Below are 144179 nucleotides of genomic sequence, written 5' to 3' on the forward strand. Positions count from 1 at the left end.
TCCTGACTGTCCCACTGCTCCCCTCAGCAGTGTATTTCAGTAGATCTGTGTGTTCTGCTTCCCACTCTGTCTCTGGGGAATCCTCTTACCACCCCACCCTCACCTCTGGCGTACATCCTAGCTCGTGTATGCATTAATAAATAAATCTTTAAAAAAAATAAAACAGTAGCTTTAAAAAAAAAAAAGAATATGCTTTGTCTTTATGCAGCAGATGGCAGAACCCATTTAAAGTATGGTGGTTTGGGGGCACATGCTAACAGAAAGAGTTCCTAAGGCCACAAATGGCTTTCCATCCCACTCCAGATAGTGTCCACTGTGTCCAATGGTCCAAATCAAAAGCTGCTCATGAAGGATGGTGGTATCCCTCTGATGAGAGCCTAGAGATGGTGGCACATCAGTGAGTGGTAGATCCAGACCCAAGTCATGGTGGCAGCTGGAGGTGATCCCAAGTGGCACTGCTGAGGCAGTGATCAGAAGGGCAGATCAGGCTGTGTCAGAGATGACAGCAACAGGAAACAGCTCTAGAGGTAGTGTGGACACAGGCCAGTAGTGCTGATTAGCATGTGGTGCCGAGGATCAGATAGTGGTAGACAGCTCTTGGAGATAGTGGACACAGGCCAGTGGCAGCAGTCAGGACATGGTACTGGTCGTGTGGGAGCCAGGAGCAGCAATTGATGCTAAGCAATGAGCGGGAGATCTGAAGCCAAGTGCTTTCCAGGTGAGAGTGTCTGAATCCATCTGCTCCCTGCCTTTTATTGTTTTGAGTCCCTTGGCTCCTTCCCTTGCTCCCTTCAGAGGTAAGGCTTTCAAAACCTTATTGGCCCTGGTACAGGTTAAAACCTGATTGGCATGTTTTCAAAACTGGCCCAGGTTTCAAAATGCAAACTCCACTGCCAGGTGAAACCCAGCTGCACCAGGGTCAATGTCTCTGCTGCACCACTGAAACAAGGAGCCATCAAACTCATTTCACATTTGGATTCTATCGCTAGAGGCTAATTTTACCATTTCTTGAACTTCATGTAAGTGGAATCATTTTTTCAAATTACACTTTGAAAAGATGTTGCCAGAAATGCTGGTAGTGAATACCTGTCACTACCAAAGAGCTAATAAGCAGAGACAGTAATTGAATTTGCAAGTGTTTCTACTTAGACAGCAGGCCAGCGATCTGAGAATGGTGGGCGTATCACCCTGAAGAAACTGTTGTGCAATGGCCATTGACCTGAAAGAACAGTGGGCATAGTGCCCTGTAAAAACCGTTCTGCCATATCATCTCGAGCTGGCCTTTTTTATAATGAATTGCATAAAGACAGTCATAAGCAAACAGCCCAGCACAGTTGTTGTTTCTGGTATTCCTCACATTCAACCCCAAAACTTGGTATCAGCCTCTGGGTTAACTTGATTCTGGTACACCTGTTGGTGTCAGTGTCCAGCATGGCTTTGGGCATCATTAGGGCAGGAATCTCATTTTATTTTATTTTAAAGATTTATTTATTTATGCATACAAGAACTTGGGTACAGGCCAGAGATGTGGAGGGTGAGAGGATTCACCAGAGACAGAGTGGGGAACAGAACAGGCAGACTGACTGAAATACACTGCTGAGGGGAGCAGTGGGAGCAACAGGAGAGTCTGCTGGGCCTTGTGGGTTGCTCCCTGGCCGGCCAGGGATCGGACTGGTGCTGCAGAGGCTGTGTATTGCTTCATAGTGCGGTGCTTAATTGCTTGCGCCACCTGGGAGGCCCAGGAATCTCATTTTAAAGCAAGAGTTTTAAAGAACACAGATCATTAGTCATCCAGTGTGCACTGCAGCCTATGCTAGGTGTGTGTGTGCAGATTCTGTACTCCAATAGGTGTGGTGCCCTCCCCTTTCTCCCTAACGCCCTATCAGATATATGTAAGAAACCAAGTATATTTCTGTATAATGAGTGGAAATAAGCTTGCAAAGCACAAAACCTGTCCCAGTCTTGAGTCAGTGAAGAATCCCTAAAAGAATAAACCACAGTATTTCTACCTGGAGTAGAAAGAGATGTGGGAGCACAGCAAGTGGGAGGAGGTGCTGGTGAGGAAGTGCAGGTGAGGAAGTGCCAACAGGGGCAAAGGGTCCTGTTTATAAGAAGAGCAGGCACAAAGCCCTGGAGGCAAGAGCAATCCTGTTGGACTCAAAATTGGACTTCCTAACGTCTGTTCATTACACTGAAACTCGCTTGCCCTCCAAAATCTCCCCAGTCCAAGACCATTATGAATACATTGACCAGTTACATTCCAGTGCTTCCCCCTCACTAGACCTCACACGCTTTGAAAGTAAGAAATTAATCATTTTTTTTTTTAAGATTTATTTATTTATTTATACAAGTACTGGGTACAGTCAGAAGCGCGGGAGGGTGAGAGAATTCACCAGAGCCAGAGCGGGGAGCAGAGCAGGCAGAAGGACCAAAGTACACTGCTGAGGGGAGCAGCGGGCTGCAGGAGAGGTCTGCGCGCCATGTGGGACCCTCCTCCAGTGGCCGGGGAGCAGCCGGGGATCGAACCAGCGCTGCAGAGGCTGCGGGCTGCTTTGTAACCCAGCGCTCAACCGCTGCGCCACCGGGGAGGCCCAAGAAATTAATCATTAAACCCTTGCCACGCAGTCAGCATTAACAAAGATGGGGTGAACTGACGAACGAGCAGGTGAACGGATGAGGGAGGGCACGCAGGCATTCGCCGAAGGAAAGGGCTGCACGCGGAGGTGCGGTCTGGCCCAGCCGCCCTAAAACCTGCAAGGTGCAGTGGTCCGCGCCACAGGTCTAGGAGGCGCTCTAGGAAGCACCGCCTTCTGGGCCAGCGCGCCGCTCTAGCCGCCGGGACGCCGCTCTATGGCAGCGGGGGTGGGCGGGGCCCCGGGCGTCGGGGCCCTTTTTGTCCGGACGCCGCGGGAGCGCGCTCGGCGCGTGCGCACGCGGCGGCGGTTGGCTGCGCGCGGACCGTGTGAAGTGAGGCGAGGCGAGGCGAGGCGGCCCCGGCCCCACGGAGCGACTGACCGAGCGGCCCCTGCGGCCGGCGGCGGCCAGGAGGCCCGAGATGTTGTCTGGGAAGAAGGCGGCGGCGGCCGCCGCCGCGGCGGCCGCGGCCGGGACGGAGGCCGGCCCCGGGGCGGCGGGCGGCGCGGAGAACGGCTCTGAGGTGGCCGCGCCGCCCGCGGGCCTGGCGGGCCCCGCCGAGGCCGGGCCGGGGGCGGCCGGGGAGCGCACGCCGCGCAAGAAGGAGCCGCCGCGGGCCTCGCCTCCGGGGGGCCTGGCCGAGCCCCCCGGGTCCGCCGGCGCGCAGGCCGGGCCTACCGTGCTGCCGGGATCGGCGACCCCCATGGAGACGGGAATCGCGGAGACGCCGGAGGGGCGAAGGACCAGCCGGCGCAAGCGGGCGAAGGTGAGGGCCGAACGCCCGCGACCCCTGCGGGGCCGCCTCCCCGCGGCTGCCCGCCCCGTGACCTGCCGCCCCCGGGCCCCGGGCCCCCGGCCCCGAGCCCCCTCCGGCCCGGGCCGGTCCGCGGGGGGCGCCCCTCCCCCCAGCTGGACGGCCGGGGGCGCGGGGAGGGGCTCCCCGGGCGCTGCGAGGTCTTTGTGTGCTGGACCCGACCGTCCTGGGAGCGCGAATGACTGGGGGGGGCGGGGGAGGGGGGTGTTTTGCTCGTTTCATCTCTTGCACCTTTTCGTTCTCTTAACTGGGGAAAAAAATGGCTCCCTGACCTGGAGCTGCGGGGGGCGCCGAGGGAGACGCCGCCTGCGCGGCCGCGGGGAGTCCCCGGAGCCCAGCTGGGAGCGGCGCGGGGCTGTGGGTGATGCTGAAGAAACTGCCTTGACCTTGGTGACCGACGGGCAGGGAACATCTTTTTACAGCCTTTGCTGTGTGCTGGGAGTTTGCTTTTTTCTCTCCTTTTAGCCTCTCAACGGAGATTTTTTTTTGGGGGGGGAGGGGGGACCTAGATTTTTTTTTTTTTTAACCGAAAAAGAAGGTAATGTCAGTCAAGGTGCAAGTATTTGGGAAGACAGATTTGTCATAGACCAGCACATCCAGACTGTTATAGGACAGGGAGAGGGGCAGCCCAAACCCAGCCAGGAACCCCTTTAATATCGGGGTTGCTCTATAACAAGACGATAGCTGCCTCGCGTCTCTTGGTGCCAGGTGCTGCGTTCAGAGCATCAGCGTTTTATTTTTGCTAAACACCAGCGGTGCAGGTATCGTTAGCCCCATTTTAGGATCGAGCAGACTGAGGCACACAGTTTGAGCAACTTGCCCAAAGGCGCACAGCACAGTAAGTGGTGGAACTGGCATGTAAGCCAAACACATAGGTTGTGATAAGGTATTAGCAGTCTCTGAAACAAAGGACCACATGGGACACCAGCAGTGCGCAGGCACTGGGGCCCTCCTGGGGCACAGTCTTTAAGACTTGAAACTTCCCGAGATTTCATGGGCCAGTTGAAAAAACTGGGAATAATGGATACATGATTTTAAAATAAACCAGTCTTTTGAAGTCGTGCAGGTTATGTAATTTACACATACATCGCGTTTTCTATCTGTGGTTTAAGTGTGTTAAGTCATTGTGTATGAGGGGCTGCTTAAGAAGAGTATTGTCTGGATTGAGAGCCCTCAGATTCTTCGGCCAACATGAGAGCTCTCTCCCAAAGTAAATATCCTGTGCTAAGGAAAGAAGGAAAGGCTTTTGGGCTTTTACTAAAGCCTGAGTTAGAAAAGCACAGAGGTTGGTGACGCTTCGCTCTCAGAAATGAAATAGGGTATTGAAACCCAATACAGTTTTTCTTTAATACTTCAGTAGAGAGTGTGGCCAGAAACCCTGTGATAAGATAATTTTTTAAAAAAGCTTTGTGGTGACAGATCGCGTACTATAAAGTTTACTAGTTTTTAGTGTACAGTTCGCTGGTTTTTAGCATATTCACAAAGTTATGTAACCAGCACAATTTGAGGACCTTTTTATCACCTCTAAAAGGCACCTGTACCATTAGCAGCCACCGTCTCAGCTCTCTGCAATCACTAATCTTTCTGTGTCTATGATTTGCTTACTCTGTAAGTGGATTGATAGAATATGTGACCTTTTGTGCTTGGCTTCAGCATGTTTGCGGGGTTCACCCATGTTACATTTCCTCCATTTGGTACTTGATAAATCTATGGCCCAATCATCTCCCATGTGTGGATAAGCCACATTTTATCCATTCATCATTTGATGGACAATTAGGTTTTCCCTCTTTTTTCTTTTTTTTAAGATTTATTTATTTATACAAGAATTGGGGTACAGGCCAGATGTGCGGGAGGGTGAGAGGATTCACCAGAGACAGAGCAGGGAGCAGAACAGGCAGACTGACTGAAATACACTGCTCAGGGGAGCAGCGGGCAAGACATGAGAGGTCTGCTTGCCATGTGGGTTGCTCTGAGGCCGGCGGGGATGGAACCCGTACTGCAGAGGTGGCGGACAGCTTCACAGCCCTGCACTCAACCGCCTGCGCCACCAGGAGAGGCCGGATTTTCCCACTTTTTAACTATTGTGGATTATGCTATGAAAATTTGTGTATACTTTTTTGTGTGAACGGTTTTTGATTCTCTTGGGTACATACGTAGGAGTGGCATTTTGGTTCATATGGGATCTCTGTTTAACTTTCTGAGGAACTGCCAGTTTTCCATCAAAATGTAAAAATAGATAGAGCATGGGAATTTAACATTACAGCAGTGCATAAGGGTTCCAGTTTCTCCGTCTCCTTGATGATCGTTGATGTTAACTTATAGCTAACCCAGTAGATGCGAAGTGGTAGCTCACTATGCTTTTGATAAATACTATCCTAGTAGCTAATAATATTGAGCATCTTTTCTTGTGCTTATTGGTCATTTATATGTCTTCTTTGGTGAAATCTTTGGTTGGTTGTACAATTGGGTTATCCTTTTTTTTTTTTTTTTTAAGATTTATTTATGCATACAAGAACTGGGGTACAGGCCAGAGGTGCGGGGGTGAGAGGATTCACCAGAGACAGAGTGGGGAATAGAACAGATGGATTGACTGAAATACACTGCTGAGGGGAGCAGTGGGCGAGACAGGAGAGGTCTGCTGCGCCATGTGGGTATCTGCCTGGCCGGGGATTGAACTCGTGCTGCAGTGGCTGTGAATAGCTTCATAGGTTGCATCTTAACCCCTTGAGCTGGGTCTTGAGAAAGGGCACAGGGAGGCCCAATTGGATTATTTTTGACTAGTTGATTATTGTTGACTAGTTCTTTATATATAGTGATTACAAAAGTTTTAAATTTTCATGAGGTTCAATTTAATTTTTCTTTTTTTTTTTTTTTTTTAAGATTTAGCATACAAGAACTGGGGTACAGGCCAGAGGTGTGAGGGAGTGAGAGGATTCACCAGAGACAGAGTGGGGAGCAGAACAGGCAGACTGACTGAAATACACTGCTGAGGGGAGTAGCAGGTGAGATAAGAGAGGTCTGCTGCAGTATGTGGGCCAGCTCCCTGGCTGGGGATCAAACTGGTGCTGCAGTGGCTGTCACAGTGCTGACACTTAACCCCTTTCGTCATCAGGGAGGCCCCAATTTATCTAATTTTTCTTTTGTCTGTTTTACTTCTGGCGTTATGTATATGATAAGCCATTGCCTAATTCAGTGTAATGAAGATTTACTTTTTTTTTCCCAAGGGGTGTTCTAGTTGATCTTGCACTTAGCTCTATGATTATTTTGGAGTTAATTTTTGTACATGGTATGAAGTAGGAGTTCAGGTCTCCCTGGTGGCTCAAGGGGTTAAGCACCGCACTATAAAGCAGTTCGCACCATGAAGCAGTTCGCAGCCTCTGCAGCATGAGTTCGATCCCCGGCCAGCGAGGGAGAAACCCACATGGCGCAGCAGACCTCTCCTGTCTTGCCTGTTGCTCCCCTCAGCAGTGTATTTCAGTCTGTCTGTCTGTTCTGTTCTCCACTCTGTCTCTGGTGGGTCCTCTCACACCTCTCCCCCCCCCCCCATCTGTGGCCTATACCCCAGCTCTTGTATTCATAAATAAATAAATCTTTAAAAAAAATACACTAGGAGTTCAAGTTCATTCTTTGATGTGTAGATATCCACTGTCCCAGTATAATTTGTTGAAGATTATTCTCTTTCCCTTTAAATGGTTGGTTGATTTCTGTCTTTGCAATTTGAGGGAGGCAACTGGGAAGTAAGGAACTAGGGAAATTGACTCATTCATAGTCACTTTTGGGAGCCAGTGATTTTAGAAAATTGTGTAATCAAAATTGGATTGGAAGTGGCCCACACAATTGGAGTCCCTGAAGCTTAATTTTCATTATGTATGCTAGAATTATGAAAATATATTTAAGGTTTGAAATAGGTGAATTGTGTTGATATTTCGGGAACACTAAACAGCATCAGGAATCATGACCTTGAGCTGGGCCTTGAGAAAGGGCACAATTTATAAGTATTCTGGAAAAGAATGAACATTTTGGAGTTAATTCACCTTCCTGTAATTAATTTTCCTCAGGAAAATAAACCCTATCTTGTAAGATTATTATGTTTAAATATAATATAAACAAAATTATTGCAGTGTCTGGCATATAGTAAGTAAGTGCGCAGTAATTAAGTATAGTCAGCCCTTTATACCTGCAGATTCCTCATCAGTAGATTCAACTAACTGAAGATTGAAAATCCATGCTGTGGGCCTCCCTGGTGGTGCAGTGGATTGAGCACAGCGCTGTGAAGCTGTCCGCAGCCTCTGCAGCGCGGGTTCGATTCCCCACCGGCCAGGGAGATTCCCACATGGGGCAGCAGACCTCTCCTCTCTTGCCCGCTGCTCCCCCTCAGCAGTGCTTTCGGTTCATCTGCCTGTTTTGTTCCCCACTCTGTCTCTGGTGAATCCTCTCACCCTCCGGCGCCTCTGGCCTGTACCCCAGCTCTTGTATAAATAAAAAATAAATCTTAAAAAAAAAAAGAAAGAGCATATTAAAAAAGAAAAAAGAAAATCCATACTATGTAGTTAGGCCTATGATGGTGGCTTGTGTACTGAACATGTACAGATTTTTTTCTTGGCACTATTCCCTAAAAGCAGCTATTTATGTAGCATTTATACTGTATTAGATAATACAAGTAATAATGGAGATGATTTAAAATATAAGGAAGGAGGTATATAGGTTACATGCAAGTACAATGCCACTTAATATAAGGGACTTGAGCACCTTCAGCTTCTGTTTCTGAGGGGTCCTGGGCCTATCCCCCTGGGAATAGCTAGGGATGACTATACTATTATTGGAGAAAAGCATGTGAAGGATACCTGGGAATATAATACAAAGTCATTTTAGGAGCAGTAAGGTACCAGAGTGGACAGCTGAATGGTGGAAACAGTGGGCAGTGAGTTTAGTTGGAAATGAGGGTTTTCTAGGAACAAGTAGATTGGAGGGATCAGTAATACTTGGGTTTGTAGAGTCATGTTGGAATGTGGAGAAACAAATACTAGATCTGTGCTGTCCAGGACAGTAGTCATAGTCACATAGGTTGATCAGGTTGAGTAGGTTGATCAGGTTGATCGCTTACAGTGTGGTTAGCACAATTGAGGAAACTGAGTTTTTAATTTTAATTTAAACTTAGACACATTGTAATAAGAGCTTCAGTAGCCACACGTGGCTAGTGCTACCTTATTGGAAGCACGATTGCAGAACATTTCCATTATTGCAGAAAATTGTATCAGACAGTACTGCTCTGGACTATGAAGTACAGACTGTAAGTGGCATGAGAGTTCACAGAATGGCAAAAGGTATTGTAAGTTTGGAATAATTGGAGAATAATTTGCAGAAGAGGTGGACCTGGAATTTTAGGCATTGATTTAACAGGAAAAGGTAGGAGGAAGCTGCGTAGACCAGCATTAAAGATGTTTTGACTAATGTGTTAGAAAATGATCAGAGGTAAGTTTGAATAGTTAGAGCCAGAGAGAGTGTATAATCATTGATGGCTTGGAAAATTTGGCATTCATATTTTAGACTAGCTGAAAAGACCACATATTTGCATGATTAATCTGGCACTTATGCCCTAGTGAAATAAAAGGGAGAAAGAGTAAAACAAAAAGGACTGGAACTTTAAGGTGACTGGGAAGTGAATGAATCATGGTAGCAAGGGTGTGGAAGAGACTAGAGATGTAAATTTGAGTCATTCCTCTAAAGGTAAGAATAATTACCCTACTGCCTAAGTCCTTGGTTATAAGTAGTTGTGCTCTGAAGTCTTTGAGGAATTTTACTTAGGGGGGTGAGAGGTTTTTTTTTTTTTTTCCCCTTTTGGTAAAGATTTATTTTATTTATACAAGAGCTGGGGTACAGGCCAGATGCACGGGAGGGTGAGAGGATTCACCGGAGACAGAGTGGGGAACAGAACAGGCAGACTGACAAAATACACTGCTGAGGGGAGCAGCGGGAGAGACAGGAGAGGTCTGCTTCACCATGTGGGATTCTCGCTGGCCAGCTGGGATCAAACTTGTGCTGCAGAGGCTGCAGACAGCTTCACAGCGGCGCTCAACTGCCTGTGCTACTAGGGAGGCCCCCGGGAGTGAGAGATTTTTGATCCCTTTTTTTTAATGTATCTTTCTTTCCTCAGCAGAATAGGTTTTTTTTTGTTTTTTGTTTGTTTGTTTGTTTGTTTTTTTAGAGTTTGCATGACTCTTTCCAGTGATTTTTAAACTTTTTATTAAGTGGAGAAACCCTTTTTTACAAAATAAGATTATACAAAATCCCATAAAACACTAATTGCTTGTTTTATATCAAGAAGCTGAAAGAGCCAGATTTGAGAATGGAGGTCAAATATAATAGTTGCAGTCTTATGTCATTCAGCCTCAGCATCCAATTTCATTCTGTAGTGTTTGTTTATGAACTGTTGTGAAGACCCAGTACAACAGATTGGCGTTTCAGCTGGCCTTGCCATCTCAGGGTACTCTCTAGGTTGAACTGAAATGGCAAAAAGAAGCATTCTTAGATCTCCCCAAAATTGAATTATCCAAGCAGTATGAGTTCATGTTCTGGTGGTCTACAAAGGATTATGGTTTGGGCCTCCCTGGTGGCACAAGGGGTTACGTCTCAGCACTGTGAAACTATTACCCCGTGGCCACTACAGCACAAGTTTGATCACCAGCCAGGTTGCTGACCCGCATGGCACAGCAGACCCCTCCTGTCTCACCTGCTGCTCCCCTCAGCAGTGTTACTTCAGTCAGTCCACCTGCTCTTTTCCCCACTTTGTCTCTGATGAATCCTCTCACCTCCTACCTCTGGCCTGTAACTCAGCTCTTGTATGCATAAATAAATCTTAAAAAAAAAGAAAAAGAAAGAAACCATCATCTTTATAAAAATAAACTAAAGGGGACCTCCCTGGTGGCGCAAGGGGTTAAGCTCCGCACTATGAGGCAATCCACAGCCTCTGCAGCATGAGTTTGATCCCCTGCTGGCCAGAGAGAAACCCACATGGCCAACAGACCTCTCCTTCTCGCCCGCTCTTCCCCTCAGCAGTGTATTTCAGTCAGTCTGCCTGTTCTGTTCCCACTCTGTCTCTGGTGGGTCCTCTCACCCCCCACACCTCTGGCCTGTACCCCAGCTCTTATATGCATAAATAAATAAATCTTTAAAAAAATAAAATAAAGGGTTATGGTTTGGTTTAACACTTATGAGTATATATTCATTTTTTTGAAATTTAAAGTTAGTAAATGGAATTCCAAAGAATCATAGGGTTCCGTGGAATACAGTTTTGTTGTTACTTTTAAAGACTACCTTTAGCTATTTTTACTCTTACCTTAAGGTATTTTTCTAATCTCTTTTTTTCCCCGTAGAACCTAAGAACTCTGTATACTAGCCTTTTCCAAGTATATTCCTTGTTAGTAGGTATTCCTTCATTAAAACATTGGATTAAACAATATTAAAAGATAATTTTTGCTACAAAACTTCTCAGTGCCTTTAATTCATATTGTGTCTCCTCTTGGAAGCCTAAAAAGAATGCAGTGTTTTCCAAACTTCATCTTCATTCACAAGGTGTAGTCTTATGGAACATCCTTTGGGACAAACAGAATTACTACAGTAGAAAGTATTTTATTACTGTGTTCATCTTAGAATTTATGCATTGCCCAGTTCCATACTAGGCACTTATTAAATGATTATTGATTGAATGCCATTGATGGGCAAGAAATTGAAGAGCAGGGCCTCCCCGGTGGCGCAGCAGTTGAGCGCTGGGTTGCGAAGCTCCCGCGGCCTCCGCGGCGCCGGTTCGATCCCCGGCTGCTCCCCGGCCACTGGAGGAGGGTCCCACATGGCGCGCAGACCTCTCCTGCCGCCCGCTGCTCCCCTCAGCAGTGTACCTCGGTCCTTCTGCCTGCTCTGCTCCCCGCTCTGGCTCTGGTGAATTCTCTCACCCTCCCGTGCTTCTGACTGTACCCAGTGCATGTATAAAAACAAACAAACAAACAAATAAATAAATAAAAAACATGCCTTTAAAAAAAAAAAAAAAAAAAAAAAAAAGAAATTGAAGAGCAGAATCTTTGAGGTGGGGATTGGGGTTAAGCATTGTTGAGAGGAGAAAGAAAACTATAAACATATTTTTTTCTGCCCTTTCTTTGAAACCTTTTTCTCTCTTTGCTGATTTTTGTACTCCTGTCCTGAGGTGTGTTACTACAGTTTCTCTCAGTTGGGCTAAAGTTTTAGTATCTGCATTTTCTAGAGATTTTGTTGTAAAGTACCTATGAGTTTATTAAGGGCCGGTACACTCATTATTGTTTCTATTTTGCCATATCCTTGGTGTTCAGTATTTGATAGATGAATGTAATTATTCATGTGTTAAATGAGACTCCTAGAACATGGGTCTGAATTGTTCATTTTGCCCTTAATGTTGTTTTGTTTTTCCCAATTTTTAGCCTAACCTGTTTTCAGTAACCTACCTTAGCCATTCATTCTCCAACCCCCAAATCCTGTGGTCACATCTTTATTTATTTTTTTTTTAAGTTTTTTTTTAAAGATTATTTATTTATTTGTTTGTTTGTTTGTTTATGCAAGCACTGGGTACAGTCAGAAGCATGGGAGGGTGAGAGAATTCACCAGAGCCAGAGCAGGGAGCAGAGCAGGCAGAAGGACCAAAGTACACTGCTGAGGGGAGCAGCAGGCGGCAGGAGAGGTCTGCGCACCATGTGAGACCCTTGCCTGTGGCCGGGGATCGAACTGGCGCTGCAGAGGCTGCGGACAGCCTCACAACCCAGCGTTCAGCCACTGCGCCACCGGGGAGGCCCTTGTGGTCACATCTTTAAAAAAAGAAAAGAAAAAGGCAAAGAAAAAAGGCAGTCAGCAATCTGGAACTTTTTTTTTTTTTTTTTTTAAGATTTGTTTTATTTATGTGTATAAGAGCTGGGGTATAGGCCAGAGGTTTGGGGAGAGGGAGTAAAGGGGGAGAAAATTCATCAGAGACAGTGGGGAGCAGAACAGGCAGATCTACTGAAATACACAGCTGAGGGGAGCAGCAGGCGAGACAGGAGAGGTCTGCTGTGCCATGTGGCTTAGCTCCCTGACCAGGGATTGAACTTGTGCTGCAGTGTCTGGTGATAGCTTTGTAGTGCTGAGACTTAACCCCTTGAGCCACCAAGGAGGCCCAGTCTGGAACTATTTCAAAGATATTTCTAATGTTAAAATATACTCACTATACCCAATAGGATTTTTCTTTTCAGAAAGCTAGCAAGGTAGGGATGTTCTGTGTGGAAACCATGTTGTCTTTGCTGTCTCCACATCTAATAAATTACTTTTATCTTTTTATTGAATCTGAAATAATTAGCTATTTTTACGCTTACTAAACACTTCGTTAGGATGGGAGTCGGTGACAGTTTGGCAGTGTTCCAAGGTTGATAACCATTTGCAGTACCATATTATACATTTTGGCAAACAGGTTTGTGATATATAATCGTCCTTGTCCTAAGATCCCTTATCCCCAAAACATTCACTTAGACTGCTTCCTTTTTCTACTTCCTGGTTCTCTCCTTTATAACTTGTGTGAATCAGTAGTAAGACATGTCGCCTCCATTTCCATATTACTTCTTACTTTTTTATAATAAGGATTCTTTGCTTCATTATTCAACTTTGTTAGGTTACCAGTTACTTTTTAAGCAAAGGTACATTTTCATATATGGCTCTTTGCAACTTTTCTTCCCCCTCCCCTATCTGGTATTCTTTTGCTGTTTTTCCATCCAGTCATGGCTAACAGGGTTGGCATTAGGCTTGTTATTCTAGTCAACTATATTTTTGCCTAACTGGGGTTATTTCAGTATTTTGTTGAAACTTCTGGTATGTGAACATGGTATATAAATACATATACACACATACATTTATATACATACACACATTTACAAAATTTTAGGGGTTATAGAGAATCTCAGTTACTGATCTGAAGGTCATTACTGTGATATAACAGTTGCAGATTGGACTACATCTGAATTAACATGAGATTGCTTCATGGGAGAATTTTGTTTTTAATAGCTACCTATTATGAGTTATCTTTTTTCTTATTCTTTGCTTGTTTTTCTTAAACCTTCAAGTTAATAACAAATTCACATTCACTGATGGTTCCAAATTGAGTCCCTGATAGTATATGTTCATTGTATTTAGTTCTCCCTGGTATAATCTCCATATAGGTAGAGTACAGAGAGATGGATGAAAGCTTGGCCAACCTCTCAGAAGATGAATATTACTCAGAAGAAGAAAGAAATGCTAAAGCCGAGAAGGAAAAGAAGCTTCCCCCACCACCCCCTCAAGCCCCACCTGAAGAAGAAAATGAAAGTGAACCCGAAGAACCATCTGGTGAGTTACAGTAACCAGTCTCAGATATGTTTTATTTTAGAAATAAAAATAAATGGATTTATTTCTATTCCATAGTACTATTTATGTCTTCATTTTTTGTTTATACTTTGGCGTTTGCCAAATGTGTCTTAATGTGTGTGTGTGTATACATATGTATGTGAATAATATACATATGCACACATGTAGATGCTTACATACCTTCGTATATACATAGTGCTACTGATAATTCTCCTTTCATATGTGTCTATACATATATAGGAGGACAGTAAAGAATGGGGGTGGAAAAATCATGGTGCAGTGTAAGGTGATTGGAAAGTAGGAGAATATAAACAGTTAGAGAAAACATACAGAAAGCCAAATCCAAAGAACCAGACCTCTTGATGTTAACTCTGATTCAGAATTTAGAGACAGAATGGTTCAGAAATTGTTCTGGGATTAAGTATTTCTAATAAAACTGCCACATTGTCTTCTAACACGGTGTGTTAACAGGTCTTCTTGACTTTGAATTTTTACTGAGTTCTTCTTAAAATACCTTTTGTGTTTCTAGTAGCTCTAGGTTAGATCACCTTACCAGTTCTTTTAGTTCTACACCTTTTAAAAACAAACAAAAACTGCTTTCAGAGCCATCTGCTATATATACGTGATTTAGGTATCCAGATTAAGATTTGCTTCATTTGAGAAGTTTTATTCCTTTTCCTTTAGGTTTTTCTGCTCTATGATGTTATGTAAATCACCAGAAGTTATTTTTTAAAAAGGGGCAGCTAGTGTGGGATGGATTACAGATTAGGTATTAATTTAAACTTAGATTTAGAATTTAACAGACTTTGCCTAAAACTCATAAAAATTCACAATTCATAGTAATTGTAATAAAGGGTGATAAAGGAATATAGTTTGAGAACATTTAGAAAAAGATATATTGTGGTTTCAATTCATATCAAGATTTGGGAGTTTTCTAGAAATTGTTTTCGTAAAACTTTCAAAAATAAAAATAATTTATTGGGAGTGGTATGTCACTAAGACAAATGTAGCCTTCTCTGGACCTCAACAGTACCTCTTCTCTTTTTGTTAATTTTTTTCCTTCCTCTTTCTAATTTTTTATTTTTAGCCTTTCCCCTTTCTGGACTTCTTTCCAACTGTCCCCTTAATGCTACTCCTTTCTTCTACATTCTTCTTTGATTCTTGCCTTTCTTTTATTCTACTTTTGCTGTAGACCTGCTGATCATATACATGGAGATAATTTTTTTGATACTATCATAACTCAGGAGACTGCTGCTCTCTTAGTTTAAGGGCTGTAAGTGTAATTCAGCACATGAGCTGTTATCTCAGATGCTGCCTCACTATCTTTCTGTGTGTAGTTGTCAGTGTCTTTGTAAATAACTGGTTTACTTAGGTACACACTTTCTTTGCCTTCTGAAAAATTACAGTCTTGTTTTCTTTTTTGGCAGAGGTTCTCCCCACCCCCTGCCCCCCCCCCCCGCCTCCCCCCAAACACTTTCCACAAAAAATAAATATCTTAGCAGAGGGATTTTAGGATTTAGGGGAAATGTCTTTATGATGTTCTAATTAATTTTAACACAGTGGTTTAGATCAAGTGTTCTTAAATTTGGAGGGAAAGTTTAAGTTTTGTTTCCTAAATTTACAATGTCTTTAGTGCTCGGAGATGTGTGGGAAACAGCCAGAACTTGTCAGTACATTTCTGGTTTTGAAAATAGTTATTTTTCCTCTAAAAGTACTTTAAAAAAAAATTCTAGGATGATTTAGGGAAGTACTTACCCCTGAAAAGTAGTGGCAACTTTCAACATAATTTAGAAATTGATTGGGCCCTGATAGTGAACCATAAAACCGGGTTAGTTCAAGTATTTAGAAACTGTCCAGGGTTTCCAAATCTCTTGTCATATCAAAACCAGTTCTTTCGTTGTATGGGTATCTTAAAATCTTGAGATTCTTTACCAGATCTTCATCTTAATCACTTTAGGTAATAACTAGAAATTAACTTAATCTGCTAAAATATATCAGTAAATTTTGAATAATTTCATTCTCAGCAGTTTAAATTTGTTGAGAGAATTTTGCTTTGCTTTCCATATTAATCTTAAGAAGAGTGAAATTTTTTATTCCTTATGAAAGTACAAGGTATTCTGAAAGGCAGTGAGTCAAAGACTTGACTAGAAAATGATTACTCTAGGAGAGTTGTGAGGGGAGGCCAGAAAGGAGGGTTGGCACCTTTGTGGCCAGGCTAAGGAACTTGAACTCATGTCCTTTAAGCATTGAGTTTTTTTGAGAGACAGGTTTTGTACCAAAATACATGTTTTGGGAAAGTCAGTCTGATTTGCTGTAGAAGAATGAACTACAGGCGTCAAAAGACTGGTTTTTAGAGACAGTGACCTAAGTTGTTTTGGTAATTGGTAATTAGAAATCACTTAAGTTCTCAGTGGATTTTGGTCAGTGGGAAAATGTTCTTAACATCAAAGTTAAATTTTTATGGAAACTGGAGGCATGGATTTGTTTGTGTTTACTTAACTGGGACATAGTACTCTGCTCTGGCTTAAATATTGTTTTAGAGTTGTCAATTTTTCATAACAATGTAGCCGGTACTTTTGTGATAGTCACAATGCGTTGTTCTTATACTTAAAATCTACCTTTATTTTATTTCTTAAACATTTCTGTGTATTTTTATGTTTAATGTGTACTTTTGAACATATTTTAATATATTTTAACAAATAATAGTTGTATTTACTCTCTTCTATTGTGCATGGTAATTTTGAATGTGTGTGTGATGTGTTTGAAAGATATACAGGCTGTTAAATTATAAAAATCATTAATGTGAGAGATATGTATGGCAGGAAACTTTGCATTTAATAATGATGCAAACTTTGTTTTAATAATAATGTTTGGATTCTGTTTGTGTAATAGTCATACTCTAGGTTTGAAAGGATTTTTTTTAAATCACATGAAAGGAGCGGCAATCTCAATTAGTAAAAATACTATATTACAGAAAATATACAAAATGTATGTTTATGGGTAGGAGAATTCATTTAAAATTCATTGAAATTTGATCAAAATGCTGTTATAGCAAAGTATCCATATGACAAATGACTGATGACCAAAGATTTGATGAATTGCTTGTTCAGTATAGCAAAAAGCTAAAAGGTAGAATCAGAACCTTTTGGACTATTCTTTAGAACTTGGAATAATAGAATTTGACTTGAGAAGATGGTTTTCTTTCCTTCAAAGGAAAAAATTAGTTGTTCTAATTTGCATAGGAGTCTTTGTATTTCCAGGGCTCTTTGTTGATAAGGTGCCTGGGAGCTAGTCTTACTGATCACAGTAAGTTATAGGCCTGGTTTGCCAAGTGCTGGATTTGGCAGCATAAAGAGTTATGGTGCAAGTTCAGGTGGATAATTTAGTTTTTGTTTGTTTTTATTCTCAAATAGCTTATGTCTCCCTGGGTTTTCTCTCTTGGTATCTCTCTCCTTGCCTACAAGATGAGCTTACAGTTTGGAGAGAATTGACTCAGGTTACCTCTAAAAGAAAGATTATAGAATTCTGCTGCACCCTAATACCTAGCAGGATTTACCAGAAATTGCTTGGAAATTTCATTCCTGATAGGGTTGTTTGTGCTGACATTTTGGTCTGCTAATGCCAAATAAGTGCCTAAAATCACTTAAGTTCTCATTACATGAAGGGTAATGCATAGACTCAGAAAGCAAACCTAAGGTTTATTTTTATTTTTTTGCATAGCATTTCAGTTTAATATTTTGAGAGAGAACTAAAAATAGAGCAAGGTATATATTATTGTGCAACACATGGTTCTCACTCTCCTAATTTTTATTTTAAAGATTTATTTTATTTATGCATACAAGAACCGGGGTACAGGCCAGATGTGTGGGAGGGTGAGAGGATTCACCAGAGATAGAACGGGAAACAGAACAGGCAGACTGATGAAATACACTGCTGAGGGGAGCAGTGGGCGAGACAGGAGAGGTCTGCCGCCATGTGGGTATATCCCCGGCCGGCCGGGATTGAACCTGTACTACAGAGGCTGCACAGCTTCACAGCTCTGCGCTCAACCGCCTGCGCCACCAGGGAGACCCTCACTCTCCTAATTTTGTAGCATTTGTGAGACACAAATGTATATGTCAGTGTGTAATCGAAGGCAAAATACTCTTAAATAGTACACTTCACTGCAAAAATTCTGAAGGGACTTACAGGCAGAAAGGGTGGGAAAGAATTAAATCTTCACAGATCCTTCTTAGCTTACTGGAAGAGTTTAAGAAAAAGTTAAGAGATTTGTAGTGTAGAGGACAGATTTTTTTTTTTTAAAGATTTATTTATTTATACAAGCACTGGGTACAGTCAGAAGCGCGGGAGGGTGAGAGAATTCACCAGAGCGGGGAGCAGAGCAGGCAGAAGGACCGAAGTACGCTGCTGAGGGGAGCAGCAGGCGGCAGGAGAGGTGTGCACACCATGTGGGACCCTCCTCCGGTGGCTGGGGAGCAGCTGGGAATCAAACCGGCGCTGCAGAGGCTGCGGGCAGCCTCGCAACCCAGCGCTCAACCCTGCGCCACCGGGGAGGCCCGAGGACAGATTTTTTTTAAAGGGTGTTTTCTACACAAAATAAGGTTGCTCCAAACATAGCAATTATGCATTTTGTTCTACACACTTTAACTGTACACCAGTATTGCTTTGTTCCATTCACTATGCTGAATTCTAAGGGTTCACAGATGAAGACTAATGTAGGTCATCCTGAAAAAATCCCCAGTCCAGTAATAATTGGTTACAATGAAGAAGCAGTATGGTAAAAAGCAAATTCAGTGTATGGTGAGAATTCAAAAGTTGTTTTTACATGTTTTCCCAAAATTAGATTTTGGAAATTTTGCATTTAACATCAAGGAATGAAGTTGGGCTTCTCTGAAATAGTCAGATTTTTAACTATTTGCTCATTTTGAGTAGTAAGAACTATTGAATCAGATGCTACCATTTTATGTTTGGTCTTGTGCTGCTTTCTCAATGAATAAATTCATTTAATTGATTGTTTTATTTTCCCTTATATTAAGGCCAAATAGTCATTTGTTTATTTGAGCAACTTAAATTTTATAATTTCCTTGAATTCTTTTCACTACCCTCATTTATTTGGTTTGATAAGAGACAAACAGAATGCTTTATGTATGAGGATTTTCTCATCTGCAAAAGGGGCTTGATATGAGGCTCATAAAAGAAAATATGAACTGCTTTGTGTACAAATATCTTGTATTTATTTAACACAGGATTGAACTAGCTATATGATAGATGCTTTATTCAGGAGGAAAATCACTTTCGGACCTGGAAAGTATGATAGCCCATTTTCAATAATGCATTGCAAAATAGATTGTACCTTAAATATCTGAATCTGTAAGCTGTGTGTGTGTGTGTGAGAGACTTTTTTTTATCAAATCTTGGCATTTGCTCTTTTTAATGTTAAATCATAGGAGGAATGACAAATTTTGGTACTAATAAAGACTTTTCTCAGAGGCTAACATAATGTAATCCATGTATCAACAATTGAGATATAACAAATAATTAACATTTTGCCATATTTGCTAATCACGGAGGTTTTAAGCATTTGAAAATAGGTTTGTGTTTCTTTGGAACATTTTGTTGTTTTTTACATTTTCTGATATTTGAAGATAGAAGAGCACATCCGATTAATTAGAGCTCAGAAGTTGTATCTTCTTTGTAGTACATGGGGGAAGGAGCTCCTAGTCATAGTCTGGGAAGATATATGATAACTAGAGTTCTTAAGAAGCTTTAGCTTGAATAGGAAAAAGATATTCTTTTGTTGCAATTTCATTCATTGTTAAGAGTTATGAAAACTTACAAAAATTTTTTTTTAATCACGGGTCCAGAGTAAAGTTCAGTATTAGCTTTTTAAAGACAGGTAAATAACTGGAAAGTAGGCTTTGTTTTTGACTGCTCAAATACATCTTAAAGTGGGTAATTGAGCAATGTAGATTTTCTTTGGAACATTTTTGAAAAGTAAACTACAACCCAAGATTTTGCAACAAATTAAGGAAAACTCCTTCTGTAGAATTTGGACAGAAATTGAATGTGGGAAAAAACTAGTTCTTCCCAATGATTTCTAAAAGCTCCACTTTCCTCCCTAGATTATAGGACCTTTTCTTTATTTTGTATGAGATTCCTGCTTTTCTCACTTCTGCTCCAGTGTTTAGTCTTCAGATGTAAATCTGCAATTCCACTGCTCCTCCAGTGGTACAAAGAGCAAATTCCAGGCAGCGTCCTACCTCAGGCCAGTACCATTTTACTGATTTCTAGACCTTAAGAAGGCCATCTTTTTTAATTCAGTATTTTAAATGACTGTATAACCCTCAGATTGCAGCTCTAGTTGGAACCCATAGATTTCATTTTGGATCATTCTCTTGAAGGGTACTGATTGTTGTAAACTGTTAAATATGCATTTAATGTGCTTCACAGGAAATACTGGGGCTTTTCTTTCAGGCTAGTTTAATCTGCCTCTGAACCCAATTCACTTTCCTCTGCATTTCTTTGAACTGTTATACATCATTTATTCTTATGACAATAATCATAGTCAAAAAGTTTAACAGAAGGTGATGTGTTTGGTTCTGGTCTTGGGGCACCTCCTTTCCAGTCTTTTTATTCTTGTCCTCCATCACATTGAGTGTTGATGCTTGAGTGATGATGTACTTTAGTGGTGTTTGGTTTTTTTTTTCAAAGATTTATGCATACAAGAGCTGGGGTACAGGCTAGAGATGTTGGGGGGGGGGGTGAGAGGATTCACCAGAGACAGAGTAGGGAACAGAACAGACAGACTGACCAAAACACACTGCTGAGGGGAGCAGCGGCCAGGAGAGGTCTGCTGCGCCATGTGGGATGCTCCCTGGCGGCCTGGGATGGAATTTGTGTTAGAGACTGCGGACTGCTTCATAGTGTGGTGCTTAACCCCTTGTGCCACCAGGGAGGCCCCTTTAGTGGTGTTTTTAAAGCCAACTCTCCATACAGAGAGGATGAGACGGCAGCACAAAACAGATGATCATTAATAACTCACTACTTTCCTTATTTATTTTTTCTTTAAGTCAGTTTTCTATGTTGACCAATTCTTTAAAAATATAGTTTTCTTATGCAATAAATCATACATTTACAACTGCTTCAAACTCAGAGCCACCCTCTCTGTACTATTTTAAAGTCTTTCAGCTCCATTCTTTCTTTGATGTCCAGCCACCTTTAGCGTATTCCCATTTGCTTTTACTAGCCTGTTTCCCATACTTCCCATCTGTCTCCTGCACTTAAACTTGGAGTCATTTTTTTTTTTTTTGAGGCATGTTTTATTTATTTATTTGTTTGTTTGTTTGTTTTTTGTTTATACATGCACTGGGTACAGTCAGAAGCGCGGGAGGGTGAGAGAATTCACCAGAGCAGGGAGCAGAGCAGGCAGAAGGACCGAAGCGGGCAGCAGGAGAGGTCTGCGAGCCATGTGGGACCCTCCTCCGGTGGCTGGGGAGCAGCCGGGGATCGAACCGGCGCTGCAGAAGCCGCGGACAGCTTCGCAACCCAGCGCTCAACCGCTGCGCCACCGGGGAGGCCCAAAACTTGGAGTCATTTTAAAGTCCCTTATCCCTTTTGTCAGGTCTCTTGTAAAGTCCTATGCCTTCCTTTGGACAGCCTCTTAGATTTGTTATGCTTTACCCATTCTCACTGGCACTTTTTTCTTCTAGTGGATTTTACTTCACATCAGTTATTCAGTAGTCTTTTGTTCAGATCTTTAGCTAGGTCACCTCTTCCCTCTAATCCATTTGGTGCTAAGTGACCAGACTAGCTTAGCTAAAATATCACTTGTTTTGCTGATTTCCTGACAGAGATCATACAGCTTTCCCCTTATTGCTATTAAGATCAAGTTTAGGTTTTGACACTGAGTGTGATCCTCTTTGCCATTTGATCTCTTTCTGCTTTTTGAGATCCTCTTCTTTATTAAGCAGGGGACTGTGTAGTTCTTTGCACATACCATGCTGTGCTTTTCTCCTTGCTTTTGTAAATGTCTGGACCATGCTGGTTTTCACTGCTTCTCAGTCTGTCCATAGCAATTTGGATTTGTTCAGAAAAGCTTCCTTGATTTTCCCAAGATTATTTTAGCTTCTTGTTTACTTAAAAAAAAATCATTTCTTTCTGGATATTTTTCATCTTTGCCCTATTAGATTATAAAGCTCTTTGAAAATAGGAACTTAATCTATTCTACTTCATTGTTGTATGTGGCAGTTTGGGGATGGATATTTAGTAAACATTGAATTAGTTGAGTTTATTAAATAAGGAAATTCAACCAGTATGACAGTGTAGTGGGAACTTAAGTGTTCAAGATGGTTTTAACTTTGAGATGTCCCCTGCCAGTTTGTCAAGTTCAGTTGAAATCAACTTGGTGGTCACTTTTATTCTGTAAGTTTGGCTATTTTGATAAATTGAGCTGATGTTTAAAAAATCATTGCATTCTAGAAGATTTTGAAATTTCTCAAAATGTTTATAAAAGTTAATCGGTTTAGATGTGATTCTAAGAAACGAGTCAAAAATGAGTCTCTTGATCGGTATGTTCTGGGAACAGCAAGCCATTCTGATGTCCATGCTTGCCAGATAAAAGTATTTGAAAGTCATTATAGACTTCCTTTTAAGGTATTACAAGTGTGGTCTCTTGAGAATTAAATCAAGATGAGAAAACATCCAGTAGTGTGACTATAACTAAAGCATTTCACTGTTCTTTAAAAATGCATTAACAGATTTGCAGATTTATTAAGAGGACAACCAAAAGGCTACTAAGATAAACCAAAAGATTTTATTTTTAATTTGGAGAGGATATACACAAATAAGGATATATTAAGAGTCTCTACTTCAGGCCTCCCCGATGGCGCAGCGGTTGAGCGCTGGGTTGTGAAGCTGCCCGCAGCCGGTTTGATCCCCGGCCACCGGGCGAGGGTCCCACATGGCGCGCAGACCTCTCCTGCCGCCCGCTGCTCCCCTCAGCAGTGTACTTCGGTCCTTCTGCCTGCTCTGCTCCCTGCTCTGGCTCTGGTGAATCCTCTCACCCTCCCGCGCTTCTGACTGTACCCAGTGCTTGTATAAATAAATAAAATAAATCTTTAAAAAAAAAAAAACGTGTCTCTACTTCAAAGTTTGGGTGGGGGGAAGAGTGAGAGAGAGAGAATAAAGCATGTGTGTGTGTTAGGGGTGAAAACCTGCTCAGTGGCCCAAAGTCAAGGTGATATTAAGAAGTTACTTTTGTATATTTTACTTTTCTTTTTTGAATTTGAGTTTATGGAAGATAACACCTGTTTTTGCCTGCTGTTCGATGTCTTTGTGGTATCGTCAGAAGCAGACTCCTAGGCTGAAAGACTCAAAAAGGAAATGAATGCAGTATTTTATGTTCTAATCAGAAACACTCCATGGAAGGAGACTTAGCTACAAACCTTTCTATGTGTACTGGTTTTAAGAAAATGATGAAGAATTCGTCTGGAATACCACTAATAAAGATGCTATTTGTTTTCAACTGTCTTTGGAAAAATAGACACCCTCAAAATACTCATGAGTGTATTATGATAAGAGAGAAAATAACAGCCTCATCTTTACTTCCAAGTAAAGATAAAGTTTCTTTATCAAGTCAAGTGATACATTGTTCCTTTATTTAATTTTCAGCACTTTTTGGTTTTTTTCACTCCACTATTTCTTACATGTTTAAATCACCATATCCTTGGTTTCCTCCTATTTCTCTGCTTCAGTAAATACGTTGAAGTTTTATTTCTTTTTTGACTTTCTGCTTTTGTAAGGGATCCCTTTTAAAAATTCTTCCAGGGTATTGAATCATTTATGTATTTCTCCTACATATCTTTCTCAAAGGATAATGTCTTAAGAGAATTTTATTAATTCATTTTCTCAAAAGCAGAAGACAATAAAGGCTGTCTTTCTAAAAGAGCAACCTTGTTTTAACCTTTGAAGTACTTAAGTCAGGGGCAAGAATTCTATTATTTTGGTGGCCTCCTCGGTGGCGCAGCGGTTATGTCTCAGTACTCTAAAGTAATCAGCAGCCATTGCCACTGCAGCACGAGTTCGATCCCCAGACAGGGAGCTAACCCACATGGCATAGCAGACCTCTCCTGTCTCACCCACTCCTCCCCTCAGCAGTATATTTCAGTCAGTCCGCCTGTTCTGCTCCCCACTCTGTCTCTGGTGAATCCTCTCACCCCCCTACCCCTCTGGCCAACACCCCAGCTCTTACATGCATAAATAATTCTTCTTAAAAAATCCATATTTCTAGGGGCCTCCTTGGTGGCTCAGGCAGTTGAGCGTTTAGCTATGAAGCTGTCCACAGCCTCTGCAGTCCCGGTTCAATCCCCGCAGGCCTCAGAGCAACACACATGACGAGCAGACCTCTCCTGTCTCGCCCGCTGCTCCCTTTAGCAGTGTATTTCATCAGTCTGCCTGTTCTGTTCCCCACTCTGTCTCTGGTGAATCCTCTCACCCTCCCACGCATCTGGCCTTTACCCCAGTTCTTGTATAAATAAAATAAATCTTTAAAAAAAAATCCCTATTTCTATTAAGTACCATTGACAAAAAGGTCAATTGAGCTACCTCTTGCTTAAAAATAAATAAATGAATTAGCACATTGTATAATAAACATGTAGGAGGAAATGGAAAAATAATAGAAATTGGAAGGATAAAATAACTCAATGGCTAGCTTGAAAATATTTTTTGTTTTTCTTATTTACTTTTAGAAATAGTGAGATGTCTTTACTACAAAAGACTTTCATTCTTTGCCATGTCAGGAACATAATTTGAGAGAGAGGAACTGTATTCTTCCTAATGCCTAAATTTTGCCATTCTTAGAAACTTATTTAATTGTTCTGAACCCCTCTCCCCTCTCTTTTCAAATACAATTCAATCTTCTGAAGTGGCTTGATCCCATTTGGAGCTAAACAAAACAGTGGCAACAATTACAGTTCATTTAAAAAAACACTGCAAGATTTTATGTAAATAAAATGGACATTTCCAGTTTAAACTTTTAAAGTAAAAAAATGTAGGATCTGCATTTTTAGACACTTGCATCTTGGATTTAAAAATTGGAGTCATCTTTTCATAATTATATGCCTGTATCCAAAGGCTGTAAGCAATAAATCACAGATCTTGTCTGAGAAGCATAACCTTCTAGAATAGAACTTTGAAAAGACCCTTTAGACAAGAACATCATGAAATAATTTTAGAATGAGATCCTATTTGACCTTCAAAGCAAAGCATATACCTTCTAGCAAGGCATTCTAATATAAAAAATCATATCTAAGCACCTTCATGTACTTGAAGATGTTATTTTAAATCTCCCAGTCCTAGGAGCATTCTTAAAGTAAGGGGGCTTTGTTAGTTTCACTTTTCTGCTCCCTTTTAACTCAAGTGGTAGAATAAATCAGTCTGCTTTCTCATTGGAATTCTTTTAAAATAAACTGTTTAATGAAGGTTTTACAATTTTATGTCACTGGGGGGTAGTGTTTTCCTGTCTTCCAAAGATCAAACTATAGTTTTCCTAGTGTTTCTGAGGCGGCTAGCAGTATAAGAGAATTATAGCATCTGTCTTGGTGATAGATTTTGAGTCTGGAAGATGACCTATCCTGACTTCCTCAGATAGTGATTTTTTTCTTGAAGTTATTTCTACGCATTAATAAAGAAAATGTCTTAGCAAGCTGATTGTGTACCTTGAGATGGAAGCTACTCACAGATCTTGGCCTGCCCTGTCCTGGACCTCCATGTGTCTATGTTTATTGGCATATGAATGCAGGGCATCTTATGGTGTGTTCCAAAGTTATACTAAGGAAGCACTGGCATATTGAGATCTAGTACTGTCTAGTATTTACATTAAATGAAATTTCTTTTGGAACTGTGTCTTATAGTCCCTGCTTTGAAAACAGGAGAATTTTTTCATTAAAATAATAAATCTTTTCATCTTATCTTATATGTATTCTTTATTAGATAGAAAGGTAAAGTTACAGAGATACTGAGCTGTCAGTATACTGTTGTAGCTCCAGGTCCTAGAGCCCATGTCACCCCACTCAGTCTAGCAACAAGTAGTAAAAGACATTGGAATCTCCTTTTTTCCCATTCAGCCTTAACTACTAAATAAGACTTACAGCAGGGATTTAGCAATCAGAAATACCATGTACTTTACTACCTTTCAACAAGAAGCAGCATGTAAAATTGAAATTTCTTGATCAGAAGTTGGAAGACTATGATGTGATTTCCTGGGCCTTGATTCCAGAAGAAGGAGCTCTTTGAATATGGGTTTACTAGTTGGTGGTGAATCCATGAGTCACCGACTATTAGGCCTTTATGTCCAGATATTATCTTAATTTATGGAGTAAGGTCCCTGAGTTCTCCTCTTTCCTTCCACAGGGCAAGCAGGAGGACTTCAAGACGACAGTTCTGGAGGGTATGGAGACGGCCAAGCATCAGGTGAGGGTGGCATTAGATGCTTGCCACTTAGCAAGAGCCGCCAAGTCAGGGATTGATGCTTGCAAGTGTTTTTGGCTGTGGTATCCACATTTTAGCCGGCAGTGCAGGGGAAATTTAACCCACGGAACAGAACAGTATGATAGGCATATAGCCAGAACGAAAGCAAGCAAAGCCATTTGAAGTCCTCAGGCCGATCTCAGCCCTCCGCTTTTCTTCATGTTTTTGAGGAGATGGCGGGTATTTTTCTCCCCAGCAGCCTTTATCACGACAGTAAACATGATATAAAGCATAGGTATAAGAATCATGGGACCTTTAGAAGAAACATTGCTCTATACGTAGAGAGGAGAATCAATAAGTTGGAAAGTCCTCAAAAAATAGGTCAGAAAGGCATTCTAGGACTAGTTGGAATTATGCAGGGAAGTGACTCTGTTTAGAAATGGTACTGGGCACATTTTTTACAATTAACATGTAGTTAATATTTCATATTTTAAACATTTTGTCTCTCAAAAGAAAATTATCTTTTAAAAAGTTTGCTCAAAATGCTCTTTCTTTTTAGATCAAACTATGAGATTTTTACTTCTAGAAAAAAGGTGTTAAGTGATTTATAGGGGCCCATCTGGAATAAAGTTCCAGGAATTCATAGGTGTATGTGTGGATTTCATCCTTTGCCTCTTAAAGGATGTTTTTGTGTGTTCCAGTACTCCAGTCTGGCTTACATATATATTTTAGAAAGAATTGGAATACATACATTAAATTACTTCATTTTTTGGAGTTTGTCACTTTCCAGGGTTAAGTTTACTTTAAAGGTATGTGTCTATTGAAGTTTGTGTATAGCACAGATACAGGGAGCATTCATATTTTACTTTCTTTGATCATAGATAGTTCAGTGTTAATAAAGAAGTCAGTATTTAAGGGGTCCAGAATGTTAAGAAATAGACTTCTTTAAATGCTATCCCAAGGACTGAGCTTGATAATCAGTACTTGATTATCTTAGGAGTTAAATTCCTTATTCAGAACCTCTATCTATGGCAGATAATAAACCTTTAAGAATACACAGTGTGCTATTGAATCTTCAGTGGAATTGTTGTTGAAGATCAGGGATAATCTTTAGAATTTTAATCTTGGAAAAAATGCAAGTTTTCTTGTTACTTTTTGTTTTGTGTAAATACATTTGTTCTTTTGATTAAATAACACCAGTTGATCGTTGACAGTGAAAGCAGACTTTATATAAAACTGTAGTGCTACTGACTTATTAGAACATGAGTTTTAAGGTTTCTAGGAGTGGTGGTGACTATTCTGAACCTTTCAAGAGCTCTCTTCAGATCTTTGTCATGTTCACAAGCATGCATTTGCGAGATGATCAGAGATAGAAACATGGGCTTATAGGTGATCAGCGTTCTTCTCAATATAGTCAAATGACTCTCATGAGTCTTTTGGGACCAGGATCATATCTTGACATTTAAAAATCTACATCAAGTTTGTGTATACATCCTAAATCTTTAAAGTTAGATGGGAACTTGAAGTCATTTTGTTTAGCTTCCTGCCTTTGGAGTATTGTATCACCCCTGTTTTATGGATAAGATCTGAGACAGTGAAATCAATCAAGGTTATGCCAACAGATGTTTTGTTTTTTATGCATAGACTTCCTTATACCCTCACTCATAGAATCATTTAACGTTTGAATTAATTGAAAGCATAAGGAATTGTATGATTCTCCTCTTTTTTTCCCTCCTTCCCCAATTCTTCACTCTTTATTTTTAAACTCTGATAGGACTGGATATGGTACATCTGTAGTTATTTGATTTTAGGTATTTTGTATGTAGATCCACCAGGCTTTTGTTTTCATTCTTCAACTAGAAATCCTGTTTGCAGTTGATTTATCAGCTTGGGGTGGGGGGAGTCAAGTAACTCTTCTCTATTAATTTTTACTTGTTTCCTTACTGTACTCGGGATGCTACCTGTATCATATCAGAATAGTGGAGAGAATGATTTCCAGGAATAGAACGCCTTACATAGCCTGACTTACTCCTGTCCCCTTTTCTGTCTCTGCTATCTCTGAGAAAATCTAAATTATTCCCTTAAATATGTCTCTACTTTTACTGTGTTTTCAGAGAAAATGTAAGCCAGTCAGACCATTAGAAAGGGTAGTTCTACTTTAGTGTGACTGCATTCTGAAAGGTAATGTTGGAGTTTTCTGTGTAATGTGGTAAGAAAGAGGAATTGAACAGAGGCTAAGTTTGCTATGAAGCAACCTTGGGGCTTTAAAAAAGTTTAGATAACGTTTTTGGAACATTCTAAATTCCCAGAATACCAGATTCTGTTAAGTGCATACAAACACCAAAATATAAAACTTTTCCAGAATCAAGTGTAAATTATTTCTGTATTATCTGTACTACTAGTAGATTTTTTTTTTTACCGGTAATTCTTTTAATAAGGATATTATTAAAATCAGCTGTATTTAAAGTTTTCCACATAAATGAGATATGTAGGAATTAGATTATCCAGAGTGGTTTATTAGTTCTTTTTGGGACTATCCTATAAGAAAGATGTTTGATTTAGCCTCTTACGAGTTTAGGTTCCAAATTAACATATATATTTAGATTTTTATCTTACAAATTTTCTGCCTTGATTTTGATAATAGTCTTCTTCCAAAATACTAGTCTCGATCTCTAAAAACCAAAAGGAAGGAAATAATCACTGAAAGTTTTAAGAGATTTTCATTTTAAAAATTTGATGAGGTATTTAAAAATGACTAGGGTGGTACAGATGTTGTATGAAGACAGAGATGGAGAATAATGTTCCATGCATAGTTTAATGTTACAGCTTTTGCTTTCTTTAAATTCCTTTTGTAAATAAACTTTTGATGTTTGATTTAGGGATACTTTAAAACTGCCACATGATTTTTTATAAATAAAAAAAGTTTCAAAGTCTTAAAATTCTGTAAGTTAGCCTACTATATATATTATGAGTAATTTTTGATGATAAAGAACACTTGGAATGAGGAGCCATATGTAATATAAATTTAGTGGGGTTTTTTCCCTACATCATTTTTGTCATTGACAGTAGTATTTTACAGTAGGATTGATATTCAGTGACCATGTATGAAACATAGAAACTAATTAGCATAGAAAGGAAATTACCCCTATTTTTGAGAGGGTGTTTGTAGAGTTCATCGATTTTCATGTAAATAGTACACACTCAAGAATGCATGAAGATGGAGCCTATTTGAGAGATACTTGGTCTAAATACTCAGAATTATTGAGTAGATAATGCTCCTTATAATGTGACATGGTTTTGATCTTAGTTTTGTTTTCTATTTTTTCTATTTTGTTTTTGATTTGGGGTAGTGGACTGGGAGCATGAAAGCTGTATAGTTTTAGAAAACTTTTCATATTGCTGTAAGAAACTATATTCTTGACAGCATTTCTTCCATTTGTGCCTTATAATTTCATGCTCTGCCCTCAACAAAATATGACTCTTTATGATTACTTTTTCATCTAAGGTATAATTAATTATCCTGACAGCCTTTAATTTTAGGTTGGGATTCATTAAATGTGAAGATTGTTGATCTGATACAGTAATGTGGACACCATATTTGTGCCTTTACTGTCTACCTTGGGTGGATAGATTTTTCTCCTTTTTCCAAGAACAGTGTTTTTTAATGTGCAGTCTATTTTAGAACTCTTGTTAGCCATTATTTTTAACTCGGTAATGTTTGCCACTAGAATTGTCTTTGTGGAAACTACACCTTAGTAGCTTAGCTGTTATTTTCCTAGTTACATCTTTACCTGTCTTGTTTTTTTATATTCTCTATTACCTTTCATTTAATTTTGTTTATGTGCTTCAGAAATAGTTAAATGTGGTTATCTGGTGCCCATTTTGTTACTTATATTTAATTATTTCAGCAGCATTGCTTAAAATAGTGTCTGGATATTTTCATAAGCTACTGGCTAAGTATTTTTTTTATAAAGTGAGCTCAGATACACAAGTAAAATATAAATGTATTTCTAAGCAGACCTTAGATGGACTTAACCACCAGCTTATACAAATAATCAATTTAATAACTACTTTAAAAAGTTTCAAAATAGCATATATTTTACTGGTATATAGGATACACACTGTATGTATGTGTAGTGTATAGTGTATGTAATAACTTTAATTGTATCATGTGGCAAAGTATTTCAAACATTTTTGTCAAAAAAGACAAAATTCCTTGCTTTCTTCTGTCACATAATTTTGGTCTGCTTAATTTCTTTTACTGCTTGCCTGTGCTGAATTATGAGAACTAATGGTGAACCATTGATGAGATCATGTGTTTCATACTTTTGGGTATTGAATCTGGGGTCCTCTTCATGTTTCCCACTGTAACACTAAAAGAAGGCACGTAATTGTGTTTTTCACTCCATAGCCTCTTTTGCTTTCCTGGCTCTTCAGTTTTAAAATCACTATCAGTGATGCTAATTTTAGTTAAGAGTATTTGCCCATATTATAAAGTTATTTTGTGAATGAAGAAAATATTCTAAATGCCTTGTTGTCATGTTTTATACGGTATATTGTTTTACTCATTAGTAAACTGTAAATTTTGGAATAATAAAAGAGTGACTGAATCCTGCAGATGTTTCAGCTTTTGAGCATATTACTTGTTTTTAAAAATGGAGGTGAGCTCAATCTGACTGAGGGAGGCAACGCTTTACAGAGATTTTTCAGACAGAAATGGAGTTTGGGAGAATAATCATTATTCCTAGTTATGATTCTTGCAGTTTTCCCAGAAGTCCTTTGCTTTCTTTGCTAGGTGTGGAGGGTGCAGCTTTCCAGAGTAGACTTCCCCATGACCGCATGACTTCTCAAGAAGCAGCCTGTTTTCCAGATATCATCAGCGGACCACAGCAGACTCAGAAGGTTTTTCTGTTCATTAGAAACCGCACAGTAAGTATCCATGTCAGCTTTTCCCCCTGCCTGGATAATGAAAAGTGTGTGTGATTTTTATAGAGAACATAGGGGGGTAAAAAGAAACCAGGGGAAGAATTTTTAAATTGTCTGTAAATACTGTTATCTAGAGATAACCAAAATTAGTGGGATTTTTCCTTCAGGTATTAAGTTGAATCAGTTTCTGTATGTAGCATCCATATTTGAGCTAACTGGACTTTTTAAGACAAAATTATCATATTTTAGTTTCATTGGGTTTCATTTCACCTTTTACTTGAATGACACTATGGCCAAGGGTCCAGACTTAGGGAGGAACTGTGCCTTGGTTAGTCATGGTCTTTGGCAGTGAAATAGGACATAAGTCGTTTTGTTTGTTTGTTTGTTTGTTTGTTTGTTTGTTTATTTAAAGATTTATTTATTTATGCATACAAGAACTGGGGCACAGGCCAGAGATGCGGGAGGTGAGAGAATTCACCAGAGACAGAGTGGGGAACAGAACAGGCAGAGTGACCGAAATACACTGCAGAGGGGAGCAGTGGGCAAGACAGGAGAGGTCTGCTTAGCCATGTGGGTTGCTCCCTGGCGGGCTGGGGATCAAACTTGTGCTGCAGAGGCTTCTGGTTGCTTCATAGTGTGGTGCTTAACCCATTGCGCCACCAGAGAGGCCCTTGAGACAGTACCAGTTATATTCTTGACAAAGAAACTGTTTATTTATTTATTTTTTGGGTAAGAATCATAATACCAATTTTCTTACCTTAAACTACATCTTGCTTCCAGATTTAAGTTGCAACTTTAGGGTTATTGAATTAGAATCTATTTTCTTAGCGTTATTTTATAGGCTGGAGGACAGAGGCTGGTATCGAAGGGTGAGGAACTCAGGCCCAAGGAATTTCACTTTTTCTTAACAGCAACCACAAAGAAAAGTGGAGGGTGCATATGGATTTGTTACTATGTTTATTTACATATAGCCACGTTAACTCTTTTGAAATTTTTTTATGGAGCAGTCTTTATTAAATTTTAGCTAAGACTTAAATATGGTGGCATTTAGTTTGTCTTGCATTTTGTGGATACATATTCAATTCGAAGGTAATTAATGTTGGAGCCCATTGGTTGTGTCATATTTTTCATTCCTCATCTTACTGCCTTCTCAGCAGTATTCAAAATAATTGAATACATCTTTCTCCTTAAACACATTATTCCCTAAGCTGAGTTACACAGCATTCTGGTTTTTCTCCTGCGTCCCTGGTTGTTGCCTGCTTTGTAGGCTTATTCTTAACAACAGGCCATTGTTTCCTCTTTCACTGACCCTTTTTCAGTGAATGGCATACTGACTCATTTAGTTGTGCAAGCCAGAAACTGAGGCCATGGCTCCTCATTAACCCCCCCCACCCCACAAACACACCTGATAATTTGATTTTGTGGATTTTACCTACTTATTATCTTTGGAGTCACATAATCCAGGTTTAAATCCTAATTGCTGTCTACCGGCTGATTTTGGCAAGTTACTAGGATTTTTCTTTTTCTGGGCTGAATATCTCCTAGCATCTTCAGCAATTTTCTCACTTGATACAGTTTCGTGTTCACCACTTTCTTTGTCAAGAATATAACTGGTACTGTCTCATTAAAAAGAAAACTCATAAAGTGAAATGCATATTTTAAATTGGTCAAATGGTATATAGTTCTGTTTGTAATACAGTTTTTATATATTTAAATGCAGTTGCAGTTATGGTTAGATAATCCAAAGATTCAGCTGACATTTGAGGCTACTCTCCAACAACTAGAAGCACCTTACAACAGTAAGTAATGTATTTAATAGTATTAGTTTTGGACTAGATTGTGAAAATCGATACTCCCAGGAGTCTCCTGGTTTCTTGCTAATGAATATTTTCATTCATATTTCTGTATTATTTCATGTTTTTTAATTGTTTTCTTGGTTTTTAAATTGTGTTGACAAGTGAGTTCAATGGCTAATAATAATCCCCAGACTTCTGATTCAACTTTAATTGATGAAGTACTTTGTTGGATTTGATTAACTGCCTGACATCCTCATTTCTCCTTTGTCAAAAATAAAGTCTTACAAAATTTTTGCCACAGTTAAATGAGCATAATGCTACTTTAAATGTGTTGGTTTCTGTCCTTTATTTCATGAATAATGGAATAATGGGGTATCATTCTTAAAATTTCTAACTTACATGTACCCGTATTATTTGGAGTAAAGATATTCCCGTGTTTATCTTCTTACAATTCAGATTTAGGTGAAATTTCTTCATAAATATACATTTCCTATATTTTCTGGCTTGATGAGTACTTAGTAATAAGATGCTGGATTTCCAGTTTAAGAAAAAATCATTTAAAATATTTGTTAATGGGAGAAGTCAGTTGTGAAAGCAGGAGGTTCAAGGATTTCTCTCATTGACCGGTTCTTTGCACTGCTACAGGGTGCATTTTTGTTTTTAAATAATTATTTACCCCCTTTATGGTGCCTAGATAATATCTGCCAGGAATCCAGGAGATAGATATTTTAGACTACCTCACAGGCTAATAATAGATACAAGAAATATAGGTATATTTTATAATAGATGTAAGTGATACTAAAGACAACCTGTGTCCTAAAGGAGTTACATGACTTGAAGTTACGGAAAACATGTATGGAGTGACTTCATGATGGAGAAATAGATTTTCTGTTTAAACTGCTAAAAATATAAACAAGTTTTTAAATCCATTTGTTTTGTAGGTGATACTGTGCTTGTCCACCGAGTTCACAGTTATTTAGAGCGTCATGGTCTTATCAACTTTGGCATCTATAAGAGGATAAAACCCCTCCCAAGTAAGAACCTCTCCCAGACAGTGAATTTCATGGTTTTAAGTTACAATTCTGGGATGCTCTTTTATTTCCAGAAAACTTTTAGCATTTTATTTTGATTTGTTAATATGTATTTGGAGTAAAAATATTCTTGCAATTCAGATTTAAGTAAAATCTCTTCTTAAATGTTCATTTCCTATAATTTCTGGTTTGATGGGTACTTAATAAAAGATAATGGATTTCTAGTTTAAGGAAAAAATCAATTAAAATCTTCGTTAAAAATGGAAGAAGTCAATTCTGAAAGCAGGAGTTTTGGGGATTTCTCTCATTGACCAGTTCTTTGCACTGCTACAGGGTGCATCTTTGTTTTTTAAATATTATTTACCCCCTTCATGGTATCTAGATAATATCTGCCAGGAATCCGGGAGCTAGGAATATTTTGAGTTTGTTTTAACACATTTTAATGCTTTAATAACTCTTCAAAAGGGGATACTAAAGACTGCCAAAGTAGTGCTTAAAGGAAATAGCTTTAGGAATAAATGGGTTGGCTGCTCAAGTTGTCCTGGTATAATTATGAGATAAAGAAAACAGATCATTCATAATAAGTTAGCCAAGGGTTACAGATACTGAAGGATATTATGAGATAATGAGATGATAATGAGAAAATAAATCTTAAAAGTTTTAACTTTTCAATATTGAATTAAAGTTTATAAGCTTCTAATACTTGTTAATTTGTATTCAGGGTTTCATATTTTGAAAATAACTGAATTGTTTGCTCTGTAAGACATCGTGACATGGTAAAAACCTGGAGGTTTTCATGACAAAAAAAGATAAATGTAAACTCTCATACCTACTATTCTAATTTTTGTTCATTTTTTGCTTTTAGCCAAAAAGACAGGAAAAGTAATTATTATAGGCTCTGGGGTCTCAGGCTTGGCAGCAGCTCGTCAGTTGCAAAGCTTTGGAATGGATGTCACACTTCTGGAAGCCAGGGTAAGAATTCTATTTTGCATGTAGAAGCCTGATCAAATGGAAATAATGGTAAAATAGTTATCTGTTGCAAATTAAGAATTCCTGTAGCTTGAATGCTAAAGTGTATTGATTTGTTTAATACTCAAAGTTTTATAGATAGTGTTTTATTTTGAATAATGCTTTTTTTTTTTTTAAGATTTATTTATTTATTTATGCATACAAGAACTGGAGTGTAGGCCAGAGGTGCAGGGACTGAGAGGACTCCCCAGAGACAGAGTGGGAAGCAGAACGGGCAGATCTACTGAAATACACTGATGATGAGGGGAGCAGTGGGCGAGACAGGGGAGATCTGCTTTGCCATATGAGTTAGCTCCCTGGCCAGGAATCGAACTTGTGCTGCAGTGGCTGGTGATGGCTTGATAGTGCTGGGACTTAACCCCCTTGTGCCACCAGGGAAACCCAGATAATGCATTTTTGACAGTACAACTTTGAAAAATGCCCAATGAGTATTTAGAGTTTGTAAATGATCCAGACACCTTTTTGAATGGTATTTTCAGGTCATTGTTACTTACAGTAACTTTCGTATTTGGGGCCTTCACCACATCCTTTGTAGGAGGTAGTTATTTTCAGTGGTGAAACAGAGTGAATTGTATTCCCCGTTGGATAGTAAAAGAGAAAGTGTTGCTTCACATGCAGCAGCCATCTTTTAGGGCCTGGTGAAACCAAGATATGGGTTCCCTTATCAGTTGTCCTAGGGAGAAATGGAGGGAAAGGGTGCTGGCATAGATGGAAAAGAACATTGTGTTAGGGTCCTACAATTCAAATTATTTTCACAAGCTTCCCCCCCCCCCCAAAGATTTATTTATTTATTTATACAAGCACTGGGTACAGTCAGAAGCGCGGGAGGGTGAGAGAATTCACCAGAGCCAGAGGGGAGAACAGAGCAGACAGACTGACGAAGTACACTGCTGAGGGGAGCAGCGGGCAGCAGGAGAGGTCTGCGTGCCATGTGGGACCCTCTCCGGCGGCCGGAGATCGAACCGGCACTACAGAGGCTGCAGGCAGCTTCGCAACACAGCGCTCAACCGCTCCGCCACCAGGGAGGCCCTTCACAAGCTATTTTTAAGATTTTTTATTTTCCATGGCTTAAACATATCCCTGGAGTCCCAGTATTTAAAAGAAAACACTTTACCTAGGTAGCCTAAATAATCTAAAATTTTATACAAATTGTAAAAATGTTACAGTGCAATCCAAATCTCTTTTTACAAATTGCTAATTTTAAAAAATAATCTCTTCAGGTAGGGTATGGGGAAATAAATTTTTTTTTATATAGTTTTACTAAAATTATCTTAAACTCAATTCAAAAGATATTCATGTGCCCTCTATAGAGGCTCTTATGTACTGGGAATATTGTATGGAATAATGGGATCATTATCCTTAATCTTGTGGAGTCTTAATCTAGTGTGCCCGTTTTTGTTTCGTGTTTTTTGGTTGCTTGGAATTTACAAAATATTTTCATATTATCCACCATTAAAGGGTATCACTTTAACTTAGTAAGGTTTCCCCTTATTTGAAAATCCCTGGGCAGCAAAGGTAAACCTGAGCTTATTTAGGAGTGAGAGGTATTGTCACAGGTTCATGCTAAGTAGACATTGCCCCTGCCATGGGACTGCACTGGAGAACCATTTATTATTGAAGTCATCTATCAAACCATTCACTGCTAACTATAGGGGCTGGGGGCCAAAAGTGGAACAGTGGTGGAGAGATAGCATTGAGTGTTGGAATCTGTGAACAAAATATTTTCTATGTACATGTGCCTTGCTTAGTCTGTCCAATAAGTAGTATTAGAGACAGCTGGATAGAAAGATAGCAGTACCTGTGACTAAGTATGTCTTCTGGCTGTCAAATTGTTACCTTCCTTACATCACTTATTCTATATTTATATGTCATTCGTGACCCACCACTTCCTCAAATATTCGTCCAGTTAAACTTCATATACTCTTTATGCCCACAGCACGGTTAAGTACACTCCATGTGAACTGTAAACTACACTTTTCTTTTTAAATCATAAAAGATAGAAACCTGGGATGGTACCATGCCAGGTTCTTACAGTTAAAAATAGAATTATTTTAGCCATTTAATTTCTGAAAAACAGGATCGTGTGGGTGGCCGAGTTGCTACATTTCGAAAAGGGAACTATGTAGCTGATCTTGGAGCCATGGTAGTAACAGGCCTTGGTAAGTGCTTGGTTTTATATTGTAATACTTGTTTGGTCTGAGACTCCTAAGATTATTTAAGCTTGTATTTTAAAACCAAAGATTCAATTCTAAAATATATTTGCTTAGGGTCCTGTTCTTACTGTTAGTGAGAGATATTTTTTTCTTATCAACAGCATTTTTATTTACTAATTATTTTTAAAATTTTATTGAGGTACCATTGGTTTACTTTATTGTTAGTATTTTGTAAGTAGTGAAAGGTAAATTGACAAATAGTCTTTCTGAAAGTATATCTCAATATGTCCAAAATTTAAATTGCATAAATACTTTGACCCAGCATATGCAATCTAAGGAATTACCCTAAGAAAATAAACAGGTGGACTGTGTTGTACTTGGACCATTTTTCATATGGTCTAGTGGATTAGAAGATTATTATATAATGAGAACTAGTGAACCACTGAAGCTTATAGTGGCTCCATATTAATACAGCTCCATATTAATGTGAAATGATGTCAGCAATTTATTGCTGAGTTGAAAAAGATGGAAAAACAATAGATGCATCATAATTGTTTTTTGTGTATATATTTATAATTTTATGCACATAAAATCTGAAAGGATTGGCAACATTGTTAGCTACTTATGGAATTGTAGGTAATATTTTGCTTTATTTATGCTTATCTTACATATTATTTTACTTTGGGCACTTACCCTACCTAACCTTTGAGTATTTTAAATTTTGAGTAAAAGGGTTTTTTTTCCCTTTGGGGTTTTTGTTCTCTTTTCATAGGTTTGTTGAGCTTAATTGTTTGAGTTTTTTCTAGGAGGGAATCCCATGGCAGTGGTCAGCAAACAAGTAAATATGGAACTGGCCAAGATCAAGCAAAAATGCCCACTTTATGAAGCAAATGGACAAGCTGTAAGTTGAGGACAAGCAGAACTTATCAAAATGTCTTTGGTTCAAGTGAGAAAAATGGGGGCAATGTCTGGATCTATATGCACACATATAAATAACTACTGAGGGTAGAAATGGTGTGACATTCTGGTTGTTCCTCAACTTGAAGCTGTATAGGAAGGAATCATCATTACGTATGTGTAGATTTACATGCTTGGTAGACATATATCTTTAGACATTTAATGAAGGCAAGCTGGACAGCTAACCTTTTTATTTGACTGTGGCCACCTAGTCCAAGAGACGTGTAGAATTAATGCGTGATTCTTTACTTCTTTGTATTGTGCCTCCCATTGTGTGCTTTAGCTCCATGTGCTCTTTATAACTTTAATGTTTTGTTTGTAGGCTTAAGTTTTTGATGGGCTAAAAATCAGATGGTTGGTGGAAGCCAGTGCTTAGATAGGTTAAAGTATTTGTTGACCAGTATTTGTTCCTGTTTTGCCAATTCTCCCTTATCTGGAGTGAGGGAGTCTAATTCTCAGGATATAAGCACATTGCTATCTTTATATTTTGAGTAAGGAAAACTTGCTGTGTATATGACTGTTTAACTGTTGTTACTGAAAAGTGATCAGGTCCCAACTCTTGAGTTTTGTGTAGCCCAGTTGGACTTCCTCCTCTATTCCTGTCTTTAGGTTTTATAGGATTCATTCAGAGGAAACAGCTGTTTGGGGAATATTTAGTTTTTATCCCTACTGGATAAATCTGGATCCAGATTTCCTACCAGAGTTTTCGGGGTATTGGGAACGGGCAGCCTTCTGATAGAATAAACAAAATGAGAGCGAAGAAAAGTAGTAGAGGTGGAATCAACAATTCAGTAAGCTTCTATTAGTCTGCAAAGATCTGTAAAGGATACAGAGATGAATGAGACAGTCTCTGCCACATGAGACCTCAGAGTATAGTGGAACTTGTACACATTTAATTATTTTCCCCAACTTTTTATTACAAAATTGTCAAACTTATACAAAAGTAGATTGAGTATTATAAAGTATACTCTAGACTCCCATTTTTCCAATCTTGTTTCATCTATCTGGCTCTCTTTTTCTTTTGTCTGGAGCAAAACAAATCACAAACAGCAAGCAAATCACAAACACCAAGTGCTGAACATTTGCTAAGATCTAGGCACTATTCTAAGAGCACTAAAGATGTATTCTCTGCCCTCAAAGGACTGAAATTCTAGTGACTCCAGATATTTATAAGCCCAAGAGCATCAGGAATAATAGATGTCATTAAAATCTAAGTTTCTCACCCCCTTCCCCCCACCCCAAAAAAGACCCTTGAATATATTATTCATAAATACACTATTAAAACAAAGCTTAAAGCATATTTGTTAAGAGTTAGAATGGTAAGTCTCTGTTGGTAAGTCTCTGTTGAAGAGCCAAAGGAGAGAGTCTCTGGTGGGGGAGAAGGTAAGAGTGGGGTGAGATTTGGAGTGAAGGAGAGCATTTGTAAAGGTGGCTGAGGACTTTGACGTGTGGTTCTGGAGAGAAAGTCATTGGAGGCAGACAATTTAAATCCCTGGACTCTGGGGAAGGATGAAATTTTGCTGATGATACTGAAGTTTATAATTTAGGGTATATGTTGTCACTACTAGACTGATTTGTTTGTGGAAGAGTTGAGAGCAGGGAAGTGACATGACCAGATAGGTGTTTTAGGTAGATGGGCAGTAATATAGAAAATTGAATGGGGAAGCAAGACTCCAAAGTGGCTATTACAGTAGCTCTCAAGAAGTAATGGAATCCAAACTAAAGATTATCACTGATAAGACATCATCTCTTTCTTTTGGGTATTTTGGAAAGTAGTTAGGTTTAGTCTTTCTAGCAGAAGAGCTTTTTTCTAGTAAAAATATCCAGAAAATTGTCTGCTATTTTGGTTTTAGAGGAGCTTTAACACAGTCAAAACAAGTTTTTTCCCTAAATAGTATACTAGTATTGCTCTTGAGAGTGGTGTGCAACCAGCTGCCAGTCTATGAACTATTGGTTACCAGCCAGAATATAAATAAGTAACTACATTGTTAACCATACTATTCAGATGATGACTTTTTTTTTCTTTTGTAGCAAACTCTCAATGAAGGAAATGGTGTGTTAATTCGCACTCTGGCATAAACTCCTTATCTCCCCATTACCAGCCTTTGAATACCACTGTAGTAAGCAACTCTTAAGCTGTTGTGTGGTTTTCAGTATTTGTATACAGGCATATTTTTCCAAGTGAAATTTGTAGTTATCATTTATAGGATTTTTTGAAGTTGGTTTGTGTTTGGTTCAGTAACCATGTAATAGGGAGAATTCTTTAAGCATTCTCAAATTTGGGGAAAAATTCTTAGGACCTTTGAGTTCTGCTTGCCTCTAAGTTAATCAAACATAAGAAGTCATGTTAATGTTTCTGTTCCTAGTAATCTAGCTCAGGATAAGAACAAAGAACTACTGATCAGTAGACCAACTTTGGCTTATAGGGCAAGGGATAAGAGTTAGAGCTCCATTCATTTATTTTTTTTTTTTAAAGATTTATTATTTTTATTTATTTATTTAATTTATTTATACAAGCACTGGGTACAGTCAGAAACACGGGAGGGTGAGAGAATTCACCAGAGCCAGAGCGGGGAGCAGAGCAGGCAGAAGGACCGAAGTACACTGCTGAGGGGAGCAGCGGGCTGCAGGAGAGGTCTGCGCGCCATGTGGGACCCTCCTCTGGTGGCCGGGGAGCAGCCGGGGATCAAACCGGCGCTGCAGAGGCTGCGGGCAGCTTCGCAACCCAGCGCTCAACCGCTGTGCCACCGGCGAAGCCCCATTCATTTATTCTTAAAATTGCAAATAAGTTTAATGGCTTTAGAAATCTAAGCAGTAAGTGGGTCAGTTATTTCATTCTCCGTTTTGCAGAGGAAGAATTTAAAGCGCAGACATATGTTTGCCTAAGGTTATGATAGCCAGTAAGTTGTAGAGCCAGAATCCACTGCCTAGTGATCCAGTTGAAATTCTTATTCTTGTATTATGACTCGCTGATAATTTCAGAGAAGGTAGGACCAGGGTTCACTGTTGTGTGTAGGTCTGCAGCTGCCTGTGTGACTGCATCAGCTGGCTTTCCTTCTCAAAGGAAATAGTTACTGTTAGGGAACAAGGCCCACCTAGAGTGAAAACGCATTAAACCATTTTTTTTTCTTTAGTAAACTGTTGGATTCAATGGGACTGTGTTCCTCCATTCTTTGTGAATGGCCTCCGTGGTAAAGAGGGTGATTTGATGGTTCTTTTGCTCTCATCCTGTACAAGGCCAGCAATAAACTCAGTTGTAAATATCATTTGTAATGCTGTCTTAGGACATATCGCCATAATCAGCTATTTTGCTGCTATAGGCAAAAAAATCACATAGCAAGCAGTTTGTGTTTTATTATCTTGTAATTGTTTTAATCACAATCATAAGACCCCTGAAAGAGAGTCTCAGTTCTCTCTGGTCCTGCATTGGCAGCTAAAATGTTGATCTGTGTTTTTGACAGAGGAAGCTCATTTTATAAAAGATTCTGGAATGACTAGAGCAAGGGCTTCCCTATCTGGTTCTAATATGTATAACCTTATAAATGGAAGTGTCTTCCAAGCCTGTAAAAATAATTAGAGCTAATATAGCAACTGCCCTCAGATTGACTAATGACGGAATTACAATCTGAATTATGTTATATAGGTGGCTGTGGAGAAGGTTGAGGAATAAAGTAATTAATATCTCATGTACATCTGGGGAGTCCCCAGTGAGGAAACCAAAAACTTGGATTGGTTGGGAGATGGGGGAAATGATTCTGAATGTTTTCTGCATCTCCTGTACACCAGCTACTAACTCAGAGGCTTTCGATTCTAGATTTTGTGCCTCCCCCCCCCCCCCTTTTGGAGTGTGTTATCTTAATCAGCTTCTTGTGATCTTGTAGCATTCTGCATTACAGTGTCCCTGGTGTCCTTTTGTCACAGAGAAATGTTACCAATGAGATCCAAAGACTCAGTAACTTCTTGGAAAAATAGCTTGATTTTCTTTTGGGGAATAAGGTAATACTTAAAGTGACTGGTGCCAGGTCTCTTACAAAGACTGTTAACAGGATATGCTTAGTACCTATCATAACTTAGTAAGTTTTTTTACTGTATCATATGGTACTAGGTCCTAGATCAGGCTACTTGGCCTTTCCCCTTTTCATCTTCCTGTGAGGAAGTACCCTTAGTGTCTTTAAGGCATTCTGTCTCTACCCTTTAAAATCATGACTGCCAGTCCCTGTTTTTTATAAATGTAAAATTCTCATGCCTTCTTTTAAGTTCCTGAAGCTGTAAAATGTTGTTTTCCCCTTAACTATACATGTAATATTTACTTTGCTATATTTAAACTATATTAATTTATTCATTTAATAAGAATTTTCTGAGCACTTCTACCATGTGCTAAAAAATGACTGGTATGAGCTCCTCTAGACCATGTGTTTGCCTTCTTTACACAACAACATAGTTACTGCTTTAGGGATGTCAGTTATTTACAGCCCTTAGAAGAGTCCTTTGAGTTTAAGGAGAGGGGAGGAGGCAACAGTCTCTGTTTCATCACACTGAATTTTACTTGGTTTGAGGGTGTAATTACTCTTATCCTTTAGAAGGATACTAGGTATATCTCATTTCCCTTAGCTATTTGGAGATCTGAATTAGACTAGACTTCTTCTAGGTCTTACCAAAGGAACTAAGTTTAAGTGTTCATTTTATCATGGTTCTAGAAGTATATGGGCATGGGAGAGGTAAAGATTGTGATTTCTGTGGGCCAGGTTTTACTATTAGTTTTTTTCAATATAGTGTTCTTCGAGAGGATTTTTCTGACTGAATTTCAGATGCGTCTGTACCTGGAGCCTAGCTGTACTTGACTCCATTCTGCTCTGCTGCTAGAGAATTTACCCAGACTAGAAATAAAATAGATGGACGGTGTTAGGAACACCTAAAGAGCTTGTGATGAAATAATGTATCCAAAAGTAGAAACTAAAGAAAGCTGGCCTCCCTTTGAGATGACTGACTGACTTACTCCAGGATCAGGAAGCCTAACCAGAAAGTTGCTTGAAGTTCCCTAAATTTATTTTGCATGAGCTGGACACTCAATCTGCCCCTCCCACAACTATGCCCAAGGATGTTCCATATAACCCACAAGACCAAACCAATCTAGATGCACCCATTTAGGGTTATGGGACTCACTAAATTCTTAGTCTTGAAGGGTAAATTTACTTTTACAGCCTTTCATAGAGAAATAAATGACTTTGAAAAGTTACAACCAAACCGATTTCAAGTGATATCCTTCTTGTGTGACCCTTTGTTAGAAAACTGTATCAAAGGTTCTTTCCCCAGAAACTGCTTCTTAGTTTGCTACTCTGTGTTTTCTGTGTTGTAATAAAGAAATCCCACTGTCCTTTCATGAGGTGCTTGACCCCTTGTCATCATTTGCTGAGTCCCTTATGTTCAGAGTGCCAGCGTGTCAGCTTCTCTCCATGATCGTTGGTAGAGCTAACAGAGAGCAAGGGGAAAGAAATGATCTGAAAACGGGGGTGCTTATTGCAGTCATTTGCTACAGTTCTTTTCATTGTCTGAGGATGTCATATAGAACACATCTAACTACCTTCACTTTAGAAATAGATTCAGGACTTAAATACATGAATAAAAACACATTTTGGTTTTGTCCCAGTCAATAATTGGTTTCCTATCAGACAAGTATTTTAGTTACTGTTCTGCAAATATTCCTTTAATTTCCAAGGGGAATTTTGAAGTTAATGAAAACTAAGTTTTTAAATTACTGCTGGTCTCACTGGCAACATTCCTGCCCGGGGCCTGCCTGAATCCTGTTGCTGCTCTGATTATGGAGCCTCAAGTTGGGGTGGTGTACCGGAGATGCATTTGTGTCTTCCTAGTGTCAGTCAGATGTGGCAGTAATCTTTTGGTTTGGTTTTTGTTTGATTTTGTTATTCTTGTTACTGTTATGTGTGTACCCCTTGCTTTCCCCCCTTTTTTTAAGTTTTGCTTTATTTCTCACTGCTTTCTGACATCATCTCCCTTATACCCCCAATCCCAACCCCACCCCTTGGTCTAACTGCCTTTCTTTTGCCCATTTCTATGCCTTGACTTTCCCATTTTGGTTTCTGTACACTCTGTTCTTTATTTCTCTGGTGGTTGCAGCTTCTGAGCTAACAGAATGCTTCTGTCATGCTGTGTGTTTAAAGCCTTGATTTTACTGCTGTCGTTCAAAACTAAACTTGACGTGGCTGTTGGGCTGTTATTTACAGTTTATTTCTCTCTCTGCTGCACTGGTTAAAAGGACACTGTCAAGGTATTTTTTTCATAATTTTTCAAGTCATTTTCCTCACTGTTTACAGTAACCCATTAAAAGCTTGAAACTTAAATATTTCCCTTCCAAAGCTCCTCTCCATCATACATTCACACTGGTCTGTTGTTGTAGAGTTGCGCCTATATGTTGGCTGGTGTCATTTGAGTTTTTGTCATTGAAAGCGCATGTAAAACTTCAGGTTTTTTGTGGGGAGGTGTGGGTGGACTAAAGGGGAAAGTGTAATGAATCAAGTGGGCTGCTCAGCAAATAGAGGGAAGAAACAAAAGGTCAAATTTGGTCCGTCTAACCTTGACAGTGTCCCTTTAAATATCTCTCTACCACACACCTTGGACCCTAGTTACTGAGCCTGAGTGCTGCATACTTTTAAAGTATAAACTTCCCTATGTGACTGTCACCCTAGCTGCAAAGATTAAAGCTTGTCTGAAGCAAGCCATCCAGTTGACGCTGGAAGAGCTTTAATCTGTACCATTTGCACATTTGGCACATTCTGCCATATTGTAAAGGCATATGTGGTCTGGTCCCTCTTGCTGCTATAGCATCCTCTTGCTAGGCATTTTCAAAGCCATAGACATAGCTTTTTGTATCCCAGGAAAAGCAGTCATGCACATTGCATCTGTGATCAGTTAAGGTCTCAGAACAATGTAGATTTTATGTTGAAAATGTAATTATTTCCTAATTGAATAGAAATCCAAATTTACAGTTTTTAAAACTACCTTTTATAGCATTATTTGCAGAAATTACACTGTGAGGTTTCAGCATTGCTTTGAGCTGCTCTGTTTATGACCATTACATCAGTGAGGAAAAGTAACTGATGAGAATCAGTGAAACTCCTGACAGGAAGTTCTGTCTCTTCCATTAACTCTGATAGCATAGTCACACAGGTATGGCTGCTAGCAAGAATACCTTTCTTTGGCCGTGAAGTTGAACGTGTAGATAGTTAACTCCTTGTACCATCCTGCTGTATAAATGGCACCAAGCTTCTAAAGCCTGCTTCTCTGCCTTATTTCTCAACATAAACCCAAGATTCTTAGGGATTTATATTTCTTAGGCTAAGGGGGATTCTCTAATTCATAAGGATTTCCTGATTTCTTTCAGGTTTGATCTTATAGAACTTGCTACTTTAAGATATTATTTTGATAGACTCAATTAAGATGTCTGTTATATTTACAGTTCCAAAGGAGAGTTGTGGTTCTTTTTCCCTTTCTTTTTTTGGGTATTGGATGGTACTTCTCACTCTATTCTTTCTGCCACACAATGGCTCATCTCATAGTTCCTTGTGTGATTCGTCATTGAAAAGGCAGAAGCCAGTGCTTCAAAAAGGACAAAACCTAAGGAGTTTCAAGAGTTGGAGAATCTTCTATGATGATCTTGTCCACAGTTATCTCTGCATGACAGATAATCCCTGATATAGTGTTTTTTTTGTTTTCTTGTTACCAATTTTAGGTTGACTATAAAGTAAAATTACATATTTAAATCCCATTTCTCAGTTTGATAGCTTATTATGGCAGAAGATGCTTACCTTACATATGCTTTTTCCTTCTCTTGCTGCTTCTGTACATTCAGCAGAATTATAGGTAAATTGTAGGTACCGTTTACTTTGAGGCTGAATTAACCAGCAGAGAGATTTGTGTCAACTAAGTGGTATCAGCAGGTGGGGGCAGGGCGGGGGGTGGTTGTGTACAGCAGGGACTAGGCTCGTGGGCTTCCAGCTTGATGATCAGCTTTTGCAATCTGTTCTCTTCATCCGCAATAGCAAGGGGCCAGGCCTAGTACCCAAGTCTCTCACAGACTCTCTAAGAGCTTTGGACGTTCAACGCTGAACTTATATAAACCACTATCACTGTGCCAAAGCATGAAGGTGCTGTTATGTTCTTACTAGCAGCTATAAATTCACTTTTCTTTTCCCTGTTCTCACATGAAATTCTGTTTTCTTCTAGGGGAAGTAGTTACCTTGGGCTTCTTATTTTTCCATCCTGTCCTTATTCTGGAAGGTTTTTCAGGTGTAGTTTTTGTTCTGTGGGACTTTTCCAGTGTGTTATTTGTATGTCAGCCCAGTTCAGCTCAGTGCCTGTTATCTCCAAAGCACTTGTGCTCCATGTAATTTCAGTTAGCACCAGTGTGAATCCTGTCACTGTTCTTAGAGGTGGGGTCCCAGCCCTGGGAGCGAAAGTGGAGAATAGGTAATTGTCAGGGCTGAAACATTTCATATCTCATTTGATGAAATTGACCACCTCATAGAAAAGAAAATTTTGAGTCATTATTCTCAGAGGTTTCCCCTTTGAGATACATTTTTTGACCTTTTAAACTGTAGAGCATTTGTGATTCATGGATGGTTATGTTTAGTCTTGTAAGGACCAACTCTGCTATACTTCGGATTTTCAGGTTCCTAAAGAGAAAGATGAGATGGTAGAGCAAGAGTTTAACCGGTTGCTAGAAGCTACATCTTACCTTAGTCATCAACTAGACTTCAATGTCCTCAATAATAAGCCTGTGTCCCTTGGCCAGGCCTTGGAAGTTGTCATTCAGTAAGTACTTGGATACTATTTATTGTATAGTAGACCCATTTAGAGGTGTGCTATTTATGTTTAAAGTTTTTCAGCAAGTCTATTTGAGCTAGTTTCCATGTGCAATGATAAAATCCAAAAGTAAAATCATTTAAAATAATTAAATTATCCTTAAGGCGCCACTCAGTTCTAAAATTCATAGCTTTTATGACGTTTCAGTCCTTGAATGTTTTGGTGGGCACTTTTCTTGTGCTACAGAACTGGCTGTGGCCGGGGCATACATATTGTTTCTCTTAGGTTACAAGAAAAGCATGTAAAAGATGAGCAGATTGAACATTGGAAGAAGATAGTGAAAACTCAAGAGGAATTGAAAGAACTTCTTAACAAGGTGATATTATCTATCTGTTTGAGGACAGGGTGGGAAGCTTTTAGTTTGGGCATTTTAAAGGCGTTTTTGGTTTTATTTCTCCATGGGAGAGAAGACCTGAGTCTGCAGCGCAGACTCATCATTCTCAGAAATAATGACTGGCAAAAGATACTGTTTTGTCTGTCAGCCTTTTAGTATGGTATTGCTGGTAAATTGTTGCCAAGGGAAATAGCTCTTCCCTGTCTTAGGTTCCCTTTGGCTGTTCCAAAGCTGGCTTGGTTGCCTCATTTCTTCATCCTGCTCAATGAAGAGGCCTCCAGCACACATTCTTCACAGATTGTGGTGCAGGTGAAATGAGAAGAGTGGCTAAAAAAGGCCACTTTGCAGAGTAGTTACAGGGCGTCTTGATATTTAACATCACCCTAGTCCTACGGAGTACCACCAGCAGCCTGGGAATGGCTCCTTAAGGTTTTGCAGGGTGATTTTACTGTTCATATATTTTTAAAAGTCACAATAGTGTTTCTGGAAATTAATTTCAATACTTACTAAAATGAATGGGTCACTCCTTTTTCGTTTTGGAAGGCATTGCCAATATAATGTGATACCTCTGTGTTGAGCTAGATAGGATTTTTTCCTCCACTCCAAAATGTCATGATGTAGATAAGGTACTTTATCCAGGGGCCTTGTGTGGTAGCCCTGTTTAGGTATAAAGCATCTAGGAGAGGAACCAGAACATGTGGTTTGGAGATGAATTACCTAGCTGTCTGGCTTGATAAATGTGTGTTTTTCTCTCTAGATGGTAAATTTGAAAGAGAAAATTAAAGAGCTTCATCAACAATACAAAGAAGCATCTGAAGTCAAGCCACCCAGAGATATCACTGCTGAGTTCTTAGTGAAAAGCAAACACCGGGATCTCACGGCCCTGTGCAAGGTAGGGAGTTCATATGTGCGTGCCTGAGCGGCCTTACTCGGAATCTTAAGAAATAGTGTATAAATAAATAAATCTTTAAAAAAAAAAAAATAGTGTAGGTCTGGGAAGCTTGGAGTGAGCCACTAGCTCACAGGTACCTAGAGGTACGGTAAGAGGAAGCAACATGGGCAGCAGTGGGGGATTTACAGGTTAGTTTGGTTTGAGATCGGCTTTTCCTGAATAATCTTACTTTGTTCACATTCTCATCCTTTAGCTTATTTTATTTTTTTATTTAATTTTTAAAAAGATTTATTTATGCAGACAAAGCTGGGGCACAGAGACACTGGGGCGGGATGTGTGTGTGTGAGAGGACTCACCAGAGACAGAGTGGGGAACAGAACAGGCAGACTGAAATATACTGCTGAGGGGAGCAGCGGGTGAGACAGGAGAGGTCTGCTTCGCCTTGTGGGTTACTCCCTGGCAGTCCGGGCATCGAACTCATGCTGCAGAGGCTTCGGATTGCTTCATAATGTGGTGCTTAATCCCTTGCGCCACCAGGGAGGCCCCTTTTAGCTTATTTTATATCTCAGTTCAGCCCTTTGTCATAGGTTATCCCTGATAGTTTGGACTAATGATAGTGGACATGGACTTCAAAGTCATTTGGAGTCAAAACTGGTTGAAATCTCTTAGTGCTTCTTAGCCATGTAACCTTGGTCTCCTTAATCACTTCATCTGTGACATGGTGTTAATTCTACCTCTCTTGTAGGGGATCCAAAGTACTTATCCCAGGCTAGTAGCATGGTAAATGCACTGGAAGTGGTAGTTGCTATTCTTTTTCACCCTTCCTTTGTTGCCTGTTTTTTTCCTTCCTTTATTTCCTCCTCCTGCTTGTGCCACCCCCCACCCCCCATCTTATTCCAGGCTCACATTGTCACTGGTCTCCAAGAACACCCATACCTGAACTCTGGCCTTAGCCTTAAACTGAAGTGCATTTACATATATGACCTGGACAGGGATGTAATCCAGGCCTTAAATAGTGTGGTGTGAGTCTGTGACTTTTCAAAATGAACCCAGTTGTCTTAATTTTATTAGGAATATGATGAATTAGCTGAAACACAAGGAAAACTTGAAGAAAAACTGCAAGAATTAGAAGCCAATCCCCCAAGGTAAGGAAGTCACACAAATGATCAGAGAGGTAGCTTTTATTGTGGGCTTTTATTTATGTCCAGTGAATGAGGGTTGCAAATTGTTTAATGAATGGAAGGTCTTTGCACATTGGACCATCAGGCTTCTAAATCGCCTATATTTGTATTTTAAGTGCAGGAATGTCCTAAACACTCACATATACTGGTTTTGATTGGGTAGCCTTTCTCCATAAGATCTGATAATTGAATGAATATGTAGTAAATGAGAATTTTCTTCTTTGAGTGGGATAAGAAGGTGGTGTTGCTTTAGCTTTCTATAATTTTGGGGATTAGGAAGATAATAAATGAGTACCATGAATGCAGGGTGACAAATGAGGCCTGACTGTGAATTGGTTTTTCTGGTGGGTTTGGTGTTGCACCAGGCTTAAGGAATAAAGGGGTCAATAAGTCAAATACTGTCCTATATTGTCACTTAAATTCCCTCACAGAAGGGCCAGCCCCAGGCCTAGATTGACATACAGTTACTGAGATCATTCACATCAGTTCACTGAGCATTGTAGTAATGTCCTTTAATAACCTTGTGTGCCTTTTTTCTCATTTTGCAGTGATGTGTATCTCTCTTCAAGAGACAGACAAATACTTGATTGGCATTTTGCAAATCTTGAATTTGCTAATGCCACACCTCTCTCTACTCTCTCCCTTAAACATTGGGATCAGGTAAAATTTCTTCATCATTGCACATGTCTTTGAAAGAGGACCTTGTGTGTTTTTAAACAGTTTTATTAAGGATAAAATTTACATGTAATAAAATTCAGCTATTTCAATTGAATAGTTTGATGTTTTGCCAAACATATAGTTGTGAACTATCACCACAGTCAAGACATAGAACATCTTCATCATCCTGAAAAATTCTCTTTGGATCCTCTTGCAGTAACCCCCAACCCTCCCACTTCTTGCTCTAGGCATCCTCTGATTTAGTTTCTATCACTGTAGTTTTGCCTTTTCTAGAACTGCCTATAAACTGAACCATATAGCATTTAATTTCATAGTCTGTAGCCTTTTGTGTTACTACTTTCACTCAGCATGAAGTTTTTGAGATTTTGAGATTCATCTTTGTTATATATGTCAGTAGTTTGTTCCATTTTATTGTTACAGTGGTTAGTATTCCTTTGTATGGATGTGGCTATGTCACAGATTGTTGACCCTTTCACTGGTATATTGATGGACATTTGGGTTAATCCACATGGATATGTTCTATGTCTGAAACCACAAAGACCCATGGTTATTACCCACCCTAACCTATGCTGTTTTCTCCTGTACATATATACCTATGATTAAACTTATAGACACAGTAAGAGATTAGTAACAATAAAAAAGCACAGTGATAACTACTGTAATAAAGGTTATATAAATGTGGTCCCACTCTCAAAATATTGTATGCAGTATTTTCAGAGCTTGGTTGATTGCAGGTTACTGAAACCCAAGGAGGACTTGGGTTTGAAGCTGCTATAAAGGTTCCTGTCTTTCTCTTGGGTGTTTACCTATCTAGGAGTGAAATTGCTGGATCTTAAGGAAAGTAGATTTTAATGTAAGAAACTTCCAAACTGTTTTCCAAATTACATTACCACCAGCAGTGTTTGGACATTCCAGTTATTCCACAAATTCCCCAACACATGGTATTGCTGGTTTTTAAAATGTTAGCCATTCTGATGTGTTGTAGTATTACATCATGGTTTTAATTTGCATTTCCCTATTGACTGGCAATTTGAAGCATCTCTTCATAACTTATAAAGTCTGTTCAGATATTTTCAATATTTTCGCCCAGTCTACAACTTGCCTTTTCATTTTCGATGTATTATCTTTCAAACCACAAGTTTTTAATTTTGTGAAGTCTTGTCTATCAACCTTTTATTTAATATTTGTGCTTTTTGTATTTTGAAAAAAAATCTTTAATGTTGCAGATTTTCTCCCTGAAGTTTTAAGGACTTAGCTTGTGATCCTCATTGTACTTTGTTAAATTATTCTTAAGTATTTAAGACTGTAGAATATTACCTTTTAGTTACAGATTTTAATTTTCATTACAGAGTTTCCTAGTAAAAGTATCTTGAGTTCTTAAACTTTGTAGTATCCACGTATAGTCTTTAGCATTTTACTTAGAGTGAGGATTGGGTTTGTTAGTGGTAAAAAAGTCTTGCAGATTTTCTAGTTTGTTTATGGGCTTGATGTGCTGCTGTTACGCTAAAAACATATCTAGAGAAAAAAAGAAATTGCCCTAATCTCACAGCTATTAGAGACATTTGCTATTAGAAACATTTGCACTTTTTCCTCTTTTTCTGTGGTTTTCTGGGACCGATGTAGCTGAATCCTGCTTGATAGTTCTGTAATTTCTGCCCTAGAATAGTAGCTGTTGCCAGCTGCTGTTTTCCATGTGAGAGAACTCAGTGTAAGTGGCAGAAATTGGATTAAGAAATGTAGAAATGTGTCCTTTTCCCTCCTTAGGATGACGACTTTGAGTTCACTGGCAGCCACCTGACAGTGCGGAACGGCTACTCCTGTGTGCCGGTGGCACTAGCCGAGGGCCTTGACATCAAACTGAATACGGCGGTTCGGCAGGTGCGCTACACAGCTTCAGGTACGTCACTGCAGTTACCCTCGCCCATACGTGCACGGGGCTTTGTTGTGTGGCCTACAGAAAAGATAATGGGCACATTTCCTGATAGAATGTCTTATGAATTAATTTTATAAGACATTATTATAAATTTAAAAATTTGAATTTACAAAAGGATTGAGCCTGTAGAATGTTTGGAGGTTCTAACTCACTTCATTGTCTAAACCAAAAAATGCAAGCAAGTGTGGATGTAATTTGACTTAAGCATGTTCTTAAGTACCAGGATTTTGGTCCCTGGGGCCCAGTGGAACCAGGTCCTTATTTTTCACCATCTGCCTGTTGATCTCTGGCTCTTTCTGACTTTTCCTGTTCAGACGGACTGAATAGGAGGTTTCGCTCAGGCCGGTTTCCGGCGTGGGAGCAGTCCTAGTAGGGTGACCTCAGAGATGGGCTTGTGATGCCTCTGGCATAGCCTCAGCGCTCAGCAGTGCTGGTCCAGGGTACATGACTGGAGGGCAGAGACCCCGTGGCCCACCCTCCTTGGACGAGAATAGTCTTGAACTCCTTGTGATAGTGCTCACCTCCCTCTCTGCGGGCTCTCATGAAAGTGGAGAGGCGGCAACCCGTCTTGTCTTCCGCGCCCCTTTTTAGAGTTGATGGGTGGGCACAAATGTGTTTTCACAACCACTGACATGGCCCTCTATTTCATTTTCCCTTCAGAGGCAGCTTTTAGCTGATGGCGTAGCGAAGGTCTGTGACTTTGAGCAGGCATTTTGCAGGCAGGAGAACAACACTGAAAATAGTGTTTGTGTTACTGTCCCTAGAAAATAGGCGTGTAATGAACTCTCATAGTTAGAGATATTTATATGTATTTTGAAACTACATAATAGGTGTTCATTGAAAAAAATCAAACACAAATGAGGAAAAATAAAATAAATTTATTTCCAGTGCCCTTTTTGTGGCCCCCTTTGAGCACATTCCTGTCCTGATGAGCTCAATGTCACAGCCCATCTAAGGCGCGCCCGCTCCATCCGCAGGGCTTGGAGCCGCACACTCGCTGGTGTCCACTCCTCTGGGCCCTTAGCGAGCACCTAACCCCAGCGGAGAGGGAAGGAATGGGTTCTGTTGGACATTTCACTCTTAATTTTGGTCTGTTTCCTTAGTAATGTTAAATAAGAAAGGTCTTTTCATGAGTTCAGAAGGTCCCTGTTGTAGCAGGAAGATAGGATGGTGTGATCTGATCTTGACTAATAGGGTTTAAGTCCCTACGCGGTGGCTTGGATAAGTTACGTGACCTCTGACGCTGTTTAGTGCTATAAAAAATGAATAGAACCAACTTGAGAGACTTCTGCTACGAATTACCTGAGATACTTGTGTAGCTCCGTAATGCCCTACAGCCCGTCCCTCTCGCCGCCCTCCCTAGGATGCGAAGTGATCGCTGTGAATACTCGGTCCACAAGCCAAACCTTTATTTACAAATGCGATGCAGTTCTCTGCACCCTACCCTTGGGTGTGTTGAAGCAGCAGCCGCCAGCTGTTCAGTTCGTGCCACCTCTTCCTGAGTGGAAAACATCTGCAGTGCAAAGGATGGGATTTGGCAACCTTAACAAGGTAACTTACCTGGGGCGACTGTGCACACCCGTTGCCCTCCATGCAGGGAGAAGAGAAGCGCCTGCCTTTTTGTACATTTTGCTCTGTTCTCTGGTGTCGGGGGAGGCCTGTCAGTGCATTCACCAGTACCTACTATATAAATGCAGTAGGATTTCGTCTCCTAGAATTTGCAAACCCGAGCCTGCACGGAGTCCTATAAATGTCTTACTTGGGACAACTTTTAAGAGGGATTTCTAGGCGTCTGTTGAGAGTAGAAGAGACTTTAATAAGGCCTCAGGAAAAAGTACTTCCCGCTGAGGCACAACTGTACTTACAGCCCTGTTCTCTGAGCCATGTCCCCAGCTCACCTGCTCCTTTTTCACGACAGGTGGTGTTGTGTTTTGACCGGGTGTTCTGGGATCCAAGTGTCAATTTGTTTGGGCATGTTGGCAGTACAACTGCCAGCAGGGGTGAGCTCTTCCTCTTCTGGAACCTCTACAAAGGTAAGTGCTTTCTAGTTTTAATCTTTTTCATATCCTTATAGCAGTTTTCTGATTTTTCTCAAACATATGTCTTAACTTTTTGTTAATTCAGCCATTCCTGAAAGCCTTTACAGGTGCTGGGGATATGACCAAAAAGTGCCTGATCAAAGAGCTCACCTCCTAGATAGGGAGGGCAAAAGAAAACATGAAAATGATGATGAACCATTCAGAAGGGACAAACCCAGGGGGGCTTCCTGGAAGGGAAAACTTGAATTCCTTATTCTCAGACTTTAGTATCTGACTTGCTACAGAATTTTTTTTTTTTATAGACGCATGTTTTTATTTATTTATTTATTATATTTGTTTGGTTTGTTTTGTTTATACATGCACTGGGTATAGTCAGAAACGCGGGAGGGTGAGAGAATTCACCGGAGCCAGAATGGGGAGCAGAGCAGGCAGAAGGACTGAAGTACACTGCTGAGGGGAGCAGCGGGTGGCAGGAGAGGTCTGCGCACCATGTGGGATCCTCCTCCGGTGGCCGGGGAGCAGCCGGGGATCGAACCGGCGCCGCAGAGGCCGCGGGCAGCTTCGCAACCCAGCGCTCAACCGCTGCGCCACCGGGGAGGCCCGCTACAGAATTTTTGATTACTCCCCTAAGAATATTTTTCTCAAATTCCTAGCTCCTGTCTTCAAATATGTTCAGATCAGGCTTTCTCCCATGCAGCATGGCCTTAACTCACAGCTCTGTCCATCCTCAGTCAGGGCCACGGAGGCGGCACTTTGTTCCTGCGCACATTGCTCCTAACAACGGCCAGTGCTCGTCCCTTTCCTCATCCAGGCCATCAAGTCCTGTTTCAGCTGCACTGTCTCTCAGACTGTTTACTTCTCTTCCACTCTCTGTCCAAGCCACTCCCCTCCCCTTTCCCTGTTCAGTGATCATTAACCACAAACTGCTGTCCCTGCTTCTTTTGATGGCTGTCCACTATCACAGCCATAAACGCCTGCCTAATCTAGCCCTTCTCTACTTTGTCTGCTTCCTCATTGTCTGCACCCCCCAACACCTGCCATTGTGGCCTGCTTACCCCTTCCACTTCTTAGAATCCAGGCACACTTGTCTGCTCTCCAAGAATTCTGGAATGCACCAAGCTATTTTTTTCTTCAGGGCCTCTGCATGTCCTGTGTCTGGGGTGCTTTCATTTTCTTCTCTTCCTCCCAACACGGCATGCTCTAGCCAGCCTGCAGGGTCTTGGCCTCTAAATGTCACTATCTCAGGGAGATGTTCCAAGACACATACCCTCACTGCCTCAAATCAAAATCAAGTCTCTATCGTTTTCTCTGCATCCTGTTTTTCTTCATAGCTTTTCATCAATTAGGTGTTTTATCAGTTAATAATTATCTGATCTACAGAGTAGCTAATCTGGTTCATAGCTGTTATGCCCCCAGGCATCTACTGCTGTATCTGCCGCATCCACCTATTACATTGATAGTCACCAAATGGGTGGTCCTGGGAGTCAGACCCCCCTTGGAGGGTTCTGGGGTCACTAGGAGGATGTAGTCCTTGTCAGGGAGTGCGCTAAGGTTGTCAGGGCTAATTCTGTTCCTATCGGGTTGTTTGTTAGTTTTGTTAGGGAGGGCTAAAATTTTCTTAAGACTGCCGTGTCCCACAGTTATAAGCAGCATTGTCTCGGTCACGAGTGGCGCGTGTCTATCCACTGTCAGCAGATTTCAGAGCACCCGGACGACGTGAGGCCCAAAAGGGGGGGGTTCTTGAGAAAATGTGTAGGACAACACTGTCCTTCGTGTTTCCCTAGCTCCAATACTATTGGCACTCGTGGCAGGAGAAGCTGCTGGAATCATGGAAAATATCAGTGACGATGTGATCGTGGGCCGATGCCTGGCCATTCTCAAAGGGATTTTTGGTAGCAGTGCAGTGCCACAGGTGAGTGCACGGGGGGGGGGGGGGGGGGGGGGTGTCCTAGGAGTCAGACTCAAGCTGAATGTGGTGTGTCCTGCGCCGTTGAAGCCCCCAGTGCGTAAGGCTCTTTGTTCCATTTCTCCTCTTGTCTGTGGCTCTGTTTGTGGAGTCATGCTGCTCCCTCAGACAAAGTGGCCAAAGTCTCTCAGGAAGTCTGAAGAGAATCTCTTGGCACATTTTTTTATTGTTGAGGCCCGCTGAAACATTTTCAGACCCTCTGATTTCATCAAGGGTGGCTCATGAACGCTTCATAGGAATTTGTAGAAGAGACTACAGGTCAGACGGCCTAGGTAGCGCTCTGGATTCGCAGACACAAGAGCAGCATGGAGACTTCTATGCCGATGATGACATTTTTCGTCAGTGAATTTTAGAGCAGCAGCTTTCATTACGTAGAAGGCTAACTCGCGTCTGTTGCGCCTCCCCCCTACTCCCCCCCGCCCCTTGTATCCCCACTCACCAACGCCTTTCCACCTTTCAGAGGACTGGTTCATCCTTGGCGTCCAGTAATGGCTTCTGTTTGTGGTTTTTTTCCTATAGCCCAAAGAAACTGTGGTGTCTCGCTGGCGTGCTGATCCCTGGGCCCGGGGCTCCTATTCTTATGTAGCTGCAGGGTCATCTGGAAACGACTACGATTTAATGGCTCAGCCCATCACTCCTGGCCCCTCTATTCCAGGTGCCCCCCAGGTGAGAAACTGGCAAAGTGCTCATGGGCTTATTTTGGAAGAGGCCGGGATCTCAGGGTGCTGCTGCTGTCCCTAGATTTTAGTTTTAGCCTTGAGATTGGTTCAGAGAACCCCACAGCAACAGGGAAGGTTACTTAGATCTGATTTTTCACATTCTGGCTTTGTAAATTTAGGCAATCTGTTCAGAATGGAAAAGTAAAAACCAGTTTTTCCTTAATTTGTTTTTTTTTAATCCCTGAAAAAAATAAACCACAAGCATTTTAAATTTAACTCCAGCTTGTAAAATGGTCGACAGGCTCCTAACTAGGAGGGACCTTTGGGGCATGAAATAACCACGGGCCCTTACTTGGCTGAGGCCAGACCCTGTTCCAGAGAACAGTAAGGGCTCCTCAGGCCTCAGTGGCAAGGCCTGCCTTGAGCTGAAAGGTAAAACTTTCTAAGTGAGAACAAATGCAGTCTGGTCAGAGCAGACAGGAAGCCCCAGTAGATGCAGCCTCAGAAAAAGGGTGCCCTAGAGCTGGGTGTCCCCAGGTTGGTGATGAGCGCGGGTACAGTTCAACATCACCCTTGACCTGAGGCTGGGCTGAGTGTTCCCATTTCTGCTAGTGTCAGTTCTACAAAAATGCCCGCTACAGGAAAACCCTTTTTGGTAGGATGATGAACTAGTGGTTTGAGGGGTCAGCCTTCAAAGGCCAACAGGAATTGGCAGTTCAAATACAAAAATAAAGGCACAGAAGGTGTATTTGCTACCTACCTGCTTTGTTTTTCCCTTTTTCTGAAACAGCCAATTCCACGACTCTTCTTTGCTGGAGAACATACAATCCGGAACTACCCAGCCACAGTTCACGGTGCTCTGCTGAGCGGGCTGCGAGAAGCAGGAAGGATCGCAGACCAGTTCTTGGGAGCCATGTATACCCTGCCTCGCCAGGCCACACCAAGTGTCCCTGCGCAGCAGTCCCCAAGCATGTGAGACCAAGGTCTAAGGGGAGAGGCCCGCGTGCGTCCTTTGCTGTGCAAGCAAAGCTCTTCTAGCAATACTAGCCTCCACTGGGCCGCGCCGGCACCGGGGTCTCCACCAGCTGCGGGAGCTCATCCTGGTGAATGGCGGAGGACGGTGTCTGCTTTGAGTGACTTAGAGCTAGGGAGACACTAGCCCGTTAGCGTGGAAGTCTGTGCTCTTCGTGAAGACTGAGGCAAGTGAGCGCTGCGAGAGAACATGTCTCTTGGTGTGTGGTGGTCTTTTTATATTTGAGAATAAAACTTCATATAAAATTAGACCTGTCTTTCGTGGTTTTCCTTTGGGATTCAGGTTGTATACTAGATGGGTGTCACGTCTTTGGAAAGGCCCATTTCCCCATGCTTCAAGGAGGAGAGAGTGGTCTGACAGAAGCAGTGGGCTCCCCGGCTCCCTGGCTAGATTCCCCCCTGGGCTGAGGGCGGTGTGCTAAGGACCTGAAGCCGCAGATCAGTCATGAGGATATCGGGAAACTAAAATTCACGAGATGAAACACTATACTCTAGGCCTCTGGAGGCCCGTTCAGCTCTCATGCCCATTCTCCCTGCACGAGCGGTGGAACTTTCTACTCCTGGCCTAGGTACTACATTCATCTCCTTGCCTTTTGTAGCTTCCAGTGGCCGCCTGTGTCCCATGGCTCGTGGCTGTCTTCTGCCTTCAGAGGTTTCCTCAGTCCCTGCTGCCGCCACCACAGCTGCTGCTCCTGTTCTGCTGCCGTCGCCCATCGTAAGGATACTTGTGATTGTATTTCGGTCTCATCCAAATCCTTTCTCCATCTCAAAATCCTCAGTCACATCTGCAAAGTCACATTTTGCTACAAAAGTAAAAACATCTCACAAGGGGACAGTACCTCATCATTCCCAAGGGCCCCCAACAGACTAGGCTACTGCACTAGTGTGTGCGAGCGACCCTATTCTGGAAATCAGATCTCACTGTGTGTCAGCTACGCCCTACAGTCAACCTACATGAAGTTTTCTTAAGATTTAAGGGACGGGGCCTTCCCGGTAGTGCAGCGGGTTGAGCGCTGCACTGTGAAGCTGTTGGCAGCCTCCGCAGCGCGGGTTCAATTCCTGCCCGGCCAGGAAGCAACCCACATGGCGCAGCAGACCTCTCCCACCTCACCCGCTGCTCCCCCCCCACCCCAGCAGTGTATTTCCGTCAATCCGCCTGTTCTGCTCCCCGCTCTGTCTCTGGTGAATTCTCTCACCCACCTGCTCCTCTGGCCTGCACCCCAGTGCTTGTATAAGTAAGTCTTTTTTAAAAAATTAAAAATTAAAAAAAAAAAATTAAAAAAAAGATTTAAGGGGCATGTTCTATTGGTCTGACCGGGAGGTAAGGATGGAAAGGACCCTGTCCTTAGTCCAGAGTGACTGGCAGCAGTGGGGCCTCCACCAGGATGGGCAAGGGGTGTAAGCCACCCCGTAACCCGTCTGCGAACCCCAGCTCGGCTCTTGTACATCGTTACCTTGGGGGAGGGGCTGGGGTGTGTCCGATTCAAGTTAGGGACTTTTCATCAATGGCCTGGGCAGCGTGGGTTTCAGTTTGGGGTTTTTTTGGTAACAAGAAGACGAGCCTGAAAATAAAATGTGGCTATGAAATCGCCGCTGTGATTCTAACGCAGATGGTCACGTGGGTTCTGGACGTGTCCTTTTCCGAGCCTCGGCTACGGTTCCAGCCCCCACAGCCCCAGGGACTGGCCGAGTATGTCATTAACTACGCCGCACGCAGAGCGGAGAGCAACACGACGGCACCACACGCACACGGTCCATGGAAACTAGGGAGCTTTATTGATAATGTGTGCTGCAGAGCCGACAGCATCGGCGCCAGAGGATACATGCAGTCAGGCAGCCCCCGCTATACACATGCACCCAAGGGCCCTGAGTCCCTGCTCATGGCTTCGCCCTGGTTTCCAGCAACAGGCTCTGGCCTCCTTGGTCCCAGGCTCGGAGCAGGAACGCAGAAGCCGCTGCGCCAGACTCCGAGAGGCAGGCGCGAGGCCAGAGCACCTGCCTGAGTGAGCAGGCGTGGACTAACAGATACTGACCCCCGCCGGGGGGCTACAATGCAGTAACAGTTGGAGGGCTTCCTCCCTAGCCCTCACTATCTTTAAAATACAAAAAATAGACTTTATTCTCTTAAAAATACATTCCATTCAATACATGTTCTGAGCTGTGAAGCAGCAGGAAAAGAGGGCCCCTTTCTCTGACCTTGGCTGTGAGGCCTGGAGGAAAACCCCGTGCCCCAGCCGGGGTGGTCAAAAGACAATCCTGAAAAGCAGCTCCTCCGCAGCAGTCCTGTCAGCAACCAACCCTGCACCAGCAAAGGCAGCGCGGGACCCAGAGGCCGCGCCCCTCCTTCCTTCACCGGGAAGCATGGCGGCACTTGGCACGACCTACTAAACACGAAGAACCAGAACTGCCCCGGGACGACCCTTCAAGATCAATACAGACCCCCACAGACCCCGGCAGAGGGGAATAATTTATGTGCAAGCTTGCCTGCGGCCGAGGGTGGCGTCCCCGGCCCCACTGCGAATCCCTTTAACCCACGCTGTAAGCGCGTCGCCCAGCCAAGGCAGAAACAGCCACAGCTTTGCTCACCATCCCTGCAGCTTTCTCGGTGGTTCTTTGTATCCGAGTGGCAAGAGAAGGGCGACAGCAGGTGGAAGAGACCAGCGCCCAGCATTTAGCCGGCTCTACTCCCTCCAGCCAAGCAGCTCTGGAGACCGGGTTTCCCAGGCTCACTAAGAAGCCCCCGTAACCATACACCTGCCAGGAAAACTGGAGCTTAGAGCCAAGCTGCAGAAGAGGCTTGTCAAACAGTGGGTGTGTTGGTTGGGACAGCAGGTATATTTGGCTTAATTAGGCAACTATTCCATTACCACGTCTCCCCTTTATTTGGAAGTTTCCTCCAGGACCCCGACGGTGAGGCCTGGGTCCAGACGGTCACATCAAGGTTGCTCTTCGGAAACGCATCTTCCGACTTTGGAACTTGAAAGCCAGCCTTGCCAGCCGTCCGCGGCTGAGAGGACCTGCACCTCCAGCCTTCACTTGCTATCACAAATAGTATTTTCTGCAATGCTGAGGATGTTCAAAAATAAAATCTACTTTACAGCGGTAACAGGAAGTGTGCAGATTAAGGAAACAAAATATCCTGAAGTAACTGTTACAATCAAACCCTATTGCACTCAGACTTTTAAGGTCACGGTCCCAGCAGGAAGGCACCACAGCCGCCGCCCCCCCCCCACCACCCCCCCCCCGCCACAGGGCATTCTGGGTAGCGGCAGATGTTGGTGCTGCTGAAATGTGGAAAGATGCAGACTTTGGCACCAGGAGCTACAGCACCGGAGTCCAGGGCTCCAGAGCCCAAAGACCAGAATTGTTGGCGAGATCTTGCAGGCATGGCTTGGTGTCCAGTTTCCACCGGCAGAGCAGAGCCCCGGGCTCAGGTTCCTATAGCCTCAGTTGACCACCACAGCGGTCAGTTTCCTTTGGACTCTCAGGGCTGCCAACCAGTGAAGAAGAATGGCAGGGAGGCTCCAAGGGAGGGCTTGCAGCCTGAAGCAAGCTAGTGTCTGGTCAGCGACCCAGGAGAAGCAGCAGGAAGAGGTCTTGCAAAGAGGTTCTCAAGTGGAACATCTGAGGCAGGGGTGTGGAGAATGCACTTAGATTGATTAAATTCCAGAAGAGGAATATGAGCAAAGCATTCCTGTCCCTGAAAGTAAGGTAGGAGCGCCCCAGCCCTCCAACAGGGCTGCCCGGTCTGATGCAGACGAGGCTGGACGCCGGTCCCCGCTGAGCACACAGAGAAGGCGGCTGGAGCAGCAGAGGAGGGGGGAGGACAGGCCCTCGCGTGGCCCCTGGCAGGGAGCCAGGAAAGCCTGGGGTGTCGGGCCAGGTTGGTGCCAGAAGGGCTACAGAGACATCTAACTTACCCCCCCCCCTTGTTTTATAGACTGGAAAACCGAAAATAGGTCCAGAAGAACAATCGAGGCAGCAGAGAAGACACACTCCCCAAGCCTGTGTGGACAGCGTCTTCCAAAAGGGATGATCACCCCTCACGGGGCTGTGGAGGCGAAGCATCAGAATGCCAAGCTCAGGGCCCCCAGAGACCATCCACCTCAAAGGACCCCTCTTACAGACCAACTGGCCCCAAAGGACGGCACGCCCACGCCCGGACAGCCAGGAGTAAAATTCACGACAATTCCGCTTTCTCGACTAACGCGCGCTCAGCACGAAGGCAACGAATCTGCCTCCCGAAGGCAGCTTTGACAGCGGGTCCCTCCGAATCGAGAGACTGCTGGGCAGAGATGAAAGCACTGCCAAGAACACACGGTTCTTTCGGCTTCCCCAGAGGATCAGTGTAAGGAAACTACCGACGTGCAGTCATGTGACTTCCTGAAAGGTTTGCTCCTGCGGAGTTCTGCGCACCCGGGCCCGCGGCGGGCATGCAGGGCGCGCTCTTCCGCCAGTGCCATCGGCAGAGACTCTGGGGACGCCTGGGCCTGCCTCGTAGGGATGCATCAGCCTGGTAAAGTGCGACGCCTCCCCGTGGGGGACGAAGGAGGGGGAGCAAAGCCATGCCTCCCGGAGCTATTGCTCTGTGGAGTGAGTAAAGGGGAAAAGGCTTCGGCCCGCCCGCCGGCCCCTGCTGCATTGGGCCCCGCTGAGTCTGGGCCGTTCCTAAGGTGGAAACGGTGAAGTAAATGAGCCTGAGTCTCAGCCACAGGAGAGGAGCAGCACCGTCTGCCCGGGGAGTGAACAGGAGGTGCGCCCCTGCTCTGGTGAGCAGAGAGCTGGGGTGGGGGAGGAATGACGTCATTCCAATAGGTGGGTACCCGTGTGCCCTGCCCCTAGGGAGCAATGGTCAGCCGGGGCCCAGGCCAGAGATGCTTCGACCCAGAGGGCAGTCCCATAATCCCTAGAGGCAGCACAGATCTCTTCTGTTTAAAACAAACAAACAAAAACCACCAGGAACTCAACAGGAGAAGGAATGGAGGCCCGAGAGGCGTCTGAGAGTTCGCGAGTCTTAGCGGGCAATGAAGAGTGAGCTGGATGCAGTGAGGAGACTAAAACACCAGAACATCAGCCAGAGAGGGGGCTGCCCTTGACACAAACACCCCCACCAAGGAGCAGAAAAGAGCTTTCAGCTGCGCTCTGGTGGGGACACAAAGTGTCTCTGTATCTTGCCCCATGTGGGGGCCAGCGTGGTCCGTCCTACCCTGGGGACAAGGGCAAGGCGAGGACTCGTGTGTCGGGGAAGGCTGGGCGCAGGTGACTCTCCAGCTGCAGTCTCAGCCCCTCTGGCCAACTGGCCGGACGCCCTGAGCCCCGCCGAGCTCCCTGCCACAGTCTCCAGGCCGAGGCTCGGTGTCCACATGGTCAACTGGCCTGGGTCCACGGGGCGGGAAGGCGGAAGAGTGGAGAAGCAGGGGCGGGGGAGCAGCGACCTCACCGGCTGGCTCAGTTTTCCTCAGCACAAGGCCTGCTGGGCCGTGACCACTCCTCGGCTCGTCTCCCCGGCTCTGGCAGCCCCTGCCTCGCGGGCAGGTCGGGCTGATCCAGGGAATTGTGCGATCGCCTGCAGACCCCGGGCGCGCAGTCCTCGCCTTCCTCCTGTGCCGACAGATGACAAGCGTGAGTGGTGGAGGACAGGGGGGCAGACACCCTCACTCCTACAGTGGGTCCTCCCCCACTAGGCAGAGGGACGTTGCAGCCCAGACAGGCCACAGCCTCACTGCACGGGCCAAAAAAAGCTCCCTGGGACCCAGGGCAGACCGGGAGCTGCAGCACCTGCGGGGAGCACCCAGGGCGGACTGGGAGCCGCACGGGGCCAGGTCTGGGATGGGGGCGCGGGCGTGGCATCCCAAGCGGGAGGCGGCCGTTCTGCGCACACAGGCCCGTGCTCCTCAGCGGAGCGCGGCGGGCAGGGGGCAGAGAGGGCTGCTGAAGACTCCGTGCTACTTCCCAGCCACAAGCCACCGAAAAGCTCACGCCTTCCCTTTCCGTCGCAGCCGGCCCTCACCCCGTGTCGCTCAGGTGTCCCCGTGTTCTCAGCCCCTCCCCGAATTCTACCTCCCTCCTCTCTCTGGTCCCGGCCCTCCCAGATGCACATCAAAGGTCACGGGGGCAGCGAGAGTCGGGCTGGCAGGACAGAGCGAGCCCTGGATTTCAAGGTAAGAATCCTGGGTTCAAATCTCAGCTCTTCCAGCAGCAATTCACTGGGGTGGTCTCGGGTCAGGCACTGTGACCCTAGATTTCCACATCTGGCATACGGGGCTGTTGCCCTAGGGCTGCAGGAGAGACAGAAAGGCAGGGCGGTGACAGGGCTTTCCAGGTTAACAGTCACCTGCCTTTTAACGGGAGGAGTAACAGCCCTATCCGCGGCGTCTTTTATCGCCACAGACTCCACCTGACAGACCCTCCTGGGCTTCCCCTTCCGATGCTGTCTCCTAACAGTCCAGACTCAGGCAGCTGGCCCTGGCTCACCCATCCCGTGAGGCACCGCAGAGGGGGCCGGTGCTGCCCGCCGCCCCCTGAGGACACGCAGGGCCGGAATGGTGCCGGGGGCACAGGCTTGGAAAACAGGTCAGGGCTGCCACAGCCCCAGGGGCTGACCCGCAGCGAGAACTCAGGCACCGGGCTCCCACCTGCTGCCCAGAGAGCACAGCGGGGCCCGGTCCTCCTGGAACGTCCTAGCAGCTATCGCTGGTGCTGGTGCCCGCAATGCTCCGCGAGCGCGAGCTCGGAGCCGGCTCTCCTGCGTGGGCTTCACACAGGCCGGCAAGGGGAGAGGCAAACCGGGAGGGGGAATTCGGAAATTCACGCCGCTCCCTGCCCAACGCCTCCTCCAAGGCCCTTTCTTCCTCCAGGCCCAAGTCCGCACCTCCACGGCCCTCTCAGCTACCCGCCGTGTCTGCCTGGGCTTCCCCGCTCCCCGGTTCCCGCGATCCCGGGTCACACAAGCCAGGGCAGCGGGGAGAAGAGGAGAAGAGACAGGAGAGGAAGCGGGAAGAGAGGGGGCTCACCGCGCCCGCCGAGTGGTTCCAGGCTGCACCCGCGGCGGCGTCTCCCGCGCGCTTCCGACGCGTGAGCACCTCCGACACCGTGAGGCTGCTCTGGGTCCTCCTGGAGGCCGGCTCGGGGGGGCCGCCTGCCTCCCCTGCCCTCCGGGCCGCCCTGGGCGGCTCCAGGTCTGAACAGTCTGTGGCCGACCTCTGGGTGTAGGCATGGGTGGCCTCCACGTGTCTGCCCACTCGGCTCGGGGGGTCTTCCAGGGAGTCCAAGTCCCGCCTGCTCTTCCAGGCGTTCCGCACGGTGACGTGCCTGGCGTCGGACGAGCTCACCTCCAAAGGGGCGCCGTGGCTTTTCCACCTGTGCGTGTCCGCGGCGGGCGCGTGGCTGTTCCGCTCCACGGGGTCCGACGGCTTGATGATGATGCTGCTCCGAGACACCACCGTCTCGGGCCTGCTCTTCAGGGGCCCGTCCCCCCCTCTCTCAGCCTCTGTGAACTGCAGGGTGATGTCGTGCTTGTGGATGGAGAGCTCGAAGGGGGAGCTGACGTGGTTGCCAAGCGGCGGGAGCTCGGGGGCCCCCACCTGGATGTTGCTGGTGGAGGTGTGTCTCTCCCGAGGGGCCTCGGCCGGGGGGGCCCTGGGGGCGCCACTGTCGGAGGGGTAGAAGGTGATGCTGCTCATCACTTTGTTGGTTCCTGCTTTGGGGGTGGGCTTCTGCTTCTCCAGCGTGGCCTCGGTCCCGGAGCCCCCCATGATTTTCTTCACATCCTTGTCGATGATGACGGGCTTGATGACGGCTCTGGACCGCAAGGCCTCCCTGGGGCTGAAGGGCCGGTGGCTCTTGCCCCCTGCGCCGCTGGTCTCCGGGAACTCGGCCACGCTGGCGGCGGCCCTGGCGGGCTTCACAGATTCATTTTCTGTCCCAGCATCTTTATCGTTTTCAAACAGGGAGGTTCGAAGTCCCCCCCGCGGCTTGGCCTTTTCTCTGGAGCTGGGCGGCTGTCTGGGCTCCGATTCCGGGGTGATGGTGGTGTTCACCAGCTTGGCGGTGACGAGAGACGCCGTGTCCATGTCGTCCTCTGAGTCTGGCTTCTCTCGGCCACCGCACTTGATGACGCGGCACCTCAGCGCCTCATGCGTGCCGCTGTCCTCCACCACTGCCACCAGCTGGTCAGCGCCTTCTTTACTGGGCGCAGAAAAGCCCTGGGGGATGTTCTCCTGGCTCTTGGCGCCGTAAGGATACTTGGATAAAAGTGGAGCCTTGGAGTTCAAGGAAGTGGCATCGGCCTCTGGGCCGTTGGCGGCCCTTTTGCCCTTAGAGAGCCCTTCTGAGGGGCACCTTCGAGATGAGGCCGAAGCCGCGGTGGCCTTGGCACTGCCAGAGTCTGCAGCCTGCCCCCCACTGCCCGGCACCTGGCCCCTCTTGCCAAAGAGGGCCTCTGAGGAGGTGTCATTGGTTTTGTCCACTCGCCCCAAAACGTCGCTGGGCAGAGCTCCGTGGGCCGCATCATTAAACGTCCGCGACGCCTTCTCTACTTTTCCCTTCAGCCCGCTCTCGGCGCCTGGCTTGGGCGTCCCCTTCCAAGCTTTGTTGTGCTCCTGCGCGGCTGGCGGGTAGCGGCTCAGCACCGACGGCTGCTCCCTGGCCTTCTTGCCCTCGCCCTGGGAGGGGCCCCTGGCCTCCTGCGCCGCGGGGTCGACGCCCAGGGCCTTGGCTGCCCGCCTGCCGGGGAAGCTGGGGGAGGACAGCTGCCGGTGGCTCAGGGCATAGTTGTCGCTGCTGAGCAGCTCCCGGTGGCGGTGCCGCTCCCGCCGGTGCTGGGGGGACTGCTCCCGCGGCGAGTTCCTGGACGCCGGCGCCTCGTGGCCCCTGAACTTAGTCCTCTCTGGCCGGCCCTTGCCAGCCAGGAGAGCGTCTTCCCCTTCCACCTCCCCGTTCTCCAGCTCCTTCTGTTTCTTGATCTGCAGCTTGATCTCCTCCAGCTGGCTGGCTAGCAGCTTGTTTTTGTTTTGTTCAGTGAGGTAATTATCCTGAAGGTCGTTGTTTTTGGCCCGCATTTTCTTCAGCTCTTCTTCCAAAGACTCGAAATGTTTGATCTGCGTCTTAAGTTTCTCAATCTCTTGGTTGAGGTCTTTGACTTTGTTGTCCTCGTGGTTTCGGTTCTTTTCGTTTTCCGACCTGTTTCTCGCTTCATTCTCCACCTGCTTGAAGTAGTCCAGCGTGCCCTTGCGCCGGGACTCCCTGCAGGGCAGGGCGGGGGAGAGGCCGTCCTCGATGCGCAGGTCATTCCTCTCCAGGTTGGACGTGTTCCTCACGTGGTCGCGGTGTGTCTTCCTGTTCTGCTCCAGCTTCTGAGTGAGCTCTTTGATCAGCTTCTCATTCTCTTTCTCCTTCTCATTCAAGTATTTCCTCTCGCTTACGAAGCTCAACGTTAAGGACTTGAGCTTCTCCAGCTCTGACACCAAACTCTGCTCGGTTTTATCCAGGCGGTCCTCGGAAGATTCCAGCTCCTTCACTTTGACCCTGAGCGTTTCCAGCTCAGAGGAGATCTTCTTGGTCAGATTTCGCTCCTCGTTGAGGCTTAAACAGAGCTGGGTGCAGTCGTTCTTGCTTCTGCTGAAGGCCTCCTCCAGGGTCTCCAGCTCAGTCATCCGCTTCTGAAGCCGCTCGATCTCGGATTTCAGCTCCCGAGTGAGGTTTTCCTCCTCTTCCAATTTCTCCTTCATCAGCTGGCACAGGTCCTCGGCTCTCTTAATCTCCTCGTCTTTGCCTTCGATCCTCAGCACTCGCTGGCGCAGCACCTCGATCTCGGCCAGCATGCTGGAGTTGCTGCCTTCCGCCTGGATCACCTTGTCCTGGAGATCCAGGAGCTCATCCTCGGCCTTCTGGAGGTTCTTGGTGGCTTCCTCCAGCTCATCCAGGCGGCGGCTGAGGCTCTGTAACTTAAACCGCAGGTGGCGGCTGGAGGCAGCATCCTTATAGCCTGTGAAGTCGGCCATCTCTACTGCCAGCCTGCGAGGGCTCCCAGTGGCATCCGCTTCCGCTCAAGGGGGTGAGGACTGGTTACCTTTCTCGTGGCATCCACAACCTTCTCTGGCAGCTGGAGACCATCATCTGTCTAGAGGAGGAAGCAGAAAGCATGTCAGCCAGTAAACCAAACACCTGCACTTCAGCCCCAGTGATAAAGCGCTCCCGCAGGTAACCCTGAGCCTAGGACAGAGCAGGAGCTCAGCCGGAATGAATTCAAATGAGCCTGCAGGAGAACACTGGTCCCTCAGGCGGAGGCGGTGTTGACACCTCATTGGACGGCGCGCGGCCCAGACACAGAAGCACCCCGGTGCCCATGGCCATCATCTCAGGAGGGTCATTAGGGAAGCTGAGCCTCCGTCTTACCTAACTGCAGGGTGCAGTGAAGGGCCCCCAGCATCCCTGGCGTGGCGCTAACACACAGAGCGCCCCGGGTACCTAAGCTCTAAACCTCCCTGAGAACTGTGTAAGGAAAAGTTGTCGCGAGCGAGCGAGCGTGACTGGAAGTGATATAAACCTACCCATCACCTGCTGTGTGAACGGCGAGCTCCACGACGATACAGCTACCTTCCCGCGCCCACCTTAGCGTCTCCTCTCCCCCAAGGACAGGGATATTTATAAGTGGAATTCAGGTGTGAATTGAGGACACGGTGCCAGGTGAACTAATCCAGTTGCGTAAGACAGTGTGTGATTCCACTTACATGAGGCATCCGGAACAAATGCAGAGGAACAAAGCTGACCAACAGATTCAACGCAAGTTATTCCATGAATGTGGACAAACTGATTCTAAAGTTTATACACAGAGACAAGACACGCAGAACACCTAAAACAATACTGAAGAGCAAAGCTAGAGGGTGGTACTACTCGATTCAAGACACAAAGTCACGGTCTTCAGGCTGTGTGGTGCTGGGAGAGGAACAAAATAATCAATGGAATCGATCAGAGAGCCCAGAAACAAGCCCACTTAAACAGTCAACTGAGCTTCGACAAAGAGGCAGGAGCAATACACAGTGGAGCAGAGGGAAGTCTTTTCCATCAATGGTGTTAAGAATAAATGGACATCCACGTGAAAACAAATTAATCTAGACACAAATCTTAGACCTCTCACAAACACTGGCTCAAAATGGATCACAGACCAACTGCAAAAGATAAAATCATAAAACTCCTAGAAGATAACAGAGAAGAAAATCTAGATGACCCTGGTATGGCAATGACACTGAAGACATGAAAAAAATTGACATGCTGTACTTTATTAAAATTAAAAACTTCTGGGGCCTCCCTGGTGGTGCAAGGGGTTAAGCGTCAGCACTATGAAGCTGTCCGCAGCCACTGCAGCACCAGTTTGATCCCCGGCCAGGGAGGTGACCCACATGGGCAGCAGACCTCTCCTGTCTCGCCCACTGCTCCCCTCAGCAGTGTATTTCAGTAGATCTGCCTGTTCTGTTCCCCACTGTCTCTGGTGAATCCTCTCACCGCCCCCCCCAACCCTGGCCTACACCCCAGCTCTTGTATGCATAAATAAATAAATCTTCTAAAAAAAATTAAAAACTTCTGTTCTGCAAAAGACAATTTTCAGAGAATGAGAAGACAAGCCACAGACTGGGAGAAAATATTTACAAAAGACATCTCTGGTAGAGGACTGGCATCTAAAATATACCCAGAACTCTTAGAAACCAAGGAAAAGAAAACAAACCACCCAATATAAAAATACGTCAAAGATCTTGACACCTCACCAAAAAGACATACAATAAAAAATGGAATCCGGGGGGGAAAAAAAAAAGACATACAAATGGCATGTGGAAAGATGTTCCACAACATATGTGACTAGGAGGATGCAAATTAAAAGAAGACACCACTACACTCCTATCAGAATGGCCAACATCTCGAACACCAATGCCCCAAGTGCTGTGGGGATGTGGAGCCCCCACTGCAGCTAGCTGCAAAATGGTAGGATTATTTTGGTGACATCTGACAAAACTAAACACACTCGTACCATACCATCCAGCAATTGCATCCCATGGTATTTACCCAAAGGAACTGGAACTTAGGCCCGCAAAAAGCCTGCATACAGGTATGCCCAGCAATTTGACAGTGGGGTCACCCTGTCAACAGCAGCGCTGGTAAAGCAATGGGGATGAAAACTTCATTAGAATGAATTTAAGAGAGGGGTCTCCCCAGTGGCGCAGCGGTTGAGCGCTGGGTTGCGAAGCTGCCCGCAGCCTCTGTGGCGCCGGTTCATCCCCCTGCTGCTCCCCGGCCACCAGAGGAGGGTCCCACATGGCGCGCAGACCTCTCCTGCCGCCCGCTGCTCCCCTCAGCAGTGTGCTTCGGTCCTTCTGCCTGCTCTGCTCCCCGCTCTGGCTCTGGTGAATTCTCTCACCCTCCCGCACTTCTGACTGTACCCAGTGCTTGTATAAACAAAAACAAAACAAACAAACAAATAAATAAAAATAAAAAAAAACATGCCTCTATAAAAAAAAATTAAAAATAAAGAATGAATTTAAGAGAGAAAATTAGGGAAATGAACTGGAGACAATACTTGATAACTTTTGGATTCAGCTCCCAAGCAGAGCAAATGATGGGGGTCAATGATGGAAGGGCTCTCAAGGGGGTCTAAGATGGGAGAGAATGCACATTGGTATATTGATGGACTGTGATCCAGGAAAATCGGGACACTCGACGAGTTATAAAAGAGTGGAGAGAAAAGCTTCAGAAGCATCGTCCATGGGTGGAAGACAGGAAGGGGCTCTGGCAGACAGTTTACCAGCAGGGCAGCTGGAGCACATGGACAGCTGGTGACAAGACGGACAGCAGACACGGGGACAGGTGTCAGAGGGGAAGGAGGGAGGAGATGACAGACGTTCACTCCTTGTTTTCGCTTTTTCACTGAAACAGAAAGCAAGGTCACCATCTCAAAGTGATGATGGGGGTAAAGAATTTCAGGCTTAATTTTTAAAAAAAGCCTCCTTGGGGCCTCCCTGGTGGTGCAAGGGGTTATGCACAGCCCTGTGGAGCTGTCCGCAGCCTCTGCAGCACGAGTTCAATTCCTGGCCGGCCAAGGAGCTACCCAAATGGCGCGGCAGACCTCTCCTGTCTGTCCACTGCTCCCCTCAGCAGTGTATCTCAGTGGGTCTGCCTGTTCTGCTCCCCACTCTCTGGTGAATCCTCTCACCCCCCTCCCCCGTTATCTCTGGCCTGTACCCCAGTTCTGGTATGCATAAATAAATAGATCTTTTTTTTTTAAAAAAAAGGCCTCCTTAATAAAAAATAAAAATATTCCACAGCTATGGTTAGGGATAAATCTTGGACTTAAAGAAAGAATTTAATGGTTACCAGAGGGAAAAGATGGGGGAGCAGATGGGGTACTGGCAAGAGTGGTTTGGTTGGGGGTGAGCAGAACGTGTGCACCTGAGGAGCAAGAATGTAACCCCAAAATATAATGTTAAAAACGAGTGAATAACTAAAGTATGAAGACTGGAATGTGGGGGGCAGGGGTAAGATGAGCAATGGAAGAAGGAAATGACTGAGGCAGAAGCGTTGCCCTGATCACCCAACTGCACGCTGACAGCACCGGAGAGGAACCAGGGCACTGCTGGAGAGAGAGGCATAAACATGAAGCCACAGCCCCTGGGAACGCAGGGTAACGAGGCAGGGGGTCGGGGGAACGGCCACAGGAGGGCACAGGATGATGTGGCCCGGCTAGATCAGATTTACTAATTTACTTGTTTATATATTTGGCCCTTTTAAAAATTATATATATTACATCAGTTCATTTTTGTACTCAGGCACAGAGTCCCCATAAAATTCCTACCACGTCACCCGTGAGCCATCACCAGAGTCTCTTGTGCTCTTAAAATCAGGGCGAAGGAGGGAGGAACAGCCACCATCTGAGAGAGAAAAACTGATTCAGTTTCTGCCCAAGGCAAAAGAGAACCAGCCAGAGCGGAATGCGAAGAGGCCTCTTCTCTTCAACCCCGGACCCCTGACTTGCACTGAACACCTGCGGCCGCCAGGGGGCGCCCACGCCCAGCCGAGAGCTGGCACCGGCTCCAGGTGTGCCAAGTGCGGCGCCTCGGCCTTGCAGACCCGGCTAGCCAGACCCTCTCCCTCTCCAAAGCTTCTCAGCCCTCTCCTCTTTGCTTCTGTGGAGCCTCTCCTTTTCCTCCACATCCACATGCTTCCTCCATCTTAAAAATGGAGACGGGAAGAAGAGAACCCCTCCATTTACATTTACATTAAAGAAACTCCCCTTGTTCCCATCCACTTCTCCCTCCTTGAGTGCCACAAAAACACTTGCTTTGGCCTCCTGCCTAGCGGTGTGTACACACAACACCTTCCCAGTTCACGCTCGGGGCACGGGACACAGGCTGAGGGCTGGGCCAGAAGCCAATTTTAAATGCTGATCTGCACTGGCGTAGCAGTTACTGGAAGACAAGTGATATATGGTGCTTTACGGAGTGCTTTGAAACAGTTTATCATACAGATGCTCGAAAGCCATTAAATCGCATGCTTTAGAGATGAACTTTACCATAGATAAACCTCAATAAAGCAGCTTATCCCCAATTGAAACATTCCCTCAACAAATGTTATTTATACTAGTTTGCAGTCGTTTTCATGAATTCCCTTTTCAACAGAAGGTAATAATGTTAAGCTTTAATAGGACCCCATTTATAAATTATAATTCTGAATTGGCAGAGTTCAGGAAATGCTTTTTTACACTCATTTGGCTTTTAGAGCCTCCCTGTAGCACAGGGGTTAAAGTCTCAGTGCTATCAAGCTATTGCCAGTAACTGTGGTACAAGTTTGATCCCTGGCCAGGGAGCTGACCCACCCGGCACAGCAGACCTCTCCTGTCTCGCCACCCTCACCTCTGGCCTACCTAGTTCTTATATGCATAAATAAAATAAATATTTTTAAAAAAGAAAAGAATCTGATATCAATCAACCAGTCCTGCACAAGAAATGAAAAAGCTCAACCCATCAAATACACACCACACACGTCTGGAAACTGCTATCCCACCTCACCCTTACAGTTCTTTTGCCAGCAAACACCCAAGCTCCCCAAACACAAGCAGAACTGCACTCTCCAGCCTCACTCCCTACCCTGCAGGGCTCTGTACCCTCATCCCAGAGGCCTCGCAATCTGACCTCCAGGACTTTCTTCAAATCCTACCTCAGGCAGCACTTCCTCCAGAAGCTCCTGGAGCACCTCCTTCCTGAAACCCTGGCCAGATGAGGCTTCTCTCTCCTGCTCTCAGTCTGCTGCCCAGACCCCATCTCAGCCTTGCTCTACTGGATTCACACTGAGTTTCCTTATGTTGTCCCTCATCTTGTTTTCTTATTCACCACTGTATTCTCAGTACCCAACAGGAGGCCTAGCATATACTTAATGCTGAAAATTTGATCAATACCTGGCTGAACGGGCCTCCTGATTAGTAAATGGCCCTTTGGCACCAACCAGTAAGAGAAAGCAGTAAAAACTCTGTCCCTGACCACCACTCACGACACAAAGGGGCAAACAGGTGGCAAGAGTGGGTGCAGGAGGCACCAGGTGAGGCCTGCAGAATGCTCTGGACCACCTCACCCTTGCCCATGCCACCTCCAATGCAGCACTTGGAGAAAGCCAGTTCTGGCTTCCAGATCTATGCCCCAGAAATACCAGACCACCACACCACTCACAGGCTGCCGAGCTGCTGGGCCAGGTCCTGGGGAAGACGCAGAAAACTATTTCAGAATCTTCTTCCGCTCTTTAGAATGGAATTTCGGAGCCAAAATGTATCTAAAAGATCATTTGCTCCACTGATTTTTAAACCAGGCTCAGCAAATCCCCACAGGGGTCATCTGGGGAAAGAGCAGGGGAGACGGGTTGAGCAGGCCGAGGTCAGGCGCCTCCTCTCAATCAACCAAAGCAAATAATTTTAGCTTCTCGATATACTGAGCTTCCCCCATATGACTATATTCGAAGGAAGAGTTCTACAGCTTTTATTTAAAACCACAGCAGTAAGTGCTGAGCACGGAGCTGAGGCTGGGGGGACGGGAGGGGAGGCCTCCGGGGGAGGGGGCGCTGAGGACCCCAAGTGCTGCCACATCTGAAGATGTGCATACACAGTGGTGCTGATCACTGCCCCTCAATGATTTTTTAAAATTAAAAAACAAAACATGTAGATGTACACAATGAATAAAAGGATGAGTTAAACTCATATGAACTGAGAGAGAAAACGTGCGTGCTGAAGGATGGCACGTATGTTTAAAATCGCACACTCACAAGTGTGATTACAAATAGAAAGGACATGCCCCGGGTGTTTAATTACAGTTATTTCCTGACATGATAAAAGGAATTATGATTGTTTTAAAGGACATTAAAGAAAAGCATCTTTTTTTTTGGTCCAATCCCCTTAAGGCAGGAACTGAGACCCAAGTCAATACTGTTTCCTCAGCAGGTTAGCAAGGTCAAGGAGCTGAGCCCCTGGACTCCCCCTGGACCCTTCCCATGTTGAACAGTCGTCTCCCTACAAACATGGGCGTTTCAGTAAAGTTCTGAGCTTCTAATTATATAACAAAACAGTAAATACAGGGACCAAAGCACAGCCACACGCTGAGCTCAACTGTAGTCCAGACAGCCCAGCACGCACTGAACACAGGTTTCTCCAAGAGTCCTCGCACCGCCGTTCGCTGTTTTTAAATTACTTCTCTGGGGTTTTCGCAACCACACAAGACAACATGGCATACAAGCACCAGCAGAATGCCCTGCACACATCACAGCCAAGATGAGCTGTCACTGTCATCCTGTGCGTCCTTCACAATCATCTAAGGCGCGGGGCCCCTCACAGCAAGAAGGCTAGCGGCACAGTGGGCCCGGGCCTGGTCTCCAAATCCAGATGCTCTGAGGCCTGCTCCTTGGTTTGGTCAAGTCCTTGATCTTCTCTACGCCTCTCTCTGATCCTGCCTCTGAAAAAGCAAAATACAATCAACCCACTTACCTCACAGCAACACTATGCAGATGTCAACAGAAGCACTTGGAAAAGGCCTAAGGTAAATCTGGCCATGCATACCTAAGGCCAGTGTCACCAGGTAGAATCCTAAAAATAGCGACTCCCTAAGGTTAGTCGTCTACCACGGTAAACAAGAAAATGGTGGAAAAGGGGCTAGAGTGTCACTTATCGCTGACCTTTTGGCACTAGAAGAATGGCTCTGCTACTTCTAGCACCGTCCACAAAGGGAAGAAAGGGGAGCAGTGGGTACTTCTTCCCAGTGCCTCCCACATTCCCCAGTAAGGGTGTTTATCAAGGTAAAATGCATGTACACAGCAGACAGGTGTGGAGTCTGTGACACACCCAGCAACTTGCAGGGCTAGAGAGTCACTAGACCTGACGCTTGCCTGTAAGGGAATCAGAAAGGCTGAACCAATTATAAAACAAAAAGAAAGAAGACTGGTCTGACCATCTTACCTAATAAGCACCAAGCACCCACCCACCCTTTTGTGCCCTGTCCTGGCTCACCCTGCTTCTCTCTCTCAGCACATTTTACTGCCTGATCTATGTCTCAGAAGTGATTAACTGCATCTGAAATGGGGTCTGGAAAGGAACTTGTTTATCTGCAACCTCAGAAGTCACAGGTGGGTAAAGAGGACAGACCACCTGTCCTCCAAAGCCATGTCCACCTCCATGCCAGTTACCAGGCCTGGCCAGCTCACACTGGAGGTGAACAGCATGCACGTCTCTCGCTCGGGGCTCCCTCCTGCCCATCCCTTGAGCCCAGTTCCAAGTGGCCCTATCCAGCATGGCCCTGGCCCTTCCTCCTGCCCCAGCAGGCCCAGCAAGGCTGTAACAGAACGTAATCAACTTGCCTTTCCCCAGTGTAGCAGCCATAATTCACTTCGGTTCCCAAAAGTTATTTCAAGAAGGAGGTTGACAGACTCTTCAGTGTTTGGGAACATGCTGTGTATATACACGACTTAGTTTGATAGTAAATATTTTAGGCTTTGTAAAGCCTACAGTCTCTGCCCCTACTCTGCCACGGGAGCATGATACACAATATAAATATGAGTGAATGATCTGGTTGTGTTTCAATTAAACTCTATTTACGGAAACAAGCAGTGGGATCCAGATTCGTTTGCTAACCCCTGATCTAAAGAAAAATGGGCAAACATTTTAAGTAGCTTCCCCCTGACCATTTGTCATTGCCTGTCTCAAAACCTTAGGCTGTCCACATCTCTCCACGACTTCTTGAGTGTTTCCATTTAATTACTACGCTTCAATTACGCTCCCAAAATCACAAATACGTCTTGCAGAAAAGCAAACGTCACGGCTCGCAGCACAACTAGCACACAGACTCTCCAGGTTGGGCCGCCTTATCCAACCTCCCATCCCAGTCAGTGCAAAGTTCTCTGGGAGTCGTCGTTCGGCTCCTGTTCAAACACTTCTAATGACAGAAAAGACTCACTTTCTCCCAAGACAATTCATGGCATGGCGTCTCTGGACAGCTCCGCAGTAAGACCCTACTTACTTCTCTTATCACATTTAGCCGCGTGATTACTTGTGACTTTGTTTGCTGTATTGCTGTTTTTACTACTAGAATGCAAGGTCAGAAGCCATTTTCGTGTGTTTATTGTTTTGTACTGCTTACTCCAGCACACTGAACAGTGCCAGGGCAAGCGGCAAACAGACTCTGCATTCGGGAGACTTTAATTCAGTGGCGGCACAAAGGGCAGGGCAGGGCAGGGCAGGCTGGAGTGTAGACAGGGTCAACTCAGGTCCTTGAAACTCACGGCAGGGCAGAGTCTGAGATGGGAAATTTCAAGCAACCTCCGCCCTTCTCTTCCGAGTCTCCCGCAGCCCCATTTTGATGGTGAACACTGTTCACTCCTCACGGGTTATCTGAAGCCTTTTCCAACAAACTGTCCCTGCCACAAAGTGCACTGCCCTAAACTTACAGCTTCTTCAAACCCTAACCCTGGTTCTTGCTTCTATATTTATACCCCTTTACTGGGCTCTGCGCTCCCAAATGTCATACGGAACATGTCATCTTTATTTCCCTTCCTGGGTACTGAAGACCATGATGGAGCAAGGCAGAACCTTATAGACACTTAAGTGAACGGAGTAAGAGTCTTATTAGCACAGCCCTCTGGCCAAACGACATCTAGAGAATTGTCTTCAGATCTGTACCGTGTCTGGCAAAATTCAGCATCATTCATAATAAAAATTCAGGCACAAAGGGAACACATTTCTACACAATAAAGACCACATATGACAGTGACAAGCTTCAGACTCAATGGTAAAAGGGTGGAAAAGATTAATTTACTGACCCAGTCCCCTGAGGTGGGAAAAATGCTCCAGGGAAAGGAATGAACCTGAATCCCAAACCAATTAATGGGCAGAGTCTGCCTGGCTTCCTACTCCCTCAAGAAGAGCCTGTGCTGGGCCTCCCGGGTGGCGCAGCGGTTGAGCGCTGGGCTGCGAGGCTGCCCACAGCCTCTGCAGCGCCAGTTCGATCCCTGGCGACCGGCGATGGTCCCACAAAAAAAAAAAAAAAAAAAAGAAGAGCCTGTGCCATCCCGCCGACGCCCAGGTCCTGGTGGCTGGCTGTGGGAGCGAGAGGCTTGGGAGAGAGAGCTAAGTCTACTCTCCTCTGTCGACTCATTCCTGGACCGACAGCCAGTCCGCAGACTCCCCGGAGAACCTCTCCTCTCAGTGTCATCAGCCACTGCTGGCAACCAAGACTCCCACTGCTCAAAGGTCTTCTATTTTATTAGTATTTCCACTTCCTTGGTCAACAACAACCAATGAGATACTGGCACAGAGAATACAGAAAGGGCTAAGAAAGGTTGTTGATTTAAAAAAAAAAAAAAAACAAGCTGCTGATTGAAGGGGTATTTTGTTATTTGTTTGGCTTTGCTTTTTAAAAGGTTAAGCCAGTCATGCCTCAACCAGAAAATAACTGTCTGCACAGAGAAATATTACAGCACCATGAAAATGACTCAGGTTTGAAATCTAGTCCTACCACTTAGCACTTGTGTGAACCTGGAGAGGTTGTTGAGCCTCGCCAAGCTCATTTCCTTATGGTGAAAATAACACCACTTCTCTCACAGGGTTGTTGTACATATTAAGGGAGATGATATATGCCAAACAGGACTGTGCCTCACACACAGTATTCAGCACATAGTAGCTACATCGACCACCTCTGAAGGTTGTCAGCTTCACGCGACGATTCTTACTCTTGATAGGCTGGCCAGTTGATTAAATAAAAAGCACTTGGAGGACTAAGCATAATATTCGGTTTATGATAGGTGAGCAACAAATACTGACTTTCCTCTCTCTCCTACAAAGGCAGAAAAATTGCGGAGACTTCAGAAACCACCTGATTTTATCAGCGTGGTTAGATGTCACTGCACAACGTACTCACCATCTAGGGAACCGAAGCTTGCTGTCAATACTCCCGGCTGCTCTCTGACGCTGTTGTCTCGGAAATAGGCACTCGCTAACTTTTAGTGGCCTCCCAACCTGGACAGAACATAAACAAGAGGAAGAGATAAGAAAACATGGCTGAGACTGAGCTGGCCCAAAGGCCTGCCGCCAATGCCCTCAGAAGCAGCGCTGTGCCAGAGAGGCAGGCAGGGTCTGAGTGCAGAGGAAGCCGCTCTCTCCCTCCCCCAGGGAGAAGAGCAGTTGGACGCCAGACTTCCTTTCTTCTACCTGGTGATATGGCCTCGGGGTAGAAGACATTGTCTTTCTTTTTTTTCTTTTCTATATATTTTACATCATTCTTCATTTTTGCATAATATATGCTTTCTCCTCTCAGGTGCAGTCCCCATGAAAGTCACCTGTGTCCCGCTGCCATAGCCCCTTGTGCGCCTCCCCTCCCTGTTGGGATCTTTCTCCCTCCTCCTCCCTGTAGAGTATCTCTGAGTTATAGTTGCCTGCTGATTTTGATTTTTTAATTTATTATAATTACTTTTTTTCCCTGATCCCTTATTTGTTTCCTCTACATTATTCCTATTAAGTGAAACCATCCAATATTTTTCTTTTTCTTGACGGCTTATTTCACAGAGCATAATCCCTTCCAGCACTGTCTTTCTTTAAATTAACAGACCCATATACTCCCCGACAGCCTAAAGATTCGCGATATCACAACTGGTAAGATCCCAGGAACCAACTAGTTAAATGCATTTTAAGGAAATGCAAGCTTGGAAAGGGTGAGTCACACAGTTGCCTAGGGCTAATGCCGGGATTCTACTAAAAATAAGATGTTCTGGAAGATGGGTAAGAAAGAAACCCAAACATCTGTGGAGCACCTACCACATTCCAGGAGATATTTTACAGGAGATAGTAACACAACAATATTGCCCCCTTTTAGAGAATGTAAATTTCAAGCAGTCGAGTGACATGTCCACGTTCTTAGATCTGGCGAAGTGGCACAAAGATTTAAACCGAGTCTAACTACAAAGGTCTCCACCGTGCTCACCCACAAGCGCTCCTTCTAGACTTGATCCTCAAAAGGGCTTTGGTCCTGAGCCACCCAACTATCAAGTAAAACTAAAAACAGAGCTTCTCTGTCTGCAAATTTGCCCTCTCACTCTAAGGAGTGGCCTCTGAGAGCTAAAGCCTCCTCATCCACCGGCTATGACCCCTCCCACTGGAGAGGCTGACAGGAGCTGGGAGGTCGGGCCGGGCTCTGCCCAGGCTAGTCCTGAGGAACACTGGACAGACGGCGCCCCGGCCAGTGGCAGGCCTGAAGCTTCAGTACACGGCCTGACACTCAAACTGCCCCTCTGAGCACGACAGCCCGCCCCGCCCCACGACGCCCTCACATATCCGGGAGACCACCATGTGAACCCCTTCCAAGGCTGCTGGTCCCTTTTATCTGATTGCACACCTCACAACATATACACAACAGAATCCATCCCTGCTTGTGTCCTCCCAGAGAGCCAGAAAGTCAGAATTAAGACAGAAGTAACAAAATACAGGTTTTTATTTAATGGCTAAAAAAAGGATGAGGGCGTAAAACCTCAAGCCAATGATACCTAAAGAGAAAAGCTGGAGAAGTAGACAAAAAAACAGATCTGTGTCTGGGCAGCCCTCGAGGGACGGCCGGAGTGGGTCTGAGGAGTTTCCTTCTCCCTAACCCCTAAGCCCCCATTTTGCAAGAAGAGTTCATGGACGTAGAAGAGGAGTAATTACTGTTCCAACGGCATCAGGACTGGCCCACAGACTTTCTGGCCTGCCCCAGCCTGCCACCTGCCTCCTCCTCTTCTACACATGCCCCGCCTACACCCCCGCCACATCCCTGCCTCTGCAGAGCCTACAGCCCCATCTACATCAAAAGTTCTTAACTCCAAGAAATCAAAAAATGGCCACATACATCTGATTTCTCTCCACCAAGGTCGCTGCAGGCCTAATAGCTGAAAGCTGCCACCCAGCACCCTAACTTAAAGCCAAGTTTTCTGACATACCACTAAGACCCAGAGGGCTTTTCTCTTCAAAACAGGATGGAAAGCACTGCCAAAAATCAAACAAACAGGAACTCCATATGATCCTGATTTGTTTTCACTGTCTACATTCTCTCATTATTTCTAAGGAGTGGAAGGCAAGTGGCAAATGACTTCTTTCCTTAACTCCTGAATGTCATTTACTTCTTGCATCCTCAGGGGACTGGCCCTCTGCCCCCAGAAACAAGAGACTGACTGTAAATATCCTCAAACCTTCAGTGCCGCCTGCTCAGAGAGCTTGTACCTTGACACATGCTCCCACATGAACCCCTCAGGCACCTCTTCTGATGCTTCTTCTTGTTGGTGGTGCTTCTACTGTTGGTGGTGAGAGTGAGTGTGTGTGCGTGTGCACGTGTGTGTGTATGTGCAGAAGCAGAGATGAAAGGTCTTACAGATCATGGAGAGAGAAAATGATTTCCAGAGGACAGAGGCTTCCCCAAGGTGGCAAAGCAAGTTAATGTGCCTGAGTCCACATGGAATAATTAACAAGTCACACTGAGAAAATGTATCAGTCCATCCTCATTTGACTGGGAAAGACTGAAGCTCTCTTAAACAGGCCTCATCTTTATTCCCAAAACACTCTGAAGACAGGTAAGAACGCTCATAGGGAATTCTGTTTCCTAGACCGCCCCACCAGTAACTATAAACTCTGGATAAATTAGAAAAAAATGACTATCTGAAGTGAACAAGCACTAGTGGATTTTGGAGAGAAAAGCTCAACACTGGAAGAAGGAACTCGTATGGGATGAATTTCTCAGTTTGGGAGCTTTGATCTGAGACCCGTCCAGCTGAAATTCAAGTTAAAAAGCAAACGCTAGGCTTTGTGTACTAAGGAGCCAGAAAACAGAGCAGAGCTGTCGCGGGTGATAGGAAATAGGCCAAAGAGAGTCAGAGAAAGGCAGTCAGGCCCTGTGTGGAAGCAGCCCCGTCGCACGCTGCGCCCTGAGCCACATACACAGAGCAGGACCCAAGGACCTCACCTGAGGACAAAAGAACTGGATTGAGATTTGAAATGCCACCCACTGCAGATGAAATTCAGTTTGCAGTTTTGAATCTAATCAAGGTAAATGCCCGCCGGAGGAAAAAAATACACCACACCACAGAAACCAGAGCTTCCCAACACGACACGTCCACGCAGACACATCCAGAACACAAACCGAGTTACCTTAAGAAGTGGAAGAACCAGGCAGCTCTCCTGCCCGCCTGTGACTATGCAGGTGCCTGTTTTTCTTTCTCCTTTTCCTAATAAACCTGTCTGTCCTTTTGAAATGGAAAAAAAAAAGAAAAAAAAAACTAGAAAAACTAAACCCATTTGCAAGGGAGAAGACAATCAGCAGCGATGACCAGGACAGAGACAAAGCTGTTACAGCAGCTACTACCACTAAACAGAAACTGAAAAGTTTTATAGTGGCCATTTTAGAAAAGAAAGGCTTCTGAAATTTAAAAAAAAAATCCACTGAATGGACTTAAGAACAGAATGGAGATGACAGAGATGAGCCGATGAAGCTTGAAGGCAGATCAGGAGAAAGGACCCAACTGAAGTATCTCTGGGCCATGTGCAGTTGCTGGAAAAACCACCCTCGGGCCCTTCACCTAAGTGTACACAATGGCTGTTTTCTGTTACCAGAAAAACTAACATCAAAAAATGACAAGGGGGCCTCCCCGGTGGCGCAGCGGTTGAGCGCTGGGTTGCGAAGCTGCCCGCGGCCTCTGCGGTGCCGGTTCGATCCCCGGCTGCTCCCCGGCCACCGGAGGAGGGTCCCACATGGCGCGCAGACCTCTCCTGCCGCCCGCTGCTCCCCTCAGCAGTGTACTTCGGTCCTTCTGCCTGCTCTGCTCCCCGCTCTGGCTCTGGTGAATTCTCTCACCCTCCCGCGCTTCTGACTGTACCCAGTGCATGTATAAACAAAACAAACAAACAAACAAATAAATAAATAAAAACATGCCTCTATTAAAAAAAAAAAAAAAAAATGACAAGGAGCACAGAAAAACCATTACCTTCACCTCAGCCACCCCTCGTTAACCTCCTGAGGGCTTCCAGGTGTGAGCAAAGAAAGTGTGACGGCGGAAAGAAAGAGTTGGATGAGGGGCCTCCCTGGTGGCGCAGGCGGTTGAGCACCGTGCTGTGGAGCTGTCCACAGCCTCTGCAGCATCGGTTCGATCCCGGCCGGCTGCCGAGAATCCCACATGGCGCAGCAGACCTCTCCTGTCTCACCCGCTGCTCCCCTCAGCGATGTATTTCAGTCAGTCTGCCTGTTCCGTTCCCCGCTCTGTCTCTGGTGAATCCTCTCACCCTCCTACGTATCTGGCCTGTACCCGGTTCTTGTATAAATAAATCTTCAAAAAAAAAAAAAGAGTTGGATGAGATGTTCACAACATCCAAGTCCCATCTTCAGTCTAGAGCTCTACTGTGTCCCCTTTATCTCTGAGCTGGCATTCAGGCCTCTGCAGGAAAAGAGTCAGGAGGAATTTGAATGTTTTGTTCTGCCCTGAGCAGTCTCTTTACCCAGAAGCCAACCTGGTAAACAGGCGCTGTCAGGATGGGGCGAGCCCCTTAGTGGGCTGGGGCTGCAGTGCCAGCAATCAGCACTACATGGCACTTGGTTGGCACAAGAGCCGGCCCAGGAGCCACCACGGACATGCTCCCCACACTGGAGCCACCTCGTGTTGCAGCTCAAGGCACTCTAGGTAACAGCAGAGGAAAAACAAGCTGCAGAGGATGCCGATGTCTGTACACCCTGTGCCAGCAAGCACAGGGCAGCCTCACTGTGGATTCGGGCACAAGGATAAAGGAGAGTCCTGGATCCCTCGGTGGATTTTTACAGGTCTTTAATGCTCTCAGGGAACCAGGTACACAGGCACACAAGGCAGGGAGGCAAGCACAAGGGGCCAAGAGGCAACAGAGCCTCCCAACCCCCACAATTCTTTGTGTTTATTCTCTGGCCCCTCTCTGGCGTTCCCGGCCTCATGCAGTCTCGTGGTCTCACCTCAGAGTGGTCCTCCTGTGGCCACAGACCCGCCTCAGAGTGATGCCATCCTTTTATCCAGCTCATGGGGCCCAGGTGTCCATAATTACAGGTGCATGAAGCCTGAACCCACACCCCTCAGCCCGGGGCATCCACACAGCAGGAGGGCAGAAAAAAGCCTGATAACTTCATTCACCCTACACCTACCTTTCCTCACCCCCTTCCTTCCCACGCTGCCTGCCCACAGGGAAGAGACTCCGGAGCCAGTGCGCTTCCCTGCCCAGGTGGGAAACAGGGCAGGAAGTCAGGCCCTCTAAGTGTAAAGAACCCTGGAGAGGAGTCCTGCCACTAACCTGCTGTTGGACCTCAGACAAGTAAGTTAAACAAAAAGGTCAGATGAAATATTATCTAAGGTCAAGATGTGTGACGTCCTGTCCTTATCCGCTCTCCCCCTGCCCTTGAAGAAATGACATACAACAGGCCCTAAAGGCAGTAGTGGGGGCCTGCCAAGGCATCTGACTCATTAGACATTCTCAGGATTACACAATTATTCCAATTTTTTATAGAATGGATTTTTAAAATTTTGTCATCAATTCTTAAATTTTCTAATAGAGCTTTATACACATTGATGATGGAGGGTTGCTAGAATAATGAATTTCTGTTAATTCTCCCAGGATAGCTTTCTCTCCTGGAATGAGGAAGCAGATATCTGACCTCTGTGGCAGATGAGCAAACAGACTAAGACACTTGGGACCTTTTAAGAAGCTGGTCAGAGACAGAATAAGAATCCGATAATCCACCTCTGAGGGCTTTGTGTGTTTTTTTTGTTTTTTTAACCTTACCAAAGAAAGCTTACCTAACAAAGTGCTGAGAGTATAAACAAGATCTGGAATTGGGAAGAAAGGATTTAAGAACTTCCAACCACTTTGGAAGCACTCATTAATAAGCAATTGATGAGACCTGCTGATGATTAGGGTGTCTATTTAAAAGCATGTCCTCAAGGACCGCCACCTGGCTCTGCTGCTGCCTCTCCTAACAAGCAGTCTATAATTGAGACCAGGCTTCCTTGCAATTAGCCCACGTCTGTTTAGCAGTTGAAGCACATTAATGAAATTGTCAGCTGTTCACCTGCTTCACGAAAGCTGGCTGAATGAGAAGAGCACACTGGCTCCCTCTCACCTCCAGGAGTGTGTGATCAGTGCCACGGGACCACATGGCAAAAGCCACAAACACCAAGTCACAGCAACTACCCTAAGAAAAAGGAACCGAAAGTGCTTTCGCTACCTAATATATTATCTAACACAATCAAGTAAATACCACCATGTTTATTTTATCAATGAGGAAGAAAGAAAGGTTCAAAGTCACATGACTGATATGGCAGCTGATAAAAGCTAGTCACTAAGTAGATTCCCAGTTGGCATTTCTGCCCCCAATTTCGCTTTCTCCTGTCCATTATACCCCACCCCTGCTCACTTCAAAGAAATTATCTCTCACTTCGCACCCTTCAGAAAGCCCATCCTAATCCACAGCCCCACAAACCCACGTGAGGTGGATGGTAGTTTGCTCGATCTTCCATTCACTCATTTATTCAAATAGTGGCCGCTGTGTCAAGCGCTGAGCACTGGGGATGAAAGTGAGCAGCACAGCCCCATCCTTGTGACATCTACTATATAGTGCAGCAGAAAAACAAGTATTTTAAGAATCAACTATCAAATAAAAACTAGAGGAAACACGATTAATAGAAGCTGACACGCTTGAGGAGGTCCAGGAGGCTCCCTCGAGCAGTGAGGAGGTTGCAAGCAGGAGCACGGGGAGACTGAGGCAGCTTCTCTGTGTGATCTAAGAGGGGAGAACAAGCATGCACAGGTGCGAGGGGGCCAGAAAGTCGTGGAGGCTGCACGCCACCAGGCCCTTGGAGGTCGAATTAAGGATTTGGGTCTTTGAACTACAGGAATCATTTAAGTATAAAGTGGGGCTAACTGCGCACATCTCAAAGGTGTGCTTCAGGATGAACTGGCTTCAGTCTGGACAGCAGGTGGAAAGAGGTGCGAATGCTGTCAAGCGGTCAGTAAGGAGGCCGAATTGCGTGGCCCAGGGGAAATGACGGCAATGACAACATGGACGAATGCAGGCACAATCTGTTATAGGACAGGGAGAGGGGCAGCCCAAACCCCGCAAACCTGCCTATTCTGAATGGGTTCTGCCATCCGCCACATCAACACAAAACATAGGAGACTTTAATGGGAAGGAACTTTAATACAACTAGGAAACAATACAGGAAAGGCAAAGAGTCTAGTTTCTAAGTGAAGCACCCAAAGTTACCCGTCCCCTCGTGGGTAAAAGTCCATCCATATGGGATCGGCCCAGAGCAAGGCCCCAAAGCCTGCCACGAGTCTAACGCACCTTCCAGTGGGGACCCACAGCAAAGGGTCAGAAACAATCAGACAAGCCCGGAAGGAAAAGAGCAAAATCAACATCAAGATAAAAGCTGCCATTGTCACCTCCCCACGGGTCTCACCCACATCTGTGTCACCCCGTCCACGACCAAAAGACAAGCGCAGTTTCTTCACGTGTCTCTAGGCTCCACGCGCCTGCTCCAGGTCTCCTGGCTCCATCCTGCTTCTTTCCTCAGTCTCTTCTGCAGCTTCTCCTCTTCCTGCTCAGCTCCACCCTCCCTTGGGTGGGGCAGGGAACCTCCCCCTTTCCTGGGGACCACCCTGTTACATTACATTACTAGGCACCAGGCACCGTCCTACATGTGACCCTTAAAACAATATCTGAAGTATGTACGCTCATCTCTCCTCACCTGCGTCTTATGAAAACGGAGAGTGGTCAAGTCATTTATCAGAATTATATGACCCTCTTGCGCCAGCAAGCACAGGGCAGGGGCTCTATCAATTCGGGCAGACGAGGGCAGAGCCCTCAGTGGCTTTTTCAGCCTTTACTGCTCTTTCTACGCCGGCTGTTGTGGGGCAAGGCCGCAGACTGCCAAGGCAGGGAGGCCAGAGGCTGGCGGACCTCTCAGGCGCCCTCCACCCCATCTTTACCCTTCTCTTCGGGCTCTCTCTGGCGTCATCTTGTGGTTCTGCCTCTCTGTAGTCACTCGTCCTCTTGTAGCCCTTCCGCCCTAGCCATTTCCGTGTGATGCAGCCCTTATAGCCTCGGTCTCCAGGCTCAGGCGTGCACACTTACGCATGCCCACAGCATACTCCAGGTGTCCACAATCGGGCATGCGTGCCCCAGGCCCACGCTCTCAACTGCCTTCTGCATTCAAGACCGTGGGTGAAGCCACAGAGGCCAAGGGTGTAAAAGCCTGACCAATTCACTTGGCTGCAGACCCCTTCCATGTAAAGCTTCAAACTCAGTTAAGTCAAATTGACCACCCCACCCCTCCAAGCATAAACCAAAGTAGCAAAATGACATGCTGGTGTCTCTAGAGAAAATGCAAACACACTGATGACATTTCAACTCACCACCACAAATTTCTAACTGGCCCCTGACATGGCCAGAATCCCCCTCCCCTCCCCTCACAGGCACACTAGTCTCCAAAATGACTCTTGCCCAACTTTTTCTCTTTCAGTAACCTCCAGCCTCCGTCAGCACACGTCTATGCCGCCAAGAAGCAACAAAGATCATCTCCCTAACACCAAAGCCAACAACACAGCGTTGTCTTCCTGCTGTCAGAATGAAGAGGCTTTGTCGGTGTAGGAAGTACCCCCTTTCCCCGATTGTGCGTCCAGTGCCCTCTTGTTTCACATGCAGTATGAATTCCCTCTTACATCATTCTTCCCTCTTTACAGGCTCATGCCCTTAGCACGCAAACATGCTCCAGAACGGTGCTACTCATAGTGGGGTCCACACACTTTATGTGCTGGTTCACAGACATGCCCTGCACAAACAGCAATCAAGGGTCAGCATTCCGGGGTATGAGCTGCAGCCCCTCACAAGGGCTGGTGACCGCACGTGGAGGAAGGGGTGTCTGCATCATATACTGCAGTACCATGTAAAAAGCTCAGCAGGGGTCCCGCACCGTCCACACTGAGAAGCCCTCCCCCAGCACAGAGCTTCTCAGACTTGAATATGTTCACAAATCAGCGGGGATCCCACCACAATGAAGAGTCTGCTCCAGTAGGTCTGGGGTGGGGGCTGAGAGTCTGTATTTCTAACAGGTTCCCAGGTTGATCCAGAGATGACATTTCTAGAAATTTCCCACCTTCAAAAACCAGAAACACAACACTACTAAGCTCTTGATCTCACACCTCCTTCCAGCTACCCCAGTCCCCAAATGCTGCTTCTCTCCACAGCAGCGCCTCTTGAAAGAGTCACCTGTTCCCTTCATTTCCTCGCCCCTCCTCACCTCTCTCCAACCAGGCTTCAACCCTCAGCACTCCACCACAACCCTTCACCAGCGTCCAAGGACTCAATATGCCAAATTCTCTGGTCATTTAACACACACACCTGCTCTTTCTTTGTTGAAACACTTTCTCCTTTGGTTCCAGAATATCACACTTCCCGACTTTACCACCTGTGTAAAGCCTTGACCAGCGAGCCGAAAGCAGCTCTCACCCTCTAACACAGCGTGCTGGTTTACACTCACCTTGACACTTAGCCGCGTCTGGTGTTTCCTGATTATTTACTGCTTGTCTCTTAACCCCAACCCTGACCCCCACCTCTGCTAGCTCCTCACTATATCCCAGTGCCTAGAACAGAGCCCAGGAATAGCCCAGAGGAGCAGCCTGGGCTGGGAACATACATCTACAAATCACGTGCAGAGAAGTGTAATTGCTGAAGCCTAGGCAGTAGGTGAGGGCGGCTTGGGGGAGAGGGACACTGAACAGCTGTAAGATGGAGGATGAGCATGCAAAAACAACAGAGAAGAGTTTCCAGAAGAAAGGAATGGTCAATAGTGTCAGCTTTGTTGAGAAAATTAAAGACAAAAATGTCTGCTAAATTCAGCTACATGGAGGACATGCGTGACCTTAGTAAGGGGCGTGACACAAAAATGTAGGGGGAAGCCAGCCCGGAGCAGGCTGAGTGGGGAAGGCAGTGAATATACAGCTTTTTAGAGAAGTTTGACTATTTGAAAGTGAAGGTGACAGATTAAAGAGAACGTAGGGTTGAGGAAGATTGCTCTGTCAGCATTTGTGCGATGGGGGAAGGATCCCAGAACACACATGTACCAGCTGCAAGTCACACACAAGTTTCAAAAACCTTTTCACCCTCACACTTTGCTTGGATGCATTCCTAAACGCCCAGAGTATCAGCCTAGAAGTTTTGTGTTTAATGCACACGTCTCTTTCCCCTTATGCCATGGAAGATAAAAACGTCCTTCTATACATCTTCCTTGGTGCTGACAGGAGCAGAATGCCAGACCGTACACACCAGGGGGGTCTGGCAAGAAAAAGTTTTCTGCTGCCATTTAAATTTCCAAGCACCCTGGGGATACAAGGGGTGGGTATTATTTTCACTCCCAGCACAAGGTTTTGTTTTTTTTTTCCCCCATTTTACAGTCTCCAGAGAACTAGCCTTTGTCTCTCTTCCACTCTCCCTCTCACCCCACCTGCTGTCCAGCAACATACTATAAAGAAACAGACACATGGTCTTAGAAGTCAGGGAATCTGTATTCCACTACAACTCAGTCATGTATCCGTTGTTTAGGTGATTAAACTTCACAATCTCCTGTTTTTTTTTCAAGTGTATACAGAGATCATAGTATCTAAACTTCATAGGCCTACAATAAGGATTATATGAAAATATACATTAAGTGCCTAAGCACGTAAGCTGTGGCATAAGACATATTCCATAAATGTTAATTTAATTTTTTTCTCATCACCATTCTGACTAAACCACCCAGCACAACTATATATAGTTATTATTTATACACATACACACATGCACATGCACGCACACACAGTTGTTGTTTTAATTTAGTTTCTCTTTCCCTAAGTGTACCAGAAAATCCCTGGGAAAGGAACCTTAAGCTATTTAACCTGCCCAGTTCCAGCAAAGTACTAAGATAGATGAGGTCAGTGACGTAACCAATCAGCAACTGAACGGGCAGGGAGGCTCAGTCAGAAGAAAGAGCCCGGCACCTGCCAGGTTCTCGGCATCTCCCCACTCTCCTCCCAGTACCTTATTGTAGCTATGACTGTGTCTCTTTTATCTGGTTCTTTTTTTTTAGTGGGTCACACTTGTCAGCAAGTCTCACGTCAATGTCTTCAGTATTAAAAACAAAACAGAACAGCACTTTTACACACACACACACACACACACACATCCTGGACAGTACAAAGGGCAATGAATCCTAAGTTCTTGTTCATCTCACCAATTTACTAGTTCTATGACCCTTATAGAACTGTTATAATTTTCCACATTTGTAAAACAGAAATGAACTTGCCTTGCCTACAAGGTTAAGAGGATCAAAAGAAACGATAAGAGCACAGCCTGCACACTATAAACAGTCCCTGCTATGTCAGAGGCACACAGCAGTCACAGAGTCTGCCTCTGGCCAGTTCAGGTGTTAAGCTTCACTGGGAAAGTCTCAGTGCCGGCAAGGACCCTATTCTATGACCCAAGGCGACCTATTTCCAACTCAAATCTCTGGCAGCTGAAAAAACTTATACCCTCATTCTAATTTCACTTAATTTCCGTATCTTAGCTGACCCAGCTGACCCTTATCTTCTCTGACTAAATAGCTCCATGTCCCCAAAAAGGTGACAACCCCACTAGACCTGATGACCTCTACAGTCCTTGGGTAGTCCTTTCCTTTTGTATAAATTTAAAATTTTCTACAACAAAAAGCTTAAGAAAGGGGTGAGGAGTGAGCAAAACCCAAGAATCTGAAGGCCCTTCTGCTCCTGAAGATCGAGGACCCCAATGTTAACCCCAATTCTCTGTAACAACTAACCTTCCCCCCATTTCCTGAACTGGAGATACCACATCTGCCCATGCCAGTGACCAATCACTTTCTCACAAAAACTCTACTGAGCACTTACATCTGCTGAGTTACTTAAGATTATTTTAAGCCCTAGGAGGTAAAGAGAACGCAGTGATGTATCGGCTAACTGCTAGAAGGCGCTTGGCCCAAGCTAGGAGGAATTCCCCCCAGTCCCCCTAAGTAGGAGCTCCCCCCCACCGCACTGTCTATGGCCTGCCTGCCTTTGGAGACATGAAGGTATTTTAATATTTCCTCTCCAGGCTGTGTACAGACTTCTTAATCCCTTAAAGTTTTCTTTCATTAAGCCTCAAGTGCCTTGATTGCTGTGAATGACCTATTTTCCAATTTCCAATTTTGTGCAGCTAAATAAAAAATATCTCCTATCTACAGTTTTGTAAGAAACAGGGGAAAAAATCTTATCTGCTTCTTCTTATCAGAGTCACTGACTCTTAGGTTAAATAGCAAACCTTTGAAGTTCCTACTCAACAATAAGTTCACACACTAAAGTAAAACTGGGACAGATCAACAGAAACTACTAGCGCATCCTCACACTTCCAGGTGCCCCTCGCCCGCAGCAGCCACATCCCACACTGCTCCACCCAACGTGGAGGAACACTCAGACAGGACATCGGACCAAACAAGCTAGACTCCAAAGAACACACTGTCTGATTCTATTTCTATGAAATTCAAGAATAGACAAAACTCATCAATGGGGATAAACCAGAGTAAGAGGTTCCTTGGGCGGCCGGTAGCAATGATAAGCCAGAGGGAGTCTTCTGCAATTCTGGAAATGTTCTGTCTTGAGCTAATGCTAGCAGTCTTTACATGACTACAGAATTTTTATCTGTAGAAAGCTTTGTGTATTTTACTGTAGCTATATCTAAATAATGAACACATCAAAATCTTAGATATCAGTATTTTCTAAAAGCTCTGGATGGAATTCTAATGCGTAGCCAATGCTAAAAACCACTCTTCTACCGCCACAAATGCAAACCTAAGCCCTCCAGGTCTTCCTACTTCCACTGCAATAGTAACGGTGAGGCAAGGCAATAAAACAAAAGCTTGGGGCATCCCTGGTGGTGCAGGGGGTAAATCTCAGCACTATCAAGCTATCTGCGACAAGTTTGATCCCCGGCCAGGGAGCTGACCCACATGGCACAGCAGACCTCTCCTGACTTGCCCGCTGCTCCCCTCAGCAGTGCATTTCAGTAGATCCACCTGTTCTGCTCCCAGCTCTGTCTCTGATGTATCCTCTCACCCACCCCCACACCCCTGTACCTCTGGCCTAGACCCCAAGTCTTATATGCACAAATAAATAAATCTTTAAAAAAAGAAAAACAAAAGCTTAAAAAATGGGAAGCAGTGAACAGGTGTCTCTTTAAAAAAAGTAAAGGATCTTGGATGAGGGAAGAAAGTCGAGGCCAACGCTGGTGGAACTAAGCCTAAGAACACAGCTGGAGGGCCTCCCTGGTGGCGCAGCGGTTGAGCGCTGGGTTGCGAAGCTACCCGTGGCCTCTATGGCACCGGTTCGATCCCCGGTTGCTCCCCAGCCACCGGAGGAGGGTCCCACATGGCGCGCAGACCTCTCCTGCTGTCCCCTGCTCCCCTCAGCAGTGTACTTCGGTCCTTCTGCCTGCTCTGCTCCCTGCTCTGGCTCTGGTGAATTCTCTCACCCTCCCGCGCTTCTGACTGTACCCAGTGCATGTATAAATAAACAAACAAACAAACAAACAAATAAAACATGCGTCTATATTTAAAAAAAAAAAAAAACACAGCTGGAAGAGACGTGAACAGCAGCTCAAGTTTTAATGCTAGCTTCATTACTGACTAGCCGTGGGCCTGACCTTTGGCAAACTACCTCATTTCTCCTGAACCTAAGATCTCTTAACAGCTTTTAAACAAAGTGGAGAGGACATTGAGAGGAATCAAGTAGGAACAGGCCCTTTTGAAAGACCGTAGATTTACCTCTAGCACAGCACTTAGGTTCTGTATTATAATTATCCACTTGTTTATCTCCCCTACCAAACTTTGAGCCCATAAAAGGGCAGGATTATATATTTCTCCTCGGAACTCAGCACATGCATAGAATTTGGCACATGGCAAATAGCTCAGTGAACGTTCAGTGGCTAAAGAACTGAAAATTATGAGGAGTGCCTATGTCTACACACAGTTACATGTACAGATATCCTCTGTCGACTTAGAAGAATGATTTCATGTACTGCATGGACCCTCCTTTTAAACAGCATTGGATATTATTTTCCTTATTGACAACAAAAGCAAGTCGAGATTCTGGGTACCCATAATCAGGAAGGCTCCCTAGAGACAGCCCAATCAGAGGCCTCAAATCCAGGACTCCTATTCCCTAAATAATGTACCTCTGAATGATATTTGATGCATGTACATTATTTTATAGTTCAAAGTGTTTTCACTCCCATACTGACAGTTAATCCTCACGACAACTCTGTGAGGTACTATCAAATCCATTTTATATGATAAGGAAGCTGAGGTTCATATTTTAAGTAATTTGCTAACTTGAGGCAAATGGAAGGCAACTTAGTGAGGGCTTCCATGTGACACCTCTTTCTCCAGTGCCCGATGAAACAAGAATATCACCACCTCCACAGCTCCGGCCTCTCCACAGATGACATAGATCATCAGCTACTGCTGTGCTGAGCTGACCACCTCTTGAAGTTTTTCTCGTCACCATGAGAATCAATTATACAAATAATTTTTACAGATTTAAGCAAAAAAGGCAGACCAGCCCAGGAAGAAAAGTCCACAAGACTGCAAACGGCTACACAAAGCTGCTGACTAACATCCTGTGTATAAAGCTAGAGAAATAAGAACAAAACTTGCTCCAGCAGGGAGCGGCAAACCCCACTGACCGAAACAGCTCTCAGCACTCAGGGAGCTCAGCAGGCATGGTTGATTCAGTTTGCATATATTTCCATGTTTTCTTCAGGAACTTGGTGGTGGTCCCCATAAAAAAGGGTCAGAAAAAGCTAGACAAATCTGGGGATTTGTTATACACTAACTGTATTAAAATTCCTTTCCATTAAAGGGCTTATATACTTTATCTTGATGCAGCGGATGGCAGAACCTATTTAGAGTGTGCAGGTTTGGGGGTTCTGGGGTGCCCCTTTCTTTGTCCTGTAACGTATTGTTTCCCCCATACCACTGTAAATTCCTCTAGGACAAATGTCACATCTTCCAGCTAGGAAGGTTCATCTCCTGTAAAAAAGCATCTCTACCCCGTCCAAAACTGGACCACTACACATTCTTTTCTGACCCAGTAATTTATATAAAATATCTTTCCCCGAATTAAAAAATAAAATACTTGAATAAACAAGTTGGCATTCAACAGAATAATATATAAAATCTAGAGCTCTAAGAAAGAAATAACCAAAGGACACGCCATACCTACAGTGATGCCAGACACACATCTGAGTGGATGCTCGAGAAAAGTGTGCTGGGTGCATGATGAAAGTCAGTTTAAACGCACTAAAGTCCTCTGAAGGCAGAATAAAATAACCAAGAAAGGTGGGGGGGAAATACCAAGTTGAATGGAAAAACAGCAAATCAGATCCTAAGGTAGTTCCACCCAAAGTGATACTTGGGGTCCCGCAGGGGATACTGGATTCGAGCACCCCGTTACACTAGAGCAGAGACCTACAGCCACAGGCACATGCCACGGCAGGGCACACGCCACGGCAGAACACACAGATTCTCCTCATGAGCATCTCCACCACCAGCAGCTCCCCTCCCCCTCCCAGGACGCCCCTCTATCAAGGCCCTGAGGCGGGTGGACGACAGGGGTTAAGCCAGGCAGTGATAAAAGTTAGGAGGGACCTAGCATGCCACCTGACACTTTTCTGGCACAGCCTAAGCCGATTAGTGTAGGTTACAAACACGACTGAGAGATTCCACAATGCTGATGAAACTACCCTTTCTGTAAACTGAAAATAACCTTATTTATCAAATCGGGAGCATTCCTCAAGTATTTCCGTCCTGTCAGCAACCCAATGTTCCAACCCTTCATCTAGTCTAGAATGTATTACTGCCTCCCTATCTCCCAACACCCCCACCTCCCCACTCCTCACCCTAATCCTGGGAACACGGTGAGAGACCCCAACCCCTTTCCAAAGTCAAGCTTTTAATATTTCTTTCCAAAATACAAACATGCACCAAGCCTCAAGGCTCCTCCCTTGTGTGGAGACACAACCAGAAAATGGGCTGAGCTACAGTAACGAATGATGAAAAGCTAAGAAAAAATGACGGACAAGACAGGGCATGCTCAGGAAGCCAGTTAGTGCTTTTCATTCAGGCAGGAATGGCAGCAACCCCACCCACTGAGAACTGAACATGAGGGAGAATGGTTTCCAGTAGCCAGAATCCACCTTTCCCCCCTCACTGCACAGCCATCCAAAGAGTTCTGTGTATCCTACAAGAACTTAGGCCGCCCTGGCCTGCAGTGTTGTTGGAGGGAACAAACCCCAGCAATCCAAGGCAAACAAGTCAGTCCTCAGCTGCAGATTTCCTAGTCACAGGGAACTGGGTGAAAAGCGCCAATCATAGCCCTGGGCGTGGGAGTTCTGAGGAAGCGAGAACACCCTGCCTCAGTGGTCTCCCTCCTCCAGGGCCCTGGGGTAACCCACATCCAAAGGCAGAACAGAACTATGCACTTTGAACTTCGCCCCCCTGTTCTTACAACAGCGTCAAGAAAGCCCCAAGACCATGCCACCCTGGGCGGACCTAACAAAGCGCTTGCTCCTCCCCACCCTCCCTCACTTGGGATACATGGTAACAGAGCTCTCCAGCTCCAAGTCTGTTTTTCTTCGCTCACTCATATTTTTAACTGACTCTTTAAAACAAAACAAACCAAAGAGCTGGCTTACCTATAAATCCACACTCAGAAACATGAAGTTGAGCCTGAGATGGCCCAAGGAGCACCGTGACCAGCGCCATGCCCTCTGCCCCACCCAGATCAGCACCTCCCAGGCCTCATGAAGCCAGAGTCAGAGCTGGAAAACTAAACTACCTGGGAAGCAACTACCCAGTGCAGCCTTTCCTTCTAAACGCGGGGGAGGTAAGGCCCAAAGAGAAGTGATGGAAGCTGGAAGGCGGCTGAACCCTAGACCTAGAAGCACGCGCCTCTTCGCAGGACTCACTCCTGGGAGTGAGGAGGCTAAGGAAAAAGGGAGGAGAACAATACGCACACGTGGAGATTTTCCTCCTAGGCTGCTCTGCAGTGACTCAGGACCAGCGACCGCTCCCCGGGGGCCTCCATGTCAAGAGATTTACACTGACACAATTTCTACTAAAAAGACAGAAATTTCTACTCACACTCTAATGGGGCCTCCGAATCACTGGACAAAGTCAAAACCAGTCAACTACTAAGTTGGAATGACTACAAGAGCCCTTGAGCAGATAACATCCTTTGGGGGGGGGAGGGGCACATTTTAAAAAGATGACTCAAGATGACGCCACTGCAGGAAGCCACGCTACGACTTCACATTGTAGAACCCAGTGTCCAGGCCTCCGTGTCTCTAAATCACGGTTTCTTTCACAGTACAATGAAGCGCTCATTCCAAGGCCCTTTCAAGTTCTAAGAGGATGGTTGCTGCAGGCAAGTAGCGGCCATCAACAGCTTGAAAACATGTGATACGAAAGCCTCACATCTAGAGATGGTCTGGCAGATACATTTCCAGCCACTTGTCTTCCCACGACCTGACAATGAACATCAGAGGTGCCACTAAAATGAAACAATGGGGAGAAATGCATCCTTTCTTCACAGTGCGTCCAGGAGAATGTCAGCTATGACGCCTTTAAGGCTCTGGTCTGACCATCTGCAGACAGTTTACATTTGCCACTGCCGGTATGTCCACCCCCTCCCCTGAAATCATACTGACTCCTGAATGTGCTACTAAATATATTAAGCACTTTCTCAATATCCTCATTCTCATTGTTCTTTCATTTAGCATTTTGCACGTTAGTGATTTAAAGACCTATCAGTGAGGGGAGGAACCTTAACCCTGGAGTTTTGAATTAACAGAAAACAAAAAAGTACTGAACATAAGCTAGCTTTTTAGTAAAGCACATCAATCTGTGTAGCCCATTCAGCCTCTTCCTTTCAGAGGCTACGCAGGATGTGGCTGATGATGAAAAGGCAAGAGAGAGTCCAACGAGAAGCGAGAGGGGTGAGGAGTGACCTTGCTGTCCTTGATGGTAAGCAGCACCCTGAGGCAACCAAGGTCACTGGCCCCTGTGGTCCAGTGGTGTCTGTGGACAGCACAGATGGCTTTGCACCCTGCAAGTGGAAAGCGTGGGCCAGAAGGGGCGGCAGGAGTCAAACAGGCTCTCACAAACATGGGTGAAACTCTGAAAGCTGCAGACTGTGGATTCACTCCTGTGGTGAAAACAGCCATTATCCTGGCTGACAGAAAACACTTCCACGCTGTCAGTGAAATCTACAAACAGCACTTCACGAATAATTCTCCTGCACAAGATGCTTACCAGTTGCTGCTTGGCCCAAAGGAAGCTGTGTGGAGATGGAGCAGTGGCTGTCCCGAGACCACTCACAGCAATGTGGCTGAGGGGGCCCACTGTTCTTTCATCTGGAATTTTAATGTTTAAAATTAAAACCTTGGGCCTCCCTGTTGGTGCAAGGGGTTAAGTCTCAGCACTATGAAACTATCGGCAGCCACTGCAATGTGAGTTCAATCGCTGGCCAAGGAGCTACCCAGATGGTGCGGCAGACCTCTCTTCTCGCCCGCTGCTCCCCTCAGCAGTGTACTTCAGTCAATCCACCTGTTCTGCTCCCCACTCTGTCTCTGGTGAATCCTTTCACCGCCCCCACCTCTGGCCTACACCCCAGCTGTTGTATGCATAAATAAATAAAATAAATCTTTAAAAAAAAAAAGGAAGTTGAAGATGAGAGAATCAGTGCCAGTTACTGGGTGTGGGGAAAGATATGTTCAACACATTGTTCAATAAAGGAAAATAACATGCAGTAAAGATGAGTTACTACTCCTGATATGCAATAAAGAGCATATGTGACTCAGTCAAATCCTATTAATTTAATGATGTGAAATATTTAGTTCTCATATGTGATACATGTTTCTGCTTTTACTTGGGTAAAATCATTCAAGTTTGAATGACAAAGGTAAAGGAAGAGAAAGTGGATCAAAATTTTATCGCATAATAATTTTCTAATGGAAATAAGATATTCAAATTTTTAAATGCAAAATCATATAGCAAAAAGGACAAGAGTTTCATTTTCTGCTGTCTCATCAACACAACTTACCATGGAGGCTACACTAGACCAACAATTAAAGCCAAGAATTAACATCAATGCAAAAGGAAATGCAAGCTCCAATGTAAATTATGAAAAGTAATGAATCTTAAATAAGCAGGTAGCTGCCTGCCCACCCACTAAGCCTGGGATAAAGATGATTTCTATCAACAAGATTACAAACAGTAATTTTCAAACCTCAATATGGACATGGAATTGCCTGGGTACTAGTTAAAATTGCAGATTCCCAGGCTCAATCCTCCAATATTCTGATTCATTGGCTCTGTCGTGGCATTCCCAGAGCTACAAGGGTATTCTCATATAGAGTTCTAAGAATATACCTTTTGAAATACTGTGGGAGAAAAACAATCATTCCATCTCCTGGACACGTAAGTGTACCTCTTCTGGAGTGGTGTAACTAGTAGCATGTGCCCCAAGGATGGAATGCAGGCCGATTTTCAACTAGGACCAGATGTACCCTTTTCCTTCAGTAGACGCTTCTAAAAGCCAACACAGGCTGCTTTCAATCACTTAACCAAGTAACCCTGCCTTCCCCCTCCTATGGCAACTTCTGAAATCAGTGCTACCTCCACTCCCTATGCCAAAACTCTTCTCAATGTTATTATAACATTGGAGAGGCTTGGGAGGCCTCCCTGGTGGCCTAGGGGTTAGGTCTCAGTGCTATCACCACTACGGCCTGAGTTCAATCCTGGCCGTGGGCTGACCCATATGGCACAGCAGACCTCTCCTGTCTCACCCGCTGCATCAATCTGTGTAGCACATTCAGCCTCCTCCTTTCAGGGGCTTCACAGAACGTAGCTGACGGTGAAAAGGCAAGAGAGAGTCCAGTGAGAAATGAGAGGGGTGAGGAGTGACCTTGATGTCCTTGATGGTGAGCAGCACCTTGAGGCAACAGAGGTCACTGGCTCCTGTGGTCCATGTGTTTCAGCCTTGTGTTTCATTGGATCTGCCTGTCGTGCTCGCCAATGTGTCTCTGGTAAATCCTCTCACCCTCTGCAACTCTGGACTATATGCTAATTCTGCCACAAACAAACAAACAAATAAATAAATAAAGCACACACGCAGCCTGGAGTCCTCCTGAGCATCGCTCACTGGGCTCTGCTCATTACCCCTCAGAGGCATCTTTTTTATCCTTCAAGGAAATACCTATCTAGAAATAAGCACCCCTTCTCTTGCTGCTTGCTTCTTCTGTTTTATTTCTCATCATGGCAATGAGTATTACTTGAGACTCCTTATCCGTTATATTAATTTATACCCTCCCACACCGGAATGCAAGCTCCATTATTCCTAGCTCTCCCAAGCTCTGTATTCCTAGCACCCAGAACTGCACCTGTCATAGAATGGGTGCCCAATAAATGTTTGTAAATGAATAAAGCACCATTTCAGTGATACTCACTGGTTATGGAGCCTCTCATCCTGGGTGGCAATGCTTCTTTTTGGTGGCTACATTGTTCAGGAAAACTGGATCAGGTGCGAGCACAGAGACACTAGGCCACCTGACATCCACTACGCCTGGTGACATGAGATTGTTCCCCCCAACTGAACTGCAACAGAGGTTTAAAGGTCCAACCTGCAGATGTTTCCAAATGACATACTCCATAGAATGATTTGGATTCTACTGAGAAGTCAAAACAATGTTGGCAAACACCAGTGTGAGAGTGGCAAGTTTCAACAAAAGCAGAGCGTAATACGTTGGCAACCAAGATCACTTCACTCTAATCTGCATTAGGTCAGCCAAACACTCTGTCAAGATCAGTTAACTCTCACTGCACACTTTAGTCTTTCACTTAGGACAGCAATGTCTTGTAAATAAGCACATACTCCACTAAGTGCTTTATGTTCATCGCTCTAATCCTCAAAACTATCCTACAAGTAGGTATTAGTCTCCCCATATTACAGATTAGAAAACTGAAGCTCCAAGAAGTTAAATAATCTGCCAACTATAAAAAAGGAGCCCGGTGGAAACTGAATTCAAGTTTACTGGACTTTAAATTCTTATTTTTTTCACCTTAATGCCTTAATTCATAAGGCCCAGCCCAGCCCCATCTTCTACCCCCTGCACTAGACCTGGCACACAGAAAACATTTGATAAATGTTTGCTGATTCCAGGAGGGTTTGGGATCCTTTAATCCAAACCCAAGAATCTGTCTGGGATCAAATTCTTTAGTTCCAACTTTTGTTTTAAAGACAAAAACTCCAGCACACTCAACTCTATTTGCATAATAAAGAGAATGGAAAATACAGCCTCCTCAGTTTAAAAAAAATACTGGGTTTATTCTGAAATGGAACCTATCACAACCTCATTTATTACTATGGGAATGTGAATATAAAGCCAGTGAAATCTCAAAAGCCATGCTGCTTAGCATACTAAAAGGTAGGGCATGAAGTCAAATCTGAGTTCAAGTTTCAGTTAAACTTCAGTTATGTTTCAGTATAAAACTGTGATAAATATACCTGCCTTCCCATCTAAAAATCCAAATTTGATAATGACTATAAAAACTTCATAAGGGCCTCCCCTGGTGGCGCAGCAGTTGAGCACTGGGCTGCGAGGTTGCCCACAGCCTCTGCAGTGCCGGTTCGTTCCCCAGCCGCCAGCAAGGGTCCCACAAAAAAAAATTTTAAAAATTCGTAAGTGCCTCCCCGGTAGCACAGCGATTAAAGACAGCGCCATCAAGCTATCGCCAGCCACTGCAGCATGAGTTCGATCCCCAGCCAGCCAGGGAGAAACTCACATGGAGCAGCAGACCTCTCCTGTCTCACCCACTGCTCCCCTCAGCAGTGTATTTCAGTAGATCTGCCTGTTTTGCTCCCCATTCTCTCTGGTGAATCCTCTCACACACACACACCCACCTACCACTGGCTTACACCCCAGTTCTTGTATGCATAAATAAATATATCTTTGGAAAAAGAAAAAACTTCCTAAGGGCCTCCCCGGTGATGCAGCAGGCTAAGCGCAGCGCTGTGAAGCGGTCTGCAGCCTCCACAGCACGGGTTGGATTCCCAGCCAGGGAGACACCCACATGGCGCGGCAGACCTCTCCTGTCTCGCCCGCTGCTCCCCTCAGCAGTGCTTGCAGTCTGTCTGCCTGTTCGGTTCCCCACTCTGTCTCTGGGTGAATCCTCTCACCCTCCCGCACCTCTGGCTTGTACCCCATCTCTTGTATAAATAAATCAAAAAAAGAAATAAAATTAAATTTTAAAAAAACTTCATAAACTGTAAAGTATCATACAAAAATAACTATTAGTATAATCTGCAGCTGATGATAATAAGGCCTGAAGAAAGACTTTGAACCTATAAGGTCAGCATTATTAAAAGTTCCTCCAGCATCTCCCTGGTGGCACAAGGGTTAAAGACACAGTGCGATCAAGCTATCACTGCCAGCCATTGCAGCATGAGTTCGATCCCTAGCCAGGGAGCTGACCCGCATGGTGCAGCAGACCACTCCCATCTCACCTACTGCTCCTCTCAGCAGCGTATTTCAGTAGATCCACCTGTTCTGCTCCCCACTCTGTCTTCTGGTGAATCCTCTCACCCCCTGCACCATGGCCTGCACCCATTCTTGTATGCATAAATAAACAAATCTTAAAAAAAAATAGAAGTCCCTCCATATCTGGAACATTGTAAAGGTAAAGATCTTAGACTCCAATTAGTTTACCCATAATAAAGAATGGATGTGGCTTACCCTTTATTAATCTTTCTGTGTCTAAGTCCTATCTCTCCAGTTGAACTATGAATTTCTAGAAGGCAGAGAACGAAGAAAAAAAGCATCAACATATTGTTTCTGTTTTGAGAAGGCTGCAACAATAGCCTCACCTGTGGTGAGGCAACTGGGCTTCTCTCATCCAGATAATAACGCCCTCCTTTCATGCTGCGACATTTATCTATTCAAAACTGTAGTCATCAGATCTATAAAGTGGGGTAATAAAGAGCCCAAATGATTTCTTCCAGCCATGAAAGCTATCTTAGGGACAGTCAATAAACACTTTCAGCATAAATCTATAAAATTGGCTTAGTCCTCCACAAGATAAAAGAGAAAATGCGCAGAATACAGAACAGGCTCTCACCAAGCCTTAATCAGTCCTAATTCAGCCACATGAAGTGACTGCATCAATGAGTTAGGGAAGGATTGATAAAATCTTTCTGTCGGGAAGTGTGGACATTTCCACATGGGCCTAGGGTCTTGGCTGAGGAGCTTAAGTCTGGGACAGTCATCCAATCGAGCTCTTGGGCTTCCAAAAATGCCCAGGGTACATCAACCCTCTGATCTCCCCCTTTCTTAGTCGCATGTGATCTCAAAAAGCCCCACAAGAATCCAAGGATAAAAGCAAAGGCAGAGGGGACCATGCGGGTGTAGACACGAATGGATTTCCCACAAAGGGCCAACAGAAATCTCCGATAAAAAGGATAGACCAAAGGGATGCTTCCCAAAGGATCTTGCAGTTTTAAAAATGGACCTAATAATATGAAACATCATCTTTGAAACTGTCTCTGACCTTTTCCTCTAAATACAGGCTAGAGTAGGTATTTAATCAGGAAATACATGGTATTTATTATATTTAAGATGTATTTTGTTATATTTAATGACCTTATTTCTGAGTTCCTTTCTCATTAAGTTAGCTTTCATTTCTATTACTGCAGTGTTAATAACATGAATAGGTTGTGCCAGTAAATAAAAAATCGTTTTAAAGGGCCTCCCCGGTGGCGCAGTGGTTGAGTGCTGGGTTGCGAAGCAGCCCGCAGCCTCTGCAGCCCCGGTTCGATCCCCGGCTGCTCCCCGGCCACCGGAGGAGGGTCCCACATGGCGCGCAGACCTCTCCTGCCGCCCGCTGCTCCCCTCAGCAGTGTACTTCGGTCCTTCTGCCTGCTCTGCTCCCCGCTCTGGTTCTGGTGAATTCTCTCACCCTCCCGCGCCTCTGACTGTACCCAGTGCTTGTATAAATAAATAAATAAATCTAAAAAAAATAAATAAATGTTTAGACTTTGAATCAGAGTACCCTTAACCTTTAAAAAAAAAAAAAATCGTTTTAAAGCCAATGGGTATGGTAGGTGCACAAGTCGTTAAGGAGCCGTAGTGTGTATGTATATATAGTGTTATTTTAAATAATGATCAAAATAGGAAAATCTCATCATTAGGCTCATCATTTCCTTATTTTCAGTCCTCAAAGATTAATGATCACTGATGATCAAAACTCAGATTACAAAGACGAGCAGAATCTTGCAACACATTTTAACATGAGCATAGGATTCTTACAGGGCCATGTTGATGGCCCCCCGACCTTTCTCTCAACAACAAAACCCAACTACTCAGCTTCCACTAATGATACAGATTCCACCCATCAAACGTTTTTAAGGAAATAAGGTCACGTCAAAGAATTCTTTTTCCTGGTTCATTCAATTTCTGCATCTGTCTCTGTAGTTACATTCAAACCATACCAGAATCAAAATTTAATTTTACATCTGAAGTGAAGTGATCAGGGCTGTTAGTTTTAAAAAATACAAATGTACATAGTAGAAAATACAGTAACTATTAAATAAACAGATTTAGAACACAAGTGGCTAACTCACAAGTAAGATTTATGAGGGCCCACTATAACTACAGATTAGATCTAAATTCCTGAGTCAGTCACTCAAAGCCCTGGCATGCTTTTTCCTTCCCTGGACAGACTGATCTACTCATTATTTCTGAAGACAAATTCCTTCACATTATGCCTTTGCCCAGACAATTCCCCTGGTGGAATGACCTTCTCCATCTCATCAAATCTGTTCAAGAAACAAATCAATGTCATCTCTTCAGTGAAACCCTCCCACACCCACTGACTAATAATCCTCCCCTTCGTGAGTACCTACTGCCATTTAGCATGGAAGCAGCTACTACACAGAAACATGAGCTACTACTGTTCTCTTACACAGTAAATGCAGATGTATTTTTTGGTTTTACATCATTTTATTCCAACTATACTGAAAAACTCCTTATGATGCAGATCTATCATTTCTTTGTATTGCCTACAGCATACTGTTAAGAATACAAGTTATTGGGGCCTCCCTAGTGGCTCAAGGGGTTAAGCATCAGTACTATGAAGCTATCTGCAGCTACTGCAGCAGGAGTTCAAACCCTGGCCAGGAAGGTGACCCACATGGCATAGCAGACCTTTCCTGCCTGGCCCACTGCTCCCCTCAGCAGTGTATTTCAGTAGATCTGCCTGTTTGCTCCCCATTCTGTCTCTGGTGAATCCTCTCACCCACCACACGTCTGACCTGTACTCCAGTTCTTGTATGCAAAAGTAAGTAAGTCTTTAAAGAAAAAGAATACAAGTTATTTAATAAAGATCTATTTGAGAAAAAAGTAAAAGAGGGAAGGTGAGTAAGTGTCATCTGGATATACCGAGTAAATAGTTAAAACTGAGCCCGTATCACTGAGATGAGTCCTTTGATGGTGTACAAGTTATATTTCCCAATGGTTTCCTATGAATTAAGATAAATAAAAACCCCACACAATGTGATCACTGCCTTCCTTTCCAACTTCATTTCCTACTGAGTTCTCCGACCATCCTCTATCCCTCTGCTCCTTACACACTGGCGGCCTTGGCTCAGCACACAGCCTCATCACCACCTGTGATCTTTTTTTTTTTAATAACTTTATTTTTTTTATTATTATTTTTTTAATTTAACTTTTTTTTTTTTAAGATTTATTATTTATTTATTTGTACAAGCACTGGGTACAGTCAGAAGCGTGGGAGGGTGAGAGAATTCACCAGAGCCAGAGCAGGGAGCAGAGCAGGTAGAAGGACCGAAGTACACTGCTGAGGGGAGGAGCGGGCGGCAGGAGAGGTCTGCGCGCCATGTGGGACCCTCCTCCCGTGGCCGGGGAGCAGCCGGGGATCGAACCGGCGCTTCAGAGGCTGCGGGCAGCTTCGCAACCCAGCGCTCAACCGCTGCGCCACCAGGGAGGCCCACCACCTGTGATCTTTATACATGAGTTTCCTCTGTCTTTCCCCAGATCTTCCCACGGCTGCCACCTCCCTGTAACTGTCAGTTCAAATGTCACTTCCTCAAAAATGCCTTCCTGACAATCCTACCTAAGCTACCAGCCCCTCCTCCATTACTATAGACCGTATCAAACTTTTATCTTCCTCCATCTGAAATAACTGTTGATATGTTTACTCTCTCTCTCTCCCAACTAGTATATGTAAACTCCAGGATGGCAAGGATGTCTTGTTTGCCACTGTATCCCAGTGCCTAGAACACTAGCTGGCCTCGGAAGACAGTGAATAATAAAAACCAAAAAAAAAAAAAAAAATTGACTATGTTCCCTTTCAGTTATTAACACTGCAGTTCTCAAGAGCAGGAACAGCATTTCCTGCCTCTTCACCAGACTAGAGGCACTTGAATCACTCAATAAATGTACAATGAATGAGGACAGAAAATCTTTTCTGGCACAGCTTCCAATTCCATCTCTCATTAAGTCAACAAATATTAAGTATCTACTATGAGCTAGGCACTAGACGAGGCCCCTTCTAATTTCTTACTTTTCTATTTATCATGTTCATCATTAATATTCTGAAAGGTCCAGCACTTATTTGGTCATAAACTAAAGAAGGCTTGAAAGACACTCTCCCTTTACCCCCCAACTAGTGACATTATTTTACTGACCAGTGAGATGGTTGGCAAGTAAGTGCAGCTACCTGCCTAAACTGTATAAACTCAATAGTGATGTTTTATGTCTATACCACACACAGCATTTCATTGTTAGTTACATGTCAATCTCTCACTTGGTATTGTTCTTCACGGAACACTGCTCAAGAATCAACTATAAAAGATTTTTTGAGAAATTGAGACATCTGAAGATGGACTGATATCATTTATTAGAAAGAAGATGTTTTTTAAGTCTGATAATGGTACAGTGGTTGCATATTACATTGCCCTTATTCCAGGAATCACACATCTGCAGCATATCAAATACTCAAGGAAAAAAATGGATATGCACACACACACACAAATAGTTATAGCTTAAAGGTATAATATGACAAACAATGATTGAATCTAGGCGAAAGATGGGAGTATTTATTAAGGCGACTTATTATTTTTCTATATGTTAGCAATTTTACATAAGAAGTTGATGGGTAGGAAAAGATTTCTCTTAGAAGGGTAAGATGTGCATATTTCTAAGCTTTTACTACTAGGTTGGTTTTCAGTGTAAGTTTTAACATATAATTAGACAAAATGTATCCAGAGAATACTATTGGACCCACAAACAACCACTAAAATGCAGGAAATAATAACAAAAGAGATAAGAACAGAGAAAAACTAGCCAAGACAAAGACAACTTCTAGTAGAGACCAGCTCCCTTCCTTAAGTCTTGCTCACAAGAGGGGACACCATATTTTGGAACCCCACTTCTAGAAGGCAGCTGTTCAGCACAAAACAAGGAAACCCAATCTTTCAGCCTTACCCTCCCAGGGAGACAGTCTATGATGGGAAACTAAACCACAGAATCTCTGTGACAATACATGTGAATAGGGCTTCTTAAGTACACAGTAGTTTGGAAATACAATTTGGTTTTTACTGTTGTTGTTACTTAAGAGAAAACTAAGAACTATAATCACAAGCACCAGTGTGATAACTGATTCAAGCAAAGCTCATCAGAGGATGCTCAAATCACTTGGTAGGAGCAGCAGATAGCCAGTGTCTCAAAGTCACCCTACAGATCACTTACCAAGGGGAGTAGGTCCCTTTACAGTGAAGAGACCAAACAAACCATCAACAATAATGGGATTATGTGCTTCTCATTTTAATGCAAGGGAAAGTGCACACATCTTCTTAGTAACATTTCTTACCAAAAAGGTTGACTCTGTGTCTAAGGCATGAGAAAACAATCCAACAAATTCAATTTATGGGACATTATGGCTGACCTGCAACTCTTTAAAAAGTGTGGCCTCCCTGGTGGTGCAAGGGGTTAAGACCCAACCTATGAAGCTATCTGCAGCCTCTGTAGCACGAGTTCGATCCCCGGCCAGGGAGCTACCCACAAGGCGCAGCAGACCTCTCCTGACTTGCCCACTGCTCCCCTCAACAGTGTATTTTAGTACATCTGCCTGGTCTCTTCCCCACTCTGTCTCTGGTGAATACTCTCACCACCCTCCCCCCCCCCACATCTCTCACCTGTACCCCAGTTCTTGCATGCATAAATTAAAAAAAATCTTTCTAAAATAAATTTTAAAAAAGCAAAAAGTGTTATTTAAGACACACAGAGAGAGAAATCAGAGTAGGGCTGTTCTAGATCAGAGGTCTTCAATCTGGAGCTTTCCTGGAGCACAGCCAAGCCCGCACAATTCTGTATTGTCTGTGGCTGCTTTTTACTTGCAAGAGACAATAGGACCCATAAAGCCAAAAATACTATCTGATCCTTACAGAAAAAGTTGACTGATCCCTGCTCTAGATTAAAAAGGACATGACAACCAAATGTAACAAGAGATCCTTAAAGTGTATTTTGAGGGGGGAGGGAAGGCAAAAAAGAACACTTATGGAATAAGTGGGATATCTGAATATAAACTAATATTGGACATGCTGTGTCAATGTTACATGCTCAAGTATTTGGAGATATTTATGACTTGCTTTCAAAGTCTGCAGCAAAAAAATCAGATAACAAATAGATAAAGCTGGGCCTCCCCGGTGGTGCAGCGGTAGAGTGCTGGGTTGCGAAGCTGCCCGCAGCCTCTGCAGGGCTGATTCCATCCCCGGCCACCCCCGGCCACCGGGCGAGGGTAGCACATGGCGCGCAGACCTCTCCTGCCACCCGCTGCTCCCCTCAGCGGTGTACTTCATCAGTCTGCCTGCTCTGCTCTGCTCTCCACTCTGCCTCTGGTGAATTCTCTCACCCTCCCGCGCTTCTGACTGTACCCAGAGCTTGTATAAATAAATAAATCTTTAAAAAAAAAAACCACACAAATAGATAAAGCAAATGTGCAGTGGTTCTCAAACTTCTGAACTCAGGGCTCTTTTACACTCTTAAAAAATTATTGAAGACTCAAAGGGCATGTGTGTGTGTGTGTGTGTGTGTGTGTGTGTGCGAGAGATACATACACAATGCATATACTGATACATATGAAACATATATTTGCCATGTAATAAATTTGATAAAATTTTAAAACGTTTATTTATGTTCAAATAAGCTCATTATATACCAACATATTTATGAAAAATAACTACTTTATAAAAACAAAATTTTTAACAAGAAGACTTACACTGATTTCATACTTCGGTAAATCTGTTTAATGTCTGTTATACTGTCATATCTGCTTCTGCATGCAGGTCTTACAATATGGTATTTTGTTTGAAGTATATGAAGGAAATCCAACTTCATAGAACATGTATCTGAACAAGGAATAATATTTTAATAGCCTTTTAAGATGAGCCGAGCTAGTCTTCTTTGATACAACATCATAACGACGAGTGGTAGTTTCTTTGCACCTGAGTTGCAATGTGGAGTCTGAAGCCATATAAACAAACTTCTCATATTCTATTAAAATCCACTGGTCTATTTTTACTTTGAATCTCTTACCCAAGCATTTTATAAAAGTATGCACTGTTTATTTGGAAAATACTGGTTTACGAAGTAAGCAGGCAGACATTCTAACTGTTGACACATATCGGTACACAATATTAAAAAAAATCACTTTTGTTAAAATAACCACTAATCCAAAAAGTCTTTAAGTACTGGGAAGCTGCCAACTTCATAATGGCAGATAAAAGTTATCCAAAAACGTGCCAAACACCCTAATCAGGTACTTGGGTACCCAACAGGTACCTAAGGTACTAGGTCTTTTTTTTTTTTTTTTTTAACTTCATGGAAGACTTTTATTTTTTTATTTATTTATTTATTTATTTATTTATTTTTATAAATTTTATTGTTATATTCCCCATACAATTGCAGCCCCCCATTCTGACCCCAATCCCTCCCCTCCCGCCCCCGCCCCCCTAAAAGTGTCTCTGGTTCATAGTTTTTTGTTGATTTTGATTTTCACTTTCTTATAGTTATTCATTTTCCTGGTCCCTTATTTAAGTTTTCTAGATTCCTGCTATGAGTGAGACCATCCGGTATTTTTCTTTTTCTTTTTGGCTTATTTCGCTGAGCATGATCCCTTCCAGCGCCATCCATGTTGCAGCAAATTGCATGTGTTTATCTTTTTTGAATGCTGAGTAATATTCCATGGTATATATGTACCACATCTTCTTGATCCAGTCATCTATTTTTGGGCATTTGGGTTGTTTCCAAAGCTTAGCTATTGTAAACAGTGCTGCTATAAACATAGGGGTGCAGGTGTTCTTTGGAATTGATGTTTCTGTGTCCTTTGGGTAAATACCTAGGAGTGGAATTGCTGGATCATATGGAAGCTCTATGTTTAGTAGGTCCAGAAATCTCCACACAGCTTTCCACAGTGGTTGGACCAGTTTGCACTCCCACCAACAGTGCAGAAGAGTTCTAAGGGACTAGGTCTTAGTACCTTGATACTAGGGCAAACACATCAATTATATCTACAGTTAAATGCACAAATAATTATACTAAGTATGATAAACATTATAAACACCTTAACTTTAATTCGGGTCAGATTTTGCCATGAAAAGAACTGTTTTTAGTTTCTAAGTGTTTTTTCGGTACTTGAAATTACATATAAAGAACGTGGACTCCTTGGGAATACATCCCACTCCTATTCAAGACATTTCACCAGTCTAGGACCTATTTATGGTGTGGGTTTAGGTAGAGACTTTTGAGATTTTTAAGAGAATTATATATTCCACTGAAGATTTGGAAAACCACATTAAATAGGAACAGGTGGTTAGAAGCAGGCATAGTGCCAATATAAATCATTTTCATCAGGTGTCGAAGTGACCAGAGAGAATGTGGGCTGGGACAGTAAAACACCACTGGTGTTAGATTAGAACTGCTGTAATAAATCACAGGCAGCCAATTTGAGACCTTAAACCTACCTATAAATCTCTAAGTCTGAAAAAAATCAGTCGTTACAAAGAACCGCAAGTAATAAAAAAATTAAAACTACATCAATTTAATACCTAAAACATGTAATAAACACAGGTTCTATATGATGCTACAACTTAATTAGGAATCAAAATTTAGAAGCAAATTATTGTAACTTTCCGTTGAAACACTGGCAAGTTCTTGATACTTCTCCCTACATCAGATTCTAATTTAGCAATCCATGGCAAAGTGGTACACAGGGGATTAAGAATTCAGGGGACCTCATTCCTCATCTCAATGTGCCACTAATGATTACTGAGCCAAAATATAGTAGACAAGCAGCAAATGAGTTGCTAAGTCAATGAACCTGTTTTGTGCTTCTAACTCATCAATTGTGACTTAAAAAATGGATTAAAAGATCTTTACAGGTCTCTTTTAGCTATACATTCTTTAATACAAATTCAGGCTTACTCACATGACTGTAGCTGGTCAAAACAAATTAGCACTAGTTTGAAAGAACAAAGTTTTATTTCAAAAATAAAGCTTTCCAGTAAAGGTAACAGCACAAACAAAACGGAGTGTAGGGCCTCCCTGGTGGTGCAAGGGGTTGAGACACAACGTGGGAAGCTATCCAAAGTCACTGCAGCATGAGTTCAATCCCCTGCCAGGGGGCAACCCACATGGCCCAGCAGACATCTCCTGTCTCGCCCGCTGCTCCCCTCAGCAGTGTATTTCAGTAGATTTGTCTGTTCTGTTCCCCACTCTGTCTCTGGTGGATCCTCTCACCCCCTACACCTCTGGTCTGTCCCCCAGCTCTTGTATGCATAAAAAATAAATCTTTAAAAAAAAAATCGGAGTGTATAATCTGTCCATAATCATGTAGTAGCCCAAATGACCTTATCAACTCAAACAACTTTAGTATTGTGACCTTGAAGAATATCTAGGCCAGGGCCTCCCTGGTGGTGCAAGGGTTTGTTAAGCACTGCACTGTGAAGCTATCTGCAGCATCTGCAGCATGAGTTCAACCCCCAGCTGGACAGGGAGCTACCCACATGGCACAGCAGACCTGTCCTATCTCACCCGCTGCTCCCCTCAGCCGTGTATTTCAGTAGATTGTCTGTTCTGTTCCCCACTCTTTCTCTGGTGAATCCTCTCACCCCCGACACCTCTGGCCTGTACCCCAGTTCTTGTATGCATATATAAAGAAACCTTTAAAAAATTTTTAAAAGACTATCTAGTCCAAATCATTCACTTTACAGATGAGAAAACTGAGACCCTTTCAAGTTACATGACATGCCCAAGATCTAGCCACAACAAGACTAGGCTCAAAACCCCAATATCCGCAGTTCCCAGTCAAATGTTCACTATCTTTCTTGTAACCACAAGCTCCTAGAACTACTAACATCAATGCTACCTGCAACCTATAAATGCTTTTTAGGAATCCTGGTTATACTATATCATATATATGTATGAGATGGGCAACAAATTCTAGGCAAACAGATCTAAAAACTCAGAGAAATTATTTGCAAGTCATATATATAAGATTAGGATCCAGGGCCTCCCTGGAGGTGCAAGGGTTAAGACACAACCCATAAAGCAATCCGCAGCCACTCCACTGCAGCACAAGTTTGACTCCCGGCCAGCCAGGAAGCAACCCACATGGCACAGCAGACCTCTCCTGACTCGCCCACTGCTCCCCTCAGCTGTGTACTTCAGTCAATCTGCCTGTTCTGCTCCCCACTCTGTCTCTGGTGAATCTTCTCACCCCCCACACCTCTGGCCTGTACCCCAGTGCTTGTATGCATAAATAAATCTTTAAAAAAAAAAAAAAAAGATTAGGATCCACAAAACACAAAAAACTCTTAACTCAACAAAAGACAGATAACCAATTAAAAAAAAATGGGCAAAGGTTTTGCATAGGCATTTCTCCAAGGAAGACATACAAGTGACTAATAAGGGCATGAAAAGATGTTCCAACATCCTTAGTCATTGAGGATGTGCAAACCAAAACCACAATGAGATACCAGTCACATCCACCAGTACTATAATAATATTAATTAATTTAAAAGGACAATAAAATAGTATAAAATAATTTTAGAAAGCACAAAACACATATTGCAAAGATGTAGCGAAATTGGAGCCCTTGTAGATCAATGGCAGGAATGGTGCCTATGTTGTGGCAAAGGCTTGGTAGTTCCTCCAAATTTAAACAGTTACTATATGACCCAGCCAACTCCACTCTAGATATAACCCAAGAGATATGAAAACATGTCCATGCGCAAACATGAGCAGCAGTATTTACCCACAATACCCAAAAGTAGAAACAACCCAAATGTCTATCAACTAATGAACAGATAAACAAAATGTGGCATATTCATACAATGGGGTATTATTCAAGCCTAAAAACGAATGAAGAGTGATTCATGCCACAACATGAATGAACCTTGGAAGCACTGTGGGAAGTGGAAGAAGCCAGACACAAAGTCTACACATGGCATGATTCCACTTATAAGAAATGTCCGCAACAGGCAAATCCACAGAAACAGAAAAGGTTACGGCCTCCAGGGGTTAGAGGTGGGGAAGAATGATGAGTGACTGGGGATTTTTTGGGAAGGTGAAGCAAATGTTCTGAAATAACAATCCTGTGACTATACTAAAATTAAAAACTGTACACCTTAAAATGATGAATTTAATGGTATGTGAATTACATCAACGCATATTTTGTTTTTGTTTTAAAATACAAAGACATCAAAGTGATTTCCCACTCAAGCCCACCTGGAAAAAAAATACCAGCACTAGGTAAATGCATCAAGGTCTCAATTCAGTATTTATTGGGCAAGGCACATGCTCTAAGCGGGGGGATATACAGGTAAATACTTTGTATGCTGTTCATAGTCTATTGTAAGTAGACAAAGGCAAAGAATTATAAAACAATGTGCTAAATCCAACAACAAAAGATGTACAAAGTACAGAAGGTATTGATGTATCCTGAGTGGGAAAAAGTTTCATAGATGATATCTAAACTAGATTTTAAAAAATGGGGCCTCCCCTGGTGGAGCAGGCGGTTGAGTGCAGCACGTGAAGTTGTCCCCAGCCTCTGCAGTGCAGGTTTTGATCACCACTGGCCTTGGAACAACCCACATGGCGAGCAGACCTCTCCTGTCTCACCCGCTGCTCCCCTCAGCAGTGTATTTCTTCAGTCTGCCTGTTCTGTTCCCTGTTCTATCTCTGGTGAATCCTCTCACCCTTCCGCGCATCTGGCCTGTACCCTGGTTCTTGTATAAATAAGTAAATAAATCTTAAAAAAAAAAAAATGACTAGCCATTCTCTCTAGGCAGACAACGGAAAGATGCCATATATATGTTCCTATCTATAACATATATCATCATAATACATTATATATAAGACTGTATGTGTTATATATAAAAACATGTAAGTTTCTGCTAAGTGTCATAATGACCTTTATTATTGGGAAGAATCACTTCTCTGGGGTGAAATTTAGGTCCGTCATTAAGAATGAACAAAATATAATTATGTATATAAAAAAAAAGGGGACTGAACTCTAAGATAAACTGAGGAATTACTAAATTTTGAGCAAAATACACTGGAAATGAACATGTTTCTTTTTTTTTTTAAAGATTTATTTATTATTTATTTTATTTATGCAACCACTGGGTACAGTCAGAAATGCGGGAGGGTGAGAGAATTCACCAGAGCCAGAGCAGGGAACAGAACAGGCAGACTGATGAAATACACTGCTGAGGGGAGCAGCAGGAGCGGCAGGAGAGGTCTGTCGCACCATGTGGGACCCTCGCCAGTGGCCGGGGATCGAACCAGCGCTGCAGAGCTTCGCAGCCCAGCGCTCAACTGCTGCGCCACCAGGGGAGGCCCGGAAATGAACATGTTTCTATCTCAACATATCAACCAGATTGCTGAAACAGCACTGACTAGTTGCTGTTGTTGGTATGATCTGGGTAGCATTTCAATTTGTTTATTCCAAAGAAATACTCCCTATAGTATACTGGTCACTTCGGTTGTTTATGCACATATAAAATTTATATCCTAGGCTATCCACCTATCTTTCTACCTGTCTATTCTCACTTAATCTTTACAACAAGCCTAAACTGAGCACTAATATCCTAATTTTAATAAGGAATTCAACTTTAGAAAGATTAGTAACTGCCCACAGGGCTAATTGTTAGATGTTATAAATTCATTTTCTCATTTAATCCTTAACAACTCTAAGAAGTAGGTACCATTAATTCCATGCTATAGATGAAAAAGCTGAGATTCAGAGAGGTTAAGGTCACTCTGGTATTTTCAGGCAGAAATGGAAACTAAACCCAAGGTCTGACTGCTCCTCTTCCACTAGACATATTGCTTTATCTTTCCTTAATAATAGTTAAGTCTAGGGGCCTCCCTGGTGGCGCAAGGGGTTAAGACGCAACCTATGAAGCTATCTGCAGCCACTGCAGCACGAGTTCAATCCCCGACCAGGGAGCTACCCACATGGTGCAGCAGACCTCTCCTGACTCACCCGCTGCTCCCCTCAGCAGTGTATTTCAGTGGATCTGCCTGTTCTGTTCCCCACTCTGTCTCTGGTGCAGCCCCCACACCTCTGGCCTGTACCCCAGTTCTTGTACGCATAAATAAATAAATCTTTAAAAATAATAATGGTTAAATCTAATTCAATGTGCTCCATATTTTCCAGTGACTGGTCGCAGTAGTCTTTTACACATTTGCTGAAGAAACTGTTTATGTGTTCAACCTAAGGGAAGGCCAAAACCTGGAGAAATCCCAGCAAGAGAACTGCAGCACAAGGAATTTCAGCACAAGTATTTCACAAAAATACTTCTCTTTCCAACAGATAGGGAAGAGCCTCCCAAAGCTACAGTCAATCAGCTTGAGGGAAGAGATGCAAAAAAAAAAAAAAAAAAAATCTTTTCATCAAAGAAAGGGCAAGTCTGACCAAGATCTGGTTACAGCAGTGCGGAGATCATGCAGCACACACTGCAGCAAAATCAGGTGCTGACAGCAGGGAGAGCAAGCCACACGATGCTGTTAAAAAGAAAAAAACCTACAAGTACTCAGATCCTAAAAATGTCTCTAAACAACCGCAGAAAATGGACACAAGGCATGAGTGGGATTCAAGTGAAGTGGTTCAAGAGTTAAATCCATGAAACAACTCACATGGCAGCAACAGCTCACACTGGAAGCTCATGTCTCCCACTCATTTTACCTTTTTTTCCCCACACAGAAAAGGTAAGCTGTTTTCTCAGTTCCCAGTGAATCTGATACCCTTCTTCAAATGTTGTTTCTCAGCTTGTGAGATGGCTAGGCTAGGACACAGGCATGACGCAGCTGCGCCTCCCGCCTCCCCACCATGCACAGGAGAATCAAGACCAGAAGAAACAAGTCATCAGGAATAACCTTCCTTCTCCTTCCAAACACCACAGGTCTGTCCTGCTTTTATACCAGACAGGTGACAGTGACGACACTCAACCCAAAGCATTTTTTTTTTCTCTTTCATACTGGAGTTAAATAACCTTTTAAATTTTATTCCACTTATTCCATCCACGCTCCTTCATGGATTTTTCATGTGCAAAAATGGGACTAAATATGCCAAACTCTAGACCTTACTACCTCTCTCCCTAGGGAAGTTATTTCAAGGAAATGTTAAAGAACTTGGAAAAGTTAAAAGCACAATACAGTAACAAGTTAATATTTACTGTATAAATATAAAACAGCCTCTGCGTGATCTAACTGGTTTCTCACCATCCTATAAGCACATACTATCAAACCCATTCTTCAGATGAGTAAACAGAAGTACAGAGAGAGGCAGAGTACTTCTTTCATGTAACATGGCATACTAGGAACTCTTATCTATTAATACAAATTTGTCACATTTATAATTAATTAGTACATTGACAATGAGAATCACTGCGTGTGGCTTTTTAATCACAACACCTCAAATTAAAATGGTAAATTTACTCTAACTCCTCATTTGAGAAATCTGAAGCCCCAAAACTAAAGTGACTTGCTCAAACTTATACAGCCAGATAATAGCAAAGACTGAACTAAAGCCTCCAGACTCAGCCCAAAGCTCTTTATTATCTCTCTGGGCTGAACAATTGTACTTCCTGTCAGGGAAGGTGATAAACATCTGAGAACAGAGAATAATTCAAATCTCTAAGAATAAAAAAATTTCAAGCGGCAAGGCTTCAACAATTATTTAGAATAGCAAACAAAACAACTAAAAAAATGGCATTATTCACTACTGTTTGCTTCTCAAAGAATCAATCATCTCAAAAAGTTGCTTTACTGAATGTGTTAGCCTAACCCATATTTGTTCATGCTACTCCCTCCCAGCTATCTCTGCAACTTTCTGAAATCATCTTGGCAAAATCAGATCAAAAATCCTAACAACCACCTAATAATAAACTCCAGGGAATTGTCACAGTGCAATATTATTACAGCAAATACTCCTGAAAGTTAAGCAGAGCTCAACAATTCTATTACAGTGAGATTCTCAGTGTAATTATTTCTGCTGCTAGAATCTGACATTTTTCCAGAAATAGCTTTCTTTCCATGAAAATCATACTAAAATAAGAATACTAAACTTTTTCTCATTAAGGTAACTGACATTCATTAAACTTTCCCAAAATGTTTGGACCAATTCAAATCTCACATAAGTTTGCCAAAGAACTCAATTTACATCATTCTTTCCAAAAGTCTATTTTAAAGTAGACATGATGATTTTTATCATTTATATAGGGTAACAGCATATACTATGTGTGTGTGTATGCGCGCATGTGTATATATAAAAAATAGTATTTAACCAGAGCCAAGACCTGAAGTGGGCAATCCATTCACCCATAAGTCACAGCAGCACCAGGGAGACAGGAAGAGACACCAAGACGGCAGGCAAGGCTTAAGAATTATTTACTTGGGCCTCCCCAGTGGCGCGGCAGGTTGAGCACAGCACTGTAAAGCTGTCCACAGCCTCCACAGCGCGGGTTCGATTCCCGGCCGGCCAGGGAGAGACCCACATGGCGCAGCAGACCTCTCCTGTCGCGCCTGCTATTCCCCCCAGTAGTGTATTTCAGTCATCTGCCTGTTCTGCTCCCCACCCTGTCTCTGGTGAATCCTCTCACCCTCCTGTGCCTCTGGCCTGTACCCCAGCTCTTGTATAAAAAAATAATTTAAAAAAGTTAAAAAAAATTATTTACTTAAAGTACACAGGGTTCAGAGTACTCTAAGAAGCAGGGTGTCAACCTACCACCCCCTCTCTGCTAGTCCATACAGGCCACAGGATGAACATCAGTCTACCAACCAGTCAAACGGCCTTGTTAGGCTACTTGAAGCCAAACACACATAATGTGAGCCCCTAGAAAAAGAACAGTGGTTCAAGGAGGAAAATGATCACCAGGTTAAATATTGCAGACTAAGGAAGAAAAAGGCTATGAAAATGCCTGATATATACATGGGTCTTTTGAAAGGGCATTTACAGTAGCTATTGAGGACAGAAAGGTATCATGAAAAGGGGAATGAATGACTACAAGTGCTTTTTGCCACAAAATGGATGGACCTGGAGGTATTTCTAAGTGAAATAAATCAGAAAGGGCAAAATATTGGATGGTTTCATTATCTGTAGAATATAAGTAACTAGATATATGGAAAATATAGCGAAAATGAATCTTAAACTCAGTGGAAAATTTACTGGTTATCACAGGGAAGGGGGAGGAATGGGGGACGAAGGGATGAAGGGTACGGTGCCATATAGGTAGCTCCCTGGCAGGCCGGGGATAAAACTCGTGCCGCAGAGGCTGTGGATAGCTTCATAGTGCTGTGCTTAACTCCTTGCGCCACCAGGGAGGCCTCCAAGGCAATTTTAAAGACTGTCAACCTAACTCAAATAAAAGGAGTTCTAAAAGCACACAGGTTAGAAGAGAACTTGAGGCAAAAGACTTATCATACTGCCTTTGCCAGCTTCAGTTCACTAACTCAACAAAAATGCTCCTCAGTTCTATCAGTCTCAAAAAACTTACTGTCATCATCATGTCCTATCCTCATCCTTCTTCAAAATTTCTCTCCAAGACAAGTAACATCATCAGAACACTCCTGTTTCTATGGAACTCCTTAATTCATATAACTGAACTGCAAAACACAGGAGAATATAGTTCCAAGAAAAGACACCTTTGCCACCTTGTTTTTAATCCCAAAAATGGTACCGCTGGACCTGTTACCATATTTCCCATTCTCATTTCTGGTCCCAAGAATACCTCTTTGGTAATATGACTGATAAACCATAAGTAGAAGACTTTTGGGGAAATATCTACTTGTGCAATTTTGATGGCCAGCTGGAATAATAGGTGGTAACTGAGTAGGATGCTAATGCTGTTGCTTCCATCACCACTTCCACCAAAACCCAAAGATGGTCTGTACCATGTACAGAGACTCCTCTCTTACATGCTGCAGTGGACACTCCTTGAAATCAGAAAACTGGACTGAGAAAGCTCATGTCTGAATGTTGCCTAATGGATGTCACTGGAGAGAACTGTAACCAGGCATGTTGACTTTTTGCATTGTTGCCAATGGCACTGTTGCCAAATCTCAGAGCTTGAATGGCTGGCACTGATATCACACAGATACTCAGGATGGGTATAATTGCAATTCATTTCAGTGCTCCCGTAAGTACCCATTTTTATAATTTTCTCTTAGCACAGGGTATATTTAAGATGGATTCATATGCGAGCATATTTTTCAAGAATTCAAACTACATAGAAATTTGTGAAGTATAATATTTTACTTCTTAAATGATTTTGCCCCAGTTAATTCTACTTTCTAATGTTATCTACTATTTTTTTTTTAAAGACTTATTTTTATTTATTTATACAAGCACTGGGTAGAGTCAGAAGCACGGGAGGGTAAGAGAATTCACCAGAGCCAGAGCAGGGAGCAGAGCAGGCAGACTAAAATACACTGCTGAGGGGAGCAGCGGGCGGCAGGAGAGGTCTGCGCGCCATGTGGGACCCTCCTCTGGTGGCCGGGGAGCAGCTGGGGATCAAACCGGTGCTGCAGAGGCTGCGGGCAGCTTCGCAACCCAGCGCTCAACCGCTGCACCACCGGGGAGGCCCTGTTATCTACTATTAATGGAGTTTTGCTCACATTCTTTTGGGGTTTGTTGATTAACAAATTGATTTGCAAGTAGATATTCCAATACCATGTATTAGCTACAAATATGCTATGAAGTAAACATGCTTATAAGTTATTTTAAAAAGTTCCCTCTAATATGTTCCTTTCTTTTTACTCCACTAATGGGCCCAGAGAGTGTTCAGACCTAAATTTCCACAAAAATCCATTAACTAGCTTCCTTTGTGATAATCAACATAATCCCTCTTGATTAATCAGTCTATAACTCCAACTTTATCAAATCATTGCCCTACTTAAAAAAACTTTCATTGGTTCCCAGTCTGTTAGCCAAATTGCTCTGGAAAACTCTCAAGACTGCTGATCTGACTGAGCATTACCACTAATCTTATCTCCCCTTAGTCCATAAACTCTATTATTGGATGAGATAAATAATTTTGTGTCCAATTAATAACATGAGTGTATTCCAACCTCAGTATCTCTGCTCTTCACTTGCCCTTCCTTTGTCTGCCTTATAAAACTCTAGCCTAACCGCCTCCATGAAGACATCGCAGCCCACTTCAGTCCAGATTAGTATCAATAAATTGTAACCTGTCATTCTGACATAAGTTAGCAATATAACAGGAAGCAGCCTCTGCTGTGCCACAAATGCAACAGCATTTTCACCAAAGAATATTCAAGTCACTTTTTCTTAAGACTAACTTATTTGATATGAAAAACTACTTTCATCTGAAATGATGCCCTTTTGCTTATCTGTTTTAAAATGTTCCATCTTTTATAAAATGATGGTATTAAATGAGAAGACTGTTTTCATTTTCATGACCCTAAAGAACAAAAAGTTCTTTTGAAGTATAGCTGGTTTATGAAGCCCAAGTCATGGAACCATTAGCCTACATCCCCGTTTTAGCATTTATATATGGTCCAATATTGTTTTGGAACTGTTTAGTAAGATTTATTTATGTATACAAGAACTGGGGTATAGGCCAGAGATGTGGGGGCGAGAGGATTCACCAGAGACAGAAATGGAAGCAGAACAGGGAGATCTACTGAAATGCACTGCTGTGGCAAGACAGGAAAGGTCTGCTGAGCCATGTGGGTCACCTCCCTGGCCGGGGATTGAACTCACGCTGCAGTGGATAGCTTTATAGTGTTGAGACTTAACCTGTTGAGCCACCACCTTTATTGAACTGTTTTTAAAACTTGACATACATCTCCCCAATTAAAATATTAAATTCCTTAAGAAAAAGGACTTTATATGGCACATCTTTTGCCTTTTATTTGGCACTGCATTACATATAAAACAATACCGTAAACTGAATAAAATTAACAAAAGTCTGGGCCTCCCCTGGTGGCGCAGCGGTTGAGCGCTGGGCTGCGAAGCTGCCCACAGCCTCTGCAGCGCCGGTTCGATCCCTGCTGGTGAGGGTCCCACATGGCGCGCAGACCTCTCCTGCCGCCCGCTGCTCCCCTCAGCAGTGTACTTGGGTCCTTCTACCTGCTCTGCTCCCCGCTCTGGCTCTGGTGAATTCTCTCACCCTCCCGCGCTTCTGACTGTACCCAGTGCATGTATAAATAAGTAAATAAATCTTTAAAAAAAAATTAACAAAAGTCTTGGCTTTTAAGTTAATGTGAAACTAACCAAAAATGCAACTGACGCAGTCTTCATTGTCTCGTCTCCATTTCTCATCTCTGAAGATTCTGTAGTACCTTCTAAATTGTACCCATTTCATGAACAGCCACCCATTTCCCAATATTTCTGCTCTAATCCCACTTCTCACGCTGTGCCTCTTTACTGTTTCTTTACTATTACGTTACTGTTACTCCCAGTAACTGCCTCACTACCCAATCTATGTTCCCATCACACTTGTTTAAAATCCTGAAGGTCTCTTCAAACTGCCTTGGGATCTAGTCCTAAAATAAGACTAACAATCATCAGTCCTCAAGTTCCTACAGAAACCAATTTAGTATATGATAGGAAGTCTATAATTTTGTCCAATTATATCTAGAATATCTCATGCTGGGCCTTCCTGGTGATGCAAGGAGTTAAGATGCAACCTATGAAGCTGTTTCACAGCCCCCCTGGCCAGGGAGGTGACCCACATGGTGCAGCAGACCTCTCCTGACTCGCCCACTACTCCCCTCAGCAGTGTACTTCAGTCAATCTGCCTGCTCTGTTTCCCACTCTGTCCCTGGTGAATCCTCTCACACCCCCATGCCTCTGGCCTGTACCCCAGCTCTTGTATACATAAATAAATCTTTTTTTTTAAACAACAAAAAAAGAGTATCTTATACTGCACACTAGTACAGCTACAGCACAAAGCATAAAAACCAGTATTCCTGGGCATCCCTGGTGACCGAGGGGTTAAGTCTTAAGGCTGTCACCACTATAGCCTGAGTTCATCCCCTGAGTTCCATTTGGCCAGGTTGCTAACCCACATATGACACAGCAGACCTCTCCTGTCTCACCCGCTGTTCCCCTCAGCAGAGTATTTCAGTACATTGACCTGTTCTGCTCCCCACTGTCTCTGGTGAATCCTCTCTCACACACACCCACACCTCTCACCTACACCCCAGTTCTTCTACACAAAGATTAAAAAAATAAAAAATAAAATGGTATTCCTGAACAAAGCTAACATGAGCCATTACTTTGTTACACAGTTCAACTGCATTTGTAAGTACTTTCTATACTCACATAGCATCTGGACACTTGTAAAAATCTTCCATTCTAAAGACATTTATACATCTTCGTCCATTGAGATTTTTAAAAATGATGTTCTTCCTATCCTAAGGAATATAAGACAATGTTTCTTTCATTTACCTATGGAGTGATGATCTTCAATGCACACAGCTCATAAAATCATCATGTGTTCTGGTCTGAACCAGAGAATGTTCAAGAGAAAGCTGAGGAGTCGAATCCTAACTTGGCATCACCAGATGTGTTGACTTTGGGCAAACTGATCTCATAGCCTAAGGATTTTTCATCTATTAAATGGGGATAATAATAGCATCTACCCCAAAGGATTGGTTCAGGAGATTAAATAAAGACACAAAAAGCACTTAAGTACGGTGGCTGGCAAACAGTCAATGAATGTTAGGTTTTATTATTAGTCCTCAATGACTAAGAATTCTTAGAAAATGTTCAACTATAAGACTTAAATGCTGACGCAGCAGACCTCTTCTGTCTCATCCGCTGTTCCCCTCAGCAGTGTATTTCAGTCAATCTGCCTGTTCTGCTCCCCACTCTGTCTCTGGTGAATCCTCCCACGCCCCCCTCCCAGACCTCTAGCTTGCACCCCAGCTCTTGTATACATCTTAAATAAATCTTTAAAATAAAAAAAAGATTTAAATGAGGCACCGACAACATCTTGCTGACTGCTCCCTTACAAGGTATTTCAATAAATGCACTTTTCTGTTCTCCCACCACCCAAAGACTTAAATGAGCTTCTTATTCACTGATATTAAATACTAATCACAAAGATGGTATAAATCAGATAAATACCCCCAGGTAATTATCACATTTGTAATAAAGCTGTTCCAGGGTTTAAAGAGCTAAAAATTAATTTTCATTTATCTTGCTCAGCTTTTAACTTTTCCAATTAACTTGAAATTGAACAAAACCAGAGATTTATGTTTAGAAACAGAAAACACTATCAGACCAAGGTGGATGATACCATTTTTCTATCTGATCTCTTTAATCTTGGCAGAAAGTCTACACAAATAAAAGTCTTGGTAAGTGCACCAGAGAAACACATTTCACTTTTTAATATAATTAAATTCAAATCTGTTTCTATAAAGATTTACCTCTTAGCATACTAAACATTCTTTTCCTTTTTAAAACTGTCTCATAGGGCCTCCCTGGTGGCGCAGAGGTTGAGTGCTGGGTTGCGAAGATGCCCGCGGACTCTGCGGCGCAGGTTCGATCCCCGGCTGCTCCCCGGCCACCAGAGGAGGGTCCCACATGGCGCGCAGACCTCTCCTGCCGCCCGCTGCTCCCCTCAGCAGTGTACTTCGGTCCTTCTGCCTGCTCTGCTCCCCGTTCTGGCTCTGGTGAATTCTCTCACCCTCCTGCGCTTCTGACTGTACCCAGTGCATGTATAAACAAAACAAATAAATAAAAACAAATAAATAAAAACATGCCTCTATATATATATAAAAAAATAATAAAAATAAAACTGTCTCATAAACAAATTTGTAGGACAAATTTTGTAAAGGTTATAAATCAATTCATGTTAATATTAATACAAGATATGCTTTCCTTAGAATTTCATTCAATCATAACAAGTTACAGTCAAGAAGTGATTTTTATTTATAGAGTTTCAAAGTGAGTGCTGTTATTCAAGTCATCTTGGGAACAAGACTCTCTTTATAACAATGCTGCCATAAAGGCTCAAAATCTTTTTGAAAGTCTATTTGCAGGATTCTCAAACGCAAGCCACACACAGCCTACTTAGGACCAAAAACAATATTGTTTGCTCAATTCATTCAGCAGACTTGTTTACCTCCAAAATTTAAATATATCTACATCAAAATGAAGACATGAAGATTAAGAATGTGCAAAATGCCCTCACTGCAAATTTAAAAGTATACCAAACATTTTACAGCTTGAAATTCTCATTAAAATAAACATATAATGACATAAGATTATGGGTGCTTAGATGGTAGGTGTGGTGTGGTAACCTGAAAAGACTTAAACTATACCCCTAAATCATATACAGTGTTGTAAGCCAATATTAGCCTCAATAAAAAATGATATAATTTTTTAAAATAAAAAATATATAACTTCTTCCTATTTTATAAACTTCTGATACTTGTTTTTAAAAAGTTATATTACCTTACAAATACCTCTCTGAGATGACCTTAAAACTATACAATAACAAAAGCGGAATCAGAAATATCAATACTAGATATATGCAAAGCAGCAAAATAATACTGTGGAGTACTTCTGAAGGAACAGTGTTTAATATGGTTACATCCATCCTTCTTGAATGCTTATAACTGATTCATTAATTTGTATAAATTGGAATTCTACTCTTTTTTAAAAAGGAACCTCAAAGTTTGCACCTTTAGGGATTTTTTTAAAGAGATGTATTTGGGATAAAAGAGGATGTCAGCTCAGTTTACCTAGACTAACACCTCTTAATCACTTTGACTGTAACCTTACAACATATTTCAGAATTTGATTAATGTGCCTCTCCCAAAATTAATAATCTGGCATAGACATAATTTATGTTAAGATTTCAACAATCAGCAGTCTAATAAATTCCCAAACCTGATCCTCAACATCTTGGTGACAATGGACAAGATACTTAGCTTCTCTAAGCTTTGGAAACAGCCCAAATGCCCAAAAATAGATGACTGGATCAAGAAGATGTGGTACATATATACCATGGAATATTACTCAGCATTCAAAAAAGATAAACACATGCAATTTGCAGCAACATGGATGGCGCTGGAAGGGATCATGCTCAGCGAAATAAGCCAAAAAGAAAAAGAAAAATACCGGATGGTCTCACTCATAGCAGGACTCTAGAAAACTTAAATAAGGGACCAGGAAAAAGAATAACTATAAGAAAGTGAAAATCAAAATCAACAAAAAACTATGAACCAGAGACACTTTTGGGGGGGTGGGGGCTGGGAGGGGAGGGATTGGGGTCAGAATGGGGGTTTGGAATTGTATGGGGGAATATAAAAATAAAATTTATTATTTAAGAAAAAAAAAAAGATACTTAGCTTCTCTATGCCCCTGTTCTTCATCCATGAAATGGGGCTAAAACAATAAACACTATGAGTATTGTGAGGATTAAATGAGATTATGTGACTGACACATGGTAGACAATAAATAGCTGAGGGATGAATGAGTAAATGAATTAATGCATATAAAATGTTTAGGACAGTGCTTGACAAACTAATGTTATAATACATAATCACTTGAGACCTTTACCTGGAATAAACAAAAATAATGGTTAACAATATAATTTTTTTAGTATAGGCCAGAGGTGGGGGTGGGGGGAGGTTAGAAGATTCACCAGAGACAGAGTGGGGGGCAGAACAGGCAGATTGACTGAAATACACTGCTGAGGGGAGCAGCAAGCAAGATAGGAGAGGTCTGCTTCGCCATATGTGGGTCAACTTCTTAGTTGGGGGTCACACTCAGGCCTTGGAGGTGATAGCACTGAGATGTAACCCCTAAGCCACCATGGAGGCCCATGGTTAACAATATTAATATCACTATCCAAAAACACTATAGGCAGACAGTATTTTAAAATCATTTTTGAACATTACAATGACACATTCTCATTTATCATCTTACAAACAGACTCAATTTCCAACTTCAGGGTCTTTGCTTAATAGTGACAAAGAAGGAAAGACTAGAACATCCAAAAATTTCTCAAAGTTGCTTAGCTTTATTAGAAATTAATAAAGTTAAAACTCAGCTTTTAAGGGCCTACCCGGGTTGAGCGCAGCACTATGAAGCTGTCTGCAGCCTCTGCAGCACTGGTTTGATTGCCGACTGGCCAGGGAGATACCCACATGGCGGGGCGGACCTCTCCTGTCTCACCCACTGCTCCCCTCAGCAGTGTTTGGTCCGTCTGCCTGTTCAGCTGCCCACTCTGTCTCTGGTAAATTCTCTCACCCTCTCACCCTGGCCTGTACCCCAGCTCTTGTGTAAATAAAATAAATCTTTAAAAATAAAACTCAGATTTTTAAAATTTCTTGACCTTCTGGTTTACCAGTATGTGAAAATTATTCTGACTTTAGATTAAAACACGCTCTTTTAAAAAAAAAATCCATTTATGCATACAAGAGCTGTGATCTAGGCCAGAGGTGTGCTGGGGGTGAGAGTATTCACCAGAGACAGAGTGGGGAGCCGAACAGGCAGATCTACTGAAATACACTGCTAAGGGGAGCAGTGGGCAAGGCAGGAAAGGTCTGCTGTGCCATGTGGGTCACCTTCCTGGCCAGGGATCTGGATCAAACTTATGCAGCAACTGCAGACTGCTCCATAGTGTTGACACTTAATCCCTTAAGCCACCAGGGAGGGCCCTAAAACACGCTCATTTTTAAAACAATAAAAAGACTTTTGCTTTTACTGTTTGGATAAACAAAAATGCAAAAGTGAAAATGAAATGATGGCTAATATTCACTACGCACCAGCATTATGAGTGAGTGTTTTTGTATACCAAGTTATTTAATCCTCACCACTGTTCTCACCATTTTAAAGATGGAGCAATTGGGGCTTTCTGAAAGGTTAAAGAACTAGAGAAGTTGGGGCTTTCTGAGGTTAAAAAACCAGAACTATATAGCTTTAAATAACCTTATAAGGCAAAGTGCTATTTAACCAAAGGGGCAAAGAATGAATCACAAATGGATAACCAACTGTCAAAGAATCAGAATAAACATTTAAAAAGCTTTACTAGAGTGAAACTTAATGATTCGGAAATGTCTCCAACATCTCCTCCTGATGCCTAAAAGACATTTCTTTCAAGATTTATTTATTTATTTATGCATACAAGAACTGGGGTAGAGGCCAGAGGTGTGGATGGTAAAAGGATTTACCAGAGACAGAGTGGGGAACAGAACAGGCAGACTGACTGAAATACACTGCTGAGGGGAGCAGTGGGAGCAACAGGAGAGGTCTGCCTCACCATGTGGGTTGCTCCCTGGCCGGGGATCGAACTCATGCTGCAGTGGCCGCAGATTGCTTCATAGGTTGTATCTTAACCCCTTGCCCCACAAGGGAGGCCCTAAAAGACATTTTACAAATGACTCTACTCTGAATGTGTAGTGTCAGGGAGTAGGCGGAATGTGTATTGTCATCTGAAAATAACTTTTTGTAATGAATTTCCCATAGATTATCACCAGTCTCCTCATATTCTAATTACTGATAGTGTTAAGTATGAGTAAATATAAATAACTCCTACCTTTATTTTTTATTTTTACAGAAAAGTTAAAATAGGCTGATTTCACATATTATTTCTAATTTGTTTAAGTAACAGTAACATGATAGTTAACAAAATTACTCCAAATAGCCTCACTTCACAAGCACCTCTGATCCAAAGTTTCCATAAGAACAATTATGAAATTACTCTACAGTCTTATATTTCCATCAGAAAAGTCAAAATGATCACTGCTTTAAAATAAACACTTAGGGGCCTCCCCGGTGGCGCAGCGGTTGAGCGCTGGGTTGCAAAGCTGCCCGCAGCCTCTGCAGTGCCGGTTCGACCCCCGGCTGCTCCCCGGCCACCGCAGGAGGGTCCCACATGGCGCGCAGACCTCTCCTGCCGCCCGCTGCTCCCCTCAGCAGTGTACTTCGGTCCTTCTGCCTGCTCTGCTCCCTGCTCTGGCTCTGGTGAATTCTCTTACCCTCCCGCGCTTCTGACTGTATCCAGTGCTTGAATAAATAAATAAATAAATCTTTAAAAAAAAATTAAATAAAATAAACACTTAGGACCTCCCGGTTGGCGCAGCGGTTGAGCGTTGGGTTACGAAGCTGCTCGCAGCCTCTGCAGCGCCAGTTCAATCCCAGGCTGCCAGGCGAGGGTCCCACATGGCGCGCAGACCTCTCCTGCCGCCCGCTGCTCCCCTCAGCAGTGTACTTCATCAGTCTGCCTGCTCTGCTCTCCCCTCTGGCTCTGGTGAATTCTCTTACCCTCCCATGCTTCTGACTGTATCCAGTGCTTGTATAAATAAATAAATAAATCTTTTTTAAAAATAAACACTTAGGTGCTTCTTAAAAACTAGACTTATACTTATCACTCGTGCAAATTACTCACTTAACAATACTAACTTAAATTTGCATTTAAATTGGCTTAAAGTACATACAAAATTAGTGCTTATATTCTACTACCTTTAATAAAGGAGGAAGAGGGCCTCCCTGGTGGCTCAGGTGGTTGAGCGCAGTGCTGTAAAACTGTCCACAGCCTCTGCAGTGCATGTTTGATTCCGCTAGCCGGGGAGATACCCACATGGCGAGGCAGACCTCTCCCGTCATGCCTCCTGCTCCCCTCAGCAGTGTATTTCAGCCAGTCTGCCTGTTCGGCTCCCCACTCTGTCTCTGGTGAATCCTCTCACCCTCCCGTATATCTGGCCTGTACCCCGGTTCTTGTATAAATAAATTTTAAAAATCTAAAAAGAAAAAAAAAATTTTTAAAGATTTAAAAATAAATAAATAAAGGAAGAAGAGTAACTACTGAGCGCTTATAGGCAAGTCAGAGAAGTTGGCTTCAAACAGATTTAACTGCTTCAAATTTTCATGCTGCCATCAAAACAAAATGTTATTTGACAATAATTCAATTGAGGTATTTCCTCATATTTCATTTCAGTTAATAACACCAATCAGCACTCTACCAGCTCTGATTAAGCATCTTTCTAAGAAGCAACTGTGCCAAGTTAGTTCTTTGCAAAGCAGTATCTACTTTCTGGCACTGGAGTGGACTCCTACACTCTGTACCCTAATAGCTGCTGCATCAGCTGAAGCAGCTGGGGCACTCCCAGTCTCTGGAGTAGAGAAGACACTAAGCAGAATTCTAGTAAAAAGAATTCATGTCATTAAAATAAGTGTGAGAAGTTAAAATTGCTACCTGACATAAGCATCATTATGAGCAATCATCAAAAACTACTGACAGCCTACTATGGACAAAGCTCAGCAAAAGGAACTGAGGGGAGTACTGGTTAAAATGAACTAAGCTTCTGATCAAGAAGCTTCTGGTCAAATAAGGTAATTAAGATCACCTAAACAAAGTTAGGCAAGTTAACCAAGAATATGAGGGCTACTGGCATTATAAGCTGCAAGATTTTTGAGAAATAATCTTTTGATCCAAGTAGGTAGATAAGACACAGCCTGGCTGTGACTTTCCAGGTGCATCAACAACAAAATCACAAAATCTTAGAAAAGAGAGACTTAATTTACCATTGTGAAGTCAGAGCAGACTTCAAAGAGGGAGAATTGAGCCTAATCTCAATGAATGGAGAACACTAGTTACACAGCAGAAGAGAAGACAAAAGATAATGGGACCGGGCCTCCGGTGGCGCAGCGGTTGAGCGCTGGGTTGCGAAGCTGCCCCCAGCCTCTGCAGCGCCAGTTCGATCCCCAGCTGCTCCCCGGCCACTGGAGGAGGGTCCCACATGGCGCGCAGACCTCTCCTGCCGCCCGCTGCTCCCCTCAGCAGTGTACTTCGGTCCTTCTGCCTGCTCTGCTCCCCGCTCTGGCTCTGGTGAATTCTCTCACCCTCCCGCGCTTCTGACTGTACCCAGTGCTTGTATAAATAAATGAATAATAAATAAATAAATCTTTAAAAAAAAAGATAATGGGACCAGAGATGCTAAGTAACCATTAAAAATGTATTCAATACCTACTGTGTGCCCCTCACTGTATTACGCAGTCGGTAGACAGACACTGGTGAACAAAACAGTTGAGTTCCCTACTCTTGTGGAATCTAAAGGGGAAGACAGATAATAATCATGCAAGCAGATATGTCATTATAAACAGTAACAGGGACTATAAAGGGACACAACAGAAGCCAGTAATAGGTAATAACGGGAAGAACCAGCAAGGCAAAGTAAAAAGATCAGGGAAAGTACCTCTGATGCTTACACATCAGCTGAGGCTTGAGGGAGGCAGTCATGCAAAGAGCAGGGAGAGTTCAAGGAAGAGAGTCACACATGTAAAGATCCTGATGGAGGAAAGAACTTGTTGAGTTTTGAAAAATAAATAAGCTGGTGAGACTGAAGCATGACGGACAATGAGACTGGCATAAGAAAAAACTGGAGAGGTGGGCAGAGGCCAGGTTATTACGGGCTAGCATAAAGAGTTTAAATTTGGACTTTATTCCAACCCCAAAAGAAAACCATTAAAAATTTTTGCAAACCCCCCCAAAAAAATTTGCAAACCCAAAATGGCCAACAGGCATATGAAAAAATGTTCAACATCACTTGTAATCAGGGAAATGCAAATCAAAACTACCATGAGATACCATCTTACACCAGTGAGAATGGCACATATTAAAAAAACTAGCAACAACAAATGTTGGCGAGGGTGTGGAGAAAAAGGAACTCTCCTGTACTGCAGGTGGGAGTGCAAACTGGTCCAACCACTATGGAGAGCTGTGTGGAGATTTCTTGACCTACTAAACATAAAGCTTCCATATGATCCAGCAATTCCACTCCTAGGTATTTACCCAAATGACACAGAAACATTAATTCCAAAGAGCACCCACACCCCTATATTTATCGCAGCACTAGTTACAATAGCTCAGCTATGGAAACAACCCAAATGCCCCTAAATAGATGACTGGATCAAGAAAATGTGGTATATACACAATGGAATATTACTCAGCAATCAAAAAAGATAAACACATGCAGTTTACAGCAACATGGATGGAGCTGGAAGGGATCATGCTCAGCGAAATAAGTCAAAAAAGAAAAAAATACCGGATGGTCTCACTCATAGCAGGAATTTAGAAAACCTAAATAAGGGACCAGGAAAAAGACTAATTAATACAAAGTAATAATCAAAATCAATAAGCAACTATGGACCAGAGACACACTGAAGGGGGTGAGGGGGGCCGGCGGGGAGATGAAGGATTAGGGTCAAAATAAGGAGGGTGCAACTGTATGGGAATATAACCAAAATGAAAAAATTCATACATTGTACAAAAATGAAAAGTGATGTAAGAATTATATAAAATAAAATATTAAAAAAATTTTTTTGCAAACCCAAACACACACTGTGGAATAAAAGGAGCCAGACCCAAAAGAATATACACTATATCATTGCACTTTTACAAAAGTACAGAAACAGGCAAAACTGATCTATGCTATTAGAAGTCAGGATGGTGGTCACCTGGGGTGGAAGGATGTGGAAGGGAACTCAATGGGGGCTTGTAGATACTGGCAATGCTGCTACTTGACCTGGATGCTCCGTACACAGATATACTCAATTTGTGACAAACCATCACATTGTATTCTTACAGTATGTGTACACTCATGTTGTGTATCTCTCTCTCTCTCTCTCACACCACAAACTTTAATAGTAACAATAAGTTTTGAAATTTGTATCCAAGTTTTTAATAACAATTTTACAAATTACTCTAACCAGATAAACTAGAAATAGAAGGGCACATGCAAATACATAGGGTCTTTACTGATAAATTAATCTGACAGACGTTTTTAGCTACATACAAAATAAGGGAGAGTGGTAATCCAAACAGCCAGTGAATACAAAGTGCCATATTTATAAGGAATAAAAGATAAGCCTGGGAAGAGAGTTGTGCAATAAAGAATGAGCTAAAAATTCCCTAGAACAAACCAGAGAACTCTAGAAATTAAGAAATATATTAAAACAGCATTACCTTAAAAAGCTAGAACTCTAGAAATTAAGAAATATATTAAAACAGCATTACCTTAAAAAGCTAGTAATCTTTGTTGTATTTTTGCTTATATTTTAATAGGGTATTTTCAGATATTTAATAGGGTGTATCTCCCTTTGCCCTGCTTAACCCCAAAACACAGAGAAGGTAATCAAATAAAAAGATTCCAAATTTGACGTCAACATCAATCTTATCTGAGCTCAAATTAATGAATGGTCTGCTCCTCACTAGTTCTGACAGTAACTGTTCTGAACTCACCTTCCTTATGTATAAAATAAGGATAATGACTACCTCACTGAGTTACTTTCTGCCTATCATCACCCAAAATGTTGAACTGATATACTGGTATTTTAATTTAATTATTATTTCCTAATGGCATATCTGAGTCTCCATTTTCAGGATTCAAGGGTAGGCTAGGAGGATTAAACAGTGAACAGGGGCCTCCCTGCTGGCGAAAGGGGTTAAGATGCAGCACAATGAAGCTATCCGCAGCCTCTGCAGCACAAGTTTGATCCCCGACCAGGGAGGTGACCCATATGGTGCAGCAGACCTCTCCTGACTCGCCCACTGCTCCCCTCAGCAGCGTATTTCAGTCAATCCACCTGTTCTGTTCCCCACCCTGTCTCTGGTGAATCCTCCCAAGCCCCACACCTCTGACCTGTACCCCAGTTCTTGTATACATAAATATATCTTAAAAAAAAAAAAAAAAAAAAGGGCCTCCCTGGTGGTGCAGAGGTTGAGCACTGGGTTGCGAAGCTGCCTGCAGCCTCTGAAGCTCCGGTTCGTTCCCAAGCCACTGGGTGAGGATCCCACATGGCGCGCAGACCTCTCCTGCAGCCCGCTGCTCCCCTCAGCAGTGTATTTCGTCAGTCTGTCTGTTCTGCTCTCCCCTCTGGCTCTGGTGAGTTCTCTCACCCTCCCGCACTTCTGACTGTACCCAGCGCTTGTATAAATAAATAAATAAATAAATCTTTAAAAAAAAAAAAAGTGAACATATAAAAAAAGAAACGAATAGGTGAGCTTCTTCCAGAGGTTCAACAACCAATTTCAAGCACTTTCTAAGACAAGGACTTAAACTAAAGCATGATAGGACAGGTTCAATGACTTGAAAGATTATGAAAAAGAAAAGTAATTTTATGTCTTCCCAGAAAGACAATTTCTATCTAATGTACATATAATGTATGTGTACATATATGTATATAATGTACTTCCCTTGTGGAATAGTAGCTAAAACAAGTTACACACTAAAGTTATTTTGTCATAGGTGGAAGGGCAAGGCCTTCAATCATTTTATAGCATCCCCACCCTAAGAACTGTTTGAACAGTCATAATAAGCACTTCTTAAAGTGAGCCAAAGATGTTAAGGTTTATATTTCAGGAATTGCCATTTCATAAAGGAAACAAAAATAAAAGTTTTTACTCCTTAATTCACCCCTGGATAACTTTTCTCCAACTAATGTATCTCTTCTCCTGAAAGGAATGAAAACCTGCTTCCTGTGAATTTAGCTTTCCCTCGATCTCATAGTGTCCCCATCTCCACCTGTCCTGTCCACACACTTCACACTATTAAATACCTCGTTTTGCCAGTCTATGAATCTAGCACACTGACTCTCCAGCATTCACTCTGCTCTCACCAGCACTGAATCTGACCAAAGAAACTTCCTAAGGTTCCCAGGGAGCAGTCTGCTAACCAATTCCTAAAAGGTAACTCAGTCTCAAGAAGGCAGACGTGGTAATTACACAACTGCAGACATTCGTCAAAGCTCATCAAACTGTACAGTTAAAACTGGTGAATTATATTGTATGTAAATCACATCTCCATAAAACTGGTTTTTAAAAACAGAACTGGCTTTTAAAAAGAATACACATTCACTGGGGAAATATTTAGTGAGCGTCTATATGCATAATAGTTTATACCAAATCTTCCAGTTTGACTCTCTTCTCTTGACTGTACAGAGTGCTTTACTCATAAGCTAACTTTGTCCCAAAAAGCCCTGTTACCTGAAAAAGGTTCCTGATGATGAATGTCACCATAATAATGGCCTCTACATTAGCGATCCATCATCTTCGGCTACATAAGCGAAATATATGATCACCCAAGAAGTTTGTAATTTAACACAAATGCTACTATAACCCAGTATAACAAACCACTACTACAACCTTGTAAAACAAACTCAAAAGCATCCTGACAACGTTAAGAGAAATGAAGGAACTTTACCGGGAAATAGAATTAACTGATTTATTCAAGGGTCCACATGAATTGGGGAATAGACCTAATTGATTTATTCTGCACCCACAGTGACCAAGTGACTGGGTAACAACCGAGGCCTGCCATTTCAGAATGCAACATGCACTCTGTAGATAGCCAGAGACCTTAGAAACAGACCGGGTTTGAATTCCTGCTCCATGTCTTACTAGCTGTACACATAAACTTGGGAATGTCAACTTACTGTACGACCCTCACTTTGCTCATCTGTGAAACAAGGATGCCAATGACCACTTTGCAGCTCCACTGAGAAGGTGCTCTGAGATTTATACCACCAAGCTACCACCAAGCACAATCACGGCTGCAAAATAGGCAGCTCACTACTAGTTCTGTTTCTTGGCCTTAAATTAAAGACACCTAATAACCCAGGTTAATTCACAATCCCCATTAGTAATCACAGATTAACAATGAGTCTGTACTTGCTGCCTTTGTTCACACTCCAACCAACTCCCTTCCCATCCTACTATTTCGTTTTTTCAAACTTCAGTTACTATGTTTAGAAAAGTGATTTAATTTTAGAAACCTGGAAAATTCTTCTGAGTAAATTGAGCAAAACCTTAATCTGCCCCAAGGGGAATTCTGAGCAAAATAATTATTTCTGACATGAAGAATTTTCGGTGGGGGTTAGTCCATTTAACCACATGAATGCCACCAAAGCTGCACACGCAGGGACAGACCATCTGGAACATACTGTACAGATTCTCGGAAGGGAAACAGCCTCCTAAAACTCAGAGCCACCCCCTCCCTAGGGGAAGTAGTAAAATCTTTCTTGGTGATCCGAAATCCCCCGCTCGGCCACTACTCAAGCTCCTTAGGCCAGCACGGGCCTGAACGAACCCCACCCCTCCGCGCCATCCCCAAAAGGCCGGGAGGGCCGCTGAGCCCCCCCTCCCGGGCCGGCAGACGAGCACGCGGCGCTCGGGAGCGCGATTCCCTCCCAAGGTCATTGCAGGCGGCGGTGGACGCGGCCCCGCGGGCAGCCTCGGGCTTTGGGGAGCCCTCGCTGCGGGGCTGGGTTTTTGGGTGGTAGTTGGCTCGGCCGGATTTTCTGGGGGAGGCTGGGGGAGGGAACAGAGTCGCTCCCCCTCTCCCCCCCAAGGGTGAGCACTGGCCTCGGCATTTCCGAAACAAGCCACAACAGGCTCCGCGGCGTCAGGAACGGGCCGGGCGGCGGGGAAACAGATGCTCCCGAGCGCGCCGGCCTTTCCGGGCCGCGGGGGCCCCCAAGGTTACCCAGAGCCGCGGCCCCGCGGCCCAGCCCGGCCGCCCCGACGGCGAGTCCGCAGCGCGCGCCATTCCGGGGCGCCGGGCGGGGGCGCCGCGCGGGGGGCGCGGGACGGGGGGGCTGGGGGGCGCCGGGCGCGGGGCGGGGGCGGGGGCCGGGAGAGGGGGGCGGGGGAGCGCGCTGCGGAAAGTTGACCGCGGCGGGGCCGCCCCGGCGCTCGCCCGCGTCCCCTGCAGATTCCACCACTAATTAGCGCGGGGCCGGGCCGCGGCCACTTAAACAAAGCGGATGCCGCGCATTCCTGCCGGCCCGCGCCCGGCCGCCAGCGCCGCGGGGACCCCCCCCCCGCAGCCCCGCGCCCCGCGCCGCGCCTCCTCCCGCGCGGCGCGCCCCGGCTCCGGCTCTTCCTGTAAGATCACTTCCTCCCCCCGCGACCCGCCGCCCGCGCCCGCCGCCCGCGCCCGCCGCCCGCGCCCCGAACCCCAACTCGCCCGCGGGTCCCCGCCGCGCCGCGCCGGCCCCGGCCCCGGCCCGCGCCTCCCTCCCGCGTCCCGCGCCCCCAAAGTCTCCCAGAAGCTCCCCCCTGAGGAGAAAAATCTCCAACTCCACAAAAATCCTCCAGATCGCGCCCCAAGAGCGCCCGGCTCTGCCCCGCGGGCCCGCGCCCCCCCAACTCCACGCCCCCGCCCCAGGTGCCCCGGGCCGCGGCCCCGCCGGCGGGGACCCCTCGCGGGGCCGGCCGCCCCCCGCCGCCCCCCGCCGCCCCCGGCCGCCCCGCTCCCCGCGCCCGCCGCCCGCGCCCGCGCCCGCGCCCGCGCCGCGGACCCTCACCTCGGCGTCCGGCCCGCGCTCCCGCCGCCGCGGACCCAGCGCAGCTCCCGGCGGCGGCGCCTCCTGCGGCTCTCGGGACTGACAATGAGGGGCGGGGCCTCGGGCGTGACGTGTGCTCCGGGGGCGGGGCCGGGGCGGGGCGGGAGAGGGCCCCGCCCCTTCCCCGGGCGCCGCCGAGTTTTTCCTGCCCGCCTAGCACGATGCCCGGCCCTGCGCCCGGCGCGGGGGAGCCGAGGTGGGAGGCTGGACGGCCCGCTCGCAAGAGGGGCGCCCTCGGCAGGGCTGTGAGGGGTAAAGGAGATAATCCGTGTGAAGGTGTCTAGCCCCGGGCCTGGTGTGGAGAAATCGCGCAACAAATACTATTTCTATTACTCAGCACATGCGGGAAAGCGACCAAGCCTGGGCTCAGGAGACGCGGGCTCCAGTACCCAGCTCTGTTATTAATTCATCGTGTGATGCTAGACAAACCCTTCCCCATCTGTGCTCCTCATTTTCACCTTCTTGAAAATGGGAAGGAGCAGTGCCCAGAGGATCTCAAAAGTCCCTCCATAATTCTAGGACATTTCCTGTAGCCCTACTATGTGCAAGGGCACAGAGAAGTGGGAAGGGGGCCTTTGAAGAGAGCCCCAGAGCCACATCCAGCATGGTGCAGGACACAGCCAGAGACACTCTGGGTAGCTGTGGATGCCCTCCCACGTACTGGCACAGAGCTGCATTCACAAGCCAGGACACAGATGCACTGAGAGCTGCTTCCTCTCTCACTGCAACAGTATAGCCCGTCTCTTGAGACACCTCTTGTGTAAGCTCCTGATTGCCTATGGAATAAAGGCCAAAGCCTCGGTCGGCCTGGTGATCTCTTCCCACCTTTACACACATACACACACACACACTGTAAAGTTTATCCAAACTTCCCTTAGCACACCCACTGCTTTCCCACATCTGCCCCTTTGCTCGTGCTCTTCCCTGGCTGTCTCATCTCAACTTCAACCCCTCCTAGTTTCCCCCAGCCAAAGCCTCTTCTCCAGCTCTCCATCCCCCTGACAGTGGGTTTACTTGCTGTGGGCATGAGCACATTTCCACCTGTATCGAGTTGACCTGTGATGTGTTTCCTAGCACTTCTTACTTCCTGGAAGTCAGAACCCACACACAGCTGTGGAGCTCCAGTTCTGAAGCCAGAGAATCCTGGGATCATTTACCCAGTCTGCCCCCCCCCCGCTGTCTTTGTGCCTTGTTATCTTCATCTATAAAATGGGGCTATTAATATAGTCCTTGTGGTGTTTGCTTTAAAATTACAGAAGATACTGTGTGGAAAGCACCAGGCACAGTGTTCCACAAAAGATGCAGTTGTCATGTGTGCCTTTATTACTAGTATTATCATCAACATTATTTCTAGCTCCTTACACACATAATCCACTCACAGTGGCAGACTCTGAGGTTCCAAGAGAAAGAGGCTTGAGGGTTGCGGAGCATGGCCATTGGAACAAGGACCAACACTCCAGTTTGTAGACCCCAGGTGGATTCTGCAGTCACAGCTGAGGCTCCAGGGTGTCTCCTCAGCCTTCTAAGTTGGGAAGGACTGTGAATTCTCTCTGCAAGTTCTTTGCAGCAGAGCTGACCCATTTCTCCCTCATGCATTTCTCCTCTCACTTCCCTTACAGAGAGATGAATCTGTGTTAAACGGCCCTTGGCATCTCTGCAGTCCTCTAGGAGAGCTGCAGCAAGGCACTGGGCGTTTCCACAGTGCTGGTCTGTGGGAAGAGGGAAAGAGCTTTGGGGTTCTGATTAATTTCCTGTGCTGCAGACAGTCAAATGGTTGTCCTGAAATGCCTGGGCTGATCTGCAAGGCCTCCGAACAAATTCTGGCTTATTTTTAGAATAGGATTCAAAAATCCCCTTCCCAGGAAGAGTAGGCATAACCACAGGATTCCTGCAGGCAAAGAAAGGGTCTTGACTGAGTTCCTCCTATGTGCTGACGCTGGTTGGAAGCACGGAAAACCCTTAGAAAAGAGAACCCAGGGCATACAGGGGAAGTTCTGGAGGCAATTTTCTCTCAGGGACCCATCATCCCATCAACCACCTACTTATTTATTCGCAACAAAACCTTTGGCGCAGAACAGATCAGGATTCAAACCCCAGCTCCACCACTTACCAGTTGTGTGGCCTTGGGTCTTCAAGTCTCTGCATCTCAGTTGTTCATCTAGAAAATGGGAATAATAATAGTACTTATCTCATACAGTGGCCATGAGAATTAAATGAAATCAGATGTGAAAGAGTTTAGTGAAAGAGACTGGTGTTGCATTCATGCCAGGACATGGTGGCTGCTGTTATTATTTCAACATCTCCTCCCAGTAAGGCTCATGTGCCAGCCACTTGGCTGGAAGCAAGGCTAACTAATAGTCCCGACCTCAAGAATCTCTGCTGGTAAAAGAAATGGGGTAGGGCCTCCCCTGGTGGCCCAGCGGTTGAGCACTGGGCTGTGAGGCTGCCGGCAGCTTCTGCAGCGCCAGTTCGTTCCCCGGCCGCCTCCGAGGGTCTCACAGGAAAAAAAAAAACAAAAGAAAGAAAGAAATGGGGTAGATTTTTGAGACTAGGCAAGATAGGATATCTACTGAGTATTGTTATGTGCAAAAAGTAAGAGTAAGTTGCAGAGGAGTACCTTGTGAGTTACAAAGGAGTAAGGTATATTGCGCTGGCGTGGCTAATACTTAAAATCTATGTTTAGTATATGCATTAAAAAAAAACATGGAGGATATAAAGAACTAAAAGGGAGGCTTTTATCTTTTTTCTTGCATTTGATTTGCTTTTCTCTGTATACTAGGTGAGCTTTCTAAAAAGACTACCATATACAAGGGTGGGCATACAACTATGCACACTGCCACAGGAAGTTCCACAGACTGCATCCTATTCTTCTGGGCACAAGGAGATGGGAGAAGCCCCTGCCTAGACAATTCTCATTTTCTCCTCCCTCCCCACCCCTTTGCATTATTTGAACTTTAAAAGCTATAGCCATAGACAGGACTGCTAAGAACTCCAAGGAAGCAAGGCAAGGTCAGTAGGAGAGATTTTTAATCAGGAAGAATTTTTATGTGTTCGCTCCCTGTCCTATGACCCTCCCTACCTCCTAAAGTGTAACATATGTCAGCATCTTCTAGCTACTGTGCCTAAATTTTCATTTTCATTTTTCTTTCTGCAACTTAGATTTTTTTTTTTTTTTATTAGGCCACCAGGAAAAAGGCAGTAAAGATCGACATGAAAAGAAAGCTAACCAGTCTGAGGTGACCTCGCTTTTGTTGGTTTGCAAACAATAAATTATTACACTAGGTGATTAATGCCAGGGCAGAGTCTCATAGAAATCAAGTGAGAGTAGGAAGGGATCAAATCCCCCTCAATTTCTCCTAGCATCCTCAAAATGATGATTTTAAGTCCTGTCCCATTTCAGGCCACCCAACATTACATGTATTTCATTCATTCATTCAACAAACACAGATCCTTTACCATAAACCAAGCATTATTCTGGGCACTTTACAGATACTTCGTCATATAGATTATGGGGAAGAGGGGGGTTCTGCCATCTTGTAGATTACAAAAACAAGGCTCAAAAAGGTAAGGTAACTTTCCCAAAGTCTCACATCTAATGGGATCCGATGTGATCCCATTACAGATGTGTAAAGCAAGACCTTCACAACAGCAAAGCCCAATTAGGTGCCTCCCTGATGGCTTAGGGGTTAAGTCTCAGCACCATCACAGTGACAGCCTGAGTTCAATCCCCAGCCAGGGAGCTGACCCATGTATAGCACAGCGGACCTCTCTCTCCCATCTTGCCCGCTGTTTCCCTCAGCAGTGTATTTCAGTGGATCAGCCTGTTCTGCTCCCCACTCTGTCTCTGGTGAATCCTCTCATCCCCCTCCACCTCTGGCCTATACCTCAGTTCTTCTACACAAAAATAAATAAATTTTTGTTTAAAAAAGCCCAAATCCTAAAGGATGAGGGTTGAATTCCAAAGCAAATGCACTCAGACAGCCATTATCACCAGGCAGGCCTTGGGTAAATCACTGAGCTCTTCTCAGCAGCAGTTCCTCATTCTCTGCAGGGCAAGAGTGTACCTGGTGTTTCAAGCACTTTGTAAATTTAACACATAATATAAAGGGAAGTCCTTGTGTCAGCTCTTTGGGGACTGAGACTCACTCATCTTTAGATTCCCAGTGCTTTCCCATTTTATGTTTGTGTTTTCCCCCAATAGTACATTTAGGACAGTTTTCCTTGCATGGACTCGTATTATTCCTTAGGACTTCCTCAAGGTCCTCTTCATTCTGATTCTTTCTACCTCTGCTGCAGTACCTGGCATGCATCCCTCCATCCTTCACTCTCTATTTCATAACAAATGGCTGCAAGTCCAACATGTGCCAGGCACTGCATGGACCACAGGCCTGCCAAGGTCCCTGCTTTCTTGGAGTTTGGGCTTGGTGGAGAGAAAAGACCAAAAAAAAAAAAAAGAAAAAAGAAAAAGAAAATTCCAAAAAATTGACTGCTTCATAACTGTCATAATAAGTGCCAAAAATCATCGGGCCAGGTGCTGTAAGAGCTTTGTGGGTGTAGAGTGAGAACCTAACTGAATTCAAAAGACAGAAAATGTTTCCTGGAGGAAGCCACAGGCTTCCTGTGGCTCTTGTGGCTCAGAGAAGTTAAGAAACTTGCTCAACATCACATAGCTGTTAAATAGAAAACTGAGATTTTAACCCAGGAACACTAGACTCCAAAGCCCATGCTCTGCCTTTTCTTTCCTCCATCCAGCTTATTCTCCCTCTGAATCTCCTTGGTGAGAAGTGAACAAGGTCTGTCCTACACTGGATTCTTTACAGCCATGATTTTCTGTTTTGGGGAATCAAGGGCTCTGTGGATCCATGAAAGCACTCCCAGCAATTACAGACATTGCAGACAGACAGACCCACGAAATTTTGCTTACAACGTCAAAGGATTTACAGGCATCCTGAGGTCCAGGTTTAAACTCACACCATGGAGGATCTTATTGTGGGGGCTCGCAGAACCTCAGGCAGGGATACCAGGGCACCGCGGGGACCTCAAATCCCCAGACAGACCTCAGAAAGATTTTAGAAGGATTTTCAAGATCCAGAAAAGAGATCCTGGGGTGCTGTGGAGACCCCAATTCCCTCCAGCATCACAGCAAGTCCCTGCAGATATATTTTCAAGATGCTACAGCCACAGAAAACCCTGGAGCCCCCCCTCAAAGCCACTGTCCCCCTAGAAGAACCTGGGGTCTCTACGTCCTTAAGCCCTTTTGGACCACTGACCCCTTTGAAACCTTGAAGAAAAACGCAATACGCAACATGCTACACACAAAACCAAGGCCTCTGGGAGGCCAGCAGTTGCCCCCAGCTTCAGAACTCCTTTCCTGAGCTTCCCTAAGAACCTGAACCCCCTTGAGCCCTCCAGAGCCCAGACCTCCGGCTCCAGGCGCAAACTTCAGAGTCAAGGAGAAGGCGGGTGGAAGGCTGACCTTGCAGCTTCCTAGCCACGACTTTGGCTCACTCACCTACAAACCCTCAGGCCTCCGCGTCTCACTTCCCCAAAGAGCGAGAGCGGGTGGGGACCCCTCTCCCTCCCCAGCCAGGGCGAGGGCTCGGAGCCCGGCTGGGCGGCGGCGCGGGACCCGGGCTCCGGGCTCCGGCCGCCCGGGCTCCGGCTGCGGCGCTTTCCGGAGATGCTGCGGGCCGCGGGCGCCCGGCGCGGGCGCGGGGAGGGGGCGCCTGCCGCAGTGACAGCTCCGCGCGCGGCGGGCTGGGGAGCCGGGCGCGCGGCGCGCTCCGGTCCCACCCACCCGGCAGGGCGTTCCCGCCAGCCGGCTTCCTGCAGCCCGGGGAGGGCAGGCGCGGAGGGGCCGGGGCCTGGCAGGCCGGGTTCCTGGCTTTCTCTCGGCGTTTCCTGAGCGGGAGCGGCCGGGGGATGGGACCCGGCGCAAACCTCCTGCCCCGGGAGCGCGGCCAGGAAACCGCGTCCCCGCTGACTCCGGCTCCTGCTCTGGGCCCCGCGGCGCTGACTGACCCCCCGCCCCCCCGAATCTTTTCCTTGTTGCGAGTTCATCGGTGCGATGCGACCCACTTACCCAGGCCGAACTCACAGACGAAATGGCAGATGCCAGACCCAGCACGCGGCAGGATTCCAACCCCGTGATGTAAGTTTACTAACTCCAGCCTGTGGAGGAGGAAAAGGAGGCTTAAAAACAAGAAGTGACTTACCCAAGGTCATCCTAAACATATCACTACCGGTAAAATAATGTGCTGACTGCATTCCAGCCTCTGTGCTATTTTGTCTTGGAATCCTCAGCATCTTTGAAAACCACTATTGACCCTGTTTTATTTTATTTTTTTAAGGTTTATTTATTTACACATACAAGAGCTGGGGTTCAGGCCAGAGGTGCGGGGGCGGGGGGGGGGCGGGTGAAAGAATTCACCAGAGACAGAGTGGGGAGCAGAACAGGCAGACTGAAGTACACTGCTGAGGGGAGCAGTGGGCTAGTCAGGAGAGGTCTGCTGCGCCATGTGGGTAGCTCCTTGGTCGGGGATTGAGCTTGTGCAGCAGAGGCTGAGGACAGCTTCACAGGCTGAGTCTTAACCCTTTGCGCCACCAGAGAGGCCAAGCAGCTTCTCCAGCGTCACACAGCCACAAAGCAGCAGAGCTAGGAATTAAACTCCAGTCATCTCCGATGGGCGTTCAGCCCATCCCCTTCTCCTGCTTCCTCACTGAGGTAACCTGAGAGCCAGAACGTTATGTCATTTGTTTCTGGGTCCCCAAAGCCCCACCTGGTGAACTTGGCACAGAGATGATGTTGGAGCCTAGCACAGAGCTTAAAAGGTAAGGTCACCTGGCCTGATGCACATCTGCGAACTGGATGTCAACCCCCGGGGTGACCTTGGAAGCCACACAAGAGACTTGCAAAACTCTGGTGCAAAATGCCTTGGTCTCGCTCAGTTGATTGACTGAGTGGGGTACAATTCACACTAACTTCTATTTTATTTAGGCATCAAAATCCCTATAGCAGCAGGGAGTACAGCTTTACCTAACACTAGGGCTGACTTGGGTTTACTGTTACTCCTTCACATCATGGAGTTGTGTTGGTTACCCAGAAGATGCTGGAAAGACTTCCATCCAGCACTAACTGTGTCCAGCTGGCTCTGCTGGTCAGAAAGAGTCTCTGTTCACCTCATTGATTATGTCCTGTGCCTGGCATATGTCACCTCCCCGCATTATGTCCTGTCTATTCCAAAAGAGGTTTTGAGGTGGTTTTCACTGCAGCCTCAAACCTATTTGATGGATAATTACAGAGCAAGAATCAAGAAGTAATGAAAGGCTGCACCCAAGGTCAGTGGGGAAGGTGGGAAGAAAGATGAAAAATCAACTAATTATAGCAGAAATGCTAGGCTAAGTTTTCCAAGGATAGCAACTTGACAGCAAAAACCATGGCTCTGAGTTTACTGGCAGTCAAAGCAAAGAGGGAAATAAGAAAAGTTACAAATCTTATGGAAAGTATGATTAAGTGCAGAGATCCTGGAGCCAGATTGTGTAGTTTTGAAGGCTATTCTACCGTGAACTAATTATCTGACTTCAGGCAGTTTTCTAACTTGTCTGTGCTACTGTTTCTTCATATGAAAAATGGGATAATAAAAGAATAAAATCAGTCATATAGGGTCATTAGCAGGATTAAATAAGTTAAGGTATTTCCAGTTCCTATAAAAGACCTGTTTTGCAGTGAATTCTATACAAGAATTAGCTATAGTCTGGTTGGAAGAATCAGGAGGAACAAAATTCTCCCAACACTAACTCTCAGACATGTATTAGAAAAAGGACCCCAAAAAATAGAATGGATTTTGCCTCAATCCAAGTAGTTTTGTGACAATGGCCCGGTCTTTGTCATGTGGCTATTTCTCTCTCTCTCTTTTTTTTTTTTAAAGAGGCACGTATTTTTATTTATTTGGTTATTTATTTGTTTGTTTATTTGTTTATACAAGCACTGGGTACAGTCAGAAGCACGGGAGGGTGAGAGAATTCACCAGAGCCAGAGCGGGGAGCAGAGCAGGCAGAAGGACCGAAGGACACTGCTGAGGGGAGCAGCGGGCGGCAGGAGAGGTCTGCGCGCCATGTGGGACCCTCCTCCGGTGGCCGGGGAGCAGCCGGGGATCGAACCGGCACCGCAGAGACCGCGGGGAGCTTCGCAACCCAGCGCTCAACCGCTGCGCCACCAGGGAGGCCCGGCTATTTCTCTTAATGGCCTTTGAGCCCACCAGCCCAACCAATCCTACTTGTTGCTTAATTCTGGGACAACCTAGGGCTCTAAGTGCTGCTGCCTTTTCTGTGGGCAGGTAAGGGTGGTGACAAGGAGCAAAGGTATTAGTGTCAGACCCGGGGACATTTGCTAACCTCCTCAAGCCTCAGTTTCCCTATCCATACAGTGGAGATAATAACACATAATAGCTCCCTAAGAGAACTGCTGTGAAGGTTGTATGAAAGGGGCCTCCCTGGTAGCCTAGGGGTTGTTTTAGCGCTATCACGACTATCGCCTGAGTTCAATTCCCGGCCAGGGAGCTGACCCTGTCTTGCCCACTGTTCCCCTCATCAGTGTATTTCAGTAGATCCACCTCTTCTGCTCCCCACTTTGTCGCTGGTGAATCCTCTCACCGCCCCCTACCTCTGGCCTGCACCCCAGCTCTTGTATGCATAAACAAATAAAATAAATCTTTAAAAAACAAACAGGGGCAAAACCAAACAAATAAAACAGGGACTCTCACCTGTGATGCCTGGTATATGGAGAGACTAATTTTCTTTTTTTTTTTTTTT

The 144179-nt window shown here is 44.3% G+C and overlaps 2 protein-coding genes across 6 annotated transcripts; one reads left to right on the forward strand and one right to left on the reverse strand.

The window, feature by feature from the left end:
• Nucleotides 1-3055: 3055 nt before the first annotated feature.
• Nucleotides 3056-57870, forward strand: KDM1A (lysine demethylase 1A; the record flags this gene model as incomplete). Of its 5 annotated transcripts, none has more annotated exons than XM_084241518.1 (20): nucleotides 3056-3400; nucleotides 13654-13819; nucleotides 26246-26305; nucleotides 31098-31231; nucleotides 32949-33027; nucleotides 33966-34058; nucleotides 34921-35027; nucleotides 37162-37243; nucleotides 38044-38138; nucleotides 46842-47023; nucleotides 47300-47390; nucleotides 48166-48300; nucleotides 49372-49445; nucleotides 50030-50141; nucleotides 51924-52056; nucleotides 53456-53643; nucleotides 54011-54125; nucleotides 55916-56043; nucleotides 56617-56763; nucleotides 57547-57870. In XM_084241518.1, the coding sequence occupies 20 exons, from the start codon at nucleotides 3056-3058 to the stop codon at nucleotides 57730-57732; spliced, it is 2652 nt and encodes an 883-aa protein (XP_084097644.1). In that variant the 3' UTR covers nucleotides 57733-57870. The 5 variants fall into 5 exon arrangements, with proteins under 5 accessions (XP_084097644.1, XP_084097645.1, XP_084097646.1 ...); XM_084241519.1 differs by having other exon boundaries at nucleotides 46881-47023; nucleotides 50009-50141; XM_084241520.1 differs by having other exon boundaries at nucleotides 46881-47023.
• Nucleotides 57871-63236: 5366 nt separating this feature from the next.
• LUZP1 (leucine zipper protein 1) lies at nucleotides 63237-67789 on the reverse strand (the record flags this gene model as incomplete). The annotated part of the gene is made up of 2 exons (XM_084242590.1): nucleotides 63237-63389; nucleotides 64802-67789. The coding sequence occupies 2 exons, from the start codon at nucleotides 67787-67789 to the stop codon at nucleotides 63237-63239; spliced, it is 3141 nt and encodes a 1046-aa protein (XP_084098716.1).
• Nucleotides 67790-144179: the final 76390 nt, after the last annotated feature.

The sequence above is a fragment of the Talpa europaea genome (assembly GCF_964194135.1).
Source record: "Talpa europaea genome assembly, chromosome: 9".
Classification (NCBI taxonomy): Eukaryota; Metazoa; Chordata; class Mammalia; order Eulipotyphla; family Talpidae; genus Talpa; species Talpa europaea.